This window comes from Peromyscus eremicus, chromosome 2 (assembly GCF_949786415.1).
Source record: "Peromyscus eremicus chromosome 2, PerEre_H2_v1, whole genome shotgun sequence".
In the NCBI taxonomy this organism is placed as follows: Eukaryota; Metazoa; Chordata; class Mammalia; order Rodentia; family Cricetidae; genus Peromyscus; species Peromyscus eremicus.
In genome coordinates this window covers 22,720,850-22,865,028 of record NC_081417.1, presented here as the reverse complement: position 1 = coordinate 22,865,028, position 144,179 = coordinate 22,720,850, and the positions used below count along the sequence as shown (strand labels likewise).

At 39.2% G+C, this 144,179-nt stretch overlaps 1 protein-coding gene and 2 pseudogenes across 1 annotated transcript; 1 reads left to right on the top strand and 2 right to left on the bottom strand.

The window, feature by feature from the left end:
- The first annotated feature begins 3,225 nt into the window (after positions 1-3,225).
- LOC131904478 (mitochondrial intermembrane space import and assembly protein 40-like) lies at positions 3,226-9,599 on the top strand (annotated as a pseudogene).
- Positions 9,600-13,114: 3,515 nt separating this feature from the next.
- Positions 13,115-13,993, bottom strand: LOC131904560 (small ribosomal subunit protein uS2-like; annotated as a pseudogene).
- An 82,181-nt stretch (positions 13,994-96,174) lies between these two features.
- On the bottom strand, positions 96,175-122,859 carry LOC131903376 (zinc finger protein 431-like). Its single transcript, XM_059253915.1, has 4 exons — positions 122,749-122,859; positions 100,302-100,428; positions 100,046-100,106; positions 96,175-98,984 (listed from the first exon to the last, which is right to left on the bottom strand). Exons 1-4 carry the CDS (start codon positions 122,773-122,775, stop codon positions 97,283-97,285), a joined length of 1,917 nt encoding a protein of 638 aa, XP_059109898.1. The 5' UTR covers positions 122,776-122,859; the 3' UTR covers positions 96,175-97,282.
- Between the last annotated feature and the right edge of the window lie 21,320 nt (positions 122,860-144,179).

Genomic DNA, 144,179 nt, shown 5'->3' with positions numbered 1-144,179 from the left:
GCCTGGCTCTGCCTTCCAAGTGCTGGGATTAAAAGCATGTGCCACCACCGCCCAGCTGTGAATTAGCATTTTCTAAATCCAAAAATTCAACTATTATTTGTCTAGCTTCTAAATTGGGTATCACTCCATTTACAGCTGAAGTCAATATTTGTAAAAGATCAGTGAAGTTTTCTTTTGGGCCCTGTATAGCTTTAGTAAATGACTAAATTCTCTTTTTTACTTCTTCACTTCTCACTCAAGCATCCAAAGGTGCTGCACAGCATAAAGCCAGGGTGTGGTCATCATATAGAGACTAGTTTTGTACATTAGCATAATCACCCTCTCCAAGAAGTTGGCCTTGCGTAGCTAGAGAGTTTTCTCTCTGGGTCCTGCCAAGCCCCAGTAGTCTGACAGCCTACTTACAAAATAAACACACAGGCGCTTATATTATTTAAACTGTTTGGCCTAATGGCTCAGGATTCTTGATAACTGTTCTTATTTCTTAAATTAACCCATTTCTATTAATCTATAAGTTGCCACGCAACTCATGGCTTACCGGTATCTTAACATGTTGCTTTTCATCACGGCGGCTGGCAGCGTCTCTCTGCCTCAGCCTTCCACTTCCCAGCGTTCTTCTCCCTCTTTGTCTCACCTATACTTCCTGCCTGGCTACTGGCAAATCAGTGTTTTATTTATTAACCAATCAGAGCAACACATTTAACACAGAGAACATCCCACAGCAGCCTTGGGAGATTTTAATACTTTTAGCCCTATTTCATTGTTCAATGGTCCTAGCCTCTATTTTCCACAAGGTACTCAACTGTAATTGAGGACCAGGTTCCAATATTACTGTAGCCATGTCTCGCCAATCTTGTGGGAGAATTCTGGTACTAGTTGACCATGAATTTAACATCTGTTAACAAAAGATGAATGCATACCATAGGAAACAATCACTTCCTTTAATTTTCTCAAATCAAACATTTTCACAGGAATCCAGTCAACTCTTACACAGTCTTAGGGATATCTGTCATTTTGCAGTTGTTCCTGTAAGATGAGTAGATACATTAAGGTTGGTTGTTTGAAAACCTAGGGGTGTTCCTCTCTAATTTGATAATATAATGCCGAGGTTGGTTCTCCTTTAAATTCTCTGTCTGGGTCTGAATATATCTATGATCGTTTTTTTTTTTTTTTTTAAGATTTATTTATTATGTATACAATGCTCTGCCTGCATGTATGTCTGCAGGCCAGAAGAGGGCACCAGATCTCATTACAGATGGTTGTGAGCCACCATGTGGTTGCTGGGAATTGAACTCAGGACCTCTGGAAGAGCAGTCAGTGCTCTTAACCTCTGAGCCATCTCTCCAGCCCTCTATGATCTTTTTAAATAAGTTTTTCTAAGGCCTGCATCTTGGCACTCACATCAACAAACTTTTTTAGAGATAAACCAAGAATGATCAAACCAACAATAAGGATTATCAAAATGATAATTAACATTATGTATATCCCAGTTAAGTTGTTTCCCTTCATTTAATTGTTCCATTTTTAAACCATTCATTGTATAACCATACAGACACCTCCTTCCATCATAATAGTCTTTCCCATTTTATGATGTAGGAGAAACCTCTCTCTTTTAACTAACCCCCCTTAAGAATTCCCAATTGTCTCACCAAATCTGTTGATGACAACAGTGAAGTGTGAGGCTGACTGCTGCTGCAGAGAATAGTAGAAGCCAGAGCGTGTGTCAAGGCAGCTACCTAGTTTGGCAGCAGCCCAAGGAGAGGGTCCAGCGAAAGCCTACAACCCACCTTGAGAGAAGAAGCCAAAGAGCCAGCTGTCTGCATAGGGGAACGTGCAACAGCAGCTAATTCCTGTGGCATCTGGAGCCCAAGCTCCTGTGGAGTTCACTGCAGAGAGGCTGCAACAGAAAAATCCCAAACTCACTCAGGGGCTTGGGGGATAAAAGAAGAACCTAGCCGGTGGGACAGTGACTCAGGCAAGAGCAAACACCTTCAGCTCTAGCATGTGCCAGTGGCTTTTTTGTGAATTCATGCCCCAGAAGTTGGATGTCTGATGATAAACAATCCTAATTAGTCTTAACAATAAAAACCTGGAGTCAGATGTTAAGGGTAAAAGTTGAAAGGTCAGAGAAGCAGAGTAGCCAGCCACCAGAAACTTCTTGCCTCTATAAAAATCTCTAAGATTTTATATTCAGATATCTTTTTTCTTCTTCTTCCTTTTTTTTTTTTTTTTTTTTTTTGGTTTGTTTTTTCAAAACAGGGTTTCTCTGTGTAATTTTGGTGCCTGTTCTGGATCTCACTCTCTAGACCAGGCTGGCCTTGAACTCATAGAGATCCGCCTGGCTCTGCCTCCCGAGTGCTGGGATTAAAGGTATGCACCAACACCGCCCATTACAGAAATCTTATATTCCTGTCTCCACCTCTCAATTATGCTGGGATTAAAGGCATGATCCTTCTGTGTGTTGGGATTAAAGGCATGATCCTTCTGTGTGCTGGGATTATTAAAGGCATGATCCTTCTGTGTGCTGGGATTATTAAAGGCATGATCCTTCTGTGTGCTGGGATTAAAGGCATGATCCTTCTGTGTGCTGGAATTATTAAAGGCATGATCCTTCTGTGTGCTGGGATTAAAGGCATGATCCTTCTGTGTGCTGGGATTGAAGTTGAACTCTCCTGTCACTTGGCTCTGTTTCTCTTTTAGACTGGTTCAATCTTGTGTACTCCAGGGTGGCCTTGAACTTCTGATCTTCCTGCTTCCTCCTCCCAAGAGATGGGAGAGCACAAACAAAATATCATACATTACACTGTGCAAATTCTTATACTCTTAATGATATTCTGGACTCTCATGGACTTGGGAAAGTCCATGTTTCAGAGTCTAACATCCTAACCACACACAGATTTTCTACCATCCAAGCTCTACTCCACACCAGGAACTGTGCTTTATTATCCTATGACTCTAGAATCTACAATCTACCATATCTTCAGGTGTCCACTGTAACCAGTTTCTGCTAGGGACCTCTCGGCAGGTGTTTCAAATCAGTTACAGGCTCATCATCTCTCCATGAGCCCTTCAATCTTTGATTGGCAGCCCAGACACCAAAGCAGAAGACTACCAGAAAATTTTCAAACAGTCTGGGGTCTAGACACATAACAAGCAAAGTCTCCATTTTTTTCAGTCTACTTTATGTTGATTTTATTACTAACCTGAGAACTTATTGAATTTGAGGAGATGCAGAGGGGGAAAAGAAGAGACCCAATAGACAGGAGGAAACCTGAAGGAGATGGGAAAGGACAAAAGGAAGGAGAGGATCCAAGTGGTTCCAGAGCACTGGACTTGCTGGTAGGTCTCTGAGTCCCAGTAACAGCTCCCTGGAGACTTTGTCAGGACAACCTAGTCATGCCCTCCTGAAGATGGTGCCTGGAGGAGTGTCCCTTGGCTGAGTCTAGATCTTACCAAGTTGAAAATCAATATTAACCATCAAACAAAATTAATAAAATTTGCTGTGTAGACAGAAAAAACATTCCTTTTTTTTTTAAAGTGATATTTCAATTACCAATGAGCCATGTTTGAGGACAAAGTATATGAACCTTTTGAGTATGAACTTATTCCTTTCCCAGATGTAAGCAGCAAACTTCTGAGGATTTCCAGGGTAGGATTATGAACTTCATGTAGAGTAAGGGATAATGCAGAACTCTTCTGACATATGCTTTTACCTTATTAAATCAGAATCTTACCCAAGCCACCTCAGGAACTGACCTAAGATCTCCTCTTGTTACCAAAGAGGAGAGAGAGGCAGTGAGACAGAGAGACAGAGATAAAGAGAAAAGAGAGTTAAATACACACACACACACACACACACACACACACACACAGAGGGAGGGAGGGAGGGAGGGAGGGAGGGAGGGAGGGAGGGAGGGAGGGAGGGAGGGAGGGAGAGACTCCCTTAGAACCCATTGAAATGGAATTTACAAAGTGTAACATGATTTTGTATCAATTCTTATATGTAGCTCTCCCCCAAAGACCACACATTCCCAAAGTTCTTCTTTTCTACTAATATCTGTGAAATCCATGCTAAACATCGCTTTTCAGGTGTGGTCACATGAGGCAGAAGCAAGTGGATCTCAGCAAGTACCAGGCCCAGGCTATTTATTACATAGTGAGTTCCAGGCCAGAAAAGGTCAGAAAGTGAGACTGTGTCTCGAAACAACTCACTCCAAAAATCTCTACTTAATAAATTTTAGGGCTCAGAAAATGGTTTAACAGATAAAGCACTCACCTTGCAACTATCTGTATACTTCTGCATTATAAAGCCAGTTGCAACAGTGCATGCCTATAATCCAGTGTTTTTAAGACAAGAAAAAAGGCAGACAGGAGAAATCCTGCAAGCTTATGGACAGATGACAGCAAACTAAAGACAAGGTTATTTCCAACTGGACAGGGAGAAGAATGAGGCATTTCTTTAATACCAGCTATGCTTTTTCAGATGTCCGTTTTAATAACTTTGTTTCTCATATCTTGTACAGGGTAAACTTTTATTTTTCCCATTTTTTCATTTACTCAATGAAAAGCTATACCATTGTTAATTCCAAGGCATCCTGGTGTATTATTTGTTATTCATGGCCAAACATATATGTGAATCAGAAGTCTCCCTGTAATGAGCATAATAAGAAAATATCTTTTGGACATGTAAGAATAGCTTAGTCAGGAACCCCACCACTAAGCCTGTACCTGATAACCAGAACCCAATAATATCACTTACTCAATATAAGCAGACACAGTCCTAGAACCACATGACACACAACGGGCAGTCTATAAGCAGAGACCAAGAGTAATGCTCTGCTCTGCATATGTGCGGAGAGATCACCTTAATCTGTCCTACAGCAGGAGAGTTCCCCCAGGATTACAATTCCTGAATCAGAGACCTCTGTTAGTGACTGGACCTCACTATCAGCTAAGGTACTTGACACAGGTGAGCAGCCATGGGGTGATAGGCATAGGAACTGAGTTAGGGATTGAGAGAGTGAACCTCGTGTGATGACCATCATCAATAAAGTATAACCATTGTTGTACTGCCTATGCTTATCTACTTTCCTGCTCACAATATTTCTCTTTTCCCCACTTGCTCTCCAGAATTTGTTGTCCGTTTAGTGGGTCTTTGCCATTCTCACTGCAATTATCACAATTCTTAACAACAGACCAAAACCACAATCTATACAAACAGGAACAATTTATAATATCAACCTCCATAATTCTGATAATAGCCATAATAATAATAGTTTTAAAAATACAAAATAACAAATGACTCAAAAGAATAGTTATGAGTTTGTGTGTGTCCTAACATTTCCAGTTTCACTGAGGAGTTTACCTATGATGATTAGCCAGGCTGTCCCAGGAACACTTCAAGACTCTAGCAACTTTTTATATTTTTAATTGTGAGTCCAGTTTTCCTACCACAGCAGGTCCTGAATATTCCAACATAGCTGAAGCACAAGAAAAAAAACTTCAACACCAACTACATTAAGATAGAGGTCCTTAAAGAGAAAATGAATAAATCCCTTAAAGAGAGCCAGGTAAACACAACCAAAGCATTAGAAGAAATGAATTCTTGAAATAAAGCCAAGGAAAATGAAACAAAACAGTTGAAGGCATTGAATAAAACTGTTCAAGACCTCAAAATGGAAATAGAAGCAAGAAAGAAAATACCCAACAGAGGGAATTCTGGAAATGAAATGTTTAGGAATGCAAGCAGGAACTACAAAGGAAAGTTTCACCAACAGAATTTAAGAGATGGAAGAGAGAATCTCAGGAACTTAAGATAGAAGAAATAGAAACACTGGTCAAAAAATGTTAAATCTAAAGAAATTCCTGACATAAAATATCCAAGAAATCTAGGATATTACATAAGAACAAATACAAGAAAATAAAGAATAGAGAAAAAAGAAGAAAATCAGATCAAAGGCACAGAGAATATTTTCAAAAAAATTATAGAAGAAAATGTCCCTAACCTAAGGAGAAGCCTATCAATGTAAAAGATGCATACAGAATACCAAACAGAATGGGAAAAAAAAAGTCCCCTCACCACATTACAATCAAAACACTAAACATACAGAAAAAGAAAGAATATAAAAGCTTCAAGAGAAAAACATCAAGTAACACATAAAAGCAGACCAATTAGAATTACACTAGATTTCTCAATGGAGACTCTAAAACCAGAAGGACCTGAATAAATGTGTTGCATCCCCCAAGAAACCATACATGACAGCTGAGATTATTATACATAGCAGATGGAGAAAGTAAGATATTCCATAATAAATAAACTTTTAAAAATATCTATCTACAAATCCGGCCCTACAGAAGATGCTTCTTAGAAAGAAAACTCAAACACAGAGAGGGTAACTACACCAATGAAAACATAAGAAAGAAATAGTCTCACACCAGCAAAGCCAAAAGAAGGGAAACACACACTTTGTCTGTCTCTCTGTCTTTCTTTCTCTCTCTCTCTCTCTCTCTCTCTCTCTCTCTCTCTCTCTCTCTCTCTTTCTGTCACACACACACACACACACACACACACACACACACACACACAAAATATAACCTATATCAACAATCATTGATTATTGTTATCTCTCAATATAAATGGTCTCAATTACCCAATAACATGACACACACTAATAGAATGGATTCGAAAATACGGTTGACACTTCTGCCTGCATGTAAGAAACACACCTCAACAAAAAAGACAGACATTACGTCAGGGTAAAGGGTTAGGAAAAGATAGTCCAAGCAAATGGACCTATGAAGCTTGTTGGTGTATCCATTTTAATATCTATCAAAATGTGCTACCATCATTCCAAGTTCCCTACATATCCTTAAAGGCAGACTAAAATCCAGAATTGTATTTTATTCTTTTTTTTTTTTTTTCTAGACAGAGTTTCTCTTTTTAGCTTTGCACCTTTCCTGGAACTCACTCTGTAGCCTAGGCGGGCCTCGAACTCACAGAGATCCACCTGCGTCTGCCTCCCGAGTGCTGGGATTAAAGGCATGTGCCACCACCGCCTGGCTTGTATTTTATTCTTAGTTTTGATAGTCTCTTTTCACACTCATGATCCAGGTATATACTTTGCCAATATATATATTAGTATAAAGGCATATACTTTGATATTACTATCACTGCATTATCACTACGTTTTATAATTTGCTTATATTTTATCATAAAAATACAAAGCACCAACAAAATGTACCTCTAAAAACAGTGTCAAGAGCCTAGTAAGGTAAAAATAAAAAGCTGCTATTATTGAATTATATGTACATGTACTGTAATTGCTCTAAGTATGTAATGACCAAACATTAAATACACACTATCCAAGAAGAGATCTTAGATTTTATGAGCAGAGTCAGAAGCAAATGTAGTACACTTAATGTTACTGCACACCAGAAACAAAAATTGTTGCTTTTATTTAACACAGAAATGGAACTCCTTCTCTTGAAAAATGTATCTACACAATGACCTATAGAACAGTGTGCTTAGAGAAGGTAATAACAAAATTATGTCATATGCAATAATTTTAAAACAGCTTGATTCTGAAAACATTGAGGATATTTCTATGTCCACACGATTGCCAAGACACCTGTACATGAGTACATAAATAATAAAACCCAGAAGCAATCTACATGATTATATACTATGGAACTGAGTAAAAGTTATGCTGGACTGCATTAAGTCCTTGGAAGGCAAGCAAATCTATGTATGCTTAATGTTTTAAGGATAGATAGGCAAGACCATCTGAGTCAGATCCTCAGACACACATGCAAATTATCCTGACAAATAAATAAAAGGAATAAATACATATGAGAGCTAAGGAGTTGCCTCTGACAGTAAAGGTAATTGCAACCAAGGCTGAAGACCTAGTTTGATCCACAAGACCCACAAGTCAGAAGGAAACAAATTCCCTATAGTTGTCATCAGGCTTCTACGAAAGCACTGTGGAGTCTGTGTGTATGTGAACAGTAGAACATTGAACACAAGCATTTACATAGACGATACAGATGGTGTGTTTTTGTTCTTTCATTCCTCTAATGATAGGACACTTTCTGGTACCCTATATTCATTGCTCCTAACTAACCTCTGCCCCACTAATTACACTTAAACATTCCTACTAATGCTCTTAACTGAAATGGCTCTCCTGAATCTTATTCCTCTCTAAGACTTCAATCAGCCCATTTAAGTCACAAAATTCAACTTGCCTTTTAGGAACAAAAGTCAGTCCTATTAATGAACTCCTAGACATTTTCACTTCTCACTATTCCTAAACTTTAATTTTTCTTTTTTTTGTGTGTGTGTGTATTCACATAAAGGTGCACATGTGTGTATGGGGTACAATGTTTATGAGGGGGCCAGAGGAAAACTTTGGGTGTTACTCCTCAAGTGTCATCTTGAGATTTGCTTCAGGAATAAAAATCAAAGTGTATGATACATAGAGCAGGTCCTACCCACATCCAAAATTTCTCCTTTACACCTTTGAACAAAATAATCCAAGTGGTTAAAATCAAGCTTATAAAAAGACAAAAATACTAGATAGATGCTTTCATAACCAAATCTTCCTAAGTGTTAGGAAGATAGTCAAATTATTTGAAAAGAGTAATGCTAAAACTTGAACTAACTATGGGGGTTTGTTTATTGTGTGTTTGTTTTGTTACTTCATTTGATTTTATTTTCAGAGAGGGTCTCACTACACAGCCCATGCTGGCTCTAAAGTCACAGTCCTTGTCCTGTCTGGCTTCTCCTCAATATGGCATAAGATAGGAGTATTTGGGAACAGGAACTTCAACTATAGGGTGGTTTCTGGAGTGGTGACTAATGAGGGAGGGTCCAGCCCACTGTGGAGCTGCATGATGGGCAGGTGGTACTGCGGTGCATACGAAAGCAAAGCAATTTTTTTCTACTGAGAGGGAGAGAAAAGGGAAGTGGATTTCGATGGGAGGGGAAGATCTGGGAGGAGTTAGGGAAGGAGAAATAAATTGAAAATATATTGTCTGGAAATCTACTTTCAATTAAAAACGGAAAGAAAGGAAAAATGAATAAGAGGGCCTCAGTGCCTCCCACCAGGCTTGAGGAGAGAAGGGAGGTCACGGTGTGAACGTGTATCAGCTGCGGCTGCGCCCGCTCTTTGAGAGCAGCAAGCGTCGGGAGCAACCATATCCTACTGCCGGCACTAAGGGAAGGATCGGATCGTATTTGTGACCAAAGAAGACCATGAAACTCCTAGCAGGGCAGAGCTGGTGGCTGATGACCCCAATGATCCCTATGAGGAGCACGGATTGATACTGCCCGACGGAGATACTCACTGGAATTGCCCATGTCTTGGGAGAATGGCCAGTGGCCTCTGTGGGGAACAGTTGAAGTCTGTCTTTTCCTGCGTCCACTACAGCAAAGGAGAAATCGAGGGATCAGACTGTATAGACCAGTTCCGGGCCATGCAGGAGTAGACCTCTATCCCCAAGCCGAGGAGGAGGAGGAAGAGGAGGCAAAGCCAGCGGAGCAGTGGGAGGAAACTGCTGCTCTGAAGGCCTCTGCAGCCAAAGAACAGGGGTCAAGCTCCTGAAGGCCACAGGACTTTGTGCACAATGGCTTTTGGTCACCTCTGTGAAAGCTCTTTCCCTCTATGCACTGTAATGTACAAAAATAACTTATTTTAATGATCAAGGGTCTTGGCTACTTGCCATATACACTGAAGAAAAGCAGGGGGTGTGCACCTATGTCTTGCATAAACCTGTCCTTGAGCGTTAAGCTACCGCTGGATGTACTCCGTGTTTGCCCTGGATTTTGCCACTTAGAAATACTGTGCTGAGGCTTCTCAGCAACCAAAAGTTGTTACTCAGGAAAGTTTATCGCGAGAGAGCTGATTTATTCTGACTCATTTTATCCCCCTTGGTAGATTTTACACCTCTTTGGGAAATTAAGTAGATGCTAGAACTCCTTCAAGAGTGTCCATTCCTATTGGAAGAGGTTGGTGGTCAGATCCTTGAGCTCGAGTGCATGGGGCTGCTGCCTTGGTCCTGGCACCCAAGTTTCTGTGTTAGCAGTCCAGACTCCACGGTGTCTACAACTGCAGGATGGGATTGGACTCTGTGACTCTCAGTCCCTCCTAAGTGAAAGGAGAGGCTTGGTTTTCGGTTTATTGTTTTGCTGTTCTGAAAGCCCTGGTTTGGGGCCCATGTTCACTCAATCCAGTCTGTTGTGATATTGAGGTGGGGACCTAGCTGCTTCCAGAGCAGAAGCCAACAGAGGAAACGTCTGAATGAAGTACTCGGTTAAAAAGAAACAATTTCTGTCTGGAAAAAAAAAAAGAAAAAGAAAAAGAAAAGAAAAATGAATAAGCCAGGAAGAGCCAGGAAGAGCAAGAAAGGAAGCTGCATTCCTCCAGGGTCTCTATTTCAGTACCTGTCTCTAGGCTTCTGCCTTAAGTTCCAGACTGACTTGCCTGTATGATGAACTATGAACTGGACTTGCAAGCCCAATACTCTTTCTCCCCAAGCACTAAGTGAACTCAGTGAGTCTAAAATTAGCCCATGAAGTAGAGAAAAGGAAACAAATAGAGAAAGGGGTACAGAGGGGGAGGAAATAAGGGGTGGATTTAATCAAGGTACATTATATTCATGCATGACATACTCAATAATAATGGGTGGCTTGTGTAGAGCTAACAAACCAAAACCTAAGTGTCTGTGAGTCAATCACACTGAATTTCTCAACATGATTTTGGTCAGTTATGAGCCTAGGTAGAAGAAAAGCAACTGTAACATGATATAATACCACCCTAGCACCTATAAAGTAAATGAATGCTTCTTAAACCCAGAAAACAGCTTTCCCAGCAAGGAGAACAACATGTTCTTAAGGGCCTAAAAGAACACAGACTGGGACTGCAGGATATTCCTTACTTGATATTTCTCTGGACCTTCCTGGTACATTGTTACTGTTATATAAAAGTAATAATAGCTTCACTTAGCATAAACACACATAATGTCTCTATACTTCCATAGGACCAAAAATGTATCCTGCATTTAAGTAATCTGAACTCAAAAATCCTAATTTCTGCCAGGCGGTAGTGGGGCATGCCTTTAATCCCAGCAATTAGGAGACAGAGGCAGGTGGATCTTTGTGAGTTCGAGCTCATCCTGGTCTACAAAGCAAGTTCCAGGACAGTTAGAACTGTTACACAGAGAAACCTTGTCTCCAAAAAAAAAAAAAAAAAAAAACCTAACTTCTAACTGAAAAATAGGAAACATGGATCCCAATGATTATCTACTTGTAAGCAAGAGCTACATTTGTTAGATTTCACATTTGCTGCAATACACAATGATTAATTTAGACATATATTAGGGGAGAAAATAATTGAAAGATAAATAAAAGTTTACTGGACACACACCTGTAATCCCATCTCTAGGAAAGGGAGCAGGATTACCTCAAGTGTGAGACCAGTTTGGTCTACTGGGTGAACTCTAGGAAACCTACCAAGCAAAACTAGGTGGAATATATTGATTAACTCATTAATTAAAACTTTAAAAACAGGGCAAATGTAATTTAGCTAAAACATTTATTAGGCTTTGCGATAAAAAGAAAGACAATTCCTTACACACAGTCTTAATACTGTCCACAAGAAAAGCTTGAGTCTTTTTTCAAGGATAGAATACATGAAACAAAAAAGGACTTAAAAACTGAGAAATGGCCAGGCGGTGGCGCAAGCCTTTAAACCCAGCACTCGGGAGGCAGAAGCAGGCAGATCTCTGTGAGTTCAAGGCCAGCCTGGTCTCCAAAGCGAGTTCCAGGAAAGGCGCAAAGCTACACAGAGAAACCCTGTCTCAAAAAACTAATCTCAGAAATGAAGTCATCCAACAGTGTAATTATCCCACAGTGAGAAAACCCACAGCTGAATAAAAAACTAAAAGATTTATTTAAGAAAAGGGCTTGATTTATTTACTGAAATCATAACAAAGAAGAATATTTTCAGATATCAAAAGCATTTCTAAGGAAGGGAGCAGCACAGTGGTAGAGCAACTGCCTAGCATGTGCCCTGCCTGGGTTTCACTGCCAGCATAAAAATTATCAAGAATAATGGAGACTCTAAGATATGTAAAGAGATCATAATTGAAACAGCAAATAAACTTTTTAAAAGGAAAGCTGAGTATAAATGACGATTTAGAACTAATTCATGTATACTCGTGCCAAAAAGGACAAAATGCAAACTGAAATCACTTAGTGCGTCTAATGTGGTGGATTTTCTGAATGAAAAACAAGACTATTCTTCAAAATTGAATCAGAACCTATACAGTATGAACAAAGGAGCAACATTTTAACATTTTACATGTTTTATCATAAGCTGGACAGTAGCTTGTGTGTGGGTAAGATCATTAAGACAAGACCATCCTCAGGTGAGTATGGAATTCAAGGCCACCCTGGCCTACTAAAGACCTGTCTGCAAAATAAGTAAGTCTGGCCCAAAATTTTTGGCCACTTAGGTTATTCAACTTTTTGAAAGCACAACCAACATTGGCATTTAGTGGTCATATAAAAAAGATGTCAGTCAGGTGTGGTTGCACATACTTTAATCCCAGGGCTCTGGAGTTAAAAGCAAGCAGATCTCTGAGCTTGAAGCTAGACTGCTCTATTCAGCAACTCCAGAGCCACCAAGGATACATATTGAGACTCTTTCTTTCATGGAACCTAAAATGAAGGTCAGGCATGATGGTATAAGTCTTCATTTCCAGTACCTGGGAATCAGAGACTGTAAGGAGATCAAGGCCAGTCTGGTCTACACAGCAAGTTCTAGGACAGCCAGGGCTACATAGAAAGAATGTTTCAAAAAATGAAAGCAAATCAAAACAAGGTCTCTTTTCATTATATCAAAATATTAAAGTACTTTATTATTTAACCCTCGAAGGTCTTTAAAGTTTAAGTGTCTCCAACAGGCACAGATTTTATGTTATTGAAAAAAGATTCCAAATGATTCTTCTAAACCAATAATATTAAACACAAAAAAAAAAATTTTTTTTTTGACAGCTTGTAGGAACTTTATTTTCCTTCAACCTTTTTTCCCCTTTGCTCAGGTGTCTGCAGAGGAGCTCAGGACCACTCAATGTTGGCTCCAACCCACTCGGTGGCCTGCGCTGTGGGAGCTGCAGACCAGTCCTCAGTGGCTGGCTGGGCACTCCAGTTTCAGTAGGGAACTGCTGGATGGGTACAGAGGGCACCTGCTCACCCTCGGACCAGTCTGCCACCTCTGGCTGAGCAGCAGTGAACTCAGGAGCTGGTACAGTCCATTCACCTTGGAATTCCTCCTTGGTCACAGCTTTCTCAGCAGCGGCCTGTTCCTCCTTCTCAATCTCCTCTGGGTCTCTGTAGAAGTAAAGATCAGGCATAACTTCCCATGGGTGCTCATGGGAGATAGTGCTAGGCATGCGGAGTACTTCCCAGGCCAGCATCCACCACATCAGACCCACTGAGTGAGCTCCCTTGCTATTGCATGGGATGGCAATGTCCACGTAGTGCAGAGGAGAGACTGTGTTATACAGCACAATGGTGGGCAGGTTGACATGAGACGCCTCTGTGAGGGGCTGGTGGTCAGCTCTGGGATCAGTCACAACTAGAAGGCGCCGCTCCCTGAAGGCTGCTTGGATCTGGTTAGTGAAGGTCCCAGGGGTGAAAGGTCAGCAATCGGAGTGGCTCCAGTGGTGGCAGCAAACTTCAGCACAGCTCACTGCCCGGTGTTCCTGGAGGAGATGACGCTGACATCAGCAGGGTTCTCAATGGCAACAATAGCACGAGCTGTAAAGCAACAGCTTCTCCCAGGTCCTTTTCAGATTTATGATACAGATACCGTCACTTTTCCGCTCCATCTGAAAGTCAAGGTTGGTGCCACCTAAGTGGGTTCCTGCAGCAAGGAATTTGAGGACATTTGAGTTCCTCCTCCTTCATCTTCAGGACATCAAGGGCTCCGGACATTGTGTAAGTCTCTCTTTAAGTTACGACGGGAATCAAGAACAACGCCATATGGAACCGTCACAGATTAGCGCGGAAAAGCAAATGCAAAAATATTTTATGCATCCTCTCTACATAGTAGCCAAAGTATTTCAAGTATCATACTTTGCTAATATTTATATTATGGCTACAAGAACAGACTAGTTTTATGAGGTCAGAACTTGGGAGAACATGCTGTTATGGCATACCAATAAGGAATAACAAATTGAAGAAAAAATTCAGTCCTGTCATCCTAAGTGTTCTTTAAATACTAGTATTATTTTTGAAAGTTTCTTTGTGGGTGTATGAGTTTCTGTGTGTATGTGTTTGTATGTATAATGGTGTGTGATGTGTGTGTTTATGTGCGTGCATTTGTGTGTATGTTGTGTATTGGTGTATGTATGTGTGTGAAAGACAAAGAGGTGTGTGTGTGTGTGTGTGTGTGTGTGTGTGTGTGATTGTTTGTCTGTTTGATGTGTGAATGCAGGGACATACTATACCTCATATGCACTGGCCAAATGGCAACTATCCTTTTAAGACTTGGTTCTTGCTGAGTTCGAGGCCAGCCTGGACTACCAAGTGAATCCCAGGAAAGGCTCAAAGATACACAGAGAAACCTTGTCTTGAAAAACAAAAACAAAAACGAACAAACAAACGAACAAACAAAAAAGACTTGGTTCTTTCTATCAGAAGTTCCCAGGGATCAGCTTATTGCACTTATATAGCAATATGCTTTGACCTGATGAGTCATCTCAAGATCTCACAAATACATGTAAATAAACACTATAAAATAATTGCTGGCACCTAACATCAGTGTGAATGTACTGTCTCATGGGATTGTTTTTCAACCATACAAGAACTATCTCAAAGTTATTATCGAACCATCTTAGGTCACCATCATGAGTGGGGAGGTTTTAGTACCAAACTAATTTTCTGTAAATCAACAGTGGCTACAATTACACAAATTCACTATATTCACTGGTCTATGCAGTTGCTAACACTAGTTTGAAACTTTTCTAGTGGTAGATATTAGCTAGATGCCTTTGCTATAGCAAAAAGTTGGTAATTTAAGATGCATATAATTTATAACACCATCCATTATTACAGGCAGGTTACAGGAATGGCCTTAAACATTAAAAAATACAGAATGCTCATACTAGAAAATAACCCCTTTAGTGCAAAGATTCCACATGATGCCAAGTTGAGAGTTTCTCCTTCTGTGAAACCCTCTAGAGACGTAGATTACAAATACAATTATTTTTATTTAAAATTCTATTTTCTTTTTCAAGACAGGGTTTCTCTGTGTAGTTTTGGTGCCTGTCCTGGCTCTCGCTCTGTAGTCCAGGCTGGCTTTGAACTCACAGAGATCCACCTGGCTCTGCCTCCTGAGTGCTGGGATTAAAGGCGTGTGCCACCACTGCCTGGCATTAAATTCTATTTTCAAGGATCCATCTCCTAACTGCTATGATTCAGAGTAACTCAGGTGTTGTTGAGTAAGCCATAGTAAACTCTTCCTGCAATCCTGAAAAGCAGCCAAATTTGGTTAACTTTATTCCACATTTGTTGAGTTTTTGTTATAAACTCTCCATATCAAACCCCACAAATGTGTGAATGGCACAAAGGTTTGGACAAATGTCCTCAGTCTCTGCAGCCTCAATTATATAGCTCGCATTGGCTGAACCACTTTCTACAAGAAGCAGTGAACCTAGCTCTTTAGATTTGACACTAAAGTTTACCTATTCAGAGAAATACATAGCATATATCCCCAGTACTCAGAAGCTGGGAGGAAAACTGCCATGAATTGGTGGCCAGCCTGTCCTGAATAACAAAAGTGACAACAAAATTCTCTTTGGGAGAATAAGAGCAGGCCCAAGAATTTCAAGTGACTAAAAAACTCTTAAACCTCAGAACGGCATAGCTGAGCAACACTTTAACTCCATCACTCTGGTTCCTGTACGAGAAATAAAAATTATAAACTTGAATAGCCACTATGGAAATCAAAATGGCAGTTTTTCAGAAAATTAGGAATAGATGTACCCCAAGATACCACTATACCACTCTTGGGAATATACCCAATGGATGTCTATCTTACCACAAGGACACCTGCTCAACTATGCTAATAGTAGCTATATTCTTAATAACCAGGAACTGGAAACAACCTAGATGTTTGTCAAACCAAGAATGGATAAAGAAAACCGTGGTACATTTACACATATTACTCAGTTATTGAAACAAGGACATCGTAAAAACTTGCAGACAAAAGGATGGAACTAGAACAAAACATCCTGAGTGAAGTAACTGAGACCCAAAAGGACAAACATGGTACGAACTCACTTATAAGTGGATATTAGCTTTAAAGTAAAGGATATTCATGCTACAATCCACAGGCCCAGAAAGGTTAATTAAGAAGGAGGGATCAAGTGGGGACACATGAATCTCCCTGGGAAGAGCAAAAAGAATAGATTTACCGGATAGATTTGGGTGGATGGGGATGGGAACAGGAGAGAGCAGGCCTGGGGAAAGGAATGGAAGGAGAGTATGGAGAGGGACTACGGGAATTGAGGAACATTTGGGAGTAAGTATGGAAACCTAGTGCAGCCTCTATTTTATAACTCTCATTGGCTGAACCACTTTCCTACCTAACTCTAAAAGAAGCAGTAAATCTAACCCTTCAATACTCCTTACATTCTGTGAAAATAACCCTAGAGAATACGCCTAAGAATGGGAGATAATGAACCTAAACAGCCTTCCCTACAGGCAAGGCTTTCAGCATTGAGACTGGGACAACAACCCAGCCACAAAACCTTCCAAACGTAATTAGTGGTACTTGCAAGATGCTGAGTTATTGGTGGCTCAGAACTTGTGGGAGTGGAAAACCAATGACTGGTCTAACTTTAGGTGATTCCATGAAGGGGAGCCCATGCCAAACACTGCTTGGATGTTCAAGAACCTGAAGTTCAAAATTCCAGAGATTAGGACAGAACCAAACAACACTAGCAATGTGGAACAAGGATGACTGGACTGCTACTCACATCACCGGGGAGGCTACCTGGAAAACAGGACCCCAAGGAAGACACGGGGATCGCCCAATGACAGAGAAATGGAATGAGATCTACATGAACAGCCTGGACATGAGTGGGGGTAGTGAAGGGCGAGGGTCCAGGGAAAGAGAGCTTGGGGGAGCAGGAGATCCCAGCTGGATCAACAACAGAGAGGGAGAACAAGGAATAGGAGACCATGGTAAATGAAGACCACATGAGAATAGGAAGAAGCAAAGTGCTAGAGAGGCCCACAGAAATCCACAAAGATACCCCCACAACAGACTGCTGGCAATGGTCGAGAGACAGCCCGAACTGACCTACTCTGGTGATGGGATGGCCAAACATCCTAATTGTCATGCTAGAAACCTCATCCAACGACTGAGGGATCTGGATGCAGAGATCCATGGCTAGGCCCCAGGTGGATCTCTGGGAGTCCAATTAGCGAGAATGAGGAGGGTTTATATGAGCGAGAATTGTTGAGACCAAAGTTGGATAAAGCACAGGGACAAATAGCCAAACGAATGGAAACACATGAACTATGAACCAATGGCTGAGGGGTCACCAACTGGATCAGGCCCTCTGAACGGGTGAGACAGTTGATTGGCTTGATCTGTTTGGGAGGCATCCAGGCAGTGGGACCAGGTCCTGTGCTCATTGCATGAGTCAGCTGTTTGAAACCTGGGGCCTATGCAGGATCGCTTGGCTCGGCTTGGGAGGAGGGGACTGGACCTACCTGGACTGAGTCTACCAGGTTGATCTCAATCTGCGGGGAAGGCTTTGCCCTGGAGGAGATGGGAATGGGGAGTGGGCTGGGGGGAATATGAGGGGGACAGGAGGGGGGAGAACAAGGGAATCCGTGGCTGATATGTAGAACTGAATTGTATTGCAAAATAAAAATAAAAATAAATTAAAAAAAAAAAGAGTCAATGCAATGATTCCTAATATTCTGCTATACTCATAGAGTGCTAGCCCAATTGTATTCAGACAAGCTTAATCCAGAAACTGATGGGAGCAGATGCAGAGACCCTCCATGAAATATTAGGAGGAGCTCAGGAACCCGTGCCAATAATGGGGAGGAAGAATTGTAGTAGCCAGTGGGAATGGGGGCACCAGCAGAATAGAACCCACAGAATCAAATAACCTGAGGTCATAGGTACTCACACAAATTGAAGCGGCAATCATGGATCCTATAGGGGTAGCAAAAATCCTTTATATTTGTTATGATTACATACTTTGGTGTTTTTGTAAGACTCCTAAATGTGGGAGTGGGGAGGGGTTGTCTTTGATTCATTTACTTGCTCTTGGGACCCCTTTCCTCATACTGGGTTTCCTTATCCACACTTGATATGATGGTTTGTGCCTAGTCTTACTGTAACTTGTTACACCACGTGTACAGGCTGGTTTTGTGTGTCTACTTGACCCGAAGTTAGAGACATCAGAGAGGAGGGAGCCTCAGTTAGGAAATTACACCATGAGATCCAACAGTGAGGCATTTTCTCAATTATTGAACAATGGAGGAGGGCTCAGACCACTGAGAGTGGTGTCATCCCTGTAATGGTTGTCCTAGGCTCTATAAGAAGAGAAGCTGATGAGCAAGTCATTTGAAGTAAGCCAGTAAGAAGCACTCCTCCATGGGATTTGCATCAGCTCCTGCCTCCAGAATCCTGCCCTGTTTGAGTTTCTGTACTGACTTCCTTCAATAGTGAACATCAATCTAGATGTGTAATCCAAATAAACCCTCCTTCCCCCATCTTGCTTTTTGCTCAAGGTATTTCATCACAATAATAGAAACCCTAACTAAGACACCATATGTAGTGATATTTATGAGAGACTTCCTCTTTTCTTAAGGGAAATGGAAGAAGAGAAGGTTGGGGATGAGATGGAGGACTGAGAGCAATGGAATAAGGTGACACTGCAGTTGGGATGAAAGAAGAACAAATAAAAAATAAATGGAAGAGAAGAATGTGGACAAGTGAGGGAAGAGTGGACCAAGGCAAGAGAAAACTCATCAGAGAAAATGCCAAATCCTGTGGCTTAGTCTCAGACACATGGAACTTCATTTTCAAAGGGCAGATAGTTCTACGGCTAAAACTTCTCATATATCTCTCTTTTGTTACTTCCAATCCCTATATGGAGCTCTCCATGGCAGATGTCTCATAGCTTATAGATCTCAACATCCTGGGGTCTCAAATTAACCACACCTTCATCTTCACTGCTAAATACAATGAACTCTCATACTCCCCTCACTGAGGCTCTGACTCTGTCAAACATAGATGGGAACCATTGTGATGAACTGATCACAGAAGAAGAATCCATGACCTTTAAATTTTGCATCTTTCTTGTTTCCAGAATCAGTACAACATAGGTGGATCCTGCCAAGTTTTGATGGACCCTACCAAGCTTGGACCACAGTTGCTGCAGGTTAAGTATGAAGTTGCTTACTGGGATGAGGAATTACTTTGCTTACTCCTTACATAAATTGAAGGCTCAGCTGGATAAAGTCTTAGTCTTGGGGCACCTTCCTAGTCTTCTAATGCAGAGCAAAGAAAGGCCTTCCATATATTGGTGCTTAACTCCTTGAAATTTCCTGCCTCTTTTTAGCCACTTGACTGCCATATTGAACTACCTACTGCTGGTTTTCTCTACAAAACAAAGACTTTATTTCTTTCTAAGCCTACTTTTTTTTCCCACTGTACACCTGAATGAGTCATCAGTAATAACAACCCCAATAGAAGCAATATTTTGTCTAAGAAATCAGCTCATCACTTTTTAATTCTGACTTACTCACTTTCTTAGTACACTGAGAGAATAAGAAAAATTTGGGGCTAAAATATCACAAAAAAGACCTCTAGCTAAATAATTCATGGAGTTTTACAAGCATATGTGCTTACTTACCAGGCCATGGTCCAATAATAAGCCACAAAAATGAAGCCAGACTTCCATTTGAGGGACTGCATAAAGATGAGGTCACTGCTTTATTGATAACAATCAGAATTTTTATGACTTTATCAGAAACAGAAGATAGTGGCAATTTCCAGGATCAATAGTTGTAGTTGCCATGACAAAAGGAATTTTGCAAGCTGTACAGGGTACACAACATTAATGTCTAAGACCAATTGTCCTGTTAAGCTTCCATGCTTCCTTGACAACTATGGGATCTTACAGAGAAACACAAAGCAGCCTGAATACTTCATTGCCTGGGGGGGGAGGGGAGGTGCATCAGTCTCTCAGGAACTGGAAAGCACTTTGTGCCTTAGGAGCAATGGACTTTAATCTAAAAAAAAAAATTTGATACATGTCTCTCCAGGCAGGTAGGCGAAGCCAACTCCATGGTTCTCAACAGAGCCTATTGCCCATCCACTTAAATCTTATGACCTTGACCTCCACTATCTTCCATTACTTTCAACATTCCAATCTTCTAGGTCCTACAAGAACAGCTGATTAAACTCTGAGAACAGCTTTCTATGGCTTTTGCCATCTAAAGTCCTAATATCTTCAACATTCCTCCAAAAGTCAACATCCCCACATCCTTTGCAGTAACAAAAATCACATTTGGGGTACCATTTTTATTTCTGACTTTCTTCTCTGTTGCTGTTATTAAATTCTCTAACCAAAAGCAACTCAAGTAATGAGCAGGTTTATTTGGTTAATACCACTAGGTCACAATTCCTCCTTATGGAGGCTTGGAATAGAAACTCAAGATAATAACTGAAGGCAAACCATGGGGAAACATTGTTTGCTGGCTTTCTTTCTGGCTTAGAAGCTGTCTCATGCTCAGCTAGCTCTCCTATCCAGCCCAGGTCCACTTGCTTAGGGATATTGCCAACTCAGTAAAAGAGCCTTCCCACATCAATCATAATAAAAATAATCTCTTTCAAAGGCAAAAACCCAAACATGAAGACAGCAACAAATAAAAAACACAGATATGCCAGGAAATGGGAAGATGCAAGCCTCTAAAATCAAGAAGAGAAAACTAAAACTGTCTCTACAAAGAAAGTTCCCAAGCAACAAAACCTCAAGGAACTCATAACAAGAAATTGTCTTTCTTTCTTTCTTATTATTTATTTATTTATTTATTTATTTATTTGGTTTTTTTGAGACAGGATTTCTCTGTGTTGTTTTGGTGCCTGTCCTAGATCTCACTCTGTAGACCAGGCTGGCCTCAAACTCACAGAGGTCTGCCTCCACAATGCTGGGATTAAAGGCATGTGCCACTGCTACCCGGCAACAAGAAATTTTCTAAATACAAAATTGGTGAAGGTCCATAATTTTCCAGGAAATAAACAATATAACTAGAATACAATTAATAAAATCAACATCGATGGCACCACAACAAAACAAGACACAAAGACAGACCTACAAATATATATTATGGTTCCTTAAACAAGAACTACAATATTCTAATCAAAATCAAACTCCAAGGAAGCACTGGCCATTACTCATCCTGTGCACACGTTCCCTCTTTTTCTAGTCATGTAAAACTGGTTGGGTGAGGAGGTTGTTCCACCAAAATTGGAGAGATTCACATGAAGCCTTTTGATGTTCTAACTTTGCAGAAAATAGTTTTGACTAATAGAAGGATCTCATTCTCTTATGATAAAGAAAAGGATGTCTGATCCAGGTGGTGGTGGCACATGCCTTTAATCCCAGCACTGGAGAGGCAGAGGCAGGCAGATCTCTGTGAGTTCAAGGCCAGCCTGGTCTACACATCAAGTTGCAGGATAGATTCCAAAGCTAGCCAGAGAAAACCTGTCTGGAAAAACCAAATTTTGAAAAAAAAGTATGTCGGTTAGGGTCACTTAGACACCATTTTGTTTTCTATGAGTGATGCTTTCCTGTAAGTCTGTTTCAGAGTGAGGAAATGCAAACTTTTTAAAATGAAAGATAACAGATTTTGAAAGAATCAGTGTGCACCTAAATCAAATTGTTTTGCCCTAATTGCTTTATATGTCACAAGCACTTTTGAAAACAAGTTTATTGCTACTGTTTTGTGTATGTTTTTGCAAGAGAAATAATATTTTCTGTATGTATACAGATGACATCCAAAAAAAAAAAAAAAAAAAAGAGGGTATCAGATCCACTGGATCTAGAATAGTAGATAATTATAAGCCTCCCAACTTGAGTGTTGGTATCTGGACTTAGGTTATCCCCAAGAAAAATTTGTGCTGAGCCACCTGCCAAGACACATAACACTTTTAAACCAATAAACCAAAAGATTTTCACAGATTAACAATAAGAACAACAAAATCTAAATAATTAAGAAGTAAATAAATGACCCTTGGGAACATGATGCATCAATATAAAATGCTGTATAAGGTCAATTTGCACCATATAGTGAATACAATCTACTGACAATGCCCAAAAGTTTATAACAGGAAAGCTGATCATAAAGCTACATTCTTAGAGGAAACACTCAGAATGCTCTATAGGATTATGAAAAAAAATAGTACAGAGCTTGGCACAATATGATTTCTATACTTACTACAGAGCTACAACAATCAAGAATGTGTACAATATTTCTGAAAGAATAAAGGGAATAAAGAGTAAAATCCAAGAACAAAGGCAGAAAAATGTACTCAACTTTTAATCAAAAGACCAAAGAAAAGTCATCCAGGAAAAGTGATCTTGACCAATGTTACCCAGATCCCTATGATTTTATGTGTATAGAAATTAAATAAACACAGACTTCAAAACTTGCACAAAATTAACTCAAAGTGACTCTCATCCTGTTATGTTTCAGACCCTGTAACTACTGATAGTTCTTCCAAAGACAGAAGCCTTGCACTTTAAAGCTATCTCTGAAAGTGGAGGTGATCTTCTGCTATAACTCTGCAACCCCTTATGGCTCCTTATGGTTTCAGGTAAACCCAGCCCCACTGATGCCTAATCCCAAAACAACACAGAAGCATAATTTAAAATCTACTTCCTGACACAAGATACGCAAGTTGCCCTATCTACCTTCCCCAAACCACAGACACCTGAGAAATCTCCAGATCATATATCTCCTTCATGCCCTAGAACTGAACTTCACTGAATCACACCATAGTGGCTGGTGGTAGCAGAAAGTTAAAAGCATTCTAATCATGTGTTGCTGAAGGGTGATACACATCACCTCCTTCTACCAGTCCCTAACTATTTGTAACATTTATAAGACAAACCTGAAAGTGGAATGTGATATTCAGAACTTATAAAAACCAGACTTTAAATTTTCCAATTTGTTTTCCCACTGTCCACCATAAGCAATGCCTGTGTGTGCACACTTGACAGTGATAGTACAACTATCATATCCTCCCATGTCAAGGCTGCAAAACCTGCTCCTCCCCAGGAAATTCCACACCAGCAGGCTCAGAGGACAAGGGCCACTGCCCAGGGTACCACATGTACCAACAGGACCACAGGCTGGCTAATGGTCCATCCAAGTCCCAGCAGAAATAGCAGCATAGCAGACCTGTTCTGAGTATGCCACACTCACCATGGCATGGCTTGGAGTCTTCCTTACAACTTCCTACAGCAGAAGCAAAGAAGAATCCTGGAAAGAACCTGCAAGCTAGTACTCATATTGCTAAGCCTTGCAAGAGTACCCCATTAACTAGGACTACCCAGCTAGGCCCCAGAATATTAGCAGCTCTCCTACTGGATGAGCAGAGATCAAATGACTCAGACAGCACAAGCCTTCCCAGGTCCAACCTTCCAGCCCAAGTTAGGAAAGTTTGTATTTTAGCAGACGTTCTTCAACACTCCCAGAGTACTTCCTGTTCCTTGCCCAAGGCACAGGGTCCTTTGTGTGCACATTCCATTACACACTCAATGTGCACTGCAGCCAACTCTTTGCTTCTTAGCTGGGAAGTCCTGCAGCCAAATCTAGCTCACATTCAAACACTGACTGTTCTTAAAGCAAAAGAGAGGTCACAAATTAGAAAACAAGGAGGGGTCCTTGTGGTTCTTGGAGGAAAGAAAAGACTGTGAATATGACATAGTTTTTACCTCAAATAATTATTCTGAAAAAGTTGTAACAGGCTTTAGGACCATGTACTCCAGAGACTAGGGATTTGTATGAGAGCACACCAAAGATTACTCACAACATTTCTCTCAGCCTGTATATCTTAAATTTGGAAAATAACGGTCCTGTTAGGCAGGGCCACAACCTTTTACAAAGATCCTCTATTTTGGTTGAACTAGTGTAACTGTGGTAACTTGGTTATAGGATAAGATCAGTCCCTTACTCAGATTCTCAATTGCCTTGGTCTGTGAACCTTAAGAAATGACCATTCAAGGAATTTATGGAGCATCTCACATTGACTACTTGACTCCATATTGCTAAAATCAACTACTGCCAAAGCAGGAAAGCTCTCACAACTCTTAGCTGCCTCTACTACAACACATTCAAAGTTGGTCAGTGAACTCAATTCTTGCATAGGCAGGTCCTTCTTCATTTGTAACTTCCCAATAAAAGAGTGACTGGAGGACACTCATTCACTGGGCTCTTATCCTTCTCACCGACCAGTCAAGGCCCAGTCTGGAAGGAGTTGTAGGACTGTCTTTCCAGCACTGGGCAGTAGAGGCAGGATTAGGTGTTCAAAGCAATTCTCAACTTCATAGATCCAGGCAAACCTGGGCTATAGGAGATATTGCTCTAAACAGAAATAAATAAATCAATAACACTCGAGTAAAAAAGAATTAAGTTCTTAATGACCAAGAAACATTGGAGAACAGAAACAAATAGAGATAAGAGCACTAATGCACTTAAGAACAGTTAAAAAATAATACCAATAAGTGACTTCTTAAAATGATAAAAATGATGAATTTTAAGATTAAAAACATTAGCTATATTCACATTGAAAAAGAGTAGGTCCTTCATTCATAGAGGGAAGGCCATTAATAAGAGACTGATTGATCTTCCATATGTACATGTTGGCTGCTGACATCTGTAACCTGACACACTGAGTTACAGTCAATGGCCAGTTTCTCAACCTCTAAGCTGATTTCATGTGTCAAGCAGGACTGAACATATTTGCACAGGAGAGTTCCCTCACTGGAAATTCAATATTCACTGGCTCAATTTAACTTTCTCAAATTGTGCACCCACCAATCTGGTCTGTCTTCATTCACATGATATGAATTAATACATGCTGGGAAACTACAAATTAACTCCTCCTGCCACAATCTGGTCCTTTTTCACAATGGTGACTCCAGAAGCTCACTGTCTACTGTTTCCCCCTGCACTGTACACAATAAACTATTCCTCTTATTCTGGTGTGAAGGCAGAAGCCATGCTCCACATGAAAATCCTTTTCCTGTAACTGCAATGAACAATTTACTACATGACTCAAATGGGCAATTTTAAAACTCTGAGGTGATATAACCACTTAATTAAAAAATTTTGGAGGTGTAATAACAATAAAAATAATAATGACAACAAGGTCACTGCCATGGATTATAACAGTCTGAAATCAAGACCACCTCTTTAATAGAAGAGTTTGTCTCAGAATCACTTTTTTAAAAGTCTGGAAATGAAGCTGTTCTAGAATTAATATGCCTTCCCAGGGGGAAATCACTTCACACACTCAGGAGTTTAATAAAGAAAACTCTCTTTAGTGAGAGCATGCATCTGTCTCTGGCTACTGCTCAAAGAGGAATCAGTCTAGACAGATTTTGCATTCCATATATGCTGTCATCCTTAATTTTCTTTTAGGTTCATACTTCAGGTGACATTTTGAACAATGCAAATCAGGACAAGAGACTGAAAGTTTTAGCCACTTAGGCAGATGAGAGACTTATACAGAAAGTGTAGTACCAGAATTATTTCTGAAGCATACCAGTGTCCTGACACAGCAACACATTCTTTAGTGACAGGGTCCTGAGGTGCAGGTGCCAGGGAATGAGAAAGGTAGGAAAAGTAAAAGGTAGAAAAGATAAAAGCTGGGGTGAAGAGGTTTTTCACAAGCTATGTCTCATGCCAAGTAAGCTTCCTAAGAAGAATAGCTTCTGGTATACTACTTCCAGGGGGGAATGGAAGGAAATGGGAAACTTCTAGGAAGGCAGCTGAAATTATCATACAATGGATGAAATTCAGGAGGAGGCTAATCACAATGCTGCACAAGGGGAACACAGGGTATCTCAAGAACATACTGGCTATGCCTACAGTGGCCTTGGGACTGATAACCATGCCTCCATCTGGTGGGAAGAGTTGGGTTCTTAGGACTTCAAGCCACCTCTCCACAAAGGCCCTAGCCCCAGACCATCACCAGCTCTATATTCCTGGTTTGAGAGAAGGAGCTTTGTTTAATTTTCAATACTTCAAGGTCTTAGGTAAAGCTCAGAAGGCCTAGGCCCCAGGCTGTTATCAGCAATCCCAAAAATATCCCTCTTCCCTGCCTGAGGGACTAAATGAAAGCCTTGCTTGACCAGACCAGTCCTTAACACAATGGTATTTTACTTTTTAAATAGTTGTCACCTGGTGTCATACTGCCCATCTCTCAGAACTATGATTTTCTCAAGAAGAAAACTAGAACTTTAAGATGCACTAGGCCTTAAAGTAGATTGTGATCTCCTTGAGCAGCTTGTTAGGGGCCTGTTCTTTGACATATGGATAGGTTTAGTGCCTGGTTGTAAATCAGGGGTGGCTCCTTTGAAATGGTTTGGAGCCAAAAGTCTGGACACTCCTGGTGAAAAAATGTGTATCCTAGTATCCTTGTCTCTAACGGGCCTGGTGAGCATATCCTTATCTTTGGAGCGTCTTGTTTTGTTTTGAGACAAGGTTTCTCTGTGTAACAGCCCTGGCTGCTGTCCTGGTACTCACTTTGTAGAACAGGCTGGCCATGAACTCACAGAGATCCACCTGCCTCTGCCTCCCAAGTGCTGGGGTTAAAGGCGTGCACCACCACACCCGGCTTTCTCTGGAGTGTTTTGGAGGCAGCTCTCTCTTAACTAAATTCTACTTTGTGAGACTTAAACTATCTACGAAGCATTAGTAAACCCTTTATATCACCAATACTAATCACAGCTAAGTAATGGAGCGCTACTCAACACAAGAGATGTCTTTTACAACCTCCACAAAATTAACTGTAAATGGATCTTCATACATGTAAAGGTTAAACGCAAAGTGCTGAACCTCTAGAAAGCATTGGGGAAACTGGACCTCTCCAAATTTGACAACCTGTCTGTCATGCATGCACCAAGAACATGTTGGTGTTGACTACAAATGTTTCTACATGCAGCTTCCTGATCAAACTTCTCTGCACAGATGCAGCCCCCAGAGTCATTCAGAGGCCTGTGCCTGGGCCCAAGGTGTTGCGCAGACCACATGAAAACTCACAGGACAGGAAATCTGGCTGTAGATTCCCACCCAGCCCCAGGGATGACCTGCCAAACTGGCTCCCGCACCTACCCATCTGCTCTTCCCCATTTGGAGCGAGCTTCTCCTCACTCACCATGTCATGTCCTCCCTGCTCACCCATGTCCCCCTCAGGGCTCCCTGAGGAAGCACTCACAGCACAGAACAGCACATGAAGATAATGGCGCCAGCTCCTCTGCAAAGCCAAGCCTGCAACCTGGCTCACGGAAGGGCCCTGCATCACATCTCACTGGAAGTTTGGCCTGTGGGTGCTGATTGGCTAATGAGGCATGAGTGACAAGAGCACCTCCCTTAGGGTTACAGTGTGCTTAAAGACACAGCACAATGGTTTCTGACACTGCCTTCTACCCCAGACCTTGGCCTTTTCCAGACTGCAGAGATTTGCATTTCAATAGCACTTGCCGCTGGCTCCAATTGCTGACCCTGCTGTCTTCCTGAATTCCATAGGCACTTCCCGTTCTTCCTCCAGGACACAAAGTGACTAGTTTCCACAGCCATCTACTCAGTGTGGAGTGCAATGATTCCCTGTCCCACAGGTGGAAGGGTACCCAAAATATTAACAATTTTAAAGAGAGATTTAAGAACACAAAAGGAGATGTTTGTTCTGTAGCTTCATGCTGATGTCAGGTGAACTGAAGATACTTTTTACCTGTTTGTCACAGGCACTAAGAGAACCAGGAGAGAAATGCAGGAACCAGATTTAAAAAAAAAAAATGAAAAATCTGTCTCCCAACAGTAATCAATTACCTATATCTCCTGATAAATTAAATACAAAAATGCTTTTATATGTAAGTTCTTATAGGATATAAAGGATTAGATATAAAGAATGTTTAAGAATGTTAAGAAATAATTTATTACATATGTAATTGGGATAGAGAAATATAACATATAAACATATAGATATGTTATAAATGATACACAAATCTCAATAAGAAACCTAAAGATATTGAGGATGTATGCCTAAGTTAGATCTATGAATAAGGTTTTTATTGAGGTCTGAGATAGATATATAGGCTTTAAAAATAAACTTATGTATACCTTAATACAAAAGTCTATGGACCTCCTCAGAAGGGACACTGGGGCTAATTATAGGCCGTAACTCCTCGGCTACAAGGTTGCCCTAGCGATGTGTGATTCTGACTTTACTGGAGAGATTAAGATCATTGTACAATTCAGATTCATACAGGGCAGCACCTAAGGGAGCTGCTGGTGTGGATGCTAGTGATATGGCCTTGTGGGTTCAGGAAATTAAATATTCCAACCAACTAAACACTTAAAATACAGGGAAAAAAGATAATTGGCTTACTAGACATAAACATAGATGTTTCTTATATTTCAAAAAAAGATTGGCCAAGTACTTAAGACGACTATTACTTCTTCATCTCTTACAGGCCTAGGTCAAGCTAATAATGTAGCCAAAAGGTCAGGAAAATCTAATGCTCCTATCTGGATCAAACAATGGCTTTTAAATACTGAGAAAATTATAATTGCTACCTGTCTGGTGGAGGAAAAACTTAAATATTGGGCATATAAAGTCAAGAAAAGTCTCACAGCCTGGCTTGCCATCTCCCAGGGCTATCCCCAAAAATAATCGTCATAGATATACAAGATTGCTTCTTTACCATACCTCCTCAACCTAAAGATTGTCAGCATTTCGCTTTTAACTTGCCTACTCACCCTACCATGATGAAGGCCAAAGCTGACATACAGAGTAGGAAATGCGAGTTCTGTTTATCCAGGACTCATTCATTGAGCAAAGTTCCTCATTATATATACAGATTAACTATCAAAACTGTCAATTATAGCTTCCTCACAGTCCCCCAACCTATATGTATGTATACATGTATATGTATATGAAAGGACCAAGCAGATGCCATAACTGGCTGCTCAGTCTTCTCTCAGAGATCAGGCCTCAATTTCAGTTTCCTGAGACTTGAGCAAGCAGTTTCTGGGAGGGCCATGAACAAAAGACATAGTCCTTGCAGTAGCTCCCTTTCTGCACACACTCTGACTGCTCAAAGTTCAGCCAGATGTTTACTTTCTGGGGCCCCTCACCAACTTAGAGTTATGTGCAGTACGTGCTTAGCCAGCCAGCCCCCATGGTGGCTCAAGGACAAAGCCTGGGACTTGTGCTGGACTGCCCCCAAAGCAATAAATTGTAACCACCAACCAGTAAAAGAGAACGGAGATAGAAATAAACCAATCCGAGTTGCACCCGTGCAAAACTCCCCCAACCCCCCTGAAGGGCTTGTGGATTTTGCCTTTAAAAAGCTAGCCACACAAAGAAAAAGCAAGGTTCCTCCTGGCCTCACGACTACGAGTGAGTGCTTTGGATCGAGCTTCCCTGTCCGCGGCTTGTAAACAAACAGAAATAAACCATGCTGTTGCATTCTGAACCTAAGGTCTGTGGTGAAGTCTTTGGGGTCCCTATCTGGGCATAACATTTGGTGCGTTGGCCGGGAACCCCAGAGACCCCACCAGGACCCTCAAGTGTCCAGAGGTTTATTGACATCTACCGGTAAGAGCGCTCTCTGTTTGTCTGTGTCTGTCATGTTACTGTTGTTTTGTACCAGTCGATCGATTTGTACTTTGCAGGCTCGATTTGTACTTTGCAGGCTCTCACTGGGACAGACGTGTCCGGACAGTGATCCTGGAAGGGAAAGAGAGACGTCTCATTCCCTGATTTGGGCAAGAGACCTCTTGGTCTCGAGCCATTTGAGGCCACCTCAGAGGTGACCATTTGGTTTAGGAGCATCTTTGGGTATCTTCCCCCACGGTGGTGGGAGGAAGTGCCACTTTGTATTTTGTCCCGGGAATTTGTCAGAGCCATTTTGTGGGGTTTTTTTTTTTTGTATGTTTTGTTGTGATCATTGTTACTTTACTCTCTTCTTCTCTTCCAAGAAAAAAAAAAAGGTGCATGTCTGACTGACAGGGATGTGGAAACCCCTGATGTCTGTTTGATCAAGGACAGAGATCCTTGAGTCTGGATTGTTTTTGGTGTGATTGAGCCTGGAGGGTCACTCCCCCCAGAGCACATCAGGTTGTCATTGTTCTTGGAGCTTTGTTGGTTGTCTTGTTGGGGCAAAGTCTTTCGTGTGCCCTTGGTCTTGTGTGTAATGTGTTAATTGTTCTCGTTGTTGACTTGACTGTGACGGACGCTATGGGACAGTTCCCTTCTTCTCCACTATACCTTTGCCTAGCCCACTGAAAGGATGTGTGAGCCATAATAGAGGGAACTGGGTCCCCCACCCCCACTCCCAGACTAAACTGAGATAAACAGGTAGCTCCTGCCAGGTGGGGCTTGCATTCTGCAAGAGGGGCTTGCTGGCTGTGAATGAGGCCATCGTCTCAGTGCTGATGTACCAGTACTTGGATTGTCTGTGTAAATGTTATTTGTTTCTGTCTACTAACCTCCCTTATTTTCCTAGAGGAAGAGAAGGAGAGAGAGGCATAGCAAAGGCCACCTCCCTCCCTCCATAGCTCTCTTGCTATCAGGACTGCAGCCAGCTGGCTGCTCTTAGGAGGGTGGGAGTGTGTGCTCTCGGTACAGGCGGGCAAAGACAGGAGCTCTGGACAGGGTAATGGGGACTGCCTGCAATTGACAAAAACTGTGTGAACACTGAGCAGAGAATCTGACTTTAGTCAGAGGAGTTAACAAAAACTTTTTTTAGGAACACTGGCAGTCAAGGACACGCTCTATGCCCACTGCTCCCCCTCCCTCCCTTTACTGTGATAACTTCAAGATCTCTTCTGCTGGCCAGCCGCTTCTCTTGTTAACCCTTCTCTGTCCTGGTATTGCTTGAAAAGAAATGTTAAATTACCAGTTCAAGACACTGGGAAAATTATGCTTTTGTTTCCACAGGAAATATAAAAATTTACATGGTGTGAAACCTCAATAACCCCCCTTCCTCTATCCCCTACAGACAAAGAGGAGCATAAACCAGGATTCCTAAGTGTAGATAAGAAGTTAGACCCCTTTTTCCCAGGTGGCTTTATCAGCTACAGAAACTTAGAAAAACACAGAGTCAGAATATATGGCCATCTGGTAGAGGCTAAGTGGTCATAAAACATCCCAAACTTCTGGAACCCCGGAGACAGATCGTAAAACTCCTAGACATGGTTGTTTAACTAGCCTCACAAAGAAAGGGTGCGCTCCTTCCAATCTCCCTGCTGTGCGTGAGAGATTTGGAACAAGCCCCCTGCCGCGGCTTGTAAACTTTGACTTCATCTGAATAAACCTTGCTTTTTGCATTCTGTACCTAAGTCTCCCAATGGCTTCTTTGGGGGCGAACTGGGCATAACAATGGGTTTTGGTCATTTGAGTTCAGTGGGTTACAAATACTTGCCATCATTTAAGAGAATTGGTTTCAAATTATTGTTGGTTAAGATAAAATATAATATTTTTATAAAAATATGAAGGTTTGAGATATGAGGATAAAAGTTTAAATAAATGAATTTTTTTGGTTTGAGAAAGCAGTTTAAGATATAAAAATTTAAAGGCTTAAGCGTGTCATGAGGATTTAAATATATGATATTTTGGGTCTAAATAAATAATTTGAGATATAAAAATATAGAACTTTAAAGTTTAACTTTAAAGTTTAAATAAATTATAAGATTTAAATAAAGTTTATATAGGATATAAGATATGTAAGTTTGTAAAAATTCTCTTGTTAGATCTGTGCTAAGAAATCTTTAGGTGTTTGCTAAGTTAAATATATGCTAATGGTAGCCCTGTATAAGTTTGTAAAATAGATCTATAGAGTTCCTTTAAGAATATAAGCTTGCAAGAAGAATCTAAGGTAGTCCTAAGACATGTAGTAATAAGCTTGTAAGAAATAAAGATGCTAGTTGTAAATGTAAGTTTAAATAAGAAATAAGATGGAATGAACATAAAAAATATGATAAGTATATAAAAAATAATAAGAAATATATTTGCTAAAGTAGTTCTATAGTTTCCTTAAGGAATATAAATAAATAGATGTTAATATGTTATATATGAGTTTGTAAAATGTTGAATGTGAGTCTAAATGCTTTGCAAGGAAAAAAATGTTATATATGAGTTTGTAAAATGTAAATGTTAAATGTGAATCTATTCTTAATATATATGGTTGAAAGAACCTGAGACACAGAAGGAAGTGTCCTAGTAGACTGCAAAGTAGTCAGTCTGAGTAGTTTTCAAAAGTTCCAGAAGCCGCTAAGAAGCTAGGAATGGCGGACGCCAGAACCAGCACAAGGCATCCGCAGCTGAGATCCGTGGAAAATCGACACAACACAGAAAAACCTGAGCTAACATCAAAAACGGTGCGGTTTACAATACTACTGTACCTAAAAAGGTCTCTGGCTTAAGAATAAGTTCAGAGACGCTTGTTTGAACAAAAATTGTTAACTGCAAAAAGTTTTGGTTGAAAAACATCTCTTCATATTTTGAAGTGAAAGCCTAATACCAGAATTTATTTCTTGTTTGAACTTTTTGAACTTAAAATGAGATAAAACTACAGAAAGATTTTGGTTCTGGATTTCTTCATATTTGGAAGGCTAGTACCAGAATTTATCATTTGAATTTAGGACTTAATGAACTGAACAATAGATTTCATTGCAATGGGACAATTTTGAGTTTACTTACAGTAATGACCCAGAAACTGTTTTGTGGGACTGGTTTTGTTACAAATGGAACTGTTTAAATGGAAAAGTTTGGGTTCCTCTAACTAGGTTTGAGATTTTGTTTAAAAAAATTATAAAGAAAAGGAGGAGTTATGAGATTGAATTATGTTTGCAGAAACCTATTGATATTAATGCACCCTGGTTTTGTGGAGTTAAGGAAATATTTAAGTTTGATGTGAATACATTGAAGTTTTTCCTATGTTCTGTTAGCAAGAAAATTCAAATGATTGAGTTAAAGCTGTAAGATGGAGAAAATTGTTAACTATATTTAGCACCATATATGCTAATTCAAATGGTTCTGTTAAGAGTTTGCTTTGAGTTGTAAGACTGAGAGAATTGTGACTATGTATAGCAATATTTATGTTAACCTGTTAATGGTAATGATGAAGCTAAGGGATTCTTTAAGTTTGTAGTCACCTTAAGAGTTTTTGGTTTAGAAAGGGCTTGAGGCAGCTAAGACTGCTGTAGTCACCTTAGACCTAATTCAAAAGAGAAATGCCATCTTTATCATCATCTACTCCCATACTGGGAGGTGTAACAGCTATGGAGATTGCTGTAAGCCATTAATAGTTATTTTTTTTATATATATATTAAGAAAGGGGGACCTGTGGGAGCCCGTTCTCGGGTTCCTCGTGGCTTTACCCAGCAGGTCCACATAGAGGATGATTAGACCACGGGCCTAAGTGCAGGTGTCTGGGATGGTCTGCACTTGGCTGTGCTGGGGGAGGAGGTCTTTTGCTCCACCCCTTGGCTTCTCTATAAAAACTCTGGGGAACTGTGGGGGTGGTTGGGTAAATGCCTCACAGTTGTTAGAATACGTAAAAGCAAGGTATAAAGGTCTGAGGATAAAAAAGGCTTAAATAATGATTTAAAACAAATGACTTGAGATATATAAAAAAAATGAAACATGTTTCAGATTTCTTTGTCTTGCTATTCTGCTGTTACATTGAGACTCCAAAGGGTCATAGTTGTAAAAATGTCTGTCTACTCTACAGGTATGAATGAAAAATGTGGTCACATGTAAGTTTGGTTTTGAATGTCTGAGTTTGCATGTCCTTTGTGTTAAGGAATACAAGTTAATACTAGTCATCTGGCTATTCAGATACTAGTTTAAAGCATAAACTGTTCTATTTAAATTAAAAAAAAAACTAAGAGGTATATTTGACTAATATATCTATAGGAGAACAAATTGGCCTGGTTATTGTTACCAAACTTAGAGATATTTTCAAGATTAGGCCTAGATTTGTTTGGCTCAGATACATTTAATAGATAATGGTCCTCAAACCTGTCAAAGATCTGATGAATATGGCATTTACATTATTTGATAAAAAGCTTACTATAGCAAACAGAGACTCCGAGCTCCCCAGCTCCTAGCAATGACTCCCAAGGTCTCCAAAGAAGATATGGAACAACGACAAGAAGATGCAACCTGAATTGCGGACAACACTGACCACTGGGCAAGACGCTCTGACTCAACACCTGCTGCCAGGGATCTGGCATAGACAAATGAGACACTGACAAGATAAGATCAGTCTTTCCCAAGTTGCTCCTCCACAGGAGAACTTTCATGTTATGGGCCCAGCAGCCAAGACTGATGCTGTCCTAACACCTGTCCTGTCAACACTATGAAGACTATAGGAGCCTGGGATGATGGCAGTCTGGGTAATGGATGGTCTCTGTTGTTTTTAAATAGATTTAAAAGTCTGCACTCAGGTAGAGTTTATCCTTCTCAGATCTTTGATAACATTGATGACTGGGCTAGCTATACCTTGTCAGCTTAGTAATTGTTTGATCAATGGATTAATTAATTAAAGAGAATAAAAAAAAATAAAGCTAATAAGGAGGAGAATAAAGCTGGGAAATGGAAGGCTGAGAGACACTGCCAGCTGCCACGATGACAAACAGCATGTGAAGATGCCAGTAAGCCACGAGCCACGTGGCAAAGTATAGATTTATAAAAATGGATTAATTTTAGCTATAAGAACAGTTAGCAAGAAGCCTGCCATGGCCATACAGTTTGTAAGCAATATTAGCGTCTATGTTTATTTGAGCGGCTGTGGGACTGGCAGATGAGAGAGATTGGTCCTGACTGTGGGCCAGCCAGGAAAACTCTAGCTACAAGTCTCTTTAAAAAAGATAAACAGGTTCTAAATATAGACTTACAGATGCTTTTCATTGGGCATAAGAAATTTCAGTCCAATCTATACTTGGCTCTCTAGATAGAAAAGACACTATGGATTTCAGGGCAAATTGATAATACTACAATTACTAAGACTATGGGTCTAAAAGTTCCAAATAAGTTCGTAAGTTTTAACTCCTGTTCCTAGTTTATATCTGTCTCAACAGGTTTCCACTTGGCTGACAGATACATCCAAGCATCATTTGCTGGTGACAACCTACTGCAAATGACTGTGAGCCCTGAACTTGCTGAAAGCTGATATGGACCAATTCAGCCGATATGCATACCATCTCTTCAGCTGGTCAATAAAACGTTCCCTTTTGTCTTTGACTAACATTCTGGCTTTCCAGGGCCCTGACAACAACGTCCCAATGTCAGCAGGAAGTAATTACAGAAGAGAAAACATCGTCCTTGTTTCCCCCCCTGGAATGTTAGATCAAAAGGGAATTTCTTGTCATAGGGAACCTGAGATAAAGTTCCAAGTTTCTTGAGGATAAGAAACTCTGTCAGCCATCACAAGGCTTTTGGCCCTTGTGCTTCTGCTAATTATTGTTGGCTCTTATATCACTGATGTCTTATTCGTGTCTGGGTACCACTAAACTGAGAATGCTAGAATTCCAATATCCACCTCTGAACCCATGACACACTTGAAGATGGCAAAAACTGAATAAGGGAAAGCTCGCTTTGCCATTGATAATGGAAAAACTCTTATGTTCTGGTCCAATTAGTCTCTGATATGATCTACTACCCTGGTGATAAAGTCTTTTACCAAAAAGCAACATCTCCATGATTGGAGATGATATACAACTCAAGGGGGGAATGAAAGGACCAAGCAGATGCCATAACTGGCTGCTCAGTCTTCTCTCAGAGATCAGGCCTCAATTTCAGTTTCCTGAGACTTGAGCAAGCAGTTTCTGGGAGGGCCATGAACAAAAGACATAGTCCTTGCAGTAGCTCCCTTTCTGCACACACTCTGACTGCTCAAAGTTCAGCCAGATGTTTACTTTCTGGGGCCCCTCACCAACTTAGAGTTATGTGCAGTACGTGCTTAGCCAGCCAGCCCCCATGGTGGCTCAAGGACAAAGCCTGGGACTTGTGCTGGACTGCCCCCAAAGCAATAAATTGTAACCACCAACCAGTAAAAGAGAACGGAGATAGAAATAAACCAATCCGAGTTGCACCCGTGCAAAACTCCCCCAACCCCCCTGAAGGGCTTGTGGATTTTGCCTTTAAAAAGCTAGCCACACAAAGAAAAAGCAAGGTTCCTCCTGGCCTCACGACTACGAGTGAGTGCTTTGGATCGAGCTTCCCTGTCCGCGGCTTGTAAACAAACAGAAATAAACCATGCTGTTGCATTCTGAACCTAAGGTCTGTGGTGAAGTCTTTGGGGTCCCTATCTGGGCATAACATATATACATATATCTTACAATACATTTATTGTACAGATGATATTATATTTATATCACACTATAAAACTTGTGAGTCTATAGAATGGCAAATAGCTCTACAGGATATACTGACAACTTTTCATATGTCTGTCCAACAATTATAAATTCTCTCCCTATGGAAGCTTACCCACGAGGCTTATGTCCTTATGATTTATGATTATAAAATAAAAAATAATACACCATTTCTTTCACTGCTTTTTAATTTTAGAAATGTCTTGAGCTCATATATAGACAACAGCCTTACATATACTTCAAGAGCTCTTAAAAATTGGTGCTTAATTTTTCATATCCCCCACTACAGGTATTCCTCATCACCACCAGGCCAAGTCACAAAGTTACACCTAAGCCTCTATGATCTTCTCACTGATATTTAAAAAGGTCCTGATGTTTTCATAATGTCAGGAGGAGGATACATGTCTTTATAGGACACTGACCGACCTTTATGAATCCTGGATTGCCTGGTCACACCATATATTGGCAGCTGCAGGACAAAGGCACTCTAAAGCTGCCAGTCTAAATACAGGCTGTTATTTACCTCTAGATTCTTAAATATTGAGCCTTGACTATAAATAAATTGATACAATTCCAGATCCTTTTGATGAACTGTTCATCAAAACTTATAGAAATATGATTAGAACTAATAATTTTGTTCTAAATGAATTTTATTAATTTTTGTCAAAATATATATGAGACTTGAGAGATATATAAATGACACATTTCCGATTTCATTCTCTGGCTATCCTGATGTTTTGTTGAGGCTCCAAGGACTCATAATTTTGCTCTGATAAAGTTCACCACTGTTATATTGCTAACATGTCTAAGATTTTGTCTATTAAGAAGGTTCTTATAAGCTTCAGGAGATTACGCCAGGGGTGATGGCGCGCGATCAACATTTGCCAATGCCCACAAGCCAAGAAGGACTGGGAGGAATACAACCTGACTACAGTTTATATCTCCCACTTACAAATTTTCTTTTTCTTCTCTGGGGGTGGGGTCAGACTGCCCACAGTTGCAAAATTTATTGAAGGGAGGAAAGCGTAGGATGCCCCAACCCGTAACTGCAGTCACTCTGGCTGTCCTCCTGGGGGTCGGGGCTGCAGGGGCAGGTACTGGCATAGCTTCCCTGGTTTTATCTAATCAACATTATTCAGAGCTTAGAATTTCCATAGATGAAGATATAGCGCAGCTTGAGCGAGGCATTTACGCCCATGAATCCTCCCTCACCTCCCTTTCAGAGGTGGTCCTCCAAAACCGCCGAGGGCTTGACCTCCTCCTTTTACAGCAAGGAGGTCTCTGTGCCGCTCTTAAGGAAGAGTGTTGCTTTTATACTGATCACATAGGAGTAGCAAGGAATAGCATGGCCAAGGTCCAGGAAGCCTTAGAGAAGCGCAAAAAAGAAAGAGATCAAGAGCTAGGCTGGTTCCAAAATTGGTTCTCTGCATCTCCCTGGCTAACCACCCTCCTGCCGTCCCTTCTGGGACCCTTGGTTGGCCTCATTTTTGTCTTGACATTCGGCCCTTGGGCCTTGTCTCGACTAACTCGATTTGTGCACTGTCAGCTGGCCGAACTTCAGGCAAAACAAATTCAGGTTCATTCCCATCGCCTCGATCTCCATGATCGTGGTCTCGATGAACCAGATAAAGACTCCATATCAGCACAGGCCCCTCTGCTTAGGGGAGGATGCACCTGTGCCTGGGAGCTGGAGCCCACTGCATAGGGGATTGAGGGTGCAGCCTGGACTGCAGAAGGCAGGGAGACTAAAGTGCTCCACCATCCTGGGTGCCTTGGATGACATGCTCTATTGCATAGCGGTTATGCAGACCCTATACCCTTTCCTCCCGAATTCAAACCCGCCCCCTGTAAAAAACTGCATCATTCCAGCTTCCTTCGGGGCATGTGGGGACGCCTACATGGACTGACAGTCAACAATGGAACTTATCAGGGATAGAGCCTCTGTCACCCCTCCCCCGTCACGGCAAAAACATTTGGGCCTCCTTTCTTTGTTTTGCTATACATATAGAAGGGGGACATGTCAGGGACCAAACATGGACCATAGAAAAGTACTAGCTAGGCCAGAGAACAAGCCCCTGCCCTAAACCAGATCCCCCCCAAAGATAAAGAACAGGTCAGGCAGGTCAGGTAGCATAGCAACAGAACAATGGGCCCTGACCAGTGACTTTACCACCTAGCAGCCTCACGACTTGCAGGTAGTCCTTCACCTGCATGTCCCCCTTCACCTGCATGTAAGGCGTCATGCACCCCTTCCCTCCTTCCTGCCTCCTCCCTCTCTCATGCTATATAAGCCTTGCTGAGGAGAATAAAATTTGCAGCTTGATCAGAACACACTGTCTTGCTGTCTTCTCTCATGTCTCCCCCATCCCTCTCATTCTCTCCCACAGGTGGGTCGCCCCCATTGACACCCCGCTGGCCGGGGCAATTTCCTTTACATCCTTTCTGGGGAGTTTCCTCATCCAACCTAAAGAAGTTAGATACACACATGAAAACAGAGACAACAAATAATCCCACATCAACACATACCAAAGAAGGGAAACACACAACACTATCACCAAAAAATAACAAGGAATTAACAATCACTGGTCATTAATATCCAATAATATTAATGGTCTCAATTTGCCTATAAAAAGACACAAGATAACAGAGTGGATATGCAAACAGGATCCATCCTTCTGCTGCATACAAAAAACACACTTCAACTTCAAAGACAAACACTGCCTCAGAGTAAAAGGCTGGGAAGAGTTTCCAATCAAATGGACCTAAGAAGCAAGCTGGTGTAGCTATCCTAATATCTAATAAAACAGACTTCAAACTATGCTGTGGGATGTATGGCAAATGTGTTGCTGATTAATCAATAAAACACTGATTGGCCATTTGCTAGGCAGGAAGTGTAGGCGGGACAAGGAGGAGAATAAAGCTGGGAAGTGGAAGGCTGAGTCAGAGAGACACTGCCAGCCGCCACCATGACAAGCTGCATGTGAAGATCCTGGTAAGCCACGAGCCATGTGGCAAGGGATATATTTATGGAAATGAATTAATTTAAACTGTAAGAACAGTTAGCAAGAAGCCTGCCACGGCCATACAGTTTGTAACCAATATAAGTCTCTGTGTTTACTTGGTCGGGTCTGAGTGGCTGTGGGACTGGCAGGTGAGAGAGATTTGCCTTGACTGTGGGCCAGGCAGGAAAACTCAAGCTACAAAACTAAAATCAATTGGAAGAGATTGGGAAGGATATTACATATTATCATAGGAAAAATCTACCAAGGTGAAGTCTCAATTCTGAACATTTATGCCCCAAATACCAGGGTACCCACATTTGTAAAAGAAACATTACTAAAGCTTAAATTGCACATCAAATCCCACAGACTACTAGTGGGAGACTTTAACATCCCACTCTCAACAATGGACAGGTCTGTCAGACAGAAACTTAACAGAGAAATAAGGGAACTAACAGATATTATGACTCAAAAGAACTTAATAGATATCTACAGAATACCCTAACAAAAAAGAATATACCGTCTTCTCAGCACCCCATGGAACCTTCTCTTAAATCAACCACATGCTTGGTCAAAAAGCAAATCTCAACAGATACAAAAAAAATTATAATGACCTCCTGTATTTTAATCAGACCACCATGGCTTAAAGTTAGATTTCAACAACAACAAAAATTACAGAAAGCCTACAATCTCATGGAAATTAATAATGCTCAACTGAATCACCAATGGTTCAAGAAAGAAATAAAAAAATTAAAGATTTCCTAGAATTCAATGAAAATGAACATACAACAAACCCAGACTTAATGGGACTCTATGAAAGCAGTGCTAAGAGGAAAATTCACAGCACTAAATGCCTACATACAGAGGATAGAGAAATCTCACACTAGCAACTCAACAGCACACCTGAAAGCTCTAGAATAAAAAAAAGCAGACTCACCCAGAAGGAATAGATGCCAAGAAATAATCAAGTTGAGTGCTGAAATCAATGAAATTGAAACAAAGAGAACAATACAGAGAATCAATGAAACAAAAAGTTGGTTCCTTGAGAAAATCAACAAAATAGACAAGCCCTTATCCAAGTTAACCAAAAGGCAAAGAGAGAGAGCACCAAATTAAAAAATCAGAAATGAAAAGGGAGACATAACAACAGACAATGAGGAAATCCAGAGAATCATCAGGTCATACTTCAAAAACTGTACTCCACAAAATTAGAAAATCTGAAAGAAATGGATAATTTTCTGGATAGGTACCACATATTAAAGTTAAACCAAGACCAGATAAACTATTTAAATAGACCAATAACCCCTAAGGAAATAGAAATAGTCATTAAAAATCTCCCAATCAAAAAAAGCCCAGGACCAGATGGTTTCAGCACAGGATTCTACCAGATTTTCAAAGAAAAGCTAATACTAATACTCTTCAAGTTGTTCCACACAATAGAAACAGAAGAAACATTACCAACCACTTTTTATGAGGCTACAGTTACCCTGATACCCAAATCACACAAAGATGCAACAAAGAAAGAGAATTACAGACCAATCTCTCTCATGAACATTGATGCAAAAATACTCAATAAAATACTGGCTAACCAAATCCAGGAACACATCAAAAAAATTATCTACCATGATCAAGTAGGCTTCATCCCAGGGATGCAAGGATGGTTCAACATACAAAAATCTGTCAATGTAATATACCATATCAACAAACTGAAAGAAAAAATTCACATGATCATCTCATTAGATGCTGAAAAAAACCGACAAAATCCAATAGCCCTTCATGATAAAAGTCCGAGCATGATCAAGAATACAAGAAACATACATAAACAGAAAAAAGGTAATTTACAGCAAGCTGACAGCCAACATCAAATTAAATGAAGAGAAACACAAAGAGATTCCACTAAAATCAGGAACAAGAAAAGGCTGTCCACTCTCCCCATATTTACTCAATTAAGTACTTGAAGTTCTAGCTAGAGCAATAAGACAACAAAAGGAGATCAAGGGGAGAGAAATTGGAAAGGAAGAAGTCAAACTTTCACTATTTGCAGACGATATGATAGTATACACAAATGACCCCAAAAATTCTACCATCAGAGAAACATCACCCTTTACAATAGCCACAAATAACATAAAATACCTTGGGGTAATTCTAAGAAAGTGAAAAACCTGTATGATAAGAACTTTAAGTCTCCAAAGAAAGAATCAAAAAAGATATCAGAAAATGGAAAGATCCCCCATGATTATACATAGGTAGAATTAACAGTAAAAACGACAATCTTACCAAAACCAATCTACAGATTCAATGCAATCTCCATCAATATCCCAATACAATTCTTCACAGACCTGAAAGAACAACACTTAACTTCATATGGAAAAACAAAAAACCCAGCATAGCTAAAACAATCCTGTACAATAAAGCCACCTCTAGAGGCATCACCATCCCTGACCTCAAGCTCTACTACAGAGCTATAGTAATAAAAACAGCTTGGTACTGGCATAAAACTGACATGTGGACCAATGGAATTGAATTGAAGACTCTGGCATTAATTCACACACCTATGAACACCCGATTTTTGACAAAAAAGCCAAAACTGTAAAATGGAAAAAAGAAAGCATCTTCATGCCAGGCGGTGGTGGAAAAAAGCCTTTAATCCCAGCACTCGGGAGGCAGAGCCAGCCAGATCTCTGTGAGTTCAAGGCCAGCCTGGTCTACAGAATGAGATCCAGGACAGGCACCAAAACTACACAGAGAAACCCTGTCTCGAAAAACCAAAAAAAAAAAAAAAAAAAAAAAGCATCTTCAACAAACAGTGCTGGCATAACTGCATGTCAACATGTAGAAGAATGCAAATACATCCATATCTTTCACCATGCAAAAACTCAAGTTTAAGTGGATCAAAGACCTCAAAATAAATTCAGTTACACTGAACTTGATAGAAGAGAAAGTAGGAAGTAGTCTTGAATGCATTGGCACCAGAGACTACTTCCTAAATATAACACCAGTAGCACAGACACTGAGAGCAGCAATTAATAAATGGGACCTCCTAAAACTTTTGTAGGGCAAAGGGTTTGGTCAATAAGACAAACGACAGCCTACCGAATGGGAAAAGATCTTCACCAACCTCACATCTGAAAGAAGGCTGATCTCTAAAATATATAAAGAATTCAAGAAACTAGACATCAAAATACAAAACAATCCAATTAAAAAATCAGCTACAGAACTAAACAGAATTCTCAACAGAAGAATCTCAAATGGCTGAAAGACATTTAAGGAATTGCTCAACATCTTTATTCATCAGGGAAATGCAAATTAAAATGACTCTGAGATAAAATCTTATACCTTTCAGAATGGTTATGATCTAAAACACTGATGACAGCTTATGTTGGAGAGGATGCAGAGCAAAGGGAACACCCCTCCACTGTTGGTGGGAGTGCAAACTTGTACAGCTACTTTGCAAATCAGTATGGTGGTTTCTCAGAAAATTGGGAATCAAGACCCAGCTATACCACTCTTGGGCATATACTCAAGGAATGCTCAATCATACCACAAGGACACATGCTCAACTATGTTCATATCAGCATTATTCGTAATAGCCAGATCCTGGAAATAACCTAGATGCCCCTCAGCCAAAGAATGGATAAAGAAAATGTGGCACATATACACAATGGAGTCCTACTCAGCAGTAAAAAAAATCATGAAATTTGCAGGTAAATGGATGGAACTAGAAAATATCATCCAGAGTGAGGTAACCCAGACTGAGAAGGACAAACGCAGTATATACTCTCTCATAAGTGGACCGCAGATGTAAAGAAAAGGTTAACCAGACTACAACCCAGGGCTCCAGAGAAGCTAGCTAACAAGGAGGACCCTAAGAAGTATGCACAGATCACTCAGCGAAGAAGAAATAGATGAGATCTACATGAGCAAACTGGAGGTGAGGGAGTGTAATGGAGGGCAAGGGATGGGGGATGAGAACATAGGGGAACTGGAGGTTCTAGCTGGAACAGGGACAGAGTGGGAGAGAAAGGAAAGAGATGCCACGATAAATGATGACATCCTGGGAACAGGAAGAAACAGGGTGCTAGGGAAGTTCCCAGGAATCCACAAGGATGACCCCACCTTAGACTACTAGCAATATTCGAGAAGGTGCCTGACCTGGCCTACTCCAGTAATTAGATTAGTGAATACCCTAACTGTCATCATAGAGCCTTCATCCAGTAACTGATGGAAACAGATGCAGATCCACAGCTGTGCACCAGGCCGAACTCCAGGACTCCAACTGATGAGAGAGAGGAGGGATTCTATGAGCAAGGGACATCGAGATCATGATGAAAAAATATATAGAAACAGCCAGCCCAACTAGTGGAAACTCATGAACTGTGGACCAATAGCTTTGGAGCCCCCATACGACTAGACTAGGCCCTCTGGATAAGCGAGACAGTTGTTTAGCTTGAACTCTTTAGGTAGTCCCCAGGCAGTGGGATCGGGATCCATCCCTGGTACATGAGCAGGCTTTTTGGAGCCCAGTGCCTATGGTGAGACAACTCGCACAGCCCTGGTGCAGGGGGAAGGGGCTTGGACCTGCCTCAACTGAATGTACCAGGCTCTGCTGACTCCCCATGGGAGACCTTGCCTTGGAGGAGGTGGGAATGAGGGGTGGGTTGAGGGGGAAGGCTAGGGGGTGGGAGGAGGGAGGAGAGGGGAATCTGTGGTTGGTATGTAAAATGAATAGAAAATATCGTAATAATAAAAATAAAAAACAACAATCACTATATGCCTCATGGGAATATGATTATAGTATAAATGATATATAAGAATTTTTAGTGTTGGAGTCATGCCCATTGGTTCATGCTGGGAAAGAATTCCAACACTGAGCAATATCCATTGTCCTGTTAGCAAAAGTTCTCAAATTAACAACTTCTAAAACCTTGTATGCAGTCTTATATTCAAGAATTAACATGTAATTCGAACTTCCTTAACATAAATTACTACAAAACATTTTGAAAACACTGCAATAGTTATTACAGTGTACAAAAAAGCAGAGTATTAAGTTCAGAAACTTAGAGAGGGAGAGTAGATGACATTTGCTGTGAGACTGTGTTTGTAAAAAGATCTTTGCATTTTTTTGTTTTGTTTTTCAGGTTTTTTGTTTTTGTTTTTCGAGACAGGGTTTCTCTGTGTAGTTTTGGTGCCTGTCCTGGATCTCGCTCTGTGGACCAGGCTGGCCTCAAACTCACAGAGATCTGGCTGGCTCTGCCCCCGCCACCCCGCCACCCAGCCACCCCCCACCCCGAGTGCTGGGATTAAAGGCGTGCACCACCACCGCCCCACTCAATCTTTGAGTTTTATCAACACGACTGCCTCCATATGATCTGAACAAAGATGACAGCAAGACATGAAGGAGGGAAGCTTTTGGGGCCTCAACTGTATATAAAGAACTATGGGCAAGTGGGGGATGCTGAGAAGGGGAGAAACTGTCTTCCCTAGGAAAAAGCCTCCCCCAATGCTTTAGCTAATGCCAACGATTAGCCTTGAGATTATATAAACACGTAACATCATACTGATTGTGCAAGTTGCATTAACATATATAGGGATGTGTGTCTGTATAATAACAAAGAAAAAGAGGCTATGAATTTTAGAGCATGGCGGGATCTATGGGAAGAGCTGGAGTTTGGGGGAGAAAGGGAAGGGAAGTAATGACGTAGTTAGGTTATTTCAGAAAATACTGAGGAAAGAGTACAAATTGGATCGTTTGCAAACCAGTGTTCATGTGTGCCTCATATAAAAGGGAAACCTTCTGCATGGATACTGATCAATGGCATAGCTCAAAACACACTGGATTCAGTTCTGTATGGGTAACTGAAAATCTAGATTATTGAAGAAATCTCTGGAATTTTTATGGTGAATTCAGTTTAATTAAGCAACTATGTGTATGCACTCTGGGCCACATGTCTCTTTTGGTGACTTAATTTTGAAATAGTGTGTACAACGTAAATATATGCATGTGAAATTTTTTCTTGTTTTAATATCCAGTTTTCTCAATAAAGCTCCAAGATGAGGCTAGGGTGATGGCTTAATGGATGTCTTGGTTTTCTTTCTGTTGCTGTGACAAAACAATATGACCAAAATCATCATGAGAGGAAAGAAATTATTTGACTTCTATACCCTGGGTCACAATTCATTACGGGAAGTCAAGACCAGCCAGTGTATTCCTGGGACTAGGATCATAGAGGAAACACCAGCTATTTTCATGATTTGGGTTTGCTGATATTTGGAAAGTACCCACCATACTGCAGAGACAGTCAGTCCAGATGCAACTTTTCCTACACAATCAAATATGCAAGTTTTTAGATCAGAGGGGAAAGAATTACCTTTAGGTGTGCTCTCCCTTTAGGCTTATTGGGAATTGGGACTTTGTTAGGACAGACATTACTTTCAGACTTTTCATACATTTTATATATTTTCTTCTTTAAATCTTGCTGAGAAGTTTGTTAAAAAATACATACTGGAATGCACTCAGGTGGCCCCCTCGTCCTCCTCACTCTTTTTTGCAGAGAAATGCTCTGATTATGTGGATGTATATTTTATTTACATTTATTTACATTATAAATGTGTATTTATATTACATTTATTTCTTACTTCTTGTTGTTGGGACATTTTCCACTGATGAGAAGACGGAAGATTAATATGATATGTTTCAGTCTCAGTGTTCTTTATTTGGGGTGCTTGTGTTTGCGGTGACTGTAACTTTATAAACAAAGTTTATGGACACAGGAAAAAAAGGAAATAATTGGTAATTAAAAGTTAAATGCATCCATATCTGTGCTCAGGCACTAACAAATCAATAGGTTATCATTAAGAGCTGAAATAATTTACATTAGGTAAGAGTCTGTGACTTCTGCATTGGTGATTCAGTGATATTTACCAGGTACTACTTATTATGATAGAGAAAAATGATAACAGAGCAGAATACTAGCCAGACAAATATCAAGAAACAATAAAGGGCAATGTCTTCAGGTTGTTCCACAATGGCTGAAGTACTCAGAGTACTTGTAAGGCATAAGTCAATAAATACATGAGGAAAAGATAGCTTTAACTGCAAAATGTATATGTAATAAAATATTACTGTAGACCTGTAGCAATAAAAACAATGTGGTGCTGCCATGGAAACAATTATGAGTAGAACAGAATTTGAGGGCCCACATAGAAGCCTACAGCTGATGCTAGTTCAGCCACATATTTTTTTGACAAAGAGGCCAACAACACACCTTGGTGTAAAGACAGCACCTTCAACAAACGGTCCTGGTAAAACAGGGAAGCTACAAGTAGAAGAAAGAAACTTGATTCTTATGATTTTACCTTGAGTGAAACTTAAATCCATAGGAATCAAGGATCTTAATGTAAGATCTGGTACCCTGAATTTTGTAGAGAAAAGAGTAGAGAATACACTTGAATTTATAGGCACCAGAAAGGATTTTCTGAACATGACCCTGATTGTACAAACACAACGACCAACAAAAAGCCATGTGAACACATGAAACTTAAAAGCCTCTGTACATCAAATGACACCATAATCGGAGTAAAGAGGCAGCCTACAAAATGTAAAATATCTTTACCAGCTATCTGTGTAGCAGTAGGCTGCTGTCCAGAATGTAAAAAGAACCAACTAACTAAAAAACTAACTTTAACTAACTATCTAGCAAACAAAAAAACAAAAATAAATAAATATCAAGAAAAAAGCAACCCAATTAAAAAAAAATAAGGCATTGAACCAAACAAATAGTTCCCAAAAGATGAAAACCAAATCGTCAATAAAGTTTTTTAAATTTTCAATATCCTTATTCATCAGAAAAACACAAACTAAAACTACTTGGAGATTTCATCTCTGCACAGTCAGAATGACTAAGATTCTTCGAATGACAACAAATGCTGGCATGGATGTGGGGAAAGAGAAACAGGTTTTCGCTGCTGGTGGAAGCACAGCTTGGCGTAGCCAACTACAAAAATCAGTGTACATGTTCCTCGTAAACCTAGAAATAAATTTACCACATGATCCTGCTATATCCACCTCTGGGCATATACCCAATGATTCTATATCCTTTTACAGTGATACCTGACCATCCATATTCGTTGCTGACTTATTCCTATTTCCAGTAAATTGGAAAAGACTTAGATGTGTCCATCAACTGATGAATAGAGAAGAAATATGTAGTGGATTTACACAAAGGGATTTTATTCAGTTGATAAGAAAATTAAGACATAAAATCCACATGTAAATGGATGAAGCCAGGAACAGTCATTACAAGTGACTCACAATTGGTCTTTGCAGAATGCTCAGCCATAAATGAAATACTTATTTCACACCCTCTCCTAAGGCTCAGGCATCACTGCAGAAGATGTGGCGGAAAGACTGTAGGATCTAGAAGTCATGGATAACTACATGTTTTCTGGACAGAACAGGGTAGTTGCACATATGAATTCCACAGAAGTTGCAATAGCATGTGTAAGACCTGTGTGATCTCAAACTAGAGAAAAACACTGCATGAAGAGGGGAGGTGAATACCTACTGAGGAGGTACTGGCAATAATTGCTGCTAGGAGAAGAAAAGATAGTTTTCTTTAAAGGTCTGTGAAGGCCCTAGCAGGTGGACCATGCTCAAATATGTGGCAACACAAAGGTGACTCGAGAGAATTTAGAAAAAAACCTGCAGACACAAAATTAGGTGAGTAGGGAGGGGGATGTAATCTGTGAGGAGCTGTGGATGACTGTGATCAAAATACATTGTGTGAATTTCTCAATGAAACGAAAAAAGAAATGCAAATCTAGACAAATTTCTGAAACATTTAAAGTAAAAACAGGACAAAGAAAAATCCGAGAATTCAATTGTGTGTGTGTGTGTATATATATATATATATGATCTTTAACTACAGATATATGGTGTCTTTTATTGGAATAAAATAAAATAATTTCTTTGAAGTGCATAAATGACTGTACTTTGGCTTTATTAGATTTAGGAATATGTCTAATATCACATTTACAATTGCTTTGCTTTGGTTTATGTACATGAAATATCACTTCATCTGTATTGACTCCCAATTCCCTCACTACTACTGTTGTGGTTATTAGCATTTATTTTTGTGTCAGTGCTAGGATTCTCATTTGTGTTTAAACCACTGCAGATTTAAGGTGTATTATTTTCAGTGTTTAAATTATTTGCATGTAAAGCTTGGACAATGACTAACAAGAGTATTTCCATGACTAAGAGAACAAGGAGGTGCTAGTGTATATTGAAAGCTGGGTTTTTAGTCTAGAAACTCTCTGCGGTACCACAGAGAGAGTACCTACATTCATCTTTGTTCTCATCATGAAACAGAGCACTTTTTACATAAGTGGGGACTGCTTACCATTGAGTGTGTTCTTTCTCCAAAGGTCCTAGGTAGTGGTTCTTCATCAGAAGCATCAGATTCAGAGTTTTCAGTACTGTCTCTCATCCTCTCTTTTACTCTTTTCCTGGCATAATGGCTAAGAAATGAATACTGTGTTGTAGCAAGCTGGGCCCATTTTTCTTTTTTCCATTTGAGTCCTCAGAGGGAGGCTGGAAATGGACAGTTGTATATTCACTATCACATTTAGTTTTTTCTTGATCTTGAGTTATTTTCTGCATATAGGAAAGAGAAAATATACATTTGCTTGATTACATTCTCATTTTGTTTTCATGTGCATGTCTTCAAACCACTCCTTTTCTTTTAGTAGTAACCAGATACTGTCACAGAAAAAAAAAAAAACCTTCTAATCATTTAATTATTATATGTCCTCATTAGTGCTTAGATACTCAAAATTATTGGTGTACATTAAGAAGTGAAAATAGTCACATCCACACCCACAGCTGCCATCTCAACACCTAAAGACCTACTCTGGACCCTCAGGCTCTGACTTTAGCTGGTGCATTCCTCCCTTACTACCATCTTCCCGCTCTGACATATCCACACTCGTAGGCATAGCTCCAGGCCATGGTTCACACTGGCTTTGCTGGTGAAAGTCCAGTCTAGCATCTCATATGCCAGCTTTACTGGCCTACCTCTCACCACACAACTCTGGCATTGGTCCTATCTAAGGTAGTCTAGAATATGACATTAGACACACAACCAAAGAAGGAAGTCCACCTACCCAGAGATTAATGAAATAGAAACAAATAAAACACTAAAAAGAAGCAATGAATGTAAGAGACCGTTATTTAAGAAGATAAATGAACAGAATTTTACCTAACAAACTAAAAGAAGAGATGAACAGGAAATCATTATAATAGACACCAAGAAATTCAAAACCTAACATAGGGATGCTTTCAAAGCCTTTTTTCCGGGGATGGAGAGGTGACTCAGAAGTTAAGAGCACTGGCTGTTCTTCCAGAAGATCTGGGGTTCAATTCCTAGCACCTGCATGGTGGCTCATACCAGTTTATGAATCCAAGCCCTCTTCTGGCCTCCATGGGTACTGAATGAATGTGGTACACAGACTCATATACAGGCAAAAGAACAATACACATAAAAACATCTAAGAAATGAAGTGGTCAAAATTATTTCAAAAACCTGTCCTCTATTAACTTGGAAAATCTAAAAGAAATGTACCAATTTCCAGATTCATCCAAACTACCAAAAATAAAACCAAAATGAGATCATCAACCTGAACAGAACAATAACAAATAAGAATTTTGAAAGAGGCCGGGCGGTGGTGGCGCACGCCTTTAATCCCAGCACTCGGGAGGCAGAGCCAGGCGGATCTTTGTGAGTTCGAGGTCAGCCTGGTCTACAGAGCGAGATCCAGGACACCACAAAGCTACACAGAGAAACCCTGTCTTGAAAAACAAAACAAAACAAAAAAAAAAAAAAAAAGAATTTTGAAAGAGTAACAAAAAGACTTCCGACTAAACCAAACCCAGGCAGAGAAAGATTCACAGCAGAATCCACCACACTTTCAAAAATTTACAGTGAATCCTGTATTATTAAAAATTAATATTTTTTAAATTGTTATTATTACATTAACAATTAAAAATCAGAAGTAGAAGAAGCCATTTCAAATTTCTTTCATGATGCCAATAGTAATAAAATACCAATATCCAGGAAAGATGCACAAAAATAAAACTACAGAAATATAAAAAAATAATACAAATACAACCAATAATAATCTTAGATAAGGAGGAACATTTTTATGTACCAATATCAAGCATGCAGAGAAAGACATCATGAGAACATTCCCATTCAAAATAGCTTAAAAAAATATCTAGGAGTAAACCTAACCAAGGATGTCAGAGTCCTTGTCAATGAAAATGGTAAGACACACAAAGGAAAAAAATTGAGGAAAATACTAGAAGTAGCAAATATCTCTCATAGTCATGGATTGGAAGAATTTGATATTGTGAGAAATGACTTTTTTACCAGAAGCAATCTAGAGAGTCAATGAAATTCCAGTGGCATTCTTCATAGAAATAGAGGAAAGAATTTTAATATTCATATAGAAGCATACAAGACCATGAATAGCCAAAATAATCCCAAGTAAAAAAAATTCAGTGCTGGGGGTGTCACCCTGTGTGATTTCAAGTTATGTTGCAGAGCCACAGTGATAAAGCCAGAATGGTACTGGCACAGAGGCAAACTCAGAGAACACTGGAATAGAAAAGAGAACCAGGTTATAAGGCCATGCAACTAAAGCCACGTGCTTTTTAGTGAAGACATCAAAAATGCACATTGGTGGAAAAGTAGCCCAAAATTTAAGGGCATATGTAATCAACCAGTTTTGAATATGATCTGAGGCCTGTTCCATAGGTGGGAATTCATGCCTGGTAATGTAAACTAGGCCAAAAGCCCTTGGCTTGGGAAGGCACAGGCCCCAGAGAGGAAGTTAATACTGTTGTCTTGCTAACTGGACATAATCTCAAACTGCTTTTTAAATATTAATGCTTATTCACATAGAATAGTAATTTTCAAATCAGTGGGGAGTACCATGTAGTGTGTTCTTCCTTTAGAGGTACTTCCACAAGGACATTAACATTAACATTAACTTCAGTTTTTCCAGAAAGTCCACAATCTATCTTTGCTGTTTCTTTTTAGATGGGGTTCTCATCCTGTGCATAGATTTGCCCCACCAACATATCCTCACTCCTGTTCTCAGGGGAATGTCCTAGAGGTATAAAATTCTCTATCAAGTAATTTTATTGATGGGTCTGGAGAAACATTCTGCAGATGAGAACGTGGATTACTAGTTTTCTTGATTTCAGTCAAACATTCTGTTGTTTCCATTTAGGAGTACTTGTCTTTAAAATGACTTAATCCTTCAGAGTCATGAGGTATGATCAAAGCAAAAGTAGAAACAAATAAGTGTTTAACAGTTAAATATCTCTATATATGTTTTGCTATTCACCTGAGGCTCTCATTTAGAAGTCAGAATAATTATATATATATATATATATATATATATATATATATATATATATATATATGTACACACACATGTATACATTAAGTTTGCAAAACAAAGTGAATTAGATGATTTTTAACATGGAAAAGCAATCCTTGCATTAAAAGATTTTACCCCACTCTATCTGAAATGCTGAAAACTGACTAAAAACACTGAAGACAGTTAGAACTGTAAGACAGAAGTAGTTCTATGAACTTAGTAGGAGTCCCTCAGAACATGAAACTACAGATTTAAGGCATCTAACCCACTGGCTACCAGTGTCACATTGCTCAACTTCAACCATCTAATTCATGTCTCAAAGTTAATCACCCTTCATATTATCAGGAAATTAAACACATGAATGTAGAGTCTATCCAGGAAAATAAATTGGCCTTGAGTCTAAAGATGTTTCTGAAAATAAAATTTACCTTGAAGTAACCATAGATTACTATAATTTATGTTTAACAACTGTTCCTATAGAGAATTTTAACCTAAAATTAAAAAAAAATTAATTTAGTTCTTTATTGGAAATTGGAGATGAATGTCAAATTCGTTTTTAAACATGAAAATGAAACAAAATAATATATTCAATATTTTCTTGCATTTTTAAGACTGATTTTTAAAAAATGATGTCTGTGGATATGTGTACATGAGTACATATGCTTATGGAGGCCTGAGGTGTTGCTTTCTCTGAACCTGGAATTCCAGGCAGTTGTGAATCAACTGATATGGGTGCTGGAAACAGAACTTAGGTCCTCTACAAGAGCAACAAGTGCTCTGACCCTCCGAGCCATAATTCTAGTTCTTTAGAGTCTTTAAGTAACCTAGATACATTCTATAATTCCTTCTTCAGTCTTCAGAGATTGAGGAAAACATGCCTGCCAACCAATAGATCATTCACTCTGACTTACCTAGACATAGTTGATTCAGGTGTTTCTGATTTCTTTCTTTCTTTCTTTTTTTTTTTTTTTTTTTGGTTTTTTGAGACAGGGTTTCTCTGTGTAGCATTGCGCCTTTCCTGAAACTCACTCTGTAGACCAGGCTGGCCTCGAACTCACAGAGATCCGCCTGGCTCTGCCTCCCAAGTGCTGGGATTAAAGGCGTGCGCCACCACCGCCCAGCCTGATTTCTTTTCTTATTAATAGTACTTGAGATCTATCTCCCTGCTAAGTGATCCCTTAACCAAAAGTTATTGAATTTGATCACATGTTGTCTTAGAGTTTTATTGCTGTGACAAGAGACCATAGTCATGGTAACTCCTATAAAGGAAAATATTTAACTGGGGCTGCCTGAGAGGTTCAGCGTTTTAGTCCATTACTGTCATGGCAGGAAGCATAGCAGCACTCAGGCTGACATGGTGCTGGAGAGGGTAGCTGAGAGTTCTATATTTGAAACCACAGGCAGAAGAAAGGAAAGGAGACACTAGGCCTGGTTTGAGCTTCTTAAACTTCAATGTCCACCCCTAGCAACACACTTACTACAATAAGGCCACTCAACGAAATAGTGCCATCCCCTATGATAAGGCCACTCAACGAAACAGTGCCAACCCCTATGAATCTATCAGGACAATTTTCACTCAAAACAACCACACATATACTACCTAATGTTAATTTGGACTCTAATTTATATTAGGCTTAAAAGAAAGAACATTTCTTTTTGATTTTTAACCATATTAAAGTCACAGTGAGTAATGGTTTCATTAGGTGTAGTGATTATATCTAATCTGCCCCTTTTCTCTCCCAAAATTGAGGTTAGATAATTCAAGGCAATTAATTAGTTGCAGTGGAGATAAGCATTTGGTATAAGTGAGGTCTTCAAAAAAAAAAGAGCTGTCTCTTTTCCTGCTTTATAATTTTGAGTGTAGTATTAAAACAGAAAAGAGAGCTGTTACTTTTCTAGTTGTTTTTTTACAAACATCTAACAGAAATTACTTAATGAAGGAAGGCTCATGACTGTCAGGAATTTCAGTCCAATACAGTGTGGACGACAAAGGGGGTGGCTTGGTCTGTTGCTTCTCATGTTGTGGTATACCAGGAGCAGACAACTCAGACCTAGTACCAGAAGTGGTAATGACCATTAAGACCCATCACAGGCAACTTTCTTCTGCGAGCTAAGCCATATCCCAAAGTTAAACAATCTTCCAAAACAGTAGCCAAGTGCTCAAATACATCTCTCTCTCTCTCTCTCTCTCTCTCTCTCTCTCTCTCTCTCTCTCTCTCTCTCTCTCTCTCTCTCTCTCTGTGTGTGTGTGTGTGTGTGTGTGTATGTGTGTGTGTGTGTATTGATGAAATATTTTTACTCAAAGGGTAAATCAGAGAGCCATGAGATGGATAAGTGGATAAAGACACTTGCCAACAAGACTGACAACCTAATTTGATCCCTGAGACTGACATGGTATAAGGAAAAAACTGACTCCCCAAAATTAATGTTTTTAACTCCACACTTCTGCTATGGCACACATGTGCTTTGACTTCCCCCATCCCTCTAAATAAATTGAGACCAGGATGTACTTGTACTCAGAGACCTGCCTGACTGTCTCCTCAGTGCTGGGATTAAAGAAAGGTGTGTACCAACACGCCCAGGCTCCTATTGCTTTTCTTCCTGCCTATATGTTCACTGCATTTCAATGTGTAAAACAGGCAAGCTGATGATGCCTGGGCTCTAAGAAGTTGGCTAACATCCTGAGACTGGCTACTTATTTTCACTTATGATATCTTAGCTAATACTATAACCATTGGTATATTAAACATTTGTTCAGGGGGCTACAAAGATGGAGCAGCAGTTTAGAATATTTATTACTATTGCAGAGGACTAGGTTCAATTCACAGCATCCATTTGGTAGCCAACAACTATCTGTAAGTTCAATTTGAGGGGTTCAAATGCCCTCTTTTGACCTTGTGGGCAGCACACACCCATGGTACACAAACAGAATGCAGGAAAAACATCCATATACATAAAATAAATAAATTTAAAGCACACAAACAAGTTGGTTACTTTCATGTTGACTGTAAATAATCCAGGAGCCTTTATTATTTATTCTCTGTATTTTGATGAATTCTCCTGACTTGGGTTAAACATGTGTTCATCTTCTGAATTTTTATTTCCATATTTTAATTTATTATCAGCTACATATTACAAAGTGACTAGCAAGGTGTTCCTGGGAGGGAGGGGGTGAAGGAGGTACAGCACATGTTTGAGGCTGAGGTCCTCTTTCTGACACCATCTACAAAACTGCAGACATAAGAACACAGATGCATCATATCCTTGACAAGCAAATATTTTACTTTTTCAATTAGGGGGAATTGAATTTGTCCTTCAGAGGTACTAAGTAGTCACTCTCTCTGAGAACAAACAACTTCATGTCTTCTAAATGTTTTCAAACACCCTCCTTTACCTTTCTTCTGCTCTGACATAAAAACTGTGATGAAGTCTCCACAGGGATACACTCTCTGTCGTTTATCTTCATTACTGCATTTTAACATATTTTCTGCAATGAAAACATAGAGGATTAACTTTCTTGGATTGGTTCTAAAATTATCTTTTTTTTTCATTTTTGTTTGGGGGGACATGTTTTCAAAAGTACTTTATTCTTTCATACTCACAGGGTATTGACACATAAAGAGTAGATACTAATATTTAACAATGAAATATCTTCACATATGCTTACCGATTCACTAATTACTAAGACATCATTAAGAAGCAAAAATATTTATGCTAGCTGAGAATATGTGAAAATCATAAACTAAGAATCTTAGCCTTGCCATTGTGGTTGGAACAAACTGAATTCACTATGTTTTAATACTTCTGAATTGTGGGATGACTCATCCCTAGCAGCCAAGTAAAAAAGATACTTTCTGAGAGCCAACCTGGGTCTAAGAGCCTTAGCAACAGCAGCTGAAACATGATCTGGAGATTACCTGGACCAATGAGAGACAGCCATGTCACACCAGCTAATGCATATTCATCAGACCTCCCCCCAGGGAGGTGTGGAGAGTATATAAGCCTTGCCTTTAACTGAATAAACTGAGCTTGTTCTTTCGACATTCTCCGGGAGTCTCTGCCGTTGACTCTGTACCTACTTGGCCCCCTCCACCAAAGGGAACAACAGAAAGGACTCTGCTACACTAAATCCTGTATAAGATGGTTGATTATTAGTGTTAATAGTCCCACTTTCATCAATATTTATCTTCTTTCATGGTTGGGAAATAAAAATGCACATTATTTTCCATTTACATTCTTCTTTTAAAAATAAACACTGATTTAATTACTAATGTTATATAAATCACAGTACCTGTGAAAATGCTTCAGAAAACCTATTTGTTCATTATTCACATTCAAACTCTTTAAAAAGCAATTATGATCCACATAAAACCTCACACTAGGGCTCCAAGTTACACACACCTCTAGGAGCTCATGGTTATGGAGTAGTTTTAATATGAATACGTATTTATCTAAATAAAAGCCTTCTGCTGTCTAATACTAGAATGCAAGTATCTGTTATTTTAAAATGAAACAAAAAATCAAAACTTAAAATGTTACTATGTGCTATGAATCATCAATTCTAAAATGGGTTTCTAAATGGGGAAAATTACAAATTGATTAACTAGATGAAGAGTTTTAAATATATTCTTAGTGGAATCAAAAAGAAAATATGATGCAATCTCTTTATAATGCAAATTATAATGAACAGATTACACATGTCAAAATTTCCACAATTCTTGTAAGTATAAATACAGAAGCTGAAACATAAACAGAGGACACACTCTCATATATGGTCATAAAATAGGAGTGTCCAGGGTAACATAAAACCTACTGCATTTATACTAAAATTGAAGACAACTGATAGATTCCCAGATCACTGAAATTACTAACTCTAACCATTAAAATGTATTTAGGTGTATTGTCAGAGTTATGTTTTAAAATCACTCTAATGTGATTTATTTCTGCAAACAGTCCTTGGTCAAACATCAAGTATCTTCTATTATGGGAGAACAGCACTCAGTCTTCTACTCACTACACTTTTCCAGGCCATTCTCTGAATTGGCCACCACTATCTGAAAGGACTGACTGCCTACTTGAAGGTTAAAGAAAAGATTAAGCAACAAAGTTTCAGACTTACAAAATGGTGTCCTCAGACCAACTTTCCATATGAAAGTGTGATAGACTACTGCTGCATTGTAACAAAATTCATGAGAAAAGGAATTTCACAAAGAAGCATTTTACCTTAATAACAGGGGTACTGTCATTGTCCTCTGTTGTAGGCCTAGGAACATCAGGGTCAGGTTTGTCAGAGAGCCTTTAGGATAAGAACATGCAATGGGAGGATTTAGTCATTTGAGCAACTCTGGTGGAAGATCCATTACTTATACAGTGACATTTCTGCATTTATAAAATAAAAAGTTGATTTGTGTTTTAAAGCTTCTGGTTGTCTTTGTGAGCTTTAACTTATTTCAATCTATAAAACATTCAATCAAGACTCACTCATAGTTACAGTTTAAAAAAAAACAACAACTCAGCAACTTAGGAGATGGCTCAAAAAACAAGAGTGTTTGCTGCCCGCATACAGTGACCTGCGTTTAAATCTGCAAGATGCACATAAAAAAAATGTAGGCATGCACTTGTAGCCCCAGTAATGTGGGTGGCAGAGACATGGGCATCATGGGGGCTTGTTGGCTGTAAGTCTAGCTCCACATTCATGAGACCTTAAATCAATTGGATAAGATGGAGAATGATAGAACAAGATACCAATATCCTTCTCTTACCTGCAAGCCAGCACAGACATATGCAAAACACACACACACATACACACACACACACACACACACAGAGAGAGAGAGAGAGAGAGAGAGAGAGAGAGAGATCAATAGCCAATGTATTGACTTTTGCCTGTACAAATTGCCTCTCTTAAAGTTGAACTGAAGTTTCCCCTAACAAAAACATACATTTGCTACCTGAACTGAAATGAATCCACTGCCTAAAACAAGACAGAATATTGGCTGTATCTTATCCAATGTCTGACTCTGGTTGAAGACTAAGCACTTTATGACCTTTCCATTTTCTATACCTGGGTAAAGACTAATTCCTTTATTTATGAAAATTGATAAGGAATATAGTGTTATTTCTCTGTTAAATTTCTGATTGGCAGACCTGTCCATTGTTGAGAGTGAGATGTTGAAGTCTCCCACTGTTTATGTGTGGGGTTTCATGTGTGATTTAAGCTTTAGTATTGTTTCTTTCACATTTGTGGACCCCCTTGTATTTGGGGCATAAATGTTTAGCATTGAGACTTTATCTTGGTAGATTTTTTCTATGATGAATATGTAATGTAATTCCCAATCTCTTTTGATTGATTTTAGTTTGAAGTCTATTTTGTTAGATATTAGGATAACTACACCAGCTTGCTTAAGTCCATTTGATTGGAAAGTGTTTTCCCAGCCTTTTACTCTGAGGTAGTGTCTGTCTTTGAAGTGTGTTTCTTGTATGCAGCAGAAAGATCAATCCTGTTTTCCTATCCATTCTGTTAGCCTGTATCTTTTTATAGGCAAGTTGAGTCCATTGATATTAAGGGATATTAATGACCAGTGATTGTTAATTCCTGTTATCTTTTGGTGGTAGTATGTGTGTATTTCCCTTCTTTGGGGTTTGCTGCTGTGGTGTTGCCTGTGTTTTCATGTGTGTATCTGACTTCCTAGATGTTATCATTCTAGTGCTTTCTGTAGGGCAGGATTTGTGGACAGGTAATGTTTAAATCTGGTTTTGCATTGAAATGTCTTGTTCAATCCATCTATGGTGATTAAAAGTTTTGCTGGGTAAATTAGTCTAGGCTGGCATCCATGGTCTTTTAGTGTCTGCATAACATCTGTCCAGGAACTTCTGGCTTTCAAAGTCTCCATTGAGAAGTCAGGTGTTATTCTGATGGGTCTGCCTTTATAAGTCATTTGGCCCTTTTCCTTTTCTGCTCTTAATATTTGTTCTTTATTCTGTATGTTTAGTTGTTTACTTATTATGTGGCAAGGGGACTTTTTTTGGTTGTCTAGTCTATTTGGTGTTCTATAAGCTTCTTGTACCTTCAAAAGTATTTCCTTCCTTAAGTTGGGAAAGTTTACTTCCATGAGTTTGTTGAATATATTTTCTGTGCCTTTGAGTTGGTATTCTTCTCCTTCTATCCCTATTATTCTTAGGTTTGGCCTTTTCATGGTGTCTGAGATTTCCTGGACATTTTGTGTTATGACTTTTTTGGCTTTGGTGTGTTCTCCGACTGATGAATCTATTTCCTCTGTTGTATCCTCCATGCCAGAGATTCTCTCTTCTATCTCTTTTATTCTGTTGGTTATCCTTGCATCTGCGTTTCCTGTTCATTTACTCAGATTTTCTATTTCCAGGATTCCCTCAGTCTGTGTCTTCTTCATTGTTTCTATTTCAATTTTCAGGTCTTGAACTGTTTCCTTCACCTGTTTAATTGCTTTTTTCATGGTTTTCTTGCTTTTCTTTAAGGGATTTATTGATATTTTCCAATTTTTTGCTTGTTTTTTTCCTCAATTTTTTTAAAGGAAAAATTTCATTTCCTCTTTAAAGGCCTCTATCATCTTCATAAAATAACTTCATAAAGTTATTTTTAAGGTTGCTTTCTTCTGCTTCTTCTACATTATGATGTTCAGGTCTTGGTGTTGTAGAACCGCTAGGTTCTGGTAGTACCATATTGTTCCACATATTGTATGTATTTTTGCACTGGTCTCTACCCATCCCTTCCTCCAATAGGTGCAACAGCTATGTGTCTGAGCAAGCTGCTCTTGGTCCAATCTGTGCTTGTTATGTCTGTGTCTCTGGGGGCTGGCTACTCGGGGTCCAGTCTTAGCTCTTGGTCTAATTGGAGCTGATAGATTCTGTGTCTCAGGGAGCTGCACCTTGTTCAATCTGAGCTGGCTAAATTGTTGTCTCAGGGAGCCACTCTTTGTCCTATCAGAGCTCTTAGTCCAATTAGAGCTGGTGGATTCTGTGTCTCAGGAAGCCCCTCTTGGTCCAATGAAAGGTGGTGGGTTCTGTGTCTCAGGAAGCTGCTCTTGGTCCAATGAGAGTCAGTGGTTTCTGTGTCTCAGGAAGCCACTGGGGTTATAGGGAGATGTGTAGGTTTGGGGTAGGGCATGTGTCTTGTAGATTGTAATGTCTGATGAGGGGTTTTGTGGGGGAGCCTGCCCACAGGAGTCTTCCCTGCTGGCCAGCAACTGGGGAAGTGATGGGTCAAGACATTTTTTTAAATCTATTTTATTTGTTTAAAAAAGAATCTTTCAATGTACCCATGGCTGTCTTGGAACTCACTGTGTAGGTCATGCATGCCTCAGATCCACAAAGATCTTCCTGCCTCTGACACCAAAGTCTGTGCCTAGCTAAAATGTATAATTATTATAAAACCATTATTACTAATGTGCTTGTATATGTGACATGTAATGTGGCATGTGTGTGGAAATCAGAAATCCACTTTAGTGTTGATTCTCTCCTCCAACTGTTGGTTCTCAGAAGAAAACTCAGGGTGTCAGGCTTTCAATGTAAGCATTTTAACACTGAGCCATACTGAGAGCCTAAGAACTCTTTTCTTTATTCTGTGCAAATCTATGGATCACCAAACTCCCAGCTGATTCTGTCAGGCTTGCTTGAGACTACATAGCTCTCGCAAGGCTAGAAGCTGCCTCAGGCCTCTCTAAGTGCAGAGATTATAGAGCTACCACAACAGGCAGGCAAGTGTTGTCAGGCATGTACCCTTTTGATGTTAGTCAGTGTGTGTTGCTCAGTGGTGGAGCACTGTTCAGCTTTGTGCTCAAACTGTGTTCAACTCCTGGCACACACACACAAAAAAAGACATCCAAAATTCTTTATGTCTGTTTCTCTTGAGTCTTCCTGTGAAGTCAAGTGTTAATGTTGACTTTAAAAAACAAAACAAACAAACAATAACCACCTCAACTCTCTGTGTTCTACTGTCCTGGAAAACCACCATAAATTCAGGGTGAGCCATTATTTGAGCAGCTTAGGTGGATAGATGCCTCTTGCATTCAGGAGAGAACTCTTGGTACAGATGTAAAAAACCCAGTGTTATGCAGTGCTTTTGCTATTATTGTAAAGGTTAAAATGACCTAGTAAACTTCCACAATGAGAAGGGATCCTCGAGACGTCCTGTGGTTGGGGAGATGGTTCAATGGGTACATAAGTGTGAGAATGTAAGTTCAAACACTCAGCAGCCATATAAAAAGCCATGCATTGCCAAACACACCTGTAACCCCAGGACTGTGGGAGGCAGAGGCAGGAGGATTGCTGGGCTTTGCTGGCTGCTACCCTAGCCACAGGTTCACTAAGAGACCCTTTCTCAAAAGACTAAGGCAGAAAGTGATAAATATACTCTAAAGAGGTACACAGAAACATGTACATCAGCACACACACACACACACACAAACACACACACACACACACACCATTCCTCAGGTGGTGATGACCCTCTACCATAAAATTATTTTGTTGCTCCTTTATAACTGTAATTTTGATAGTTATGAATTTTAATGTTAAATATCTGATAAGTGACCCTTGTGAGAGTGCCATTCATCCCCAAAGGGCTCATGGCATACAGGTTGAGAACTGCTGCAGTCTAAACCAAGATCCTTTGCTGGAAAAACGGGCTCCTATCTCTCTAGACAGGTTCCCAGACTCAAGTGAGCTCAGGTACTCAAAACCTTTGTAATAAACTTTACATACGTTTTTATCCACAAACATAATAGCTCTCCTCAGCTGATACCTCCTTTGAAGATTTATAACCCTATTAATCTTTGAGTTTAATATCCAATTATCTTGCTCAAGCACTGTTATCAATGAAAATGTTCCTCCTTCCTTCCTACTTAATTTTTATTGTTTCTTAATTGCCTCCAGTTTTTCATTATCCCACTGAAGGCACTGATACAGCTTAATAGTAACCAGCCAGTTCAATTCCCTTGTATGTACTATTCTGGTTTTAAAAGCCTTATTGTTTTACAACTGTGTAATACTCATTCCACTGTGTACATGTACCACATTTTATTTATCTATTCCATTCTTTTGTTGAGGGGCATCTAGACTGTTTCCAGGTTATGGCTATTATGAATAATGCTGCTATGAACATAGCTGAGCAATTGTCTTTGTGGTATGATTGAACATGCCTTGGCTACATGCCCAGGAGTTTTACCATTGAGTTTTGAGGTAGATTGATTCTCAATTTTCTGAGAAACCATCATACCGATTTCCAAAGTAGATGTACAAGTTTACACTCCCACCAACAGTGGAGAAGTTTTCCCCTTGCTCCACATCCTCAACCAAAGAATGGATAAAGAAAATGTATTACATATACATAATGGAGTATTATTCAGCTGAAAAAATAATGATATGAAATTTGCAGGCAAATGGCTGGAACTGGAAAATATCATCCTGAGTGAGGTAACCCAGACTCAGAAAGACAAACATGGTATGTATTCACTCATAAGTAGATACGAGATATAAAGCAAATTTAACCAGACTATGACCCAGAGCTCCTGAGAAGCAGGGTAATAAAGAGGATCCTGAGAGGGATGCATGTATTGCCTTTGGAAGGAGAAATAGATGAGATCTCCATGAGTAAACAAGGAGGAGGAGGGCAATATAGGGGAGGGGATGGGGAAAGAGAACATGAGGGAACAGGATAGTTGAGCTGAGGGAGGGAAAGAGTGGGAGAACAATGAAAGAGATATCTTGATACAGGGAGCCATTACGGGTTTAGAGAAAAACCCGGTGCTAGGAAAATTCACAGAAAACCATAAGGATGACCCTAACCTAGACTACTAGCAATAGTGGAGGGGGTGCCTGAACTGTCCTACTCAGTAATCAGATTGGTGATCTGAATATCCTAACTATCATCATAGAGCCTACATCCAGTAACTGATGGAAGCAGATGCAGAGATCCACAGCCATGCACCAGCCCAAGCTCTGGGAGTCCACTCAAAGAGAGGGAAGAGGGATTATATGACCAAAGAGGGCCAAGATAATGATGGGGAAATCTACAGACACAACTGAACCAAGCTTGTAGGAACTCACAAACTTTAGACCAAGCCAGACTAGACCCTCTACTTATGAGACATAGCTGCGTAGCTTGGTCTGTTAAGGGGCCTCTCACAGTGGGATCAGGATCTATCCCTGGTCCATGAGCTGGCTTTTTGAAGCCTGTTACCTATAGTGAGATACCTTGCTCAGCCTTGATGTAGGGGGAGGGGCTTGGTCCTTCATTAACTAAATTTACCAGGGTTTGCTGACTCACTATGGGAGCCCTTATCATTTTGGAGGAGGTGTGAGGGTGTGAGTCAGAAGGGGAAGGCTGGAGGGAAGCAGGAGAAGGGATGATTGGGGGATCGGTGGTTGGTATTGAAAGACCCTAACCCTTCAGGCTTACATCCCCCAAGCCCCAGGAAATGAGAAACTAAAAACTAGTTCCAAGGGCCACCTGACTCAGCCATTATTCAACCTGTAACAATGTAACAATGTAAAAAGATTTCTGTTAAGAGATGTGCTCAGCTATGACTGGGATAGTTGCAGGTGTTCCAGGAAGGACCACTGTGACCTTTGTGTAAACTCCACTCCCACTCTGATACCCCGCTTGAGGTTTCAGGAAGAATGTGCATGCAGATGTGACTGTACCCACTCTGTGATCACCCTGTGATCAGGCCATGAAATTGTATGGGAATTGTAATCTTGTGGGTTTTGTGGGTTTTTCCCTTAAAAGCACCTATGTAACTACAGTAAGATGTGGCTCTTGCTCTTAGGAGCAGAGTTTGCCCTTCTGTACAGAAGCTTCAATAAATTCCTCGTGCTGTTGAATCAACTGGGCTGGAGTCTGGGTTCTTGGGGTACCCACTTGAGACCCTAAACCTTGGGGTCCAACAGTATTTAAAATGAATAAAATAATCTTAAATTTAAAAAATAAAAGCCTCATTTACTGAAAAGTACAGGCCTGCCCATCTTCAGAAAAATTAGTCCAAATCAATGAGTGAATTTTCTAACAACAGAAACATATTTTTCTGATAATCTTGGTGCCTGATAGGACTCAACCTGCTGAGGTAGTTTTTGTGTAAATGGTTTCAGAGCTGACCACTCTGCACTGGAAAGCCAATAAGGAGGCACTTTCCTGTGAAAGGTTAATTCTCCTCCTAGCAGTCATTAGTTGCCTACACTTCTTTGTCTAGGGCTGGACCCCATGAAAATTTCTCTTTCCATGTTAACATATTCATTGATCTTGCCATTGACTGGTCTTGTTCATGCAGCCAATTCTAGTAGAGATTGTTTCCCACTAGACTTCCTTGTTTTCTGGCCCTTTCCATATTTTTGTGACCCTCTTCTACAATGTTGATTGAGCCATAGATGCAGGAACTGTCTAAGTAGACATAAAATCCTGTCGAAAAGTGTGAAATTATACCTGAAATCTAGCCAGTTTCCTGAAGCTAGTGAACTCATGCACCTTAGTACTTAATCATATACATAACCACATGGCCTCTAGCTTGACCAGCATAATCCCTAACTACATTCTAAATCTTATCCTTATACCAACAAGTAAAAACAGCTCCCACTCCCTTCTCAAAGAAGTCTCTTCGTACAGCAAATGGAGACCATATGAGAAACTATGACTGGACATAATGATGGGATCTCATATGTAGCCCAGCTCCAACACATATACCATGCAGGTTTTGTTTGTTGTTGTTTTCTTTTTTGAGGCATGATTTCATGTAATATATAAGCTGGCTTTGACCTTTCAATATAGCACAGGATGATCTTGAACAGCTGATTCTCCCACGTTTGTCTCCCCAGGGATGACATTACAGCAAGAAGACACCACATCTTGCTGCAATTTATTTCTAACAACATTTCAATCATCCCAAATAAGATCTTTTGATTCAAACAGTGAGACTTCATTTACACCTCAATTGACTGAGCAGAGTATGATCTCAACTCCATAGGAGAATCAGATCCAGATGGGGTCATTGTTGAATGTGGTCAGCTAACTGCACCTGTTGAGGGTTAGAGGCAAGTTCTATTTTGAAAAAAAGATAACTCGGTGCATTCTAGCCATGTATTGACATTTGTTCTTTATGTGTTTGTGGTGGTATTGTGTTCCCCAAAATATTGTGCACCCTAATAAACTTATCTGGGGTCAGAGAACAGAACAGCCACTAGATACAGAGGCTAGAAAATGGTGGCACTCACACCTTTAATCCTAGCATTCCAGAGGCAGAAATCCCTCTGGATCTCTGTGAGTTCAAGGCCACATTGGAAACAGCCAGGCATGGTGACACACGCCTTTAATCCCAGGGAGTGATGGCAGAAAGCAGAAAGATATATAAGGCCTGAGGACCAGAAACTAGAAGCTTTTGATTGGTTAAGCTTTTAGGCTTCTGAGCAACAGTTCAGCTGAGATTCATTCTGGATGAGGACTGAGAGGCTTCCAGTCTGAGGGAAACAGGATCAGCTGAGGAACTGTCGAGGTGAGGAAGCTGTGGCTTGTTCTGCTTCTCTGATCTTCTAGCATTCACCCCAATAACTGGCCTCAGGTTTGATTTTATTAATAAAACTTTCTAAGATTCGTACTACATGAGTTTGTGGCTGTCTTGTGGCCTTAGTATAATATCTGTAAATATATTATCAATATGTTAAGATGCATTTCATAAATGAGAAGAATAAAAGGCAATAAGCTTCATTAACACCAAAAATATTTATCTTGCAATATACTAACAGAAAGTCCTAAATGATAAGTGTAAATAATTACTAGCATTGTTGCAAAAGAACAAATTAATAATGGTATTATTTGAGTAGTAACATTTGGAAATTTTTGATTTCTAGTTAAAATATTTACTTATGTATCCTTTATTTATACTTATTTGTCATATGAAGCCAGATTTATCAGGTAGGGTAATAATTATCTTCAAATATTAAACTAGGTTTTCTTTTTGCACATTAAAATCGACTAAAGAATTTTAGAAAATATATTCCTAACTGTATCTCTTTGTGAAACATCAAATTAACCACGAGATCCATTAGAAATATGCATTTCCCAAGAAACATGACCAGCCCTAATAGTTATAATTAATTCAAGAGTCTGGGCATATTTGTTAAGGAGAACAGGAACACTGGTTTTTGTATCATTTTCTTACAAGCCTCATTATTTGGAAGCAGGCCTTCTCAGAGTTTTGAACAGTTCTGCCTTTCCCAACAGTAACATTTGCAACTTACGAAGGTCCTATACGGTTCTCAGTGCATTTTCAGCAAGCCAGTTAAACCTTAAGGTTCTGCTGTGTAACTGAGCATCCATCAGACGGCCTGCTCTATAGCTGTTTCCTCTAAGATGAAGCATCTTCTCCTGAAGACAAAAGGGAGGCCCTTTTGTTAGAAAGCTTCAAAAACTTGCTAGTTTCTGAAAGTTGCCAGAGTCATGGGCATCTCTACAAGATTAAATGAGTGGTAACATTGCTGGAGAGAGAAGGCTAACTGGACTAGCTCCCTCCAAAATCGGCAGGGAGTTCCAAGGATTCCAGCTTCATGAGTCACCATGCATAGTATCATGGACGTTTCTATAAGGGGCTCCTGGGAGTCACTGGTCATGTATGTTATTGTAAGTAATAACAGTATGGTCGCTGGCTTGCTAAGTGAGACCTAGGTGGGCTTGTTTCTCTGCATTGTCATCAATACTGGAGCTTTGGCGAACAGATATAGTTATGTCTTCCAATGAACATTGCTGTGGGATGTATGGCAAATGTGTTGCTAATTAATCAATAAAACACTGATTGGCCGTTGGCTAGGCAGGAAGTATAGGCGGGACAAGGAGGAGAATAAAGCTGGGAAGTGGAAGGCTGAGTCAGAGAGACACTGCCAGCCGCCACGATGAGAAACAGCATGTGAAGATGCCGGTAAGCCACGAGCCATGTGGCAAAGTATAGATTAAAGGAAATGGATTAATTTAAGCTATAAGAACAGTTAGCAAGAAGCCTGCCACGGCCATACAGTTTGAAAGCAACATAAGTCTCTGTGTTTACTTGGTCGGGTCTGAGAGGCTGTGGGACTGGCAGGTGAAAGAGATTTGCCCTGACTGTGGGCCAGGCAGGAAAACTCCAGCTACAAATGGTGCCCAACATGGGGCAAGAGTTTCCACCTAAAAACTGAAAAAAAAAAAAAAAAAAAAGATTCTAAAATGGAGCTAAAAACAGTTCCTAATTGTCTCTCTCAAATGAGCAGCAGCTGCAGGTTTGAGCTACTTGTGGGTTCCTAGCGTGCGTGCTCGACCTGCAGTATGGCGGGAATGAGTCCTCTGCAAGTGGCACATTAAGCTGCATGGTAGATTTAGACTTTGCTCGTACAAAACAAAAAAAAGAGGTTTCTGGGCTACACGCTGCTTGGATAAAAGCATAGACCCCCGATAGCTCCCAGAGCTGGTGGTAAATGTAGCCATGATGGGAAGCTGAGGTGGGCAGAGCCAGCAGCCACAGCTGCTGCAGTTTAAGTCAATAGATTCACAATAAGACAGATTCAGGTGTAATAGTTTACAATGTGTGTAAAAATGTACGTAGGCTTGAAAAAGAAAGAAAAAGGAGTATATACAGTTATATAAAAAAATAAATAGTTTTTAAAAATAAAGTCTTTAAAGAGACAGTAAAATTAATATAAAAAATAAGCCACGTAAAGATGGATATTACACAGAGAATCTGGATTGTGTTGTCTTTGGGATTTTTAACTGCAGAAAAACATTTGATTGTAAAAGCTGTTGAGTTATGCCAAAATGTATATTTTAAAGATACCTTGACTTCAAAATTTGGATATAAGGATATGTTACTTTGGAAAGGAGTCTCTGCTTTTGTTCCCACAGAAAGCCAAAGGCTATGGAATTGTTCAAGATTAAGATACATCAGGTTTGACCAGCCAAGACCCCCTGAAGGTCTCCAATGACACCATGGCCCAGATGATCCAACATCCAGAATGGTTTGAAGGCATCCGGCTCAGACGATACAGCCTCATGGACTATTCCATAATTCTAAAATTTTCTTTGTTTCCCCATAAGATACAGCACTTCCCAAATTATATGTAATTTTACTTTGTTAAGGTTAAAACCTTCCTTTTTGAAAAAAAAAGGGGGGAAGTGCTGTGGGATGTATGGCAAATGTGTTGCTAATTAATCAATAAAACACTGATTGGCCGTTGGCTAGGCAGAAAGTATAGGTGGGGCAAGGAGGAGAATAAAGCTGGGAAGTGGAAGGCTGAGTCAGAGAGACACTGCCAGCCGCCACGATGAGAAACAGCATGTGAAGATGCCGGTAAGCCACGAGCCATGTGGCAAGGTATAGATTAAAGGAAATGGATTAATTTAAGCTATAAGAACAGTTAGCAAGAAGCCTGCCATGGCCATACAGTTTGAAAGCAACATAAGTCTCTGTGTTTACTTGGTCGGGTCTGAGAGGCTGTGGGACTGGCAGGTGAAAGAGATTTGCCCTGACTGTGGGCCAGGCAGGAAAACTCCAGCTACAGAACATACTATATAGAATGGCCCTTAGGATATATTTGCTAGCATCAAATGCAGTACAAATAATAGGATCTTTCATCCAGAAAAAGCATGGAAAAGAGTCAGAAATAATATTGTTAGTAATCTGTATATATACATAACTTAGAGTCAGTTAACATTCATGACATCTGTTCATTAGTTTGTAATATCTCTGTATCTATCTATCTATCTATCTATCTGAATGAATAATAGGGAAAGAAGTTACAAGAGACCATATATACACATAATATGTGATGTTTGCTCAGTTTTAATCTGTATAGTTGATAATGTAAATTAAACAATGGCACATGTTATCGAGATTAATGCCAGCCTCTATAAAAATGATTTTATTGGTTCAATACAGATCAAAGCAGAATGGCTGCTAATATTATTTTTAAATAAAACAATGTTTTCTAGACCAATTCCTAAAGTTTGGTGAGATTGAGTGCTTAGTGTTGAGAGTACTGAAATATACCTGCCTCTAAGGAAATTGTCACTAAGGTTAATGTTTGGAGCTATTGTTGTGCTGATTTTACTAACAATGAACCTGTGCTGAGAGTGTTGACAGATTATTACCACAATCCCACTATATAAGTGGGTATTTAGTCTCAGTGTCTTGCAGGCTTGTGTTTGGACTCTAAAGGATGCTGTATCTACATCACTGCTGTATCGCAAGGCAGTTTCCCACTCCTTTCTCCCTCTGAGTTCTTAGAGAACACATCTGCACAGATCTGATTACTACACCCATAGCATTATTCACCTTCTCTCTAAAGGAAAAACTCCTGCAAAGTGACAATTTTAATCATCTATACATTTTGGATGTTGCCATTTTTTTTTCTATAATCAGGCATTCTGACTTAGGCTTGAAATCTCAACACTTGAAAGGTTGAGGTAGGAGGTTCAGGAGCTCCACATCATCCTTAGTGATATAACTATTATTTCAAGGGAAGCCTGAGATAAATAGGACCTTCTCTTTAAAAGCAGAAAATATTTTTCTGCAGATAGTGATATTTTCTCTTGCACTTTCTTTTTAAACAGTACTTCAAATACATTTAGTGTAAGCAGAATGCATAGTGGTCACCACTTTTTTATTTCTTGCATTTATGATATTGCTCCTTGACCATTTTTACTTGCATTTCACAGTTAAATGTCCTTTCCTCTAATTTAGTTTGGACTCACCATCTAGCCAGTTCAGAAACTCTTTCCAAAGCTGTAGTCACTTGAGGATCTGCAATCTTTTCACAGCTCACTTAAGACTTTACCATGTCTCACCCTACATTATTCAAATCTTATTTATGTTTAAGTGACTTGCTAGGAGTGGTGGGATATCTTAGAGTTTTCTTAATTGTCAGACTTCATTGTTCTTTGTTATGAATTCAAATGGAATATTTTTCATATTTTCTCATCCTACCCCCATGATATTATATAACTATTTATTAGATATCTTACCTATGTAAAAATTTTATCATTGTAACAATTTAACAGGAATAAAAACATATATTAGCTCATGGTTTTGGTGGGCTTAGACCATGGTTACTTGGTCCAGTGCACTTGGGCAGAACATCCTGCTAGCAGAGTATATGAGAAAAGAGAGCTGTTCACTTCATGGTATTTATGGAAGTAGAATGAGAGGTGACAGGCATAGGATTATTTGCTGAATGATGCAACTTTAGAGACCTAGATCCTCCAGTTATGTCTCATTTCCTAAATTAGGATTTATAACGTCTCAAAGCAGTGCCACCAGTACGGGAACAGGCACTCAAAACATGAGGTTTGAGAAAATAATAGTCTTCAGTCATAACACAATGACTTGTACTACAGAGGGTATTAGGTATCTGTATATCATGCAATAATTAGCCTAAAATGTAGTGATGCAAACCTAGTAGACTTGCAGTTTCTTACAAGTCTGCAGATTTACTAAGATTTCTGGATTATATTGTGAGGATCTCACTGATTCCCATGGACTCAATAAAGCATCTCTAATCTCTACCAACACAATTGGAAAATGGAAATAGAAATAATAAAGAAAACATAAACCGAAGCAATCCAGGAAATGAAAATTTTAGGACTATAAACAGAAATTACAGAGGCAAGCTTCACAAACTGAATACAAGCAATGGAAGAGAAGATATCAGGCATTAAAGATACAATAGAATAAATGGATATATTTGTTAATAAAAATATTAAATCTAAAAAAAATTTTGACACAAAACATCCAGGAAATCTGGGACACTATGGAAAGACCAAACCTAGGAATAATAAGAATATAAGAAAGAGAAGAATACCAGCTCAAACTCCAAGACAATATTTTCAACAAAATCAGAGAAAGAAATTTTCTTAGTCTAAAGGAAGAGCCTACCAAGGTATAAGAAGCATATAAACACCAAATAGTTTGGACCAGAAAAGAATGTCCTCTCATCACATAATGATCAAAACATTAAATATACAGAATCAAGAAAGAATATTAAAGGCTGAAAAGGAAAATACAAAGTAACATATAAAGTCAGACCTATTAGAATTAACCTGACTTCTCAATGGAGAATCTAAAAACCAGAAGGGCTTGGAAACTTTTGATGCAGGCTCTTAGAAACCATAGATGCCAGTCAAGATTACTATACCCAGCAAAACTTTTAATCACTGTAAATGGAGAAAATAAGATATTCAATGATAAAGTCAAGTTTATACAATATTCATCTACAAATACAGCACTGCAGTAAAGACTAGAAGGAAAAATCCAACCCAGGAAGGTAAACTACACACATGATAACACAAAAAAACTAATAATCTTACATTATCAGGAAAAAAAACAAAAAAGGAACACCCACACCCACACTCACATACACACAAACCACCATCACCACCACCAACAACAACAAAATAACAGGAATTGGCAATCTTTGTTCATTGATATCTCTCAATATCAAAGGCCTCATATCCCCAATAAGAAGACAAAGATTAGCAGAATGAACCAAAAAACAGGATCCATCCTTCTACATCATCCAACCAACACACCTGAATATCAAGGATAGCTATTACCCCAAGCTTGTAATAAGATATTCCAAGGAAATGGACCTAAGAAACAAGCTGGCATAGTCATTTTAATATCAAACCAAATAGACTTTCAACAAAAATTAACTCAAAGATATGAGGAAAGACACTACATATTCATCAAAGGAAAATTCCACCAAGATAACATTTAAATTCTTAACATCTATGTCCCAAACACAAGGCCACCCACCTTTAACTAACACCTCTGCAGCTTAAATCACACATTGAAACTCACTCACTGATAGATGCAGACTTCAATCTCACTCTCACCAATGTACTGTCCTCAAAAAAAAAGGAGAAATGTGGAAGTTATCTGATATAATAAACCAAATGAACCTGATTCTTAAAGAACATTTCACCCAAACATAACAGAATAAACCCTCTTCTCAGCACCTCCTGAGGCTTTCTCCAAAATTTAGCAAATATACCTCCTGAAAAGGCCAATTTGGATGTCAAGATTCTGTTGCAATTATTGTTACATCTGCAACTATGTCTAACCCTCCGTGAGGATGTCATTTATTTGTGTTTTTAATTTTGGTCTTTGTTCATTTATAGAAGTTTGCCCAAAAAGGCACTTTACGGTTTCTCCTGATTTTTTTGTTCTCTGTTCTTATAGCTGTTCTATCACCCTGAGCAGTATGGTTTTTTACAATAGGCATTTGGTGATTTAATTGCTCTGAGAAGAGGTTTCTTCTATGATGGCAGGAAAGGACTGAACTGAATTTGCCATGGAGATCTGTGAGAGGCCCCTCTGGGAGTTTCCTGATGGCAAAGACAAAGGATTACCTTGTCTGTCCTTTGTTGATCTACATTCATTAGTCCAATGTTTCCCTTTACCACACCTTCTGCATAATCCAGAACAATGTTGGCATTGTTCCTTAAAGAAACATTATTTCGCCAGGCGGTGGTGGCGCACGCCTTTAATCCCAGCACTCGGGAGGCAGAGCCAGGCGGATCTCTGTGAGTTCGAGGCCAGCCTGGGCTACCAAGTGAGTTCCAGGAAAAGGCGCAAAGCTACACAGAGAAACCCTGTCTCGAGAAAAAAAAAAAAAAAAGAAAGAAAGAAACATTATTTCTAGGAATGCCCTGTTTACAGTCCCCTTTTAGGTGGCCTTGTTTACTGCAATTAAAGCATCCAACATAATTATTTTTCTTCAAATCTCTTGAAATCACCTCTCCTATCCATATATCATCATGGTCATGAGATTCAATATTAATTGTATCCAGGATCCATTCCTCCAAGGGTGCTGATCTTGCTTTTAACTGCCTAATTATCCTTTTGCATGCTGCATTGGCATTTTCAAAAGCCAGAGATTCAATTATTATCCGTCTAGCTTCTGAATTTGGTACCATTCCATTTACTGCTGAAGACAGCCTTTGTTAGAAATTTGTGAAGGTTTCTTTTGGGCCCTATATAACTTTTGTAAATGACTCAATTTTCTTCCCAACTTCTTCAATTCTGTCCTACACTTTCAGGGCTGCCATTCAGCAAAAAAATCAGGGTGTGGTCATCATATAAAGATTGTCTTTGTATATCAGCAAAATCACCTTCTCTAAAAAGTTGATCTTGGGAAATTTCCATACCTCTAGTCTCACATCATTGTTCTATAATTTTAGCCATCTCTTTCCACCAGATTCTCCACTGTAACTGTGGCCCAGCCTCTAGGAATGCTGTAGCCAAATCTTTCTAGTCCTGAGGGATAATTTTATTACAAGTTGACCATGAGTTTAACATCTGCTTTACAAATGGAGAATGCATACCATATGAGACTAGCTTTTGTTTAAATCTCCTGAAATGTAACATTTCCACTTGAGTCCAGTTAGCTCATATACACCTTTGAGCATTTGGCAGTTCCTGTAAGGTTACTGGATAGATAAAGTTTGGTTTTGAAACAGGCTATTTGTCTGTAACCATATAATTCAATGCTGAGATAGGTTCACCTTTAAATTTTGTCTGGGTCTGAATATCTCTATAATTTGTTTTATCAAGGTTTTCTAAATCTTTTATCTTGGCACTCAAATTAATCAGCCTTTTAAACACTAAAATAAAAATGATCAAACTAATAATATTCATAATTGACATTATGTAAATCCCATCAACATTAACTATCCTCTCATTTAATTGTTCCATTTTCAAACTGCCTAATGTGTCATCAACAGAGACCAAATTTCCTTTATTGTAAAACTGTTTCCCATTTTTTAATGTGGGAAAAAGTTCTCTTTTAACTAATTCTTCCTTTTAAGATATCTTAATTGACTCACCAATTCTACTTACTGAGTAGAACAGAAGTCTGAGGGAGTTTCAAGGCACCTACCTAGTGTGGTAGCAATCTAAGATAGGAATCCAGAGAGAACCCACAATCCACCAGGGGAGAAGAAGCCAAAAGACTCCAGCCAACATGGGGTGGAGACTCTTGTACGAGTAAGTAAGCAGCTTTTTAGTGAATTCATGACACAGATGTTAGGGTGCCAGATATAAGATGAATTGCTAAATCATTTTATTAATAAAAACCTGGAATCAGATATTGGGGAAAAAACTGAGAGATCAGAAAAACAGAAAGAAGCCATCTACTTCTTAATACTTGGAAATCCTCAAAGTGACATTCACTGATTCCCATGGACTCAATAAAACATCTCTAATCTCTACCAACACAATTGGAAAATGGAAATAGAAATAATACAGTGACCTTCTTCCTGTATACCATATATATAAAGCTTTATTAGGGTGCACAATTTATTGGTGGACACAATATATCACCACATTTTCTTAATTCAATCATACTTAGTGGGATATCTTTCATGGGAATGTAACAACATATTCTGTGTCAGTCAACTATACTATAGTTCTCAAAGTGACCTTCTTCCTGTATACCCATGCCTATATGCCTTTCTGTTCTGCATCTCACTTCCTCTCTCCACCCAGCTGCATCACTTCCTGTCTGTCAGTACAGACCTTCAGACTTCTATGGTTAGTGCTGGGATTAATGGCATGTGCCACCATGCCTGACTCTTTTCCCCAGTGTGTCCTTGAACTCACAGAGATCCAGATGAATCTCTGCCTCCTGAATGCTAGAATTAAAGGCATGTGCTACCACTGCCTGACTTCTTTGTTTAATATAGTGGCTGACTTTTTCCTCTGATCCTCAGATAAGCTTTATTAGGGTGCACAATTTATTGGTGGACACAATATATCACCACATTTTCTTAATTCAATCATACTTAGTGGGATATCTTTTATGGGAATATAACAATATATTCTGTTTCACTCAACTATACTATAGTCATATTCCTATGTCTGCATACATTATTTCAAATCAGTCTCGTTTTCATATTTTTACTGTAGTTTGCTAAACAAATAACTATGTAGAATAATATCATTTACCCTTTTATATTCTGCAAACAGCACCATTAAAATGATGTATTTTCAAAAACAACAAAAAGATGTTGGGTATGTTCAATTTGCAGCACAAATCCAATACAATTCACAGAAAATTCCCAACAAATTATAACAGGAAAGCTGGTTCCAAAGTCATGTGCCATGTGGAAAAACTCAGAATTCTCAATAGGGGTAAGAAATAGTACACACAGTGACACAGTGTTACTTCTGTATTTATCACAAATCTACAACAATCAAGCATGTGTACAGTATTTTTTAAAGAATAAAGGGATGGAGAGAAAAATCCAGGAACAACAGCACAAAAATGTAGTCAAGTTTTCATCAAAAGACCTAAGGAAACTGAACCAGGAAAAATGTGAACTTGACCAATGTTACCTATGATTTTATGTGTATAGAAACTAAATAAACACAGACTTTACAACTGCCACAAAAATAACTCAAAGTGACCCTTAAATGTTGTATTTATCACCCTCCAGCTTCTGCTCTCTCTTACAGAGAAGCCAAATGCCCTAGAGATCTTTCTGGAAATGGAAGTGATCAGAAAGGTCAGCGGTGGCACAGCATTCCCTCATTCTTCCTTGTGTTTTCAGGCAAACCCAATTTGACTGATGCCCACACAAAAACAATGTTGAAGATTAATTTACTGTCCAATTCCTGCTACATGTATTATGGCACAGGATGTAGAATCTACCCTATCCACCTGCCGAACACCAAGCACATCCAAAGAGCCTTTAAAATTCAGAAACTCCATTTGTTCCCTGGAATTTACTTTCCTTGCATCATGCCATTGTGGCTGGTGGTAGATGAAACTTAATAGCATTCTAATAAAAGATGATCCCCATCAGCTACTTTCTAACAGTTTCTAACCTATTTGTAAAACTTATCACACAAAACTGAATATGGAATGCAATATTGAGAATTTCTAGAAACTAGACCTTCAGTTTTTCAATCTGTCTTCCCACTGCACACCAAAAGCAATGTCTGTGTGTGTACAGTGAACAGTGATATTGTAAGCACCACAACTCCCATGGCCAGGCCTGCAGACTTCCTGTTCCTAGGGAATACACACTCAGGGAGGCATAGAGGCTAAGGGCCACAGCCAGCGTCACCACAAGAACCAACAGAACCACAAACTGACTCATGGTGCATTCAACTACCAGCAGGTGTGACAACTCAGTCAATCTGCTCCTTCTGCCCAGAAGGAAATGCCCCCAACTCACCACGGCATGGCTTATGGTCTCCCGCACAGCTCCCTAAAGCTGTACTGGAAGAGAACCCTAGAAAAAAACACAATATACTTCTCATTGGTACTTCTGATTTCAAGGCCTGCCAGGGGTCTCTAAACAGCTAGGATAAACCAGCTGGGACTCAGGACAGTAAGTAGCACCTCCTCTACTGGATGAACAGAGGCAAAATGACCTAGCAGCTTTGTTTATCACATTGTTCAAATTCTGAGACTCTTGATATCCTGGGCTATTGGAGACTGTGGAAGCTCCATATTTCAGGCTTTTTTATCCAAGGCATATACGTTTTCCCTACAATTGCTAATCAACTCCACACCTGGAGCTCTCCTTGGCCATCCAAAGGTTCTAGAATCTATGACATTTTCATGTGTCCACTGTAATCACCAACTTCTCAGGCCTTCTCTGTAGGTGTTTAAAATCAGTTACAGGTCATCATTCAATCTTGGATTGGCAATCAAGACATTCAGGCAGAAGAATCCCAGCAAATTCCCAAACAATCTGGGCTTTATCCAGATAAACAATGGTTTCGTTTCTATTCTTTCAGTGTACTGTATGTTGATTCTACTATTTATCTGACAACTTACTAAAATTGAGGAGATGCAAAGGGGGGACGAGGAGACCCAGTAGATAAGGAGAGACCTGAAGGAGATGGGGAAGAATAGGAGGACACAGGAGAAGACCTGTGTAGCTCTGGGCACTGGAGTTGCTGTCAGTTCTCTGAGTCCCAGAATCAGCTCCTTGGAGACTCTAATGTCTGAGCCATCTAGTCATGACCTCCTGGAAATGGTGCACTGGAAAAAGCCTGATAAACTGCTCCTGTTCCCAGCCTTGAAATTATTGTTTTTGTCTCAAACCAGCCTGGCTTGTTTTTTGTCAAGAAACAAGGACACTGAGATGTGAGTTGGAAAGGGGCAGAAAGACATTAGCCGCATTCAATCAGCAGCCTGATACATTATCCTCCCCATTCCCTACATCCTGAGACCCTGCCATTATAGAAATGTTGTGATCTTGGATTTCAAGGCAACTGGGACTCACATCTCCCACAGCTCAGAACTTTGGCTTCAAATGCTAACTGAAGAATACACCTTTAGCCTTGGGAGTGAGATTACCCAGAGGCCAAAAGGCTTGCTCTGGTCTGGAGAAGACAAGGGACTCTTGCCTGAGCCCATCATAGTCACAACTGTTCCTTCAGGCCTACTTCCAAATCCCATTGTAGAACTACTCCTTGGATGATATTGGAACCCTTAAACTCTGGCCTCTGCCTCCTAAGTTCTGTGATCTCAGGATTGTGACACCATGACTGGTTTGGGTGACTACTTATTTAGCTTTACTGAGTTCCATAGCATCAACATGTGGACACTCAAATATTAACAATTTATTTATTTATTTTTATTTTTTTGAAGACAGGGTTTCCCTGTGTAGTTTTGGTGCGTAGAAGAAGCTGGCCTCGAACTCACAGAGATCCGCCTGCCTCTGCCTCCCAAGTACTGGGATTAAAGGCGTGCACCACCACCACCACCACCACCACCACCACCACCACCACCACCACCACCACCACCACCTGGCTCAAATATTTACAATTTAAAAGTGAGTAAAAAGAATGTTTATAGAAAGTAGTCATTGTGGCAGGTAATGATGGTTGATCACAACCGTATCCATAGTCAGGAAACAGACTGTAAAAAATGTTGGTCCTTATTACACAATCTAGTACCAAGACAATGGAATGGAATGGTGCTATCACTTCTGGAATGGAGAAGAGTCTTCTCATTCCAACGAACTTAATATACAAGCTAATCTCTCATAAGCACACCCCAGATAATAACATGATCTAGATAAGCCCTGACAGGTATGCTTGGAGGATTGTCCCTTGGCTGATTCTACAGCTTATGAAGTTGAAAATCAGTATTAACCATCACATAAAATTTGCTGTATAGCTTGTCTATGTAGACAGAGAAAACATTCTTCTTTTTATTAATATCTCAAATACCAATAAGCATGTTTGAGGCTAAAGTATATAAAAATGTTTGAGCATATACTTACTTTTTTCCCATACGTAAGCAGCAATTCTCTGGTGATCTCCAGGACAGAATTTATGAACCTCATATAGAATAAGGCACAGTGCAGAACTCTTCTGACCCGTGCTTTTACCTTATTAATGCAGAATCCCACACAAGCACCTCAGAAACTGACCTATGATCTTATTACCAAAAAGAAGTAGAGAGAGGGAGGGAGGGAAAGAGGAGAGAGAGAGAGAGAGAGAGAGAGAGAGAGAGAGAGAGAGAGAGAGAGAGAGAGCTTAAGAATCCATTGAAATGGAACTTAGGTCACCAAAACTGCATACATGGCTTTGTATAATTCTTATGTGTGACTCTCCTTCACAATACCACACTTTCCCAAAGTCCTTTCTTTCTACTAATATCTGTGCTACGTCCATGATAAACAAACATCTCCTTTTAGCCAAGTGTTGTCACATGAGGCTTAGGTGAGTGGATCTCTGCAAAATCCAGGCCTTGCATATGTACTACCTAGTGGTTTCCAGGCCAGAAAGGGTTAGAAAGTGAGACTGTGACTCAAAACAGACTCACTCATCAAAATCTCTACTTAATAAACTTCAGGGCTAAGAAAATAGTTTAACAGAAAAAGTACTCACCTTGCAACTATCCATTTAGTTCTTCATTATAAAGTCAGTTGCTAACAGAGCATGCCTATAATCCAGTGCTTTTAAGGCAAGATAAAAGCAGAAAGAAGAAATCCTACAAGCTTATGACCTTGTGATGGAAACTAGAGCCCCATCACAAACATGCTGAAGGGAAAGGACCAACATCCAAAGTTGTTGTCTGACTTTTATACCCATATCATTGCACACATGCACACCTTTCCACACATAAATGAGCACACAGATAAGGACAGTCATTAGTAAATAAATAATAAAATTAAGAGTTGGATGATGTGGCACACAACTTTTATTTCAATACTTGGAGGCAGGAGCAGGTAGAATTCTGGGAGTATGAGGCCAACTTTACCTACATTCTGAGTTCAAGTCCAGCTAGAGCTTTTAGAGAGACCTTGTCTCAAAATCAGATAAAATTCCAATTCTGATTTGTACAGATTTATGCTGAAATCCTTTTCTAAAATGCACTGAAGTGTCCCAGCTTAATTTCAGCAGAGATCCCTATAAACAATTAGTTTCCTACAACACAGATTGAGACTGTGTCTCTGACTCTTTCATCTTTCCACAGAACTGATATTTTTGTTTAACCATTCCAAAGTCTCACTAAATAGTTTTAGAGGAAGCCACTAGAGCCATAAATGGGGTGCAAGCTTGTAATAGTAGCACTCTAGAAACAGAGGCGGGAAGATCACTGTCAGTTTGAAGAACCTGTGCTATATAGTCTCTCTTCCCACACCTACACACACACACACACACACACACACACACACACACAACACAAAATGTGTAAGAAGAACAAAATTGAATAATAAAGAACACAGGACATTCACTTCAAGTGTCAGCCACTGGTCCCTGTCAAATCATTCTCAGAAATGAATATACCTGACTATGGTAGCAGAGCCAGCTAGTTCCCCTTGAATTCCAGCCTGCTCAGTCTACATAGTGAGGATGATAATGGAACATTCTCAATAACACACAGACACACACACACATACACACACACACACACACACACACACACACACACACACACACAATATAGTTAAATATAATTTTTCTTTGTTATTATATACAGGGTCTCATAAGAAAGCTCCAGCTGGCCTAGAACTCACAATGTATAGTTTAATGAATATTATATATTGAATACTTTAAAACAACTTCCAGTAAATGTTTATTTCTATACCAATGGCTCATTATTCAAAGAGGGACAGTTTTCTATACTAGAGGAGCTTCCAAGTAATTTTCTTTACATTTCCTTAAATTTGAAAAGAACTGGAAGTGGAAAATTTCACACTGTTTATATTCCTATGTTGTTTTCCTTCATCCACTCATTCTATGAAATCAATATCAATCTCTTCTTGAAATCTATTTTATAAACATTTTAACTATATTGTACTTTCTGTTTTAATGATAAGACTCTAAATGTGGAAACTCAAAAAATGACTATTAAGGTAAATATTCTAGCTACCCAATGAATTCGTAAGAATGTTTTTCTAAAATTGTTAAAAATTTTTCAAGTATTGAATTGAAATTTTTGGAAGACCACTCTTTTTACAATTTTCCTGGGATCCAATAAATAGGAGGTTGTCGAAATACAATTATAGTATTTGTTGTGCTATTAACACACTGAGTTAAATAGAAGTTATTGTATATTATGAAATAAAAATTACTATACTGGATTACTAGGCTTTCTATAAATAACGTATGAGAAGCAACAATGCAAGCTTGTGTGTATTAGGATTCATTGTTCATTGTATCAAAAGTAAAATTTGCAGTGTTTTCTCATACTGTTCCTCTCAGAAAGGGTAACGAATCACGTTCTAAGTATTAATGTTCACAGTAAGTATGACATGTTCCCCTGTATTGTAACCTAGGTGAGGAAACAGTGAAGCCTTACAGTTAAGAAAGGCTAAAAGTATGTTGGTTTCCATACCATAATTTATTAGACCATGAAATTTTGGTGGAGACCACCCAAGGCCCCATGATAGATTATATGAAGTAGTCAGTTTACATTTAACCCAATGTAGGTATATTGATGAGGCTGCTCCTTGTTCTCCAATTGGACAGGGCAGCAAGTGAGGTACTTCTCTAATACCGGTAATGTGTTTTGAGATGCCTGTTTTAGTAACTCTGCTTCCACTAATGGTTATAGGTAAAACTTTTATTTTTCCCATTTTTTCAGTTGCCCAATGAAAAGCCATACCATTATTAATTCCAAGGCATCCTGGTGTATTACTTGTTATTCATGGCCATACATATAAGTGTATCAGAAGCCTTATTGTAATAAGCATAGTAAAAAAATGCCTTTTAGACATATAAAAATAGCTTAGTCTGGAACCCTGCTACACCCAAGGCTGCAACTGATAAGCAGAACTCTGTGATATCACTCAATGAAGATTACCAGAAACAGTACTAGAACCCCATTATTCCAAATGGACAGTACATAAGCAGAGACCAAGAGCAATGCTCTGCTATGCTCATCTATAGAGATATCACCTTGATTTTCCCTGTAGCTGGACAGACTTGTTCAGAATCCTGACCCTTGAATCAGAGACTTCTGTTAGAGACTGGACCTGACCTTCTCCTAAGATTTGTCACATAGCTGAGCAACCTTGGGGACATAGGCTTAGGATGACAGTTGCAAATAGAGAGTGTGAACCTTCTCTGATGACCATTAGCACAGTAAAATACAACTTCGTTAAACTAACTATGCACATCTACCTTCTTGCTGCTGACACGAGCTATGTGAGGAAACTAGCTGAACATGAGCCTTGCAAGCAAGTCAGTACGCACCATCACTCCAGGGTTTCTTCTGTACTTTCTGGGCCCTGAGTGAGATTTCCTAACGCAACTTCTTTTAGCAGAGGAACTGTGAACTGGAACTGTAAGGTGAAATATACCATTTTCCCCTAAATTTTCTTTCAGTCATGGTATTTGCCACACATCAGAATAAAATTGGAGACCTTGTTGACTCACAGAATCCCAAGCTTTGTGAACACAGACAGATCTTCAAATAGTTTTGCTCTACCTTTGGGATCGATATTGGGTTGTAGAAGCCTTAAGGAATAAATTAAGCTATCTTGCCCAGCCCAGAAAACAAATTTTCACAAAAATGTTGAGATTATTTCAGCACTTCAGTGACCCTGTTGAACTTCCTCATGAAACCACAGCTGAGAACTTCTGGTCTAATGCTCTTCCCATCCCTTTCTCCCTTAGAAAAAACTAGATGAGCAAAGGTAATTGGTTCTGTGCTACCTTGAGCATCATTCTGAGACATGGGACAACTTAAAGCCACAGTACTCTTGTTCTAGTCACTACAGAGTGTGTTTCCCATAAATAAACAAGAATTTTCTCAAAGAATTGGGGTATTTAAGATGCCTTTTCTTTGTGTGACAGTGCCATAGAGTTCTTGGACAATCTTAGCAAGTGAGTCAATGGTGGTAATGCAAGGTTGCAACGTAGATAGAACCTCGGCTGCTGCTCTTTCTTTACCTGAAGGAATTCTTCAGGCTGCAACATTCTGTCAACAGCTCAGAGGAGTAGCAGCTCTGTGAGGCTACTCCAGAGTGCCTGAGGCCCCTTCTCTCTGAAGCTCACTAAGCTGAGTGAGGACCTGGTCATGGCTTCTGCTCTACCTGTATGGCAAGGGTGATACCTTCTCAGCCCATGGGGAAGGAACCAATGCCCAGAGCTCAATTCACATCTATGCCTCTGTCCTGCTGAGAGTCGCTGTGAACAATAACACACTACCAAATACCCTATCTTCCCTGTTGTGGCTGCCACAGGCCAGGGTCCTCAGGAAGTCCACATTTCCAGTAGATCAGAGGTTGGAGGACACCTATGAAGGGCGTGAGTCACCATCCCCTTTTCAAAGCTTCTCACTCTTTGTTAGACCACTGGGAGTCAGAGGTTGCAAACAGTAAGAAGGGAATCTAGGCCAGGGATAGAAAGCCTAAGTTTTAATCTCTGTCACCCCATTTTAGGATCACAAATGCCTTTTCACTTTGTGGCTGTTTCCTTCTCCCTTCCTGGAGCTCAGTCTATAGCTGGCTCAGATTTATTATGATTTATGCACAACAATTTCTTAAGAAATTAATTCCCCAGGAAATTCAAGGAAGTTCAATTGCACCATGGGAAAAATCTAGTAGTGATTGGTGAAGCTCAATTCCCTTCCTGAAGCTGAGTGCCCTCTGGAGGAGACCTGGTGACTTATTCCTCTGGGTGGTATCCTTTGTTCTTGCTGTTGGAAGTGAGTGACAATGTAAGTGTGCTTAGGGGAAGAGGTATAAGCAGTAATAGTAATAGGCTTGTTCTCACTGAGCTGGGGAGAGAAGCCAGCCTTCTAGACAAGCAAAAGGGCGCAGTGCAGAGGAAAGATAAAAGATGCCATGTATGGTGTCTGTTGTAGCTAGAATTCTAACTTGTCACATAGAATTGCTATCAACAGCATGTGCACTAGCTATTATTCCTGCTTTTCTAGAGAGAAAACGGTGGTTGCAATGCTTAAGATACACAGGAAAGAGGGCTTGCCAAGAGTTTTGATCTATTGTCTTTCGCTTTACTAACACATTCAGAGCCTGAAAATATTGTGTGTGTCTTGTATCGGCCCTGCCTTTGTTTTAAGTGAATTAGTAAACACAACAAAATCAATAAAAACACATGTATAAAAGGAAAGACAACGAAGAGAGCTGAGAAAGACAACAAAAAAATTCTTAGCAACTTGTAGGCCATATTTCAAAGAGACCAGTTATTGTGGCTGATTAAAAAAAAAACATAAACAAATGAAGTAATCTTACAAAGTGTCTCTGATGGCATCTCTCATGTTCATGGGTCATCTCAACCAAATTTTCTCTAGCTGGAGGAAACTGACACACAGAAAGGCAAACTGCCAGCCACACATCAGAGAATTGCAGCATGGGGGCCCCTGGCTGCCCCCTTCCTTTGGAATTGTGGCTTTTGCACTCTGTTCCTCAGATCTACATCCTACCCCTATAAATGCAGTTATTGGGGCTCCTGGGCAAAGCCGGTAGTCTCCTTGGCTAGCCCTTTTAAGTTGCTCATAAAGGGCTGTCACATGCAAGTTGGAGGCTAAAGACCACATCAGAATGACTTCTACTCTAACTGCTTGTATATATTTCTAAAGGAAGAAGTTTGTCAAAGATCAGTTTCCACAGATCTTTCTGTGGAAGCACAGAAGTTAGAGGTCAGCCTAGAACTAAAGACACTAGTGGACAGAATGCCACTTATTATGTCCACCTACCACCTGGCAGGTAAAGGGCCTCTTTGGTTTGACCTTTAAGGTGTCTCTCTTGACCTCTAAGGGAGGGTACACCATAAGGTTGAGATTCATCTTTAGGGCTGTAATTCCAAATCCATTTCCCCACATTTCAAAATTTTTAGGGTCAGGAAATCCATAGAAAAAATAATTTCCAAAGCAGTTGACCTTGTTTTATGTAATAGAAGAAATTATGGTAACACTTGATATGGCAAGACACTATGTTGAGCAATTTCTGGATAGGGTAATATGCTGTCTGAGTCAATGGGTGTCTGTGTGTTTTTGTAATATAGTGACTTGAGAAACACAGGGTTGAGCTCAGAAGGAAGAAGGATCTCCTGCTCTGGTAGTGATGTGCTGCTGCTGAGCATGGTATTCATTACTTTCATGTCTCCCTGACTTCTGGAAACCCCAGTGTCACAGACTGGTGTCTTAGCATCTTCATTACATACAGGTTCCAGGCTCAGCAACCTAGGAGAGGAAGAATTGACTTTAGCCCACATTTCCAGGTTTTAATCCATCTTGGGGAAGTCAAGGAATAAACTCAGCTAGTCACATCACATCCACAGTCAAAAGCAAAAAGATAAAAATGCACCCAGGCTGCCTGCTTGCCTCTGCTTTTTCTCCAGGTTTCTTCACTGTTACACAATTTAGGTCCCAGCCAATGAAATGATAGTGCCACTCTCAATAAACAGTCAATAAAACCCACAGACATGCTCAGAGTCAACCTGATCAAATTAATTCCACATTATGAGTCCCTATTCCCAGTTGGCTCTAGTTTAACTAACAAGCACACTACCTAGCATGATTTCCAGGCTAAGAGCAGATTTGTGCCTTGACTCTGGAATCTCCAATTGGACTGTAGGCTGGAAGCTTTTCTACATGGAAGGACTTGCAAATGAATATCCTGAATGTCTTTTGCCCATAAGGAAGCTTGTATTATGGATGGCAGATTCCAGGTCTCTGAGGACCTTCAGTACAGAGTAAAAGCAGACCACTTTGAACTATAATAAACAGTGGACATGACCCCAAGACACACACACTGACCACACAGAATTTAGTCACACTGTGAGACCCTCTGACAATTTCACTCTTCTACTGGTATGTGTTCTAAGCTGTTCTAGGCTCTTTCTCTGGCACAAACAATATCTGCTCATTGCTATTTCTATACTAAAGCCAACAGAATCTAAATATTTCCTTTTAAGAAGCATAATCCAGAAGTCTGTCCCCAGCATTGTTGGGGAATTTTCCTTTGGTGCATCCTATCCTCTTCTGTTCCCTTACTTCTGGAACACAGATGGAGCCAGGATCTGCACTGAGTGCTCACTGTGCACAGAGAACTGTCAAGAAAGGCACTGAGATTACCCTGAACACCCTGAGCCTCCATGAACATCACCCTGGGTATTCCTCCAAAAAAAAGAAATCATCCACACTTACAAGGCCATCAGGTTCTCTGACTTGTTTCTTGAGGACCAGTGCTCCTTGTGTTCATAAATGCCTGTGATTTGATAACTAGGCAATGTGTAGTGTTCAGAGGGCAGGTTTGCTGTATTGATCAGCTTTTTAAAGTTGCTAAAGTCAAAACTAAATATACCACAAATTAAATATGTGGTCTTCATTTACAGCTATCAATAAAATGACTGAGAAAATATTAAAGGAGCTAGAAATACTGAGTTGTAACTGTGCTGTAGCTATTTCATCACTTAGTGTCACTGTTCATTCCCAAAAAACCCTGTTTCATATTTCTCCAGCTTGGTTTGAAGCCATTTTCTTAATTGAGTTTTCAAGAGACCTGAGATTAGAACAACTAGAGATATATCACATTGCTTTAGGGTTAAAAATCATTTCACCCATTCTCTACGTCTTATGAAAGAACATTAAATGAAAAATAGCTGCTGCTGCACTGTTATCAATCAAAACATTCCCCTGAATTTCATACTTAATTTTCATTGTTTCGTAATTGCTTTCAGGTTTTCACTATCTCACTGAGGTAACCAACGCAGCTTAATAGTATCCAGCCAGTTCGATTGTCCTTGTATGCACTGCACTACTTTAAAAAGCCTTATTTACTAAAAAGTACACAACTGCCCTTCATCTGAAAAATTCTTCCAAATTAAGGAGTGATTGCTCGGCTTACACTATAGAGCAAGAGCCTTTAATGGTGATTATCTTGAAAATTCCTGCCAGATTCACTATTGGACTTCTATCTGAATCTACCTAGTGCTGTTTTTCCTCTACAACCACAGACTTTGCATTTCTTTTTATCTCACTTGTTGCTCATGTTCACTGTAGACCTGAATGATTCATCAGCAGTAACCATCCCATAGAATCAATATTCTGTCTAAGAAATCAGACAATTGCTTTTGAATTCTGCCTCACTCAATTTTGGAGGACCTGTGCAAAATAAAAAACATTTTGGGCCAAATATCACACAAATGACTGCTAGCTTAATTTTTCTTGGAGACTATTCCCCAACAAGATCTTATGATCTTGACCTCAACTATACGGATTAATATTGACCCTCCCATTTTCCAGGTCCTACAGCAATAGCCATTTAAGCCCCATGTACACTTTCCATCCTTTTGTTATCAAAACTCCTGATATATTCAACATTCTTCCACAAGACAATATTTCCAGGCTATTTGTAGTAATAAAATGACTTTTGTGGTACCATTTTTCATTCTAATTTGCTTCTTTGTTGCCATGATTCAATTCTCTAACCAAAAGCAACTCAGGTAATGAGTTTATTTGCTTGATACCCTCAGGTCAAAGTCCATCACTGTGGGAACTTAGGATATAAACTCGTTAGTAACTGAAGGCAAAACCTCATGGAAACATGATTTCCTGGTTTCCTCTTGCTTTGTCATTGTCTCATGCTCAGCTAGCTCTTATCCAGCAAAGCACAACTTTCTTAGTGATATTGCCACCCTCAGTGGAAGTGTTGCTTGCTCTGCAAGTAAAGTCTCGCTGTCTCTGATCCTGAGGGCAGAGTGTTGACAGATGCAGAATCAACAGCACAGATTCTGGGAGATATGCAAGCAATCTCATTTACTAAACAAAGGGATGAGGTATTTATGTGTGTACTTTTTGGCAGGCTTTGCTTCCAGCTGGTTTGGCATGTCTTGTTTGGCTCTGGGCTGCATGCTGTGGGATGTTCTGTATGGCAAATGTGTTGCTAATTAGTCAATAAATAAAACACTGATTGGCCATTGGCTAGGCAGTAAGTGTAGGCGGGACAAGGAGGAGAATAAAGCTGGGAAGTGGAAGGCTGAGTCAGAGAGACACTGCCAGCCGCCACCATGACAAACAGCATGTGAAGATGCCGGTAAGCCATGAGCCATGTGGCAAGGTATAGATTAATGGAAATGGATTAATTTAAGCTATAAGAACAGTTAGCAAGAAGCCTGCCACAGCCATACAGTTTGTAACCAATATAAGTCTCTGTGTTTACTTGGTTGGGTCTGAGTGGCTATGGGACTGGCAGGTGATAGAGACTTGTCCTGACTGTGGGCCAGGCAGGAAAACTCTAGCTACAGCTGCATGTCATCAGATTTTGGTCTGGAGCTTATGGGTCAGGTTTCTCCTGGCCAGAGTGTCCTCTGCACATGTCACAGCTCTTTGTTTCCTTAAGGCGTGGCCCAGTGCTTTTGGCCTTACTTGCCTCAGTGGAAGAAACTTCCCCCATCAATTATTAATCTCACAGTCACTGCAACCAATCAGTATGATATGATGAATACCCTGTCATCATAGAGCCTTCATCCAGTAACCAATGGAAGCAGATCAGAGAACCACAGCCAAGCACCAGGTCGACCGAGTTCCAGGGGTCCAGTACAAGAGAGAGAAGAGAGATTCTATGAGCAAAGGGCATCAAGATCATGATGGGGAAACATACAAAGATAACCAAACCAAAGTAGTAAGAACTCATGAACTGTGGACCAATAGCTGTAGAGCCTCCATGGGACTGGACTAGGCCTTGTACATAGGCAAGACAGTTGTGTAGCTTGATCTGCTTACAGGGTCCCCTGCCAGTGCGATCAGCATCCACTCCTGGTGCATGAGTGGGCTTTTTGGAGTCCACTGCCTATGGTGGGACACCTCGCACTGCCTTAATGCAGGAGGAGGAGCTTGGACCTGCCTCAAATGAGTATGTCAGGTTCTGCGGTCTCCCCAATGTAGGTCTTGCCTTGGAGGAGGTGGGGATGGAGGGTGGCTTTGAGAGGAAAGGCTGGGGGTTGGGAAGAGGGAGGGGAGGAGGTTCTCTGGTTGGAATGTAAAACAAATAAACTTTCTGAATAAAAAAAGAAAAAATAAGAAAAACTTAAAGAAATGTTCAACATTGTTAGCCCTTAGGGAAATACAAATCAAAACAACTCTGAGATTAGATCTCACACCCATCAGACTAGCTAAGAACAATAACACAAGTGACAGCTCATGCTGGTGAGAATTTGGAGCAATTCTACCATTGCTGATGGGAGTAGACTTTTACAACCACTATGAAAATCAATATGGCAGTTACTCAGAATCAATCTACCTCAAGACCCAGCTATAACACTCTTGGACATACACCCAAAGGATGCTCAGTCATACCACAAGAACACTTGGTCAACTATTTTCACAGCAGTTCTATTCATAATAGCCACAACCTGGAAACAACCTAGACATCCCTCAAACAAGGAATGGATGAAGAAAATGTGGTATATTTACACAATGGAGTATTAATTGGCTGTTAAAAATAAGGACATCATGACATTTATAGGCAAATGGATACAACTAGACTAAAATCATTTTGAGTGAGTTAACCTAATCCAGAACTGGAAAGGCAAATGTAGTATGTATTCACTAATACATAGTTATTAGCTATTAGGTAAATGTTAATCAAGCTTCAGTCAACAAACACAGAAAGGTTCAGTATAGAGGAGAGCTATAAGAGTGAATTATGGATTCTAGAAAGGGTAAATATAATAGATTCTGTGGGTGGGCTTGGTAGTGAATGAGAGCAGGAACAAGAGGGATCAGGTGTGTATATGGAGAAACAGCGCAGAGACAGACACATGGAATTAGGGGGGCAATTAAGGGTTAATGTGGAAACCTAGTGCACTGGTAACTTCCAGGAATTGGTGAGGGTGACCATAGTGAGGACTACTAGTAATGGTGGTACCTGGTTTCGTAAAGTGAAGTTGTTGGCTGATTTCTAAAGATCCCTAAATGATCCAGACTAAGGCTAGGAGAGGTTGCTCTCTGAAAAATGACAGCATGGACTCAGTTCCCAAGATAACTTCCACGCGGCTCACTGAATGTACAGAGGTTGCACAGGTGCAGCCTTGGAGCTTTCATGCCTATGTTCTAGTCTCCTTGACACAAGATACTCTAGAGGTTACAGAAAGAGCAATCTGGACACCAACCCAGCTACCACACCCGCCAATTATACTGTATTGCCTACAAGATATGCAAAACCATGGTGAAACAAAACATGTGAGAGGGTCCAACCAATGGTTGGTTTAACTTTAGGCCTACACCATGGGAGGGGACCCATGCCTTACATTACATGGATGACCACAAATTCACAGAGACTCAAATAGCAATTATGGGGTTTACATGGGTCTGCACCAGGCACTCTGCATATATAACGGTTAGCTTAGTGTTTTATGGGAATCCTAACAGAGGTAGCAGGTATCATTTTGAATTTTTCTTGCGCTTGAGACTCTTTTCCTGCTATTGCCTTGCCTTTTCCAGCCTCAATGTGAAGGTTTTGCTTTGTTTTGGATTTTACTGTATCTTGTTTGGTCATGTTTGTATATTCTCTCTTGGAGGTCTGCTTTTTCCCAAAGAGGAAACAAAAGAGGGTTAGTAGATCTGGGGAAGAGGGGAGGTGGACAAGTGATAGGAGTGGAGGAAGGAAAAACTCTGATTAGAATGTATTGTGTGAGAGAATAATCTATTTTCAATTAATAAAGAAGTAAATATTTTCTAACTGAAAATGCAAACAAGGAAGGAATCAATCATGAAAAAAGAGAAGTAATGTAGTGAAGAAAGGGACAGAAACATACAGTTCTTGTTCTGTGTGTGTAGATGGTGACCATGACATAGGAGCTTATTTCAAGCTCATTATTAGGCCTTGTCCAGATCTGTGAAATGAGAATTTTTATTGTCAGCAATGTGAAAGATATATCATGCAGGAAACAAACAGAGATCATTATCTTGTGTTATCTTTTACTACTTTGGATTATAGAATTACAGAGGTTATTGCTCATTTAAATCTAAAAAAAACTCTTGAATTTCATTGAGGAAACTAACATGTGAATAAATATTTAAAATATATGAATACATATAAAATGTAATAAAGTAATGCTACATAAATTATATCATACATTAAACATATAAAGACTGATACATTAAAATGTTAAATGTTTAAGCACATTCTCCAATGTAAAAATGAATGTGTTACCATTTAAGAAAGGTTATTTGATAAGAGAACAAACAGATGAGTTACTTGTCTAAGCATATTACATATTTGTTAGACTATAATTTATTGTCATTATTTAATTTAAAACAAGTCAGTCTGTTTCTTAACCTCACTTTTACTTTTTCATGTAGTATGAATCACTAGCAGAAAGCTCTCATTACATTGAAATAAAGCAAAATTTTGCATTTTTACAAATTTCAATAGCTTAATTGCATCTCATCTCTATAACAACTCTTGCTACAAAAAGCTTGATGTTTCATAGTTCTCCACCTAACTAAATAAATGTTGGGAAAACCTTCTGAAGGAGATTGCTTTCACTAGATTCTGTCTTCTTGCTGCCCTTAATTTTCATTTGTCACCTGTAGTATAGACAAGATGCCTGGAGCTCACATCACCTTGACAACTGAGAGTGCATTAAAAATGAAAATCAGAAAATCAGTTAGGACTAAGAAGTGAGGTAACATAGCACAAGTTTTTACTATATGCAGTTTCACGGCCAATAAAGCACTGACTGTGAGTCCTTTGTAAGTATATAATCCTTTAGCCATTGCTATTGTCTTTATTCATTTAGCACTTTGTCTTCTTGAAGCCCCAAGCTAGTCATCAACAAATGAAACTTTGTTATTTTCAGCCAGGCGGTGGTGGCGCATGCCTTTAATCCCAGCACTTGGGAGGCAGAGCCAGGCGGATCTCTGGAGATCAAGGCCAGCCTGGTCTACAGAGCGAGATCCAGTAAAGGCACAAAGCTACACAGAGAAACCCTGTCTCGAAAAAACAAAAAGAAAAAAGAAAAAGAAAATTTAGGTTATTTTCATATTTTGACTACCATCAATATAACAGCTATGAGCATAAAAATTCTGATACTTGTTAATACTAATTTTAATTGTATAGAAAATATATTGAGAAGAATGCTGGGATCCATAGCAATTCTATCATTTTATGAGAACTCTGTATACTGTAAACACACATCACTACATGGAAAGAGAATGCCTGAAGATGTTTTATTTTAGTAACTGGGTTGCCTGGGTGTAGGTAATGTGTCCAAATGCATCAGAATACATACACTAAGTATTTGTGATTTTATATCAACTATTACAAAGAAACATGATTTTAGCTAATTTTAGTTGATATCTGTAGAAAATTCCAAACTACTATTATCAAAATTTACTTTGCAGGCCGGGTGGTGGTGGCACACGCCTTTAATCCCAGCACTCGGAAGGCAGAGCCAGGCAGATCTCTGTGAGTTCGAGGCCAGCCTGGGCTACCACCCAGCACTCGGAAGGCAGAGCCAGGCAGATCTCTGTGAGTTCGAGGCCAGCCTGGGCTACCAAGTGAGTTCCAGGAGAGGCGCAAAGCTACAGAGAAACTCTGTCTCGAAAAACCAAAAAAAAAAAAAAAAAATTTACTTTGCATGCTACTATACAATCACATGTCACACTCATATTCATTGATAAATTCTGGAGAATGTTTCACTTTCATTTTTTGCTATCTCAATTAAGTTATACTTAGTAGGATATCTTTTATAACATAACAATGCATTCTGTGTCATGAAACTACTGTAGCCTACTTTCTATGTCTTTGTTCATTGTTTCAAATCAGTTTCATTGTCAGAGTTACTGTAGTTTGCTAAACAAATGATTATATAGAGTAATATCTTTTGCCGTTTTATAGTTTTGCAAAGAACACTATTATATTATCAATAACAACAAAAAGATGTTGGGTATGTTCAATTTAGAGCATAAAGTTAATACAACACACAGAAAATTCCCAGTAACTTATAACAAGAAAGCCGATTCCAAAGCTATGTTCCATGTGGATAAACTCAGAATTCTCAATAGGATTAAGAAAAAAATGGTACACGTGTTGACATGTGACTTTTATACCTAACACAAATCTACAACAATCAAGAATGTGTACAATATTTCTGAGAGAATAAGGAGATAGAGAGAAAAAGCCAAAATCAAAAGCACAAAAATATAGTCAAGCTTTCATCAAAAAACTTAAGGAAACTGAACCAAGAAAAATTTACAAAAAAAAAAAAGGAACTTAATCAATGTTACTTATGATTTTATGTGTATAGAAATTAAATAAATATATACTTCACAACTCCCACAATAGTAACTCAAAGTGATGCCTAAACTGCTATATTTTTGATCTTTCAGCTACTACTGATTCCTCTTCCAAATAGAGAGGTCCCATGCTCTAAGAGTTCTCTCTGGAAATTGAAGTGGATCAAAAAGGTTGGCTATAGCCATGCATCCCTTTATTCCCCATTGTGGTTTTAGGCAAAAACTAAACTAACTGATATCAAAACAACAAAACAAATTTGAAGAATAATGTGTGCTTCCTGACATATAGATCAATGCACAAAATGTGGAATCTGGCCTACCTACCTGCCCAACCCCATAAATACCAAAGATACCTTCACAGCTCAGAAATTCCATTTGTCCCCTGGAATTTAATTTCCCTGAATCATGCCATTGTAGCTGGTGATAGAGGAAAGTTAAAGCATTCTAAACAAATATTTCTGAATGATGACCCCCATTACCTCCTTTCCACCAGTTTCTAACCTATTTGTAAAGCTTATAATGTAAAACTGAATGTGGAATGCAATGTTGAGAATTTCTACACACAAGACCTTCAGTTTTTCAATCTGTCTTCCTACTGCACACCAAAGGCAATGCCTATGTGTACACACAGGAGAGTCATACTTTAAACAACACATCTTCTATGGACAGGTTTGCACAGCCTCCCTGTCCCTAGGGAATGCACACACAGGGAGGCTTAAAGTTCAAGGGCCACTTGCCAAGTCAACACACGGACCAACAGAACTAGACTGTCTCATGGGCCTTTAACTCCAGTATATCTGATAGGGCAGCAAACATGCTTATCCTGCACAGAATGCCATGTACTCCCCACTCACCGTATCATGGTTTATGGTGACCCTCATGGCTCCCTAAAGCAACACCAGAGAAGAACTCTAGAAAAACAAACAAACAAACAAACAAAAACACAAATATACCTCCCACTGGTGCTCCTTATTGCTAAGTTTGCCCATAGTCCCTCAATAGCTAGTATCACCCTGCTGGATCTCAGGACAATAGCAGCTTCTCTACTAGATGAGCAGAAATCTAATGATTGAGTCAGTATGAACCTTCCCAGTTCAGCCATTCCATTCTAGGGACAGAGAGGGCTCTAGTGTGATTAAATTTCTATTTTGTAGAAAGTCTTCCAGTTTGTCAGAGCAATTCAATTTCCCATTCCAAGATATGGTGTCCCTTGTATCCATAATTCCATTACATAGTCAGTGACTAGTGAAGTCAACCCTTTGCTTCCTAATTAGGAAGTCCTTCAGCTAAACATAGGTCACATTCAAACAGTAACAGCTGTTAAAGTAAAAAGAGGCCATTACGGTGGTGGCGCACGCCTTTAATCCCAGCACTCGGAAGGCAGAGCCAGGCGGATCTCTGTGAGTTCGAGGCCAGCCTGGGCTACCAAGTGAGTTCCAGGAAAGGCGCAAAGCTACACAGAGAAACCCTGTCTCGAAGGAAAAAAAAAAAAAAAAAAAAAGAGGCCATTAATTAGAAAACAGTGATGGGAATATCTCAGGGCTTAGAGGCAGAAATGATGTAAGGGCCACAGAGCCTCCATAGTGTGACCTTATGTAATTTTGGCTCAAGGTCAGAGATGCTATGCTTGTTTTGCCCTGTATGACTGAATAATAGGATGTTTTGGCCAAAGGCATGGTTACCAGGTGTATTATACTTCTAGGCCTAATTACACTATGTTTTTCCATAAGGAGTGGATACTAGATATTTTGAGAATTAAGGGGGTGTTTACACTTGTTTGTACTTTGAACCATTGTGTCTTTGAAAAGGGGAGGTCTTTTGCCTCTCTCTTTGCTGATGGATAAAAATCCCATGAAGAATAAACTTGGGGTGACTGCTTTAGTGACCAGGAGCCCTCCCAATGCTATTCTGCCATGGCTCACAAAGCCATAATCACATTAAACACATAATATCAATGTTTGTTAAAAACATATATCCTATTTGCTATTATATTATCTGGCATCTCTCGAGAAATCTCTTAGAAGGCAAAGGCAGTACTTCAAGATGAAATGCCAAATGGTTAACTAATGGGGACAGGAATAAGAATGGAATATACATTATATACATATATATATATACACACATATGCATAAATGTATATATCTGCATAGCACAACAATGTATGATATTTGATACATATTTGATTGATTATTCTCCTTTATTACATCTCTATCAGATAAAAGAAAATACTGCTTTGAAAACACATGAGGTATTTAATGTTTCTTACAGTCTCATTTTAACATTAACACTGTTATATAGTATTTACAAAATAACACTCATTGGGAGTATATCATCTACCCTTGGACTGAGTAATTACTGACATCCAAGCCAGGCTGAATAACAAACAACAAAATCTCAAGTGAATTGGTGAAAATATGAAAGAAACAAAAGCAGGAACAACTACCCACCAGCCTTTCACACACACACACATACACACTTACTTGAAAAGTATTATCAAACATTGCCTGATAATTACATAAACAATGAACGACTTAGATGAAGGGCATCCCATTCCATCCATTAAAACAGAAAATACCTATTACCAAGTAAAAGCACAATAGAAGTTAAAAAATTCCACAGAAAGACTATAAGGGCAATAAAATAAACTTCATTAAGTGGATTTGCCACACGTATAGCACACATCAGTAAATACCATAAATGTTTCAAAATAAAAATCAAAAGGTAATGATCTCCACTGGCAGTCTTGAATGAACATGGTAATGTACTTACTTCAAGACTATGATTAGGGGGCTGGAGAGATGGCCCAGCGGTTAAGACCACTGGCTGCTCTTCCAGAGGACCCAGGTTCAATTCCCAGCACACACATGGCATTTCACAACTATCTGTAATTCCACTTTCAGGAGATCTGACACCCTCACACCAATGCACATAAAATAAAGTTTAAAAAAAAATTCTAAAAAAAAAAAAAAAAAAAAGACAATGACAAAAAAGAAATAAAAAAGTTTTTTTCCCATGATACTGAAGACAATTGTGATGTCTGAAGTCTTTATCAAATCATTTACACAGGGTTTTTCCTCTTAAGTTTGTCCATATTTCCTGACATCAAAATGATGTAAATAGGCTTTTAAATATTTGCCAAGATAGAGACCTGGCTAGGGAGTTAAGAAAAGTTCAATCCCAGGACCAGGGTCCAATTTTGGACAACTTCCTATAATTCCTCCTACAAGAAGATCCAAAGGTCTAATCTTCTTGGGAATCAGCATACACATACACACACAAGCACACACTGGCATCACATAATTGAAATTGAAACAGTTTTTTAATCATGGAAGTTTTCTGTTTTAAGCATTCACTTCCTTAACTTAGGTGTTGAGGCATCTAAAGGGTTACTTACAGTGTTTTTTGACTATATGAATAGGTTCATTAACAGAAAACAAGAATTCAGGATTCAAGTCAGAGTTATCAATCCTTTTCAGCTGGTGTTATCATTTGAGGAGATTTGGGGAATGCTGCCCTGCTGGAGGAAATATATTGCTGGTGGAAAGCTTTGAGAATTTCTGCACACCATTTCCACTTCCCAATCTCTACTTCATGCTGCAGGTGGATGACACAAGTTCCTAGCTTCCTACTTAGGATGCCATGTCCAATACCTGTTGCCATGCCACTTTCATGGTGATTCTGTATCCCTCTGGAACCAAGGGCCAAACTAAACTCTTTTTATAAGTTGACGTAGACATTATATAACAAAAGCAGAAAAGGCACTAATACAAATCCATAAAGTTTTACAACTGAACTACTTATTAAATATAATTGAAGAGAAGTATGAAATCTAAATCTAAATCTAAGAGTTATGTTATCATTGAAATTCATGAGGCTTCATGAATTTATTTTCCCATGTTTTCAGGTTCAACAATATAAACACAGACATCATAATGCTTGACCAGATTGTTAACACTCTCGATTCTTGTGTAACGGAAGGTAAGGGTGTTGGCTAAAGATCTTACCAAATGATTTATAATAAAAAGCCCTCAGTATTTTTTTTCAATTATTCAAAGACTATTGTAATACACAAAGGCTTTAACAGATTGATTGCAGACAAAAAGTTTTACTCCTGTATGAAGATCAAAACTTTATCATAATGACTACATTCATAGGGTTTCTCTATGATTTTTACTTGTGATTTCTAATACTACCAAAACATGCCAAGGCTTTACTATATTGACAACCTTCATATGGTTTTGCTCAAGTCTGTGTTTTTTTTATATATTCTATTAATATGACATGCAAAGCCTTTACCACACTTATCCCATTTATAGGGTTTATCTCTAGTATGGGTTCTTTTATGCCTTTGAAGATCACTGTGATATATAAAGGCTTTAACAGAGAGATAAAATTCAAAGGATTTGCCTCAAGTATGTGCTGTTTTATGCCTTAGAAGAGAACTGTAATGAGCAAAGACTTTACCACACTGTTTACATTCATAGGGTTTCTCTCTACTATGGGTTCTTGTATGCCTTTGAAGATGACTTCGAAGGGTAAAGGCATTTCCACACTGAGTACATTTATAAGGTTTCTCTCCAGTATGTGTTCTTTTGTGTACTCGAAGATGACTAGAACTTACAAAGGCCTTATCACATTGATCACATTCATAGGGTTTCTCTCCAGTATGTGTTCTTTTGTGTATTCGGAGATGATTATGACATACAAAGGCTTTACCACACTGATTACATTCACAAGGTTTCTCTCCAGTATGTGTTCTTTTATGTATTTGGAGACTTCTATGTTCTGCAAAGGCCTTACCACACTGATTACATTCATAGGGTTTCTCACCAGTATGTGTTCTTTTGTGCGTATGGAGACTACTCTGACGTGCAAAGGCTTTACCACATTGATTACATTCATAAGGTTTCTCTCCAGTATGTATTCTTTCGTGCATTTCAAGACCACTGTGACGTACAAAGGCTTTACCACACTGATTGCATGCATACGGTTTCTCTCCTGTATGTGTTCTTTCATGCCTTTGAAGAATATAGTGCTGAGTAAAAGCTTTACCACAATGATTACATTCATAAGGTTTCTCTCCAGTATGGGTTTTGTTATGCATTCCAAGACTGCTATGAGTAGCAAAAGCTTTACCACAATGTTTACATTCATGGGGTTTTTCTCCAGTATGTGTTCTTTTGTGCATTTGGAGACCACTGGGGCGTGCAAAACCTTTACCACACTGATTACATTCATAGGGTTTCTCTCCAGTATGTGTTCTTTCATGCAGTTGAAGATGACTGAATTGTGAAAAGCCTTTACCACAATGATTACATTCATAGGGTTTCTCTCCAGTATGTGTTCTTTTATGCACCTGAAGAACACTGAATTGTGTAAATCTTTTACCACACTGATTACAACCATAGGGCTTCTCTCCAGTATGTATTCTTTTATGTATCTGGAGTCTTCTTTGATTTGCAAAGGCTTTACCACACTGATTACATTCATAGGGTTTCTCTCCTGTATGTGTTCTTTTGTGCAGTTGGAGACTGCTATGACGTGCAAAGGCTTTACCACACTGATTACATGGATAGGGTTTCTCTCCAGTATGTGTTCTTTTGTGCATTTTGAGATCACTGGAACGTGCAAAGACTTTACCACACTGATTACATTCATTGGCTTTCTCAACAGTATGTGTTCTTTCTTGCAGTTGAGGATGACTAAATTGTGAACAGTCTTTACCACACTGATTACTTTCATAGGGTTTCTCTCCAGTATGTGTTTTCATATGCACTTGAAGAACACTGAGTTGTGAAAATCCTTTATCACACTGATTACAACCATAGGGCTTCTCTCCAATATGTATTCTTTTATGTATTTGGAGTCTTCTTTGGTCTGCAAAGGCTTTACTGCACTGATTGCATTCATAAGAGTTTTCTCCAGTATGTGTTCTTTTGTGACTTTGAAGATTAGTGTAATACACAAAGCCTTTACCACACTGATCACATTCATACTGTTTCTCTCCAGTATGTGTTGTTTTATGCCTTTGAGAAGTACAGTGATGAGCAAAGGCTGTAAAAGATTGAGTATATTCAGAAGGTTGCTCTCCAGTAGGAATTCTTTCATGCCTGCAAGAATAATTGGCATATGTAAAGGCTTTGCCACATTCGATACTCTCTTGAATCTTTATACCTGAATGAATTAGTTTTACAATTTGTTCCAGTTGTAAAAAGGAATCAGGTCTTAAAATTTTATCACTAATTTTACACTCATGTTATTCCCCTTTATTAGGAGTTGTTCTGCATCTTTGAAGATACCTGTGATAGTAAGAGTCTTTGTTACATGGTTCACATTTACAGGACCTTTTTCTATAGAAGATTTATCACATATTTCAAGAAAACTGGAAAAACCCATCTTTAACGCACTTACTGCTTTCATAAATTTTCTTATACTGTGAGTCATACTACATACTACAGTGAAGGTGGAAAACCAATTACATGAATCAAGTATATAAGTATATTAAATGTGGGGACGTCTACAAATATTATAATTGTTCTGAGAGGTATGTTACATCTTTCCATCTCCCTATGTTCATGTGGCTTGTATCCAGAGAGACATATGATACACATAGTAAAAGGAGAATGAAAAAAAAAAAGGTTTCAACACTGAATTCACAGTTTGAATTTCTGTTTCTCATAGACATGTGATACAGAGATTAAGGTTTCTCAACAATGGCCCTTGACTCTTGACTCTAAGTACCTCTTTCACTAAATTTAGCAAAGTTACAACAAGTAAATGAGTAACACTAGCTTCACTACGGACTATTTGCTTATTAGGAGGTTTTTGACATGTATTTATCACCTCTTCATTGTGCTTACCTTTTTGTAATATGAGTGGTATGAAATGAAATGCATTGGCAGTTTTACAAGCATAGCATTCATGGGGCTTTGATTCTAATGGTGATATCTGTTAAGGCATTGTTTTCTTGTCTTCATTCTTAAAAGAATGCCTTGTAAATGTAATTCATCTGCCTGAAGTTGGGTTATATTGTGTTATGAGAATTTAATAATCATCAATGCATTTTAGGCTGTGCTTATTTACACTACATTATTGCTTTTCTTTCAAACTTCCAGGACATATTGCAATTTCTTCAAAGGCATATTTGTATCAGTTTGCAAATAAAAATTACCTTTCATGTTTTCTAGAACTTTTACAATGTTCTTCAATATGATGGTCTTCCCAGCTGTATCCTAAAATTTAGTTTCAGAAAATGTATGTTATATTATTGAAAAATTGTGCAAATTTAAGTTACTATCTTCAAGGACCCTTAGAACCAGACCTGATTAATTCACCTCATTCTTCTTTCTCAATTAAATTACATAAAAGCACAGATAGTCAAGGGTTAGTTGTTCCCTTATTTTACATGAAGGAAAATCCAGTCTTACCTACAGTGGTAAGGTTCCTGTAGGTCTCCAACATCACATCTTTGTAGAGATTCTTCTGGGAGGGATCAAGCAAAGTCCATTCTTCCCGAGTGAAGTCAATATGTACATCATCATAGGTCACTGCATTCTAAAATATCCCATATGTGTACAACAGAAAGCATGATACTGACAACATTGTAAATGGATACTTCTTTGACAGTGTAGTCATATAATTCTGGTGCTCCACCCACTTATTCCATGACACAAACATTATAATCTATTCACCAAGTCACTCTAGAATGAAACTGAATAGGAGGATCATCTCTGTCATTTTTGTACTCTTTGAATTGGATATGACCTTGCAACAGAAATGCCTTTTAACATAGACAAATAAACAGATCATCAGTACAGACTACACATAAGAGAAGTTATTTTACTAAGGATAAAAAAAAAAAAATAAGATGGGCAAGCTGGCTGTACTGGCTCATGCCTTTAACCCTAGCACTCAGAAGGTAGAGGCCGGTATATCTACCTCTGAGTTGAACGCTAACCCAGTATATGCAATCAGTTCTTGGACAGTCAGCAGTACATATTGGGACCCTGTCTCCTGTGCCCAAATCAGTCAAACAAACAAAAAAGTAAAGGAACTCAGAGGTGATTTGCAGAAGTTTCTACAAAGAGTTATTCATTCACTCCACTTCTGTACCTTTGAGAAAACTGAATTGTCCTACTTTAATCTGTAATATCAATAAGATCTTACTAAAAGGCATTGAATGTTTAAACAGTTACAAATAGACAGATAAAAACATTAGCAATATAAATGTTGATTATAAATCATCAACACAGGGCAGGAGAAATGGCTCAGTAGTAAAGAGCTCTTACTGGTCTTGCATATAGGAGGAATCAATTGCCATTATTTATATAGGGGATCAAAACTATCCATTATTCCTAGTTCAGGGTTTCTGAGACCATCTTTTGATCACTGTCAGAACCAGGTACCAATGTAGTGCATATCCATGCATACAGGTAAAATATTCATATATGTTAAAAAATCAAAACCAATACAACAAGCAAGAAGAATGTCATGCACCTGCAATCTGATGACAGAAGTCTCAGGCAGTATTAATGTCTTGAATACATGCCATCCTGGGAAGCAAAATGATACCATCTTCCAACTTTAAAAATTCAGGATAGGACGTGAAGCTCAGTACCACAGCATGTCTGACAATTACAAGAACTCCAGGCCCATAACCCAATAATATAAAAACAAAAAAGCTTGAGATTTTTGCCCACCTTTAGTCCAAGCACTTGGACACCAGAGTAAGGGGGGGGGAGGTCTCTGAGTTCAAGGCTAGCTGGGTGTACAGAGTTACTTTCAGGACAACAGCGGCTACACGGGTAATTCTTGTCATCAAAAACAGACAAACAAAAAGTTAAAACAGTAGGCAAGCCTACTGGCTTACCATGAATAGCAATTGCTTCTTCTGTATGTTATGTGATTTAAGCATAGTCTATAATGGTGGTAATGACATTACAGTACAAGAAGGATACTGACTGATGAGTGAAATTGAAACCACAGAGGAAAAACCTATGACCTATAAATTTTACATCTTTCTTGTTTCCAGAACCAGTACAATAAGGGTTACTGCCCCAAATTTGGCTTCTAAGTTCTAATGGACTCTACCACACTTGGACCAGAGTTACAGCAGCCCCCAAATGAAGCTGCTTCTTGAGATTAGGAATCCAAGTTGTCTATTACTTCTATAAATTGAAGGCTTAGATGGATGAAGTCTTACCCTTATGGTACCTTCCTAGGCCTCAAATGCCAAGAAGGGCATTTCAAGATGTTAAACACTTCTTTAATGGTGTTTAATTTCTTGAAATTTCCTGCTTCTGTGTCACCACAGAACTGTTATTTGAAACTACCTAGTCCTGTTTATCTCTACAAAACTAACATTATTCTAACTTTATTTCTTTCTGCCATCACCTGTTTCTTTTCCACTATAGATGTGATTGAGTCATCAGTAATAAACACCCAAGAGAATCAATACTTTGTCCAAGAAATCAGCCAATTACTTTTTTAATTCTGCCTTACTCAATTTCTTAGGGAATGGAAAAAAAAGATATGGGACAAAATATTATACAAATTACCTCTAGCTAAATTTTTAATGGAGTCTATTTCCCACTGAAATCCTAATTACCTCAACCTCCACCATCAGCATTACTTTCAACACTCCCATATTCCTAGTTCTAAAAGAATAGCTGACTAAGCTCTGGGAGCAACTTTCATTGGCTTTTGCCATCTAAGTCTAATATCTTAAACATTACTCCAGAGACAACAGTCCCACATTCTACTTGGCAACCTTATCACTTTTGGTGTACCACATTTTGTTCTAACTTGTTTTTTTCTTGCTGTGATTAAATTGTCTAACTAAATGCATCTCAAGTAATGAACAGGTTTATGTGGCTGATATTGCCAGATCACAACCCACAACTGTAGCATCTTAGGCTAGAAACTCAGGCAAGGAAATGAAGGCAAAAACCACAGAGAAACTTTGTTTACTAGCTTTCTCTCTTACTTGGCCACTGTCTTGTGCTCAGTTAGCTTTCTTACCTATCTCAGGACCACTACTTAGAGTACTGCAACATCAGAGGGAGAACCTTTCCACAACAATCATCAATCAACACAGTTTCTCACAAATACAGTAACTAGCAATTCTGATCTGGGCATAATAACCGCAATTGGTGTTTCCTCAGATGACACTAGGCTACATTATTTTGACTACTGAAACTAAGTAAGACAAAGAGACAATAATACATGAGAATGTTTTAAAAACACAAAAATGATATATTAACCATATCAATCACTTCAGCAGTAAAAATCCAAACATCAAGATAGCAACAACTGGAAAATATAGATATATTAAGAAATGAAAAGAGGTGAGCCTCTAAGATCAAGAAGAGAAAACTAAAACTGTCTCTCCACAGAAACTTCCCAAACAAATGAAAGCCAAAGAACTCACAGCATAATATAGAAAATTATCTGGGGGGAAAAAAGTGAACTTCCATCATTTTCCAGAGAAAAAAACAAATTTAGATGACAATAAAATCAACAACATAGATGGCACCACTGACCAAACAAGAGAAAAAGAAATACCTACAAATATTATCATGATCCCTTAAATAAGAACTGCAGAATTCTAATCAAAATTGATCCACAAGAAATCACTGGCCAGCCCTCTTCCTGTGAACTCTGATACTCTTCCAGGCTAATAGAAAATGGATTGGGTGAGGATGGCTATTCTAACAGAATTAGACAGATTCGCTTGAAAACTTCTGATTTTTTTTTAACTTTATAGAAAATAGAATTGATTACTAAAAGTATCTCATTCTCTTATGCAAAGAAAAGGGTAATTGTTAGGATCATTTAGGAATCATTTATTTCCTATAACTGCCAATTGCCTATAAGTCTGCATCAAGCTGAGGAAATAAAAACTTTTCCAAACCAAATGCAACATAACAGATTTTTAATAAAATAGTGTATGATTTGTATTATACACCTAAAGCAACTTGTTTTGCTCAAATTACTTATGAGTCACAAGAACTTTTGGAAAAAAGTTTATCCCACATTTTATATATGTTTGTGTATGAGAAAGAATTTGATCCATGTCTACAAAGATGGCATACAAGAAAAGAGGGTGTCAGATCTCCGGGATCTAGAGTAGCAAGTTGTTATAAGTCTCCAAACTTGGATACTGACATATAAACTCAGCTCATCCCCAAGAAGAACACATGCTTTGCCACCTGCCCAACAACATAGAACTTTTTATCCAATAAACTAAAAGGCTTTCCCAGATTAACAACAACAAAACCTAAATAAGCATAGAAGTATATAAATGATCCATGGGAACAAGATACATCAATATTAAGATATTGTGTATGATAAATTTGCAGCATGAATTGAATACAACCCAAAGAAATTGCCCAACAAGTTATAACAGGATATATGATTCCAAAGTTATCACAAAGTGGAAAAATTCAGAATGCTCAATAGGATTATGAGAAAATAATACACATATTGACACATTCTGACTTCTATAATTACCACAAAGCTAAAACAAACAAGAATATGTCCAAAATTTATGAAAGAATTAAGGAGAGACTCAAGAACAAAAGCAGAAAAATATAGTCAACTTTTAACCAATACCAAAGGAAACTAAGCCAGGGAAAGTGTGATCTTGACCAATATTACCAAACTTCTTATAATTCTAGGTGTGTAGAAATTAACACAGACTTCACAATTCCAACAACATTACCTGAAAGTGAACATTAAAGATTTATGTTTCTGACCCTGAAGCTATTGATCTTTTTTCCAAACAGAGAGGCCTCTGTTGTAAAATATTATTGTAAGATGTGTTACATTTGTTTATGCTATGGAACATTTGACTAATGATACAAAAATGCATTGCATTCTACTTTGTTGCATTTGTTTAATTTTGTGAAGCTGTGATATTTTGTTTGTCTAAAATAGATGATGGTATAATAAAGAGTTGAAGAGCCAATACAGGGGAAAGGATAGGCAGGGATCACAGACAAAGAGTAAATAGCAAGAGAGAAAAGGAGCAAAATCAAGGAGCAAAAACCAAGTTACCAGACACCCAGCCACACAGCCAGGCATGGAGAATTATAGAAGGAAGAAAAAAAAAGCCCAGAGGCAAAAGGTAGATGAGATCACTTAAGTTAAGAGAAGCTAGCTAGAAACAAAACTAGATTAGGCCAGCCATTTATAAGTAATAATAAGCCTCTGTATGTGATTTATGTGGGAACTGCATAGAGAACCTCCAAGAGCCAAAACAGCAAAGAATAAAAGAACCAACAACAAGCCCCATGCCCTACAGCTCTCTTGGCAAATGGAGGTAATCTCCTGCTATGGCTCTGCAAACTCTCATGTTGACTTGTGGTCTCAGGAAAACCCAGCCCCACTGATGCCCAATTGCAAAAGTGTAGAAGAATAATTTAATGTATATTTCCTGCCCCATATGTTATGGCACGTGATGTGGAATCTGCCCTATCAATCTGCCCAGCACCATGCAAACTTGAAATATCTCTGCAGCTCAGAAACTTCTTTTCTCCCCTGGAACTAAACTTCCCTGAATCAGGTAAAGCCTGGTATCAGAAATTTAAAAACATACTAATCAAGTATTGCTGAAAGATGCTCCCATCACTTCTTTCTATCAGTTTCTAAATTATTTGTAACATTTCTAAGACAAACCTGAAACTGGAGTGCAATATTAAGAACATCTAGAAACCAGACCTTTAGTTATCCAAACCATCTTCCCACTACACACTAAATGCAGTGCCTGTGTATGCACACTGGACACATATATTAAAAGCATCACATCTGCCAGGTTGTAGTAGTACATGCCTTTAATCCCAGCACTCAGGATGCAGAGGCAAGAGGATCTCTGTGAGTTTGAGCCCAGCTGGTCTAGAGCTCATTCCAACCCTGCTAGAGCTATACACAGAGAAACCTAGTCTTGAAAACAAACAAACAAAAAAAATCACATCCTTCCCAGAGCCAGGGCAGCAGAGTCTCCCCCTCCCCAGGAAATCCATACTCAGGTATTTCAGAGACGAAGGGCCATAGCCAAGGTCACAACATGGACCAACAGAAGCACAGTCTGGCTCAGGGTCTATCTCAGTCATACTGACTCTGACAGCTCAGCAGAACTGCTCCTCTTGGTCTGGGTTCAGTTGTGCCCACACTCACCGTGGAATAGCTTCTGGTCTCCCTCACAGGTCTCTACAGCAAAGCCAAAGGAGAATCCTGGAAAGAACCTGCAAGCTACCTCCCACTGGTACTCCTTATTGCTAAGACTTCCCAGAGACCCACATTAGCTAAGGCTACCCAGCTGGGACTCAGGAAAGTAGCAGTTCCCTTACAGGCTGCTCAGAGATTAAGTGACACACACAGCAGAGGCCTTCTCAGCTCTGTTCATCCACTCTAGGGGCAGAAAGGGAAATTTGTGTTTTAGTGGACAGTCTTCCAGTCTTCCAGAGTACTTCCTGTTCTTCTTCAAAGGCACACAGTGTTTTCTGTACAAATTTCATTACACACTGATTTTTCCAGTGCAGCCCACCCTTTGCTTCATAGTTGGGAAGCCCTGCAGCCAAACACAGGTCACATTCAAACAGTAACTGTTGTTACTGTATAACTGTCATTAAAGAAAACCAGGCCATGAATTAGAAAACCATGGGCAGAGTTGTGAGGTAGGTCAATGATAGAGGTTTGGAGGCAAGAAAGAGACTGTGGCCATGATATGGTTATAATCACAAGGAATTATTTTGAAAAATTGAAACAGAATTTTTGGCCATGTGTTCCAAAGACTACAAATTTATATGAGAGCAAACAAGGATTACTCACATTTTTCCCCCCAGAGGCTATACATGTTAAAGCTAGAAAATAACAGTCCTGTTAGGTTGGGCCACACCATTTTACCTGCATCTTTTATTTGGTTGAACTGGTTTAACAAAAATAATTTGAGCTGGACAGTGGTGGCACAAGGCTTTAATCCCAGCACTCTGGAAGCAGAATCAGGTGGATCTCTGTGAGTCTGAGGCCAGCCTGGTCTACAGAGTGAGATCCAGGACAGGCACCAAAGCTACACAGAAAAACCCTGTCTCGAAAACAACAACTACAACAAAAAGTCATTTCATGATAAGGTAATTTCGTTATCCAGATTCTTGATTTTCTGGTCTATGAAATCCAAGAAATGGACAGTCAGGACACTTGTGAATCATCTAAAATTGATTATCTGACTCCACATTTGCTAATCTCAATTACTATTGAAGCAGGAAAGCACTCACATATTGACACAATCTGACTACCAATTTACATTACATTGCTAAATGAGCTGCATAGGAAAAATACCTTGAACAAAAGTAGAAACATATATACAGTATATTTAAAAAAAAAAAACCTTAAATTTGTATCAATATACAAAAACCCATAAAGTATAATATTTAAAACTAGTAGTTGTTTTTTTGGTTTAAAAGTAGATTCAATAACCTAGCTTTTTAGCTTATCATTTCTACAACATACATACAGTATGAAAAAAAATCAAATTTGTATCAATATACAAAAATCCAAGCCAGTGTAGAATATGTAAAGCTAGTAGTTGCATTTTTGGTCTAAAAGTAGATTTAATAATCTACCCTTTTATCAAATTTATATATCATCCCTTTTTTCTTTAAGAATGAGATCCATGAATCTAATCTCCTTTTTCAGCTATTTACTGATCATTACCAAAAAACTTGTAACCAACCACCCTAAATAATGACAAACATACATAACCCACAGAACATCCAAAAACCATCCACACATCTTCTTGGGAATCTGGGTACCGTGTTCTTAAAATCACTTCCTGCTGTCTTGGGGTGATAGCATCTTAAGGGGATTCTGAAAAAAAATTGGGATAATTATCTAGTCCTATGTCATTTGTTATCCCATCTCTGTGTAATAGGAAAGTGCAGGGCGTGAGTGAATTCCTGCCTAAAGTAGTCCATGAGGATGGATAATTGCAGCCAGACACCTTGAAATTGTACTGTGCAGTTTGCAGTCTCAAGCCGATCTTGAGGTGGTACTGTCAGCTTGGTGGCACTATCATAATCCAGGTGAAATTGTCATTGTGGGAAAACCCTCTTCCTTTTTGGAGACTTCAGAGATGGCATTTGACCAGGTCATTCCTTTTCTTGGTAATTTTTTGCTAGTAGTTCTCCCTTCTTTTTTGGATGCTTATTTATCCAATGTGGGAGCCCGTTTTCAGGTTCCTCGTGGCTTTACCCAGGTCCACATAGAGAGGATGATTAGAACCACAGGCCTGAGTGCAGGTGTCTGAAATGGTCTGCACTTGGCTGTGCTGAGGGGAGGTCTTTTGCCCCACCCCTTGGCATCTCTATAAATACCCTGGGGCAGAGACAGTCAGGGCCCATTAGAATAGGTTCCAGGCCCTCTCAAGGCTATCCTTTATTTTCTATCTGTTCATCTCCACAATCTAAATCCTTCTATCTAATATTTCCTGCTGCTCATACTCAAGAAAACTCTGGGGGAACTGTGGGGTTGATGGGTAAATGCCCCACAATCCAAATGTCTTTAAATTCCTCAAGATGGTTTATTTTATTTTTCTGGAAAGACTAAAACAAAATCTTTCCCAAACCTTAACTTGGAGGTGTTCCAGTATGGCAAGTTATATCTGATCAAATGAAAAGTACTTGTTAATCTCATGGACTTGGGAAGGTCCATGTTTTAGAGTCCCAACCACACACAGATATCCTACCATACAAAATCTACTACACACCTGGAGATGTGCTCTATTATCTTTTGTATCTAGAATCTACAACTTCAGGTGTCCACTGTAAGCAGTGTCTTCACAGAGTCTCTCTGCAGGTGTTTCAAATCTATTACATGGTCATCACCTCACCATGAGCCATTCAATCAAAGTGGTCTGCCCTGAAATCATATAAACACATGAAATACCAAATGGACTGAACTGAACAGCTTATATTTAATTATTTATGTGCACAGATATATAAATATGTATGAAATAATAACAAAAGAAAGGACAACCAATTTGAGACAGAGTAAGTAGGGGCATGAAGTGACTGGAAAGAGGAAGGAGAAGGGAGTTACTATGTGTTTACATTTTAAATATTAATCATGGGGCATAGAGCTAAATACAGAACTGTCAGAAAATAAAATACAAATGGCTGACGAACAATTAAAAGTGTTTAACATACTTCACTATTGGGGAAATGCAAATTACAACTTCTGTCCCTGTGGAAGTTGGTGTTAAATCTTCAGATGTGTTTCAATTGAAATACCCATAATGGTCATAGAATTAATAGAATTCCATGGGAATAGCTATGAATAGAAAAGAGTTAGAATGCATAGAGAAAAAGGGAAAAATGACCCAAGGTGGGTAAAGTGTGATGGGGGAGTGGTGGTAGGCCACCAGAGTGAGAAGGGAAAGAGATTAATAAAACAAAAGATCTTTTTAAAAAAAAAGACATAGGAATTGTCTGTATTTAATGTCACTAACTCATCCTCAAATGCAGAGAAACACAAACACACACATAGAAAGGGAAATAGGGAGAGAGGTGAGAGACACAGAATTAAAATGCAGATACTCTGAAAAAGACCAACAATGCCCCTACTAGACACCAGAGTGTAACAAATAAAACTCTATGCCATGAATAATTTCCTTCTTTTGGAGTTCTTGGCAATCATGTACCAAAGAACCCTCAAACATTACATTGTATTGTTATAGCCCTTGGTCATCCTTAAGAACTTGATGGTAAGACTCTATTGCTGAAGACACCATATGCTTGAGTCATAGAGCATGGCAAAATCGCTTCCCTTTTTCTTTCTAAACAAAAGGAAAGTTTTAACTTTAACCTAGTAAAATTACATATAATAGAACTGTTATCAAGCAAGAATTACAGTTATAATATCTAGTCTATTTTTATTTGGCAAAATTAAAGAAGATATCCTATCTATCCTATATTTGTGAGTCTAAGGATTCATATCTACCTTATCTCTTATCATAACCAAGGCAAACCATAATTATAATTATCTAGTCTTCAACTACATCAAAGACTTCAGAAGGATACAATATGATCTAAGTAAACAGGAAGTGCACTGCAAGCAACCTCTAAAAATCTAAAATGACAAAGACAGCTTGCTACCTGAACAGTCATCCAAAGTTCCTCTGCAGCATTGGGGCATACATCTTCAGCCCATAGGTCTAGTCTCTCAGTCACTTTTCTTTGTGTCCTGTAGAATGTCTGGCAGTTTCTTCTGCAAAGCAGGAACCTGAAGGACCCTTTTGTCTTGCAAAGTTCAGTGGTCACCTTCCTATGGGTCCTGTATATCCAGTCGATGAAACATTTTGTCAAGCAGTTCAGGCAAGAACAGTTTCTTGCCCAAATGGATATTTTTGCCAAGAGGAAGATAAATTCCATATGGAATATGTTCGACGCCTATCCTCCTCCGTGAAGTAAATTAGTCCTGCCAGGAGCAGATGTGTCTCACTGTCCAGAAAGCCTAAGTTTTTAAAACATTTTAAATGCCATATTCTGTAGGTCTTTGAAAAGTTTGAAGATTACCCATCTATCTGAAATACATCTATGTATACCTAGAAAACTTAACATGCATGACTACAAGTTTGATTATCATAGATGATTAATTATTAATCTGTATTTCTTAATGATACATTACAATTTTAAATGAGTTGTATAAACATAATATCTTTTTTTAACATAATATCTTAAACAAGGGTAAAAATATACATACAGTATAACAAAATTAACTTAAAATTTGTATCAATAAACTAAAATCTATACAAATATAAATCATTTTAAACAAGTTGCTCTTTAAAAGTAGATTCAATAATCTACCCTTTCATCCTATCATATCTTTTTTTTGGGTTTTTTTTTTTTTTTTTTTTGGTTTTTTGGTTTTTTGAGACAGGATTTCATTGTGTACCTTTGCATCTTTCCTGGAACTCGCTTTTGGAGACCAGGCTGGCCTCGAACTCACAAAGATCCTGCTGCCTCTACCTCCCAAGTGCTGGGATTAAAGGCATGCGCCACCACCATCCCGGCATTATCATATCATATCTATATCCTATATTTCCATATCAAATATAAAAGCTTCAAGGGAAAAACACCAAGTGACACATAAAGGGAGGCCTATTCGAATTACACTGGTTTATTGATGGAGAACCTAAAAGCTAGAGGGACCTGAACAGATGTGCTGTAGACTCTAAAAGACCACACATGACAGCCAAGAGTATATTACACATAGCAGATGGAGAAAATAAGATATTCCATGATAGCCGGGCAGTGGTGATGCACACCTTTAATCCCAGGACTCGGGAGGCAGAGCCAGGTGGATCTCTGTGATTTTGAGGCTAGCCCGGACTACAGAGTGAGTTCCAGGAAAGACACCAAAACTATACAGAGAAACCTTGTCTCAAAAAAAAAAAAAAGATATTCCATAATAAATAAATTTAAACAATATCTGTCTACAAATACAGCCCTACAGGAGGTGCTTCTTAGAAGGAAAACTCCAACACATATAGGGTAACTACACCCATGGAAATACAGTAAAGAAATAATCTCACACCAGCAAAGCCAAAAGAAGGGAAACTCTACCTGTCTGTCTCTCTCTCTCTCTCTCTGTCTCTCTGTCTCTCTCTCTCTCTCTCTCCTCTTTCTCTCTCACACACACATACATACACACAAAAACAACAACATAACTCACATCAACTATCATTGCTTATTGATATCTCTCAATATAAATGTTCTCAATTATCCAATAAGAAGATACAGACTACCAATGGACATGAAAACAGGGTTGATCCTTCTGCCTGCATACAAGAAACACACCTCAACAAAGATGACAGACATTACCTTAGGGGAAAGGGTTAGGAAAAGATAGTTCAAGCAAATAAACCTATGAAGCTTGTTGGTGTAGCCATTTTAATACCTATCTAAATATTCAACCACCCTTCCAAGTCCCCTAAATATCCTGAAAGGCACGCTAAAGTCCAGAACTGTATTTTATTCTTAGTTCAAGGAGTCTGTTTTTACACTCATGATACAGGTATAGACTGCTAAAAATATATAAATATAAGTATAAAGGTATATACTTTGATATCAATAACACTGCATTATCAGCACTTTTTACAATTTGCTTACATTTAATCATAAAATACAAAGCACCAACAAAATGTACCTCTAAAAAAAGTAGCAAGTGCCTTGTAAGGTAAAAATAAAAAATTGCTATTAATGTACTATATGTACATGCACTGTAATCGCTCTAGGTGTGTAATGACCAGACATTATAATGCATGTTATCTAAGCAGAGTTTTTAGATTTTATGAGCAAAGTAAAAAGCAGATGTACACTTAATGTTACTGCACACCACAAACAAATATCGCTGCTTTTAATTAACATGCAGAAATGGAACTCCTTCTCTTGAAAAATGTTAAAGTATCTACACAATGACTATAAAACAATATGTTTAGAGGGCAAAAGCAATAAAATTATGTCATAAGCAATAATTTCCAAACAGGTTGATTCTAAAATTTGAGGATATTTCTATTTACATATGATCACCAAGACACCTGAGAGTACACGGATAAAAAAACCACCCAGGGCTGGAGAAATGGCTCAGAGGTTAAGAGCATTCTCTGCTCTTCAAGAGGACCCGGGTTCAATTCCCAGCACCCACATGGCAGCTCACAACTGTCTGTAACTCCAGTTCCAGGGTATCTGACACCCTCACACCAATGCACATAAAATAAAGTTAAATAAATTATTTAAAAAAAAAAACACCCAGAATCAATCTACATAGTATATACTGTGGAACTGAATAAAAGTATGCTGGACTGCATTAAGTCCTGGGATGGCAAGCAAATCTATGTATGCTTAATGCTCTAAGGATAGACAGACAAGACCATCTGAGTTACATCCTTAGACACATATGCAAATTATCCTGACAAATAAATAAAAGGAATAAATACATATGAGAGCTAAGGAGTTGCCTCTGACAATAAAGACAATTGCAACCAAGGCTAAAGACCTAGTTTGACCCACAAGACCCACATATCAGAAGGAAACAAATTCCCTGTATTTGTCATCTGGCTTCTACAGAAGCACTGAGGAGTCTATGTGTATGTGAACAGTAGAACACTGAACACAAGCGTTTACATAGACGATACAGGTGGTGTGTTTTTGTTCTTTCATTCCGCTAATGATAGGACACTTTCTGGTACCCTACAGACATTGCTCCTAACTAACTTCTGCCCCACTAATTACACTTAAACATTCCTACTAATGCTCTTAACTGAAATGGCTCTTCTGAATCTTATTCCTCTCTAAGACTTCAATCAGCCCATTTAAGTCACAAAATTCAACTTGCCTTCTAGCAACAACAATCAGTCCTATTAATGAACTCCTAGACATTTTCACTTCTCACTATTCCTAAACTTTAATTTTTCTTTATATTTTGCATGTGTTTTCATATGAAGGTGCACACGTGTGTATGGGGTGCAATGTTCACGAAGGGGCCAGAGGACAACTTGGGGTGTTACTCAAGTGTCATAACGAGATTTGCTTCAGAAATAAAAGATCAAAGTGTAGGACACCTGGAGCAGGTCCTACCAACATCCAAAATTTCCCTGTTTTACACCTTTGAACAAAATCATCAAATTAGTTAAAAGCCAAATTTAAGAAAAGACTAGGTGCTTTCATAACCAAATCTTTACAAGACTTAGGAAGAGGGTCAAAGTATTTAAAAAGAGTAATGCTAAAAGATGAACAAATCATGAGGGTTTATTTATTTATTTGTTTATATATTTTGTTACTCTGATTTTATTTTCAGATAGGTCTCACTACACACTCCACGCTGGCTCTAAAGTCACAGTCCTTTTCCTGCTTGGGTTTTCTTCAACACTGCACAAGATAGGAATATTTCAGAAGAGGAACTTCAACTATAGTTTTATGGGGTTTTTTTGTTTTTGTTTTTGTTTTTTTTTTTTTTGATGAATGACTTATGAGGGAGGATCCAGCCCACTGTGGAGCTGCATTATGGGCAGGTGGTACTGCGGTGTATAAGAAAGCAAACAGAATTTTTAGATGACTGTTTTCTATTGAGAGGGATAAAGAAGGGATATGGATTTGGATGGGAGGGAAAGATCTGGGAGGAATTGGGTAAGGGAAAATGAAAATATATTGTGTGAAAATTTACCTTCAATTTAAAAAGGAAAGAAAAAAGAAAGAAAACTGAATAAGCCAGGAAGAATAAGCCAGTAAGCAGCATTCCTCCAGGGTCTCTATTTCAGTTCCTTCCTCTAGGCTTTTTCTGCCTTGAGTTTCTGACTGACTTCCCTGCATAATGGACTGTGAACTGGACCTGGAAGCCAAATAAACTCTTTCCTCCCCAATCATTAAGTGAACTCAGTGAGTCTAAAATTAGCCCATGAAGTAGAGAAGAGAAAACAAAAAGAGGAAGGGGTACAGATGAGGAGGCAATAAGGGGTGAATTTGATCAAGATACATTATATTCATGTGTGAAATTCTCAAAAAATAAAGGGTGGCTAATGTATGGTTAACAATCCTAAACCTAAGTGTCTGTGAGTCAATAACACTGAATTTCTCAACTGATTTTGGCCAGTTATGAGCCTAGGTAGAAGAAAAGCAACTGTAACATGATATACCACCCTAGCACCTATAAAGTAAATGAATGCTTCTTAAACCAGAAAACAGCTTTCCCAGAAATGAGCACAAAATGTTCTCAGGGGCCTTAAAAGAACACAGACTGGCACTGCAGGAAACTTTAATCCTTACTTGATATTTGTCTGGACATTCCTGGTACATTGTTACTGTTATACAAAAGTAATAATAACTTCACTTAACATAAACACACATGTCTCTCCATACTTCCATAGAATTGAAAATGTATCCTGCATTTAAGTAATCTGAACTCAGAAATCCTAACTTCCAAATGAAGAATAGGAAATGTCTATCCCAATTCCCTACTTGTAAGCAACATTTGTTAGCAGATTGCACATTTGCTGCAATACACAATCATTAATTTAGAAATATATTAGGGGAGAAAATAACTGGAAGATAAATGAAATTTTACTGGGCACACACTTGTAATCCCAGTTTTTGGAAGGCAGCAAGATTACCCAAGTGTGAGACCAGCCTGGTATACATAGATGAACTACCCATCAAAACTAGCTGAAATATATTGATTAATTCATTAATTACAACTTTAAAAACAGTATAAATATAATTTAGCTAAAACATTTATTATGCTTTGTGACAAAAAGAAAGACAATTTCTTACATGCAGTCTCTCAATACTGTCCACAGGCAAACCTTGAGTCTTTATTCAACGATAAGATACATGGGGAAAGGGGGCTGAAAAACTCAGAAATGAAGTCATCTAACAACACAATTATCATCCTACTGTGAGAAAACCCACAGATGAGGTGAAAACTAATACACAAGATTTATTAAGCAAAGGGCTTGATCTATTTACTGGAATCATACCAAAGAAAAAAATATTTCAACCATCAAACAAGTATTTCTAAGGAAGGAACAACTCAGTGGTAGAACAACTGTCTAGCAGGAGCCCCGCCTGGGTTTCTCTCAGCACAAACATTATTGAGAATAATGGAGACTCTAAGATTTGTAAAGAGATCATAATGGAAAAAGCAAATAAGCTTTTTACAAGAAAAGCTGAGTAGAAATGATGATTTAGAACTAATTGTACACTTGGGCCAAAAAAGAACAAAACACAAATAGAAATCACACAGATCTGAATGAAAAACAAAATTATTCTACAACTTTGAATCAAAACTCATGCACTATGGACAAAGGAGCAACATTTTCACAGTTTAAATGTTTAAATCATAAGCTGGACAGTGGCTTGTGTGTGGATAACAGCATCAAGACAAGGCCATCCTCAGGTGAATACAGAATTCAAGACCACCCTGACCTACTAAAGACCTGTCTGCAAAATAAGTAAGTCTGGCCCCTAAGTTTGGGACACATACGTTATTCAACTTTTTTAAAGCACAATCAACATTGGCATTTAGTGGTCATATAAAAAAGATCTCAGCCAGGTGTGATTGCATACACTTTAATCCCAGGGCACTGGAGTCCGAGGCAAGTAGGTCTCTGAGTTTGAAGCCAACCGGCTCTACTCAGCAACTCCAGTCCCACCAAGGATACATATAAGAACCTAAAACAAAGGTCAGGCATGCTGGTGTAAGCCTTCATTCCCAGCACTTGGGAATCACAGACAGGAGGTTATATCTGTGAGTTCCAGGCCAGCCTAGTCTACATGGCAAATTCCAGAACATCCAGGGCTACATAGAAAGGGTCAAAAACCCAAACCAAATTAAAACAAGGTCTCTTTACATTGCATCAAAATATAAAAGTTCTTTATTACTTAAACCCTCAAGGGTCTTTAAATTTCAAATATCTATAATAGGTGTGTCCTTTTGTTATTGATACAGATTAAAAATCATTCTTCTAAACCACTAATATTAAATACAAAATTATTTTATACATCTTCTCCTCATAGTAGCCAAAATACTCCAAGTATCATACTTTGCAAATATTTCTATTATGGCTATCAAAACAGACTAGTTCTATGAGATCATAACTTTTCAGAACATACTGTTATATCATACAAATAAAGAATAAAAAATCTAACAAATAATTCAACCTTGTGTAACTTTATTCACCACATGTATCCTAAATGTTCTTTAAATACTAATACTGTTTTTGAAAGTTTCATTGTGGGTGTATGAGTTTGTGTGTGTGTGTGTGTGTGTGTGTGTGTGTGTGTATGTGGGTGTATTTGTGTGTGTGGTGTCTGTGTCTGAATATGTGTGATGTATGTGTGTTTGTGTGATGTGTCATTATGTTAGTGTGTATGCTAATTTGTATGTGTTTGTGTATGTGATGGTACTTGTGTGTGTGTTTGTGTTTGTGTGTGTGATGTGTGTGCATTGATGGGAATGTTATGTGTGTATTTGTGTATGTATGACTGTGCATGTGTGTGAGAGAGTGAGAAGTGATTGTGAAGTGTGTGTCTGTTTGATGTGTGAGTGCAGGTACATGCTATACCTCATGGGTACTGGACAATGGACAACTTCAGGACTTGGTTCTTTCTACCATGGGTTCCCAGGAACCAGCTTATTGTGCTTGTACAACAATGTGCTGGCACCTGAAGTCAGTGTAAATACACTGTCTCATATGATTGTTTTTCAAACATACAAGAACTAACTCAAGTTTACTACTGAAGCATCCTAGGTCAACTTCATGAGTGGGGAGTTTTTAATTCTTAAGGTAATTTTACCAAAAGCAAGAGTAGCTACAATTTCCCAAACTCACTATATCCACAGGCTATGCAGTTACTAACACCAGTTTCAAAATTTTTTAGCCGGGCGGTGGTGGTGGTGGTGGTGGTGGTGGTGGTGGTGGTGCATGCCTTTAATCCCAGTACTCGGGAGGCAGAGGCAGGTAGATCTACGTGAGTTCAAGGCCAGCCTGGTCTACAGAGTTCCAGGAAAGAAGCCAAAGCTGCACAGAGAAACCATGTCTGGAAAAAAAAATTTTTTTCTAATGCTAGATATTAGTTAGATGCCTTTGCCACAGGAAAAAGTTGACAATGTAAGATAGATACAAATTATAATATCCATTAGTATAGGCGGGTAACAGGGAAGTCCTTAAACTTTAAAACATACAGAATATGTGTACTAGTAAATAATCCCTCTAGTGTGAAGATTCCACATGACACCACATTGAGAGTTCCGTCTTCTGTGAAACTCTCTAGAGCTGCAGATTACAATACCTACATTAAATCATTTTTATTTCAGTTTCCATTTTCTATGATCCATCTCCACCCTTAAGATTCAGAGTAACTCAGGTGTTGTCCAGTAAGCTGTAGTAAGCTCTTCTTGCAATCCTGACAAGCTGCCAAATTTGGTTACCATTCCTCCACACTTGTTGAGATTTTGTTTTTAAATCCTTCCTATCAACCTCTGCAAATGTGAAAATGGCACAATGGAAGTGAACAAGTGTCCTCAGTCTCTGCAGACTCTGTTGCATAGCTCTCTTTGGCTAAACCACTTTCCCCTCTAATTCTACAAGAAGCAGTGAATCTAGCTCTTCAGATCTGACACAAACTTTCAACTATTCAGAGGAATACATAGCATATATCCCCAGCACTCAGAAGCTGGGAAGAAAAAACTGCCATGAATTGATGGCCAGCCTGGGCTAGATAACAAAACAACAACAACAACAACAACAACAACAAAATTCCATTCAGGAGAGTAAGAGCAGGCCTAAGAATTTCATGTCACTGAAAACCTTTTTATCCTCAAAACAGCATAAGCTAAGTAACACTTTAACTCCGTCACTAGGATTCTTGTATGGGAAATAACTTTTAAAAACTTATATAGCCACTATGGAAATCAAAATGGCAGTTTCTTGAGCCGGGCGGTGGTGGCACACGCCTTTAATCCTAGCACTGGGAGGCAGAGCCAGGTAGATCACTGTGATTTCAAGGCCAGCCTGGGCTACCAAATGAGCTCCAGGAAAGGTGCAAAACTACACAGAGAAACCCTGTCTCGAAAAACAAAAACATAAGAAAAAAAAAAAATGGCAGTTCCTGAAAAAAGTGGGAATAGATCTACCCCAAGATACCACTATACCACTCTTGGCCATATATCCAAAGGATGCTCTATTCTACTACAAGGACACCTGCTCAGCTATGTTCATAGCAACTCTATTCTTAACAGCCAGAAACTGAAAACAATCTAGATATCCCTTAACTAAAGAAATGATAAAGAAAATGTGGTACATTTACATAATAGAATATTACTCAGTTATTAAAACAAGGACATCATGAAACTTGCAGACAAATGGATGGAACTAGAAAAATATCATCCTGAGTGAAGTAACTGAGACCCAAAAAGACCAACATGGTATGAACTTCCATATAAGTAGATATTAGCTGTAAATAAACGATAATCATGCTACAACCCACAGACCCAGAGAGGCTAATTAACAAGGAGGGCTCAAGGGGGAACATATGGACCTCCCTGGAAAGAGGAAATAAAATAGATTTTCTGGATTAGACTGGGAGTGGCTGGGGGGAAAACAGGAGAGAGCAGGCTGGGGCAGGGGGAGAATATAAGGAGAGTGTATGGGGAGAGACTACTGGAACAGGGGAGGGGGCATTTGGGAGTCCATGTGAAAACCTAGTGCAGTCTCTGTTATATAACCCTCACTGGCTGAACCACTCTCCTTCCTAACTCTAAGATAAGCAGTAAAACTCACTCTTTGGATATTCCTTGGATTCTATGAAAACGACCCTAGAGGGGACTCCTAGGAATGGGGGTTAAGGAGCCTGAACAGCCTTCTCTAACCAGGCAAGCCTTTCAGTATGGGGACTGGGACACCAACCCAGCCACAAAACCCACCACCTACAATTAGTCCTATTTGCATGATGCTGGGTTTTTGGTGGCTCAGAACTTGTGGTAGTGGAAAACCAGTGACTGGTCTAACTTTAGGCCCATTCCATGAGGGGGAGCCCATGCCAAACACTGCTTGGGTGAACCTGAAATTCAAAAGTCCAGAGATCTAGAATAGAACCTAACAAGACTGGCAAAAAAAAGTCAATGAAATGATTCCTAATGATATTCTGCTATACTCATAGAATGGTAGCTAGCCCAATTGTGTTCAGACAAGCTTAATCCAGAAACTGATGGGAGCAGATGCAGAGACCCTCAGCCAAACATTGGGAGGAGCTCAGGAACCCTTGCAGATAAAGGGGAGAAAGAATTGTAGCAGCCAGAGGGATTAAGGACACCAGGAGAACAAAGCCCCCAGAACTGAATAACCCAAGGTTATTGATGCTCACAGACTGAAGCAGCAACCATGGATCCTCTAGGAGTCTGTGATAACTCCTATGCATACGATGATTACATACCTTGATATTTTTGTGGGACCCCTAAAAGTAGGATATGGGGTGTTTCTTTGACTTATTTACTTGCTTTGGGACTCTTTTCCTCATACGGGGTTGCCTTTTACAGCCTTGAAATGACAGTTTGTGTCTAGTCTTATTGACACTTGTTAGACCATGTGTACAGGTTGGTTTTGTGTGTCTACTTGACACCAAATTAGAGACATCAGAGAGGATGGAGCCTCAGTTGAGGAAATGCCTCCATGAGATACATCGGCAAGGCATTTTCTCAATTACTGAACAATGGAGGAAGGCCCAGCCCATTGAGAGTGGTACCATCCTGTGCTGGTGGTCCTGGGATCTTTAAGAAGGGAAGCTGAGCAAATCATTTGAAGTAAGTCAGTAAGAAGCACTTGTTTGCATTGGCTCCTGCCTCCAGGATCCTGCCCTGTTCGAGTTTCTGTCCTGACTTCCTTCAATAGTGAACATCTTTCTGGAAGTATAATCCCAATAAACCCTTTCTCTCCCATCTTGCTTTTTGGCCATGGTGTTTCATCACAACAGTAGAAACCCTAAGACACCATGTCTAGTTGAGACCTATGAAGAGGTCCTCTTTTCTAAGGGAAATGGAAGAAGAGTGGTTTGAGTACAAGATGGAGGACTGAAAGGAGTGGAGTGAGGAGACACTGAAGCTGGTATGAGAGAAGAATAAATAAAAAAAAATTAATCAATGAAAGAGGGGAATGTGGACAAGTGAGAGAAGACTAAGGTGAGACTGAAACTCAGCAGGGCAAATGCCAAATCCTGTGACTATGTCTTGGAAACATGGGGCTTCGTTTTGAAAGGGCACAGATAGCTCTATGCCTGCAACTTTTCGTGTATCTCTCTTTTATTACTTCCAATCCCTATATGCAGCTCTCCACAGCAGATGTCTCATAGCTTGTATATCTCAACATCCTGTGGCCTTAAATTCAACCTATCTTCATCTTCACTACTAAATACAATGAAATCTCATACTCTCCTCACTGAGCTTCCACTGTCAAACATAGATGGGTACAATAGTGATGAACTGACCACAGAAAAAAAATCTATGACCTTTAAATTTTGCATCTTTCTTGTTTCCAGAATCAATACAACATACGTGATCCTGCCAAGTTTTGATGCACCAGTCTAGGTAGATTTAACATTCCACATATGTTGTCATCCATAAGTGTCTTTTAGATTCAAACTCCAGGCTATACTTTGAATAATTTAAATAGGAGCAGGAAACTGCAATTCTAGCCACTTAGGCAGATGGAAGACTTACACAGAAAAGATATTACCAGAATTATTTCTGAAGTACACTAGTGTCCTGAAAGAGCAGATCATTCTTCAGTGACAGGGTCCTGAGCTGCAGGTGTCAGGGAATGAGAAAGATAGGAAAAGTAGAAGGTAAAAAAGATAAAAGCTGGGGTGAGGAGGTTTTTGTACAAGCTACATCTCATGCCAAGTAAGCTTCTTAAGAAGAATAGCTTCCTGTATACTACTTCCAGGGGGAATAGAAGGAAATGAGACACTTCTATAAAGTCAGATGAAACTATCATACAATGGGACAAACTCAGGAAGAGGCTAATCAAACAATGCTGCACAAGGGGAACACAGGATATTGCAAGATCATTACTAAGCCTACAGTGGCCTTACGACTTATAACCATAGCTCCATGTGGTGGGAAGACCCTGGCCCCAGACCATCACCAGCTCTACAGTTTTCGTTTTAGAGAAGGAGTTTTGTTTTATTCTAAATACATCAAGGCCTCAGGCAAAGCTCTGAAGGTCTTGGCCCCAGCTATCCCAAAAATGTTCCTCCTACCTGCCTGAGGGCCTAAATGAAAGCCTTGCTTGACCAGACCAGTCCTTAACACAATGGTGTTTTACATTTCAAATAGTTGTGAGCTGGCGTCATACTACCTGTCTCTCAGATCTATGCTTTTCTCTAGAAAAAAAAAAAAAAAAAAAAAAAAAAAAAAAACTGGAACTTTAAAGCACACCAGGCCTTAAGGTAGGCTGTGACCTCCCTGAGCAGCTTGTTGGAGGCCTGTTCTTTGAAAGATATATGAACCTAGTGGCTGGTTGTAAATCAAGGGTGTCCTCTTTGTAATGGTTTGGAGGCAAATGTCTGGACACTCCTGGTGAAAAAAAAGGGTATCCTAGTATCCTTAACTCTAACAGGTCTGGTTAGCATATACTTATCTTTGGGGGGGTTTCAGAGGCAGCCATTCCTCAGCTAAATTCTACTTTGTGAGACTTACTATCTTCTAAGCATTGGTAAGTTCTTTATATCGCCAATTCTACTCTTTCACTTCACAGCTTAGTGGAAGATGCCTTTTACAACATCCACAAAATTAACTCTAAATGGATCTTACATGTAAAGGTTAAATGCAGCCGGGCAGCAGTGGCACGTGCCTTTGATCCCAGCACTCGGGGAAGCAGAGCCAGGAGGATCTCTGTGAGTTTGAGGCCAGCCTGGTCTACAGAGTGAGTTCCAGGGCAGGCACCAAAACTACACGGAGAAACCCTGTCTCAAAAAAAAAAAAACAAAAAAGTTAAATGCAAAGTGCTGAATGTCTAGAAGATACTGGAGAAACTGGATCTCTCCAATTTGGCCAACCTCCTGCCACGGATGCACCAAAGCTTGTTACTATTGCCTACAAATATTTCTACACACAACTCCCTGCTCTTATTGCTCTGCACAGATGTAGCCCACAGAGCAAAGTTATTCGGAGGCCTGTGCTTGGGTCCAGGAAGTTGCACAGACCGCATGAGTATTCACAAGACAGAGAATCTGGTTGAGATTCTCTTCCCCGGGAGGACCCGCCACACTGGCTCCCACACCTCCCCATCTGCTCTTCCTCATCTGCGGAAAGCAGCCTCTAGCTCACCATGTCGTGAATTCTCTGCTCCACCATGGCCCCCTCACAGCTCCCTCACAGCGGCAGCAATCAGAATACAGCAAATGAAAGCAATGGCGTCAGCTCCTCTGAAAAGCCAGTTTTGCAACCTGACTCCCGGAAGGGCCCTGCACCGCTTCTGACTAGAAGTTCGTGCTGGGGTCCCTGATTGGCTAATGAGGCGTGAGTGACAAGAGCACCTCCCTTAGGGTTACAGTGTGCTTAAAGACACAGAACACAGGATCCGGACCCTACCTTACACACCAGACCCAGACCTTTTCCAGACTGCAGAGATTTGCATTTCAATGATACTTGCCCGTGGCTCTGATTGCTGACCCTGCTGTCTTCCTGAATTCCATAGGCACTTCTCATTCTTTCTCCTGGACATAACACAACTAGCTTCCACAGCCATCTACTCAGTGTGGAGTGCAATGATTCCCTGTCCTACAGGTGGAAGGTACCCAAAATATTAACAGTTTTAAAGAGAGATTTAAGAACACAAAAGGAGATGTTTGTTCTGTAGCTTCATGCTGAGGTCAGGTGAACTGAAGATATTGATATGCCAATATCGAGAGACCCCCAAGCAAGACCATCATAGAGCCAATGTCTGATGCAAATACAAAGGGGTTTATTGATAATAAGCAAGCCAGGCTTGGTCCTCTCCAACACTCTGGCAATGCAGATGAAGGAGGCCAGCCCTGAGTTCTCAGAGTGTACAAGCCTTTGCATTCCAGGGTCATACTTCAGTTAACAAGAACAGCTAGCCAAGAACAGAACTACAGAACACAAAATACATTTGTAAACTCTCCCCGAACTATAGAATTTGATGGATTAAGCCTTTGTTTTAGTTTCAAGGCTATTTCTTGACCATCAGTCTACCCACCCTGGAGGGGTCACCTTGACCAGGACCCTAGCTAGTTCTCTGAAACTTGGTACAGCTTCTATCTTAGAGCTGTTAGGTAAGAAAAATGGAGTTTGTCCTGACTTCACATTATTTTTTTTTCCTGTTATTCACAGGCACTTCAGAGAACCAGGAGAGAAATCCAGGAACCAGATTTAAAAAAACAAAAACAAAAACAAAACAAAAAAAATGATAAATCTGTCTCCTACCAGAAGGCTGGATGATGGCTCCATTGCTTTCAAAGTTTTCTTCTGGAATTCAGGAAAAACTCTTGACAAATGAATAATAATAAAAAGAGTAGTCTTCATAGTAAGTTGAATACTTAGAGAATAGTGGAGCTAACAAGAATGTCTTTATGAGCACTATTGTATGGGAGCATATCTTCCTCAGTGAGCAGTGAAAAAAAATATGGCTGCATTATTAAAGGTTCTCTACATGAGCAGGACTGGTAAAAATCAATCTCTCCATGTATGTAGAAAGTGCATGTAATAGAATGTCTCACAAGCTGTGGTCCAGCTAGTCCAACAATGTCTGTCTACCCATGGAAATTTGACAAATCCAGTAGTTGTTGACTCTATGAGGCTGAATGTCTCAGATGGTCTTCAATATACACCAGAATTCCAAAGGAGTAGGCTCTAAGGCTTGTAAAGCAATGAATTTGGTACCAGAGCTAAGGCAAACAGGTAAAGAAAGAGAGCTTCCTTTTTCAATATAATATATATATATATATATATATATATATATATATATATATATATGTAGCCTACTACCAGAAGGTGTGATCCAGATTAAAGACGGGTCTTATTCTTGGTTTGATTGCTTTTTGGCAGGGTTTATCTGTGTAGCCCAAAACTCTGTCTGTAGACCAGGCTAGCCTCAAACTCAGAATAATGGACTGCCTCTGCCTCTTGCATGCTGGGGTTAATGGTGTACAGTGTCACCAAGATGCTAAAGGTCGATCCCATCACCTCAAATCCCGTTTAAAGATGGGTCTTCAATTTCAAAACATTTAAGAAAAATCCCTCACAGGTGTACCCAACTCTTTGGGTTTTAGTTAATTCCAGAGTCAGTTTGACTGCCAAGAATAGCCATCACAACAGCCAAGACAGAGAAGTGAGAAAGATTTCTTACCTACAGGATGCAAGGAGAGCATGGGATTTTTTCCAAAGCAATGTTTTTTCTAAACAAGGGAAACATGGGGATTTTACTTAGGCAGTCTGGACACATTCACATAGAGTTCTGCCTATTCCTAAGCATGCTCAATTAGCAAATTCACTTCTGCACATGATCACAGTGTAAAAGCAGGGACATTTAGGGACACTCTTACCTCAAAGTCCTGCAGGAACATATATAAATTATAAAAATAATGGAAAGAAATGTCTCTGGCAAGCCAGGTGCTAGTGGTGCATGCCTTCAATCCTAGCATTTGGGAAGCAGAGGTGGGTGGTGTTATGCCCAGATATCCAGAACCCCAAAAGACCACCACAGAGACTGATTCCCATATATAAAAGCAAAGAGCCTTCATTTCCGTACCGGGGCTTGGTTTGTCTGTCCCATGAAGTGGTGAGAGCAGAGAGCCCTGAGCTCAGGTGGGGTGCGGTTTTTATCATACAGAGATTGAGGTGAGGGGATTTCCAGGGTTCAGGACCCTGTTTGGCTGACAATTGTCTAGAAGTATCTTGGTGAGAAGGAGAAATAGGTGTGTGCTAGGTTCAAGGACATCTAGTTGGAATGTTTGGGATTTAGGTACTTCCCCATCCCTGGATGGATCCCTGTGTGGTGTCAGCTTATGGCTTTTCCTGGGTCTGGGTGTTGCCTGCCAATAAGCCTATCACAGAAGCTGAGTCTGAGCCCCTAAGCCTGTCATGGCATTTCTGTGGTCAAGCTGTTTTGAGGCTTCTGTACAGTGGATCTCAGTGAGTTTGAGGCCATCCTGGTCTACAAAGTGAGATCCAGGACAACCAGGACTGTTACACAGAGTAACCCTGTCTCAAAATAACTGAAAAACAAAAAACAAAAAAAGAAAGAAAGAAGGAAAGAAAGAAAGGAAGAAAGAAAGAAAGAAAAAGAAATGTCTATGGCATGTTTATTTTGTACCACAATGTCTTAGCTAAAAATCAAGTAAATGACACTGTAAAAGTGGATTTTTTTGGAGCCTATGCTACATATCAGCCTTGATATTTGCTCTAAAAGATAGCTGTACCAGTGCCACCATACTTACAGATATAAAAGACAGAGAATGCAAATACAGAAAACATCAAGGAAAAGTCACCTAATAGCACTGTATACTCTGCTCTTAGATGAATGTTTATGATGAGCTCTATTAATCTCAGAACAAAGCTGAATTTGTCTCTGAGCAGGCTGGCTAGGAGGAAGGCCACAGATGCTTCTGTGCAAGACCAGAGGGAGCTTATTTTAACTAGATCTAGCTACTGTCTGGGGCACCACTGTAGAAAATTCCATTCACTCCTTTTTTTAAAAAAAAAGTTTAGTTATATGGTTAGCTATGATGTTGGTTCTGGAAATGGAAACTGGATTGCTTGTAACAACACCCAGTGCTCTTAACTGCTGTACCATATCTCTAGCTCCTCTCTTTTTTTTAAAATTTTCTTCTATACATTTTTAATTAAAACATATTACATCAGTTTTCCTATTATTGTCCTCCCTCCATTCCTGTCTGCATACTTCCCTTCCAACTTTCTCCCTGGTTAAGTATGTATGAATAAGTACACTGAAACATATGAATACACCCTGCTGAACCCATTTTTGTTATTTGTATATTTATGACTTATAGGCTGACCATGTTGTACTTAGAGAACTCATCCCTGACTGATAATAATTCTCTCCCCTATAGGAGAATTCTACTTTTTAATCATCATCAGGTATCTGACCCTGACTAGGCTGCCTTGTTCAGGAAAAATAATCAAGAAGAGAACGTTTGGATTGGAAAATACTTTACCAGTTAAGAGTACTGAAGGAGCTTCCAGAGCACCTACCTTCCATTCCCAGTACATCTAAATGCTCCCTACTGTCTGTAACTCCAGTTCCAGTGGTTCTAACACCATCTCCTGGCCTTCATAGTCACCAGCCATGAATTGGGTCCAAAGATAGGCATAGAGGAAAAAAAACCCATACACATAAAATTATGACTGAAATTAGATATATAAAAAAAGCCATAACAAAAATCCATAAAAAGAGATGACTTGCACCATAAAGCTTATTTTTCAACCTCTGTGTGGTAGTGCATTCTTTAAATACAATTATTCTTAGTAATTTTTATGTGTGTTGTTCTTTTGACTAGATGTGTGTCTGTGCACCATGTGCATACAGTACCCATGGAGGCCAGAAAAGGGCACTTAATCCTCTGGGACTGGATCATAAACTGGCATGAGCTACCACATACATGCTGGGAAATGAACCATCGATCTTCTGGAAGAACAGCCAGTGCTCTTAACTTCTGAGACAACTCTCTATCCCCAGAACAAGGACTTTGAAAGCATCCCTTTATTATTTTTCTGAATTTCTTAGTGTCTGTTTTAATGATTCCTTGTTCATTTTTCATCTCTTCGTTCAGTTTATTGGGCAAATGTCTGTTTATCTTCATAAAGAATCCCAGCACTCAGAAGGAAGAGATAGGTGAACCTCTGTAAGTTTGAGGTCAGTCTGGTATACAAAGTTAGTTCCAGGACAGGCTCCAAAGCTACACAGAGAGACCCTATCTTGGAAAACAAAACAAAACAAAACAAAACAAAACAAAACAAACGAAACAAAAAAAAATCTCTTACACTCATTACTTCTTTTTCTTGTTTTATTTGTTTCTATTTCATTAATCTCTGGGCAGGTGTGCTGTGGGATGGTCTGTATGTCAAATTGCTCTGATTGGTCAATAAATAAAACACTGATTGGCCAGTGGTCAAGCAAGAAGTATAGGAGGGACTAACAGAGAGGAGAACTGAGAGAATTCTGGGACGTGGAAGGCTGAGGAGGGAGACTGCCAGCCGCCGCCGCCGCCATGACAAGCAGCATGTGAAGATGCCAGTAAGCCTCAAGCCATGTGGCAAGGTATAGATTTATAGAAATGGATTAATTTAAGATATAAGAACTAGATAGCTAGAAGCCTGAGCCATTAGGCCAAACAGTTTAAATAATATAAGCGTCTGCGTGTTTATTTTATAACTAGGCTGTCAGACTGCCGGGACTTGGTGGGAGCTGGAGAGAAATTTTCCAGCCACATAGGTGGACTTCCTTCTTTGATTGTGTGTCTAATGTCATATTCTAGACTGTTTGACAAAAGGCCAATGCCAGAGCTGTGTGGCCAGAACTAGGCCAGGTAAAGCTGGTACATGAGCTGCTTGACTGGACTCTCACCAGTGAAGCCAATGTGAGCCAGGGTGCCGAGCTATGCTTGTGGATGTGGATATGGCTGAGGGGGGAAGTGGGAGTAAGGGAGAAACTCATCAGCTGAAGTCAGAACATTAGGGTCCAGAGTAGGTCTATGGGTGTTGAGATGGCCGCTCTGGGTGTGGATCATTCACTTCTTAATGATAGGCCAGTAATTGTGAGTAGCTAAGCATTCATGAAGACAGGTAATTATTAAATGATTAATAGTGTCTATTTTTGTCCATGACAATATCTGGTTATTACTAAAAGAAAGGGAGTGGTTCAAAGACATGTACCCCCAAACAACACAAGAATGAGAATGTGACCAAGAAAATGTATATTCTATCTTTCCTATAGGCAGAAAATAGCTCAAGATCAAGAAAAAGCTAAATGTGACAGTGAATATACAACTGTCCATTTCCAGCCTCCCTCTGAGGACTCAGATGAGGAAAAATGGGCCCAGCTGGTTGCAACACAGTATTCACTTTCATTCAATCTTTACCTCTTTACTTCTTTACATGCAATCTTTACTTCTCTCGGGGCAAGATTAAAGGAGAGGATGAAACAATGTACTGAAAACTCTGAGCCTGATGCTTCTGATAAAGAACTACTACCTAGAACTTCTGGAGGAAGAACACACTCAATGGTAAGTAGCTCCCACTAATTTAACAGGTGCTCTATTTCAGGATGAGGGGAAAGATGAATGTAGAAGTTCTCTCTGTGGTACTGCAGAGAGTTCCCAGACAAAAGAACTCAGCCTTGGACATACCCTAGCATTTCCTTGTTCTCTTAGTCACGGGAATACTCTTGTTAGTCATTGCCTAAGCTTTACGGGCAAATCACTTAAACTATAAAAATAATACACCTTAAATCTGCAGTGGTTTAAACACAAATGAGAATCCTAGCACTGACACAAAAATAAATGCTAATAACCACAACAGTAGTAGTGAGGGAACTGGGAGTCGATACAGTTGAAATGATATCTGATGCATGTAAACCAAAGTACAAGCATTTGGAGGTTTAGACGTATGCCTAAAACTAGTAGAGCCAAAGTACAGTCATTTATGCACTTCAAAGAAATTATTTTATTTAATGGAAATAAAAAGACACCATATTTATATAGTTAAAGATATATTTATGAAGACAATTGAATTCTTGGGTTTTTCTCTATCCTGCTTTTATTTTAAATGTTGCAGAAATTTGTCTAGAGTTAAATTTCTTTTTTAAGTTCATTGAGAATTTAACACAATGTATTGTGATCACATTCATCCCACAGTTCCTCACAGGTTACTCCCCCCTCCTACTCTTCCAATTTTGTGTCCTCAGGGTTTTCTCTAAATTCCACCGAGTCAGATTCGTGTTGCCATCTATTAGAGCATGGTCCACCTCCTAGAGGCTACATAAACCTTAAAAACAAAAAAACCACCTCTCCCTCTCCCAGCAGCAATTATTACCAATAGCTGCTCAGTAGGGCTGGGACTTCAGGTTCACATCCCCTCTTCATGAAGGCTTTTACACATGTTTTATTAACTATTGTGGAGTTCATATGTGCACCTACCCTGTTTTGCCCAGAAAACACTGCTTCCTTGCAGTTATCCACAACTTCTGGCTTTTACAGTCTTTCTATCCCATCTTCTGCAATGATGCCTGAGACTTAGGAGAGGGTAGGAGACTCATATTTCATTTAGGGTTGAGCATTCTGCAGAAACAAATTGTGGGTCTCTGTCAGTCACCATCTGCTAAAAAAAAAAAAAAGCTTCTCTGATGAAAGTTAATAGAGGCACCAATCTATGGGCTTAATGAAAGAGATAGGTAAGTCATTAGGACTCAGTTTATTGCTGACCTCCATGGGTATTCAAAATGAAACATGCACATCTACATATTCAAAGCTTATATCTACAAATGAGAGAAAACTTGCAATATTATCTCTCTGGGTCTTGGTTGCCTGACTTGGTATGACAATTTCCAGCTTCATCTCTTGTATAATATTAGAGGGACCAGCCTTAATATTATACATCCCAGGGGCTCAGGAGAGAGAACTACTAACAGCGAGGCCTATTTTCAGGAAATAGAATCTCAGCACACCGAGCTCTATAGTCCACTTGCTTTAATTCCTCTGGCATAACATCCTTTATACCCAGCTTCAATTCTTTTCTCATGTCTAGCTCCTTCCTTGGCTGATTTCTCTCTATATTTATCTACTGCTTCCTCTAAGTTCTATCCTAATTCTTTTGTCTTAACTCTGCCTCATCTAGGTCCTTTTCATCTTGTTCTTACCCAGCTAGTACTTCCCCATCTGACTCTTCCTCATCTTCCATCTCGTTCCTCTGGTGCTCTCTTCTAGCCCTTCACTCTAATTCTTCTCCATCTCAGTTTGTTCCTCTCAAGTTCTTACCCATCTAGTTCTTCCATTCTCTTTTCTCTTCTCTGTCCCACGTGCCCTGGAAGTCCTGGTATATAAAGCCAGGCTTCCAGGGTCAAACGGAGGGGTGATAAGAATCACATAGAGAGTCAATAACCATTAATTATCATTTGCAACCCCAAAGGGAAGTGACCAATGGGGAAATGAATTAACTAAAGGCTAAATTCGGGTAATATCTAAGAAAAGGGCTCTTATGTGCTCAACTATAATCTTAAACGTGATTGGTAGAAAATGTTAAGAATCTATAAGTTACTAGGTCAATGGGAGAAAAATAAAACTGTCTTCTTTTTTCCTGTGGCTCCTATCTGTCCAAGCTATCTGCCGTTTTTTCTGCAGGGTGGGGGAAAGTGTGCTCAGTCGCTAGGCAACCTGTGTACAGCTAGATGCCTCTGGTGATAGTTAAAGGGAGATCTGGAACTAGAGGTAAGGTTTGGGTAAGGAGGAAGTAAGGCTTAATTGGCACATCCGCCAAGCCTTCTCAAACAGGTAGCCTGATGGTTAAGTCTGTTCTTAGAGAATACAGAGGTATCTCTGATAAAGTATTCTCCTCCATCTGGGGATGGACCTGGCCGGATGCTGCTAATGATGATAATTACAGGGAGGCTTGAACTGGGGTTCTGGCTGAGCATAGCTGTCAGCACAGAAGGTTATCTAAATATCCCTAGAAGTGGTTAGGTAAGGAGTTAGCGGTCTATAAAGTTAGTAAGGCTGTAAGAAAGGAGGGTCCAGGCTGAATTGTGTAAAGCTATTACTTAACGTCCACCTGACCTAGGTGGTATCTCCTTGTGGAATTTACCTTAAATCAGGAGACTTGCGTGTGGACTGTTATTACTGCTAGTCCTTGAAAGTGGCCAAGAGAGATATCTGATTCCAGAGAAAGCCTTTCCTGAGGCAGTTCTCCAAATGCCTGGAATGTGTATGTCCAAATAGTGATCAGTCCACACTGTTAGCCCTTCTTGGGGAAAAGTCAATTGGGAAAACTATGAAGGCACACATGACTTTCATAACAGAATACAGCTGATATATAACAACCCAAGTAACACCAAAAACTCCTTGGGATTTGGCTTCCTCTGGAGGAATTCCCTGATTCCTCCAGATAGTGACTTTGCCATAACCAGTTGAGTTCTTATAATATATTCCTGCGGCCCGCAGCATTCATCCCTTTACCTGTGGATTTTGCCTTAATTTCCTTATTAACTGAATAAAATTCCATTGTGTAAGTGCGCCACATATTTTTTTTTTTTTTTGTGACAGGGTTTCTCTCTGTAGTTTTGGTGCCTCTCCTGGATCTCACTTTGTAGACCAGGTTGGCCTCAAACTCACAGACATTTGCTTGCTTCTGCCTCCTGTGTGCTGGGATTAAAGGCATGTGCCACTGGCACCTGGCAGAACAGTTTTTTTTATTTTTGCATATTACAATATAAAGCATATTACAGGTATACCACACACTCCCTCAGGACAAACAGCTATAGAAAGATCAAATTGCACTTTAAAAGAAATGCCAAATAAGCAGAAAGTGGTAATAAAGACCCCCAGAGATAGACTGCATAGTATCTTATTAACTGTAAATTTTCTAAATGCTAATAAGAAAGAAACAACAGCTGTGGAGAAACACTGAACAATAGAAAAAATAACTACTGAATTAAATCAGCCTATGAACATTAAGGATGTATTGACCTCAGAGTGGAAACTGGATTATGTGTTATAAGTTTTACTTTTCTTTCCACAAGAGAAGAAAAGCTATGGATACCATCAAAATTAATAAAGATTCAATTCTAACTGGAGAGACCTTGTGATTAGGAGAAGTGATTGTTCATCAACTGATGTGGTGATTCAACATGTCAAAAGGAAAAACTCTCCAACTTAGTGTCGGGGCAGGGCCCTGCTTTTGTCTTTACAGGGGAAAAAAATCTATCTTAATGATATCAAAAACCTTTAGACAGAGAGATATCTAAAAAAAAGAGGGAGAACTAAAGTCTCTGAGAGGATGTAAGGCCCCCAACAGTGATTATACGTGGATCGCTATAAAGCCATTAGGCCAATAACACCATCCAAAGATTGATTTTGGAAAAACAAACTGCTCAAGACAATTCTAAGATGCTAGCTGAAATGGTCCACCCTCTTCAACCAGAACTTCAGAATTTCGGCTTTACCCATTACTCAGGGACAGGCTACAAATGTTGCAGCTAGTTCTAAAAAGACTTAACCATTGTTTCAGTCCTTACAGTGTCCCATAGAGAGAGATACCACTGTCCCCCCAAACAACAGGAAATAATTCTAAGAAAATGACACCCACTTTCCCAATTGATGGGGAGGGTGGTTTGGGTTTTTTTCTCTAAGTTATGTATAATTGTCATCTGTAGGGGGTTGATAACAAGTTGTTACAGGGTTTGGGGCAGAACAGTAGAGATTAAATTCAAGGATCTTGTTTGGAATAGAAAAAAATGGGACAGGAATGATAGGACCAAAAAGTAGACTATCAGTTTTAAATAATATACATTGATATGGAATCTTGTATATTGATATAAATTCAAAATTATTTTTGTTATACTGTATATATATATATATTTATATTTCTGTCCAAGATACTTTTGTATATTGACAAAAATTCAAAATTATTTGGTTATATTGTATATATGTTTCTTCTTCCATTTAAGATATTTTTGTATCTTTAATTTTGTAAAATTAATTTTGTTATACTGTATCTTTCTGCTTCTGTTTAGGATAATTTTGTAGATTGATGCAAATTAAGGTTAGTTTGTCATTGCATTTTACATTTCTACCTCTGGTTATATTTTTGTATATTGTCACAATTGCGAAGTTATTACCTTTATACAATACCCCTATTTCTATTTTTAGCATAAAGTATTACCTCTGCAGCTTGTTTATTTTTATATGTAAAGCTTTAGTTCTTAAAGTATAAAATAAAAATAAAAATTACAGGTTAATAGTAACCCATGTTTGTCAAATTTATTGTCATGTTAGTTAGATTTTCTAGGCATGCAGAGAGATATATTCGCAAATAGATAGGTGGTTTTCAAACACTTCAAAGACCTACAGAATATGTCATTTAAAATGTTTTAATAACTTAGAATTCTTTGAACATGAGACATGTCTTCTCTTAGTAGCATGGATCTACTCCTGAGAAGATGATGGGCACCAAAGACACTCCTTATGGAGTGTGGGGCATTTACCCACCAACCCCACAGCTCCCAGAGTTTTCCTGAGTGCGAGCAGCAGGAAATATTAGATAGAAGGATTTATTGCAGAGAATCTTGCGGAGATAAACAGATAGAAAATAAAGGATAGCCTCGAGAGGGCCTGGAACATTTTCCAACAGGCCTTGACTGTCTCTGCCCCAGGGTTTTTATAGAGACGCCAAGGGGTGGAGCAAAAGACCTCCTCCCCCAGCACAGCCAAGTGCAGACCACCTCAGACACCTGCACTCAGGCCTGTGGTCCTAATCATCCTCTATGGGGACCTGCTGAGTAAAGCCACGAGGAACCCGAGAATGGGCTCCCACAGGTCCCCCTTTCTTAATATATAAAAAATAACTATTAATGGCTTACAGCAATCTCCATAGCTGTTACACCTCCCAGTATGGGAGTAGAGGATGATAAAAATAGCGTTTCTCTTTTGAATTAGGTCCAAGGTGACTACAGCAGTCTTAGCTGCCTCAAGCCCTTTCTAAACCAAAAACTCTTAAGGCGACTACAAACTTAAAGAATCCCTTAGCTTCATCATTACCATTAACAGGTTAACATAAATATTGCTATACATAGTCACAGTTCTCTCAATCTTACAACTCAAAGCAAACTCTTAACAGAACCATTTGAATTAGCATATATGGTGCTAAATATAGTTAACAATTTTCTCCGTCTTATAACTTTAACTCAATTTGAATTTTCTTGCTAACAGAACATAAGAAAAACTTCGATGTATTCACATCAAACTTAAATATTTCCTTAACTCCACAAAACCAGGGTGCATTAATATCAATAGGTTTCTGCAAACATAATTCAATCTCATAACTCCTCCTTTTCTTTATAATTTTTTAAACAAAATCTCAAACCTAGTTAGAGGAACCCAAACTTATACAATTCCTACAAACCCTTATTGAAAAGCAATATTTTCAATCTAACCATTAACACTTTGAAAACTTTTAGTAAAACATCCAAAAGCAGTTCCTTAATAAAACTCTTTACACACATTAAAAGTAGTCTCTTAGTATACCCTATTTGCATTTCTTACTAACAAAACATGACATTAATCCACTCAAAGAAAATATTTTTTAAATTAAATAGACTAAGGAATATTAACTCTCCCTTTTCTTTATAATTTTTAAGCAAAATCTCAAGCCTAGTTATAAAACCCAAACTTTTCCATTTAGTTCCATTTGCAACACAAAACTAGTTCCAAAAATAATTCCATGTTTACATGAACAGTTCCACAAAACAATTGCATTTTTAAACACAGAACAATACATGAAGCACCAGCATATATGCATACACAAAACTGCATCTTGAGTCAAGGTAGAAACAATAAATTTCTTCATTTAAACAGTTCCATTTTTAACACAAATAATTCCAGAAAATAGTTCCCAGGTCATTACTATAAGTAAACTTAAAATTGTCCCATTGCAATGAAATCTCTATTGTTCATTTCATTTCTTAGGTCCCAAAATTCAAATGATAAATTCTGGTACTAGCCTTCCAAGTATGAAGAAATCCATAACCAAAATCTTTTTGTAGTTTTTATCTCATTTTAAGTTCAAAAAGTTCAAACAAGAAATAAATTCTGGTATCAGGCTTTCACTTCCAAATATGAAGAGATGTTTTACAACCAAAACTTTTTGCAGTTAACAATTTTAATTCAAACAAGTGTCTCTGCAACTTTTGTTCTCACAGAGAGAGATCTTTTTAGGTACAGTAGTATTCTAAACCGCACTGTTTTTAATGTTAGCTCAGGTTTTTCTGTGTTGTGTTGATTTTCCACAGATCTCAGCTGTGGATGCCTTGTTGTGCTGGTTCTGGCGTCCACCATTCTTAGCTTCTTAGTGGCTTCTGGAACTTTTGAAACCATTCAGATTGCCTGCTTTGCAGTCTGTTAGGACACTAACTTCTGTATGTCTCAGGTTCTTTCACCATATACATTAAGAATAGACTCACACTTAACATTTACACTTTACAAACTCACATATAACATTTTTTGCCTTGCAAAGCTTTTAGACTCACATTCAACATTTACATTTTACAAACTCATATATAACGTATTAACATCTACTTATTTATACTCCTTAAGGAAACTAATAGAACTACTTCAGCAAATATATTTCTTATTACTTCTTATATACTTCTTATCTTATTTCTTATTTAAACTTACATTTACAACTAGTATCTTTACTTATTACAAGCTTATTACTACATGTCTTAAGACTACCTTAGATACTTCTTGCAAGCTTAAATTCTTAAAGGAACTCTATAGATCTATTTTACAAACTTACATAGGGCTACCACTAGCATATATTTAACTTAGCAAACACCTAAAGATTTCTTAACACAGATCTAACAAGAGAATTTTTTCTACATATCGTATTTTCATCTTTTTCTACTTCTTACTCTTAATTATTATCACTATCTCTATTAGAAAGATTCTTAACTAGACAGGAAGTACGTACATCATTTCTAAAGTTTAGAGTTTATAGTCAGCTTTGTTATAAAGCACTGGGATTTAATGAGTGTTGTTATAGAATTGTGATAGTTGTTGCTAGGGGACTATAACCTTCCCGGGATGATGCCACACTCCAAAGTTGTCAGTTCTCTCAGCCATTCCAGGACTGGCAGAGGTGTACTGTCAGCGGTAGACGGTTTTTAACTAGAGGCTGTCCCTTCACCCAAATTCATAATGGCTCCCCTAAGTGCTTCAATTCAGACAAATGTTTCTATTACAACAGTACTTTTGGTTCGTTCTACCAAAAAACTTCACCTCATGCTGAGGGTGAAATTATTGTATTTAGCTGCTGTAAAGCTCTTCACCAAGTACTGCACAGCTATTAGGTGATATAAAGTATTTTTCTAAAGGAGCTAGTAAAGCCAAAAGCGGCACAGCTCTGAACTCTATTTTCCTCACTGTTTGCATTAACCAGTGACAAAACCTCAGAAACACTAATGGAACCACTTTCATTCTGGTTCCTTTATAGGAAGCTCACCTTCCTTAGTTCCACACTCCTTAGGAAACGCTCTGGTAACCACCGAGCTTCATTCTCCTCTTGTGAAAAGACACAAACATGTCCTTGACCCCATATTAAAACAGGATCAGGACCCTTCCATAATCCCGAACAGGGTTCTTTCCATTTCACTTGAGCAAAAGTCACTTGGGTGCCACTGTGCCAAAATCTATCTGTGGCATACTGATCACGGACATCCATATTCAAAAAGTTCAGAATGAAAAGAGCATGATTTAATGTATTATGTGGAGATTGAGGGTAAATTTTTTCCTTTTTTATTTTTAATTTTAGAAGTTGTATTTTAAGACTGCTATGAGCCCTTTCCACAATACCTTGTCCCTGAGGATTATAAGGAATACCTGTTTTATGTATGATTTCCCATTGGGTACAAAATTGTTGAAATGCCTTACTACTATATCCAGAACCATTATCAGTTTTAATAATTTTTGGCATACCCATATATGAAAAACACTTCAAGCAGTGCATAATTACATGTTTTGTAGCTTCTCCAGGTTATGCACTAGCCATTAACAATCCTGAATAAGTGTCAATGGTCACATGTACATATCTTAATTTGCCAAATTCTGCAATATGCGTAACATTCATTTGCCATAGATGATTGGGAAGAAGACCTCGAGGGTTTACCCCTAAGTGAGGGACAGGAAAATATTTTGGACATTCCCCACATCGTTTAACTATTTGACGAGCTGCAATTTTTGGTAAGATTGAATTGCTTTCTTAAGCTTTTGCTATTTTGATAAGGAGGAGCGTGTGACTGTTGAGCCATTTCCACTTTGGATAATGCTACTATCTTTGTTAACTTATCAGCCATTGCATTACTCAGCTAAAGGACCTACGGTAAGATTGGAGTGAGCTCTAATATGGCCCACAAAGCATGGCAGCTTTCTTTTGTGAATAGCGTCTTGAATTTGTTGAAACATTTTGACTTGGTTGTTGTTAGTCCCAATATTTTCACCAAAACTGTTACTATTCAAAGGAGTAAAAAACATAGATGTTCTTTCATGAAACATATCCTTCATTAGCTTACTCTGAGAAAAAGCATTTTCAGGATTTTGTATTTTCACTTCATTAGCTTTAATTCCTGATGTTATTAGCAGCTGTGATATTTAACATTGATTTTTTTTATAAGGAACTAGGTAAAGCAACTCTTTGTAAGACAGCTGGATTTTCTGAAGTTTGTTCCAGTCTATAAAGCAGTCATTTCTTTTTGAATGCCTGTTTCCTTGTCTCCTTATTAGATTTGCAAAGGAATTACTCATTGCAGGCAGTTTGTTCAAAAGGCAAAGAACTTTTTTAATTTCAACATAAGTTTCTTCATATCTAAGACAACATTCAGTGTATAAACTGCTTTCCCTTGTTTTAAAGATTATAAAGTGGCTTGTTTGCTCTTATAGGTAGCTTTTTGTCATCCAACTACCGTAAAAATTTGCACAGCTATTAGGGTAAATAAGGCATTTTACCAATGGAGTCGCAAACCAGGAAGCAGCTAGTTCTGTATCCTTTAAATTTTTCATTGGAACTGACACTTAAATTATTAGACAATTTTCCTCCTTATTCTTTTAAAAGCTGTATTTTAAGTTTACCATGAACGTATTTTCGAGCTGACAAAAGTGTTTCAGGGCAATGTCGCCATCTTTAGTGGAAAAACTGCCTTTCCCAGAATGCATTTCCCTTATATCAGTCCAAATATTAGTCCCTTATCAGTCATTTTCCATAGTTTTTTTGAGTCTGAGAGTCAACTTCTAAGTTCTTTTTTACCAGACTTGCTTACAAATTCTTGCCTGGGAGGTTTGAACAAAGTTTTTGCTTTTGCAACGGGAGATTTGAACAAGGATTTTACATTTTCAATTATGGGACATTGGGAGATTTCTGATCTCTCCTTCATTTGACACTGGCCCAGGATCAGAACCACACCTGCCTCCTTAGCCAGCATTGAGGCTGGCATTTCTGATAGCAACTTTTCTTAGGGCTTGTGTTTGTCTTAGCCAGTCAGTGAAAAACAAACACTTACAACAGCTTTTCCATAGCTCTTTCAGAGAGATTTTCTCCCACTGATTTTATTTTTATTTTGCTTATTCCTTTCCCTCCAGATGCAGAGCTTCAGATATCTCAGGCTGCTCTGTTCCTCTGCTAGCTGCCTTTGGAGGTAGGGGCTTTTTTTTTCTCCCCCCAAATCTGCCTCAAATTCTAGCAGCTTTTTCAGGTCATATGTTTTCTGGGGAGGATTATGTCCCATCTCTGTTTCTTCAGAGTCTTTCTCCCAGACAGTTCCCAGTTTGGTCTCAATTTATCCTGTCTACCCCAGAAACATTTCCCAATGTCACAGTGACAGCTCTTTTGCTTCTGAAGGTAGGGGCTTTAGTCCGTTTCTGTTTTCGGGGTCTGTGTGGTTTGCGTACAGACTGAAAATCTAACAAGGGAGGTTTTTGCCATTTCTAAACTCCCATTAGGACAGGTGTTTTGCCTCATCAGGCCTTCACCTGGCCCAGTCCCCCAGTGGGTTGTGTTTGCTTGTCTGGGTGCTCAAGGACAGAGCTTATGCCAGAGGCAATCACCCCTCAGGGCTACACTCCCTCATCTCAGTGGGAGTCAGTTGAAACAAAGCTTTTCTCAAAGAGATGCTTTCTCTGATAGAAAAGAAAGCTTTACTCCTGGATAGTTCTGTTCTGCCCTGGCTGGGCTCTTTCACCAGACAGCGTTGACTCAGCAGCACAACTGCTTCAGACACAGTTCAGCTTTACTGTTTTCCCAGAAAGGTCCTTACTCTGATAGGAAAGCTTTTCTCAGGTTTCTTTTTGCAGCTGTGGACCTATCAACCCAGGACTTATAGGAAAGTGGACAACTGTGCCCTTCCCACCGGCTTTAGCTTTGGTTGTTCATTAGCAATCTTCTCCTGGGTCCTGTAGTGGGTAGCCATTCCAGCTTTGATCTGAAAGTTCCAACCCCCATTGAGACTTCGGCAACTGTCACGCCTACAAGGCGGGGCCAAGGGAGGCGCCTGGAGACTCGAGATCTAGATGGCCCTGCTCTCTCTGGTCCGGGACCCTGGACGGTGGAGGTGGGCGAAGCAGAGCTCCAGAGAACACCGCTGGACTGTGATACACTTTCCCCAGATCCCCGAGACCTATCTAGCCCTTAATTTGTAAGTTACGCCATTAAATAAATCTCCTTTTAACTACGTGGAGTGGCCTTAATAATTTCACCAATAGGGTCCTGCACCTTCCTGCCTTAGCTCTGTGCTCCAGGAAGTTTACAACTTCAGGAACCCTAGTATCCCCGAAATGCATTTCAACTTAGAGACGCTGGCCAGTCGCCTCTGGGTTTTTTGTCAGAAGGGAGGATACAAAGCTGACAGTTTGCACTGATTCAGGGGATATTTGCATTAGGACGATTAGGAGCACCTTTTCAAAGATGCTCACTCAGAAACAAAACCCTTGATGCCTCAGCTAGGCTGTAACTGAAAAGCTTGGCTTTTTTGCTTTTCTCAGGTAAAGTTTCCTGCCCTTTTGGGCTCTCTGTAGCTCTTTACCCGCACTCTCCCAAGTGTTTCCCTTGGGGACTTTGACCCACTGTCTTTTACTAGCTTGAAGAGACAGAGCTTAGAAGAGGTTTTTAGGAACTTGTCCCTGCCTCCTGCATTGCAGGGAGGATTTTTAAAGCTTGAAAAAGAACTTAGAGAGGTTTTGCTCTCTTAAGAGTTTTGTTGTTTTCCCTTAGAGCTAATCACAAGTGGTCCCCATACTAATATCTTCAGGTGATTCTAATTTTTGCCCTTTTGAGAAAGTTAAAGGCTTTAGTTTTTAAGTTTAAGAGCTTTTGAGAAAGATTAAAGCTTTTTAGAGAGATTTCTGCCCCCCCCCCCGAAATTTTCCAAGAAAAGCTTTATAGTTTAAGAGAAAGATTTTTTTCCCCAGGAGAAAGACCAACTTTTCCCAAAACTTCCCAATTTTAAACTTTGACTTCTTACACCCCCATTTTTGCCTCAGGGAGAAAACACTTTCTCCTGCTGCTTGGACTTAGCATTTCTGCTGTTTCCATAGGAAACTTTTTCTTCCCCATAAGCAAAGAGAAGAGCTTTTTTACTCCCCGTAAAGCCCAAAAAAAGAATTTTTTCCCAGTTTGCGTTTATAACCCCCAAAGTTAGAAAATTGGAGAGTTTTTCTGTCTAGTTGCCTTATTTTTTTCTACACGATCTTATGCTTCTAAGTGTTTCTTACACTATATTACTACCCTATACCTTATACTTATTTTTCACAGATAGAAATTGAGAAAGGGATAGAAGATAGAAAATTTTGACAGAAGAGAATTGCGCTGCAGCATCGGACATCCTTCCAGTCCACTTTCCTTTTTTCTCGAGGATAAAACTCCTGCCCCTCAATATTATATATAATAAAATATATATTTTCCATAACACTGGCATGCCTTTCCACTGGCAGGGCTGACTCAGCACTTTTACCAAAAATTCTGTAGTAAAACTATTATTTTCCTTTATCTTTAGTCCCTATTACTTTTTCTTTAGTCCCTGTTCATTTGTCTTTAGTCCCCCCTTTTTTAGCCCCCCCTTTTTTCTTTAGTCCCTGTTCAGGCACCATTCTGTGGGGGCGTTTACCCACCAACCCCACAGCTCCCAGAGTTTTCTTGAGTGCGAGCAGCAGGAAATATTAGATAGAAGGATTTATTGTGTTGAATATTGTGGAGATAAACAGAGAGAAAATAAAGGATAGCCTCGAGAGGGCCTGGAGCCTTTTCCAAAGGACCCTGTCTCTGTCTCAGGGTTTTTATAGGGATGCTAAGGGGTGGAGCAAAAGACCTCCTCCCCCAGCACAGCCAAGTGCAGACCATCTCAGACACCTGCACTCAGGCCTGTGGTCCTAATCATCCTCTGTGTGGACCTGCTGGGTAAAGCCACGAGGAACCTGAGAAGGGGCTCCCACAATGGAGTTTGTTTTACTATTGGCCTATTGGGCAAGAAACTACCCTTGCCTTGATTGCTGACAGTAACCATGCTGTCCAATCTGGACAACCAGGACACAAAGAAAAGAGACTGCCAGTTTGCCAAGACAGGGTGAGACAGTCATTCAAATTTTCCTGCTTCTGAAATAGGTCTGTCAGATATTCTAGGCTTATAAACCAAAGTTGGATGTCCATTACCAAGAAACCTTGAGTGACTATCCAGGCAGCCAGGTGTTTCTGTCATTGCTTGTATTTTTTGGAAGTCCCTTGCTTGCACTTCCTGCTTATTCAGGTCTTTGAAGGGGTTGAAGACTAAATAGATACAATTACAATCCTCCTAAGTCTTAGACATGGACGGATTAGGTACAAAACTTAGATTCTTCAGGAGAGGACAAGTATTGGAATAATCTCTTAAAATTGTCTATTATCTATGGTCTGGACATCTAGAATTTACTTCTTTATAATTTTTCTTGTTATATGTAGTTTCAAATTTTGTTAACATTATTACTTTTCGATTCCTCTGAACAACACATATTAATCATTTTTATTGTATATATTTATTTATTATGTTAGGATTAGAACATTTCTTTTTATTTTAGACAAAAAAGTGGAAATGTACTAATTCCATCATTCAGACCAATGACCATTGGGAGCAGTTTGGTCCTATGGACATGGTTTTCTCTGAAGATACATGACCCTTTAAGAATACATGAGAAAAGAAAACAAACAAAAAAAAGAATTCATGAGAGGGGAGTTTGCACTCTCTCTCTCTCTCTTTCTGGCTGGTTGTAGCAGGAGGGAGCAGCAGAGAAGCATGGATGGCAGTTGGGCTCTGTCTCCCCTGGGAGGATCAGCAGCACAGCATCAACTGAATCAGCAGCAGTATCTCAGCTCTATTCACTGTCATGAGTGTACCTATTTGTTCTCCTGTCAATAATCTTAATTTTATGCTAGAATTCAGTCTCCCATTATTGCCCCACTAAAATATAGATTGTATTTGCCAGTATATCAATAAAAGATTGCCACTGGGTCATTTCTAGAGCATAGCTACTTCTTTTCCATCTTTGAATGGCTCTCAGAAACCATCTTTTTATCTCAACTGAATAGCTCTAGAAGAAACCACTAGTACCCTAACATGTAGGATTCAGAGTTGGGAGTTTAAGAATAATCCTTTTTGGACTAGATTCCAACTCGTGAGTCACCAAGACCTCAACATGCACTGAGAGACTAAGTTGAACCAGAGTAGGCTGCAGAGAAAGAAAAAAGGTTATTCCTGCTAGGCTTATCTGAGTACTTTTGAAAATACATCATGAACAGCTCCTCCCTTGCAACTGCATACACTGCCTCTTTTATATTTCTAAATAATGAACATGTTTACTGTTTCACACCAACGTACACACTGTGTGCACACAGAACTGAGGCATCTCTTTTCTTCAGAGCAGAATAAGTTCTCTCACCTGCACAGACATCAGACACAGCAAACTCCTTACATCTCAGGATGTCTGACCCTGACTCCTGGCCTGAGACTCCTCACAGTGTCCTGCTGCTGGCTTTCCTGATGCTCACAGGTGAGCATGTCTTGGTAGAATCCAGGCCCCTTGCCTTTGAGTCAGCCCTTTCTTTAGAATTTAGAAACTCCAGAAAAACACAGCAACTGCTACAGAAGGAGAGGTGAGGGCATTATCTGTGAACCCTTTGAGCGCTGATTCCATAGGTCCATCAGCTGCATCAGGTGGCCAGAATCATCCAACCAGATCATGCTTCATACAGCAATGACATTTTAATGCTTCATTTGAAAATCCTTTTTCAGAATAATCCTATTTATGTCCCTCCAACTCTGAGCCCCTTGAGAAGCTGAGCCACCTCAGAAGCAGCTGATAGGGCTGCCTAATCCCATTCTCAGCACTCAAGGCTCACCCCACCAAAGCTGTGAAAGCTGAGACAAAGTTGGTAGATGTGGGCACTGATGCACTGTCCCTACAGCCGCTCATTTCTTCAGTGGGGCTCTTCACTGTGCTCTCTGTCCCATTCTTTCCTTTTCCATAATGAGGCTTACCACCAATTTGTCCCTCCTAAAGACGATCCACAGTTTCAGCTTAATGATACCTGACTTGCTAGGGCTGTCACAGTCATGTACAACAGGCTGAGTAGCTAAAACAGTGCTCAAGCATGTTCTCATAATTCTTTAGGCTGGAATCCTAAATAGAAGATGTTGGCTGGGCTGTCCTCTTCTTAGGCAGCTCTCCCTGATTTGTAGGTAATATTTTTCCCTCAATGTCTACTTCTGACAATTCACCAGTCATGTTGGATTGAGTCCTGTCTCTGTTTTTGTTAGTGCGAAACTTATTGATACAAACTTCCCTCTTAGTGCTTTTATTGTGTCTCCTAAGAGTCAGGCTATTTCATTTCCCTGCCTACTGATGTTAATAAGTTTGTGTATTCGCTCAATTTCTCATTGTGCATTCAGTAGCAGTTTGTGATAGCTCCATGAATTTTCTGAAGGCTCCTTTTATTTGGTT

What these genes read in the sequence shown, in the direction of transcription:
- LOC131903376 (XM_059253915.1), bottom strand. Translation starts at nt 122,775, where the DNA reads ATGGTGGAGCAGAGAATTCACGACATG. An exon ending in AGCAGAGAATTCACGACATG is followed by an intron (nt 100,429 to 122,748) that starts GTGAGCTAGAGG and finishes GGGATATTTTAG; the next exon opens with AATGCAGTGACCTATGATGA. An exon ending in CAGGAACCTTACCACTGTAG is followed by an intron (nt 100,107 to 100,301) that starts GTAAGACTGGAT and finishes ACTAAATTTTAG; the next exon opens with GATACAGCTGGGAAGACCAT.